Source organism: Bos grunniens, chromosome 12 (genome assembly GCF_055505025.1).
Source record: "Bos grunniens cultivar Pamir isolate PY7600 chromosome 12, Bosgru_T2T1.0, whole genome shotgun sequence".
Classification (NCBI taxonomy): domain Eukaryota; kingdom Metazoa; phylum Chordata; class Mammalia; order Artiodactyla; family Bovidae; genus Bos; species Bos grunniens.
The window spans coordinates 25,135,680-25,279,858 of record NC_141176.1 but is presented as its reverse complement, the minus strand read 5'-3'; the positions used below and the strand labels follow the sequence as shown (position 1 = coordinate 25,279,858).

General features: G+C 41.3%; 2 protein-coding genes and 1 long non-coding RNA gene across 3 annotated transcripts; all 3 read left to right on the top strand.

Annotated features, from left to right (window-relative positions):
• The first annotated feature begins 47,198 nt into the window (after window positions 1–47,198).
• On the top strand, window positions 47,199–104,765 carry LOC147361547 (uncharacterized). Its single transcript, XR_015138067.1, has 5 exons — window positions 47,199–47,361; window positions 48,052–48,172; window positions 99,842–99,937; window positions 104,078–104,231; window positions 104,514–104,765. It is a non-coding gene; the product is annotated as an uncharacterized LOC147361547 (long non-coding RNA).
• Window positions 104,766–113,135: 8,370 nt separating this feature from the next.
• Window positions 113,136–138,394, top strand: LOC147361546 (uncharacterized). Its single transcript, XM_086330778.1, has 4 exons — window positions 113,136–113,207; window positions 113,462–113,743; window positions 115,532–115,597; window positions 135,807–138,394. Exons 1-4 carry the CDS (start codon window positions 113,136–113,138, stop codon window positions 135,930–135,932), a joined length of 546 nt encoding a protein of 181 aa, XP_086186904.1. The 3' UTR covers window positions 135,933–138,394.
• On the top strand, window positions 135,839–138,394 carry SERTM1 (serine rich and transmembrane domain containing 1). The gene has a single exon (XM_086329345.1). It carries the CDS (start codon window positions 135,976–135,978, stop codon window positions 136,297–136,299), a length of 324 nt encoding a protein of 107 aa, XP_086185471.1. The 5' UTR covers window positions 135,839–135,975; the 3' UTR covers window positions 136,300–138,394.
• Window positions 138,395–144,179: the final 5,785 nt, after the last annotated feature.

The window sequence follows — 144,179 nt, the reverse complement described above, 5'->3', positions numbered from 1 at the left end:
AACTAATGCATGTATCTGCTCATCTTTACTCTCACTCCTCCCCACATTGTCCTCACTCCTTAAAAGTAAATCCCTCAGCCAGACTAGGGCCCAACTGGGGGTCCACACACCCTGATTAGGTAAGGCTATTGTCTTTTCTCTTTTTTGTACCCTGGGGCATGTGGAGATATTAGTTCCCAGACCAGGGACTGAACCTACACCCCTGCAGGGGAAGAGCAGAATTTTAACCACGGGCCAACCAGGGAAGTTCTAGGTAATGCTATCCTTTTCTTATTTTACTGCAGATAAAGAAAAGGAAAGGGTGTGGTAAGGTCCAAAGAGAGTCTTAAAAATCAAGCCGCCTTTTATCCCTGTGAATTGTAGTCTTTTATTTAAAAGACATTCAAGAAGCCTGATATTTGATTCCATGCACGTATGGATGAATTGTCATCCGTAATATGGATAGCTTTGCTCAGAAAATAAACACATATTAAATGCTAGCTGAAGTGTCATTAATTTTCCCAACAGTCATAAACATATATTAAAGATGAAATGAACAGGAATTTGTTTTATCATCATTATGTAGAACAAGAAAGATGGGCCACTTAAAGAGGACATTAAATACCTACTGAATAAAGGCCAAAATGGGCTCTGTTCTTCCCTTGGAATTTGCTAGGCTAAAGACTATACAGCAACTAATCATTCAATTTGCTGACAATGGGAAGCAAAAAAAATCTAAAATTATGGTGATTTAACACATTGTAGAAATGTATCACATTCTTGTATTTCTTAAAAAATAATACAACACACCTGTGGTTTGAAAATGCCATATTTTCCAGAATTTTAGCCAACAATTCAATTAAATTGCCAGGCGATTTAACTATGCCTCTAGTTTCTTACCTAACCATTTGAAGCTGCTTCTCCTGTGATTAAAACCATTCAGCAAAGGTGCTTTTCTAATTAAAAAGAAATTTCCTGTCAATTAAGTAATATCTTTTCATTTACAAAAGTGACAAAATTTATGGATGTTAGCCTTAATAACAAGGCAAAGAATATTGGCTGAATAGCCTGACAGTTAAATGAATCTGTCTCAATTCTGCTTCTCCTTTCACAGCTACCAGTGAAGTTAGCTAATTCCTAGATGGACTTAGTTTTCCAACCATGTAATTTTCAGGCGCCTTGAGTTTGCTTAGCAGGAAGAAAAACAGTAATTTTGATGGAGTTGCTAACTATGGATAAAAGGAAGAGCTTAGCTTTCTCACCCTTTATTATTTTGCCCCAGATGTGTAATGTTTGCCCTTTTATTTCAAAAGACGATTTATTTTACCTCAAGTTGATTAAACCTCATGAATATTTGCAGTTTTCCAGGATTCACAACACTCTTCTCTGTGTGTTTGCAGACTTAATTCTTCCCTTTCTTGTGAATTTTCTTCTGCAGTCTGTCCTTTGGCCCACAGCATATGAAAGGAGAAAGAAGTGAAGATAAGACACAAATCTATTTTGCAGATTGTTATGGGCTGAATGTTTGTGTCCTTCCAAAATGTGTATGCTGAAATCCTTAATCCCTAGCTGATGATTTTAGGGGCTGGGCCTTCGGGAGGTGATTGGGTCCTGAGAGTGCAGCCCTCATGAATGGGATTAGTGTGCTTCTAGAAGGAACCCCAGAAAGACCCCTTGTTCCTTCCTTCCACCACATGAGGTTATAGCGAAAAGACAGTGGTCAAGGAGTGGGCTCTCACCAGACACTGAACTGGCCCAACCTGTTAGCACCTTGGACTTGGACTTTCCAGCCACTAAACTGTGAGAACAACAATTCTGTGGTTTACAAGCCATCCAGTCTCTGGCACTTGGCTATAGAAACCCAGAAGGACTAAGGCAAGGTTGTGGAGTGCCCTGGTGTGACATGATGGAGGTGAGGTGGCTGGTGGTATTGTCATAGCTCAGTTTCCTGGGCTGCTGGAGTTCTGCATTCCTAGTCTCTCCAGTGGACACACCGGGAGTCCCACGCAGTCACACTGGAGATCCATGAGGGCCACAGTTTCAGCAGGCCTTCTATGAGATGTGTTCAGCCAAGCTTGACTTCAAGAGTTGGGGTCTCTGACATAACCTGATTTCTAATTGAAATTTAGAAAATTGAACCTTGTGAAAGTGATGGCACATGATCTGCTTCTACAAAACGAACACTAATACCTGATAGTTGCTGATTATTATTATTGTTGTTACTTTACTTTTGCTGTGCTGGGTCTTTGGTGCTGCGCACGGACTTTCTCTAGCTGCGGCGTCTGGGTTCCTCATTGCGGTAGCTTCTGCTGTTGTGGAGCCTGGGCTCTAGGCATGTGGGCTTCAGTAGTTGCTCTGTGGTCTCAGACCAGGGATGGAACCCGTGTCCCCTGCACTGGTAGGCGGATTCTTAACCTCTGGACAACCAGGGAAGTCCTGCTCTGATTATTAACTTTTGTGAGTCCTGGTACTGAGTTCTCATCTAGATTTTTTTTTTTTTTCATTTACTTTGGATGACTCTTATTTTACATACATATGTATATGTGAAATCCATAAAAATAATATTCAACCTCATCCAGAGTTCTTCACCTTTATCAGGAAGGGGTAAAACAGCCAGCAGTCTGGGTAAATGATAGGGGCTGTGAATCAATGAAATTAGTGGATTAATGATCAGTATTTCATTCTCTTATATCAGTGAACAAAAGTGCAGTGCAAATAGTTTCCTCTTTCTGTTAGAATAGGCAGCCTGTTTAGGTGGCAAGCAAGAACCCCGACCCTGTGACAGGATGGACAAAGAGGTGATGCAGGCTCTGTGCACAGCAAACCATGGTTTGAATCTCAGCCTTATATTACCCGTGGGTCCTTGGGCCAGTAATTTAACTTCATCATGCTTTAGTTCCCTTATCTTCTCTGGGAAATGGGGAAATGAAGATATCTATTTTTAGGATGGTCTTGAGTATTAAATGAAGATAGTACTGCAGCATAAAAAGCAACCAACATATATTTGTTTTTAAAAAGTGGATTCCACTTTCAACTTCTGTGAAAGTTAATATCTATTGCAAACTGCAGATAATTATTGCAGCTTCCCCTGACTGGCAGTCTGGGTCGGAGGATGCCCCACTTGTTACAAGGGTGGCGCGGGAGCCCTAGCAGAGGGGCTGGGATTTGGAGGACAAATGTTATTCATGCATGAACATGACTTCCCAGGGAGCGACAAGCCAGGCAGCAGCTGGCTGATTCCTTCGCTTCCTTGGGAAAGGAGAGAAGTACAAAGCGTAGTCTTTTGTGTCAGTTTTCTGACAGAAGGATCTACCCAGAAATCTCACGGACATGGAGAATCAAGACAATCAAAGTCCAATAAAATGCTATACCACCCCATTTGCTTCCAATTGCTTTGTCAGTCTTTGCATAATTAGCCAGGCCAATCAATGATAAGTTCTCTCTTCCTGAGTTGTAAAACAGATGGAAATAAAGGAAAGAAGAAAAACATCTAGCTACTTACAGGCTCGTCCACCTGCATCAGGTTTTTCCTGCCTCGTGCTTAGTCGTGCTCTTTGTGACCCCATGGACTGTAGCCCACCAGGCTCCTCTGTCCATGGAATTCCCCAGGCAAGAATACTGGACTGGGTTGTCTTTTCCTGCTCTAGGGGATCTTTCTGACCCAGAGATTGAGTCCATGTTTCCTGTGTCTCTTGCTTTGGCAGGTGGATTCTTTATCACTGTGCCACCTGGGAAGCTTATAGAGTGGGTTGCCATTTCCTTCTCCAGGGGATCTTCTGGATCCAGAGATCAAACCTGAATCTCCTGCATTGGCAGGTGGGTTCTTTAACGCTGAGCCATCAGGGAAGCCGGCAGAAGCTTTTATGGCTTTCCAAATACTTTAAAAAATGTTAACTGACACACTGCTTTTATTTATCAGGGTTTCCCTGGTGGCTCAGAAGGCAAAAAGTCTGCCTGCAATGCTGGAGACCTGGGATTGATCTCTGAGTCAAGAAGACCCCCTGGAGGAGGGCATGGCAACCCACTCCAGTATTCTTATCTGGAGAAGTCCTTGGACAAAGGAGCCAAGAGGGTTACAGTCCATGAGGTTGCAAAGAGTCAGACATGACTGAACGACTAGACTAACATTTTCACTTTCACTTTTATTGATCATCTTGCCAAGCAGTCTGAAGTCATGGCAAAGGTGTACCCCTTTGACCTACTAAAGGAAGGCACAGAAATAGCACAATCATAGTACGTTTGTGGCAGAGAGAAGGAAATGGTTTCCTTTCCTGTTCTTTCCGGAAAGCACCAGCCTCCTCTGCTTCCCATGAGAATAGATGCTCTCTATTCACCCATTTGGTCAATAAGAAGATTGCTCTTAGGCGATCTGATAACAGTGCTTTCAACACGCACACACACTCCCACTCGCCACTCTGGAGACTCATAACTCATCTGGATTATTTGTTCTTGGAGAAAACTAAGCATAGACAGGCAGGAGACATATCCCAGGGACATAGATAAATACACCTAATTATAGACTGAGCTATTAGCGTGACATGAATTGCAGTTTCTGAAAATGATCTGACAGCCCAAGAAAGCTCCTCTGTCACCAGCCTGGCCTGTGTGTCAGCGAGCAGGGCCCTGCAACGAGCAGTCATTCTGTGACACTCTTCCCAGCCGGCTCTGTGGCTCCAATGCTTCAACGTCTTTCCTTTTGCTTTTTATCTTGAAAATATTTCTAATTCCTTCTTTTATTTATTTATTTTTTTAGGGCTGAACACAGCTGCTGGCACCCTCATGCTTTCCTGGATGTTGCCGATATATCTGTTTACTAAGTCAACGTCTAAACCCAGGTGGACACAGATGAAGGCAGGGCCCCTTAGTCCAAAGCCCTCAGCTCACTCACCATGGAGAACTGAAAATTCATCCTGCAGCACTTCCTACCCCAGGGAGAGCTCTCGTTCCTTTGATCCTCATGATTCATTTGATCCAATCAAACACTAGTTCATTCTCACGTCCCCTATGTTCAGTGAACACAAAGTGAACATTAATTTGTCTTCTCTCTGGAGTTCTTTTTATATCATTGGGATCAATGATGAGATTCCCCCTGCCACCCCCACACCGCTGTGTTTACAAAGCACCCAGTCGTGTCCAGAACAAAAGGTAAAGGATTTTGGTGCTTGGGCCTGGACCTGGCGTGTGTGGTGGATGTACACGAGAAAGAGGATTTTTCACAAATGCAAAATGGATGTTCAGCCTCTGGCTGAGTTGATTTGGAAAAAAGGCTCTCTTAAAATGTTTAGGGACCATTTTGGAAACAAATACAGACTATGTGGAATAAAGTGGGAGTAGCGGTTACATTTGTAAATGGGTGGTATTTAAACATTATTAACAAACTTTCTTTTAGCTTACTTGAGTTTTTCACCTTGGTCTGGGTTGAAAATATTTATAAACATCTTTCTATATACAGGGATGGGGAGGGTTTGAGAAATAGTAGAGAAAGATTATTGCAGAGAGAAAGATGGCAATATTTAACTGTTCCCATGCAAACGAACATTTTGCAACAGAGCAATAGCCCCCAAAACGAGGTGGCCATTATGATAGAGAATTTGCTGAATGACTTTACTCATTTATTCCCACTTGCCTTTAGTACGTCAATGGCCATGCCTGGAAGACTCATATTACCTGATTTTCCTCTAATGAGAAGATAACCTTTCTGTCTTTGATAACAAAGCCAGGAGCCCAGACAACCAATGACATAAAACTTTCTCAGGGTTTGGGCTTAAAGAGGCAGAGGGTCTCTTCTCCCCAGTAACTGGGAAAGAAGTGAGACCCTTGCTTACATACATACAGTTAGACTATATTCTAGGAATAGAAGCAGAGAAAGAGGGAGGGAGAGGGCTACCTAAATGACTAAGTTGTATTTTTTTTTTCCTAAAGTGCCTAAAGAGTCGACTTATTGGAAAATGCTGGGAAAGACTGAAGGCAAAAGGAGAAGAGGGCGGCAGAGGATGAGATGGTTAGATCGTATCTCAGACTCAATTATCATAAGTTTGAGCAAACTCCGGGAGACAGTGGAGGACAGAGAAGACTGGCGTGCTACAGTCCATGGGATCGCAAAGAGTCAGACAGACTTATCGACTGAACAACAACAACAAAAGCGCCTGAACATTAGCTTAAGCAATGCATATACACACACAATGGGTTGGATCAAATTTAAACTAGTTTGGACACTTAGTTAAGTGCGTTCTTGCTAACTAATAGGTAGAGACTTGGGAGAAATGCTAGGTCAGCATCCTGGTAAAGGGTTTAGCAAATGGGCAGATTTATGCTTCTCACTTGGAAAAGAGATGTCACTATTTTTGGGACCTGCTGAGACGCTTTTCCCTTTTGCCAAATTTTAGTACCTCTGAGAGTGACTTTCTATTTCTTTTCATTTCTTTACATTTACTTGTTTCATTTTTAAAGATCTATCCTGCATCTTGTTGAGGAAAATGAAAGTTCTTATTAAGCCAAATATAAGCTGCACTATAGATAACCTGGATGCTCTACCAAGTTAAACATGAGTTTGCAATCATTCAGGCTGTCAATTGGTTTTACTCAAAAGGAGCATCTGGCTGCGTTTATTTGGGAAAGGGGCTCTCTTGAGATTTCTAGGGACAATTTTGGAAATGAACATGGAATACGTGAAACAGGCTGTGACTTGTGGAGCCTTGTGGCATTTCTGGAAATATTACAGTGGCCTGTTTCCCTAAAGCTCTGACTGTGATCTTTGGGTCATGACCATCCTGGTTCTTAGACACCCCTTCCCTTGGAAGGGGGCAGTGACTCAGTTCAGAGTCAAAGGCACCGGGTTTGATTGGTAGCCCCTCATCTCATTGCACAGACGTCAGATGAGATAATGCACACGGAATTAAACCTTCTACAAACAGAAGCTGTTGTTCTCAGGATCTTCGTCTTTCATGTGGTGATTGAGTACTAATCAACGGTTATTTGAGTTTTCCTCAAATAGCAAGTGTTGAAACAAACAAATTTCTCTAGCCAACTTGCTTGCAAGCATCCATCCTGTATTTTTGGGGCCCCAGGGTCAGAGGTCCAGGAAAAGAGCAGATTTCATGTCCATCTATAATGACAGGAAGAATCATAATTGCTGGCATATATTGAATGCTTATGCATGTATGAGGCCCTGTATAAACACATTATGAGAATTATCTCATTTAATCTTCAGACTACCCTGTGAGTCCCAGGTACTGTTTATCAGTCCTATCTTATAAATTAGAAAACAGAGACTGGAGATATCAAATAATTGACTAAGATCAGTAGCCAGCAAGTGGTGATACTGCATCAAAAGTTAGGAGATAAGAGTCAAGCAACAACTCAGCCTAATACCTAAGCAGTCAACAACTCCAGGAAAGTCAAGAATTGGTCTCCTGTCTCATGCTCGGTGGGAGCCTGTTGTTGTCTTATTCCCCATCCACTATCCTATGGGCAACAGGACCCTAAATTGAACTCTGCTACAAATTAGATATGCAGAGAAAATACAATGTCTTTTTTGTGTCTATAATTTGGTTTTCTCACTGGTAAGCAAGGACATAGTACTAAGGGTTCCACCTAGAAATGTTATGACAACTATGATGTAGATGTTGCAGATGGATGGAAGAAAATATGTTTGGGGGGCGGTCCACTGGGGAGACAGGAGGATTTCTGAGCTGCCAGAGAAAAGCCAAGGAATCTTATGTACTAGTGGAGAAGGAGAGAACCATACAGAATGAATGAGGGCTAGAGGGAGAGAAATGAGAGACAGAAGAACTTCTCTCATGTAATCTGGAGGTCCCTGAATATACATGTTTGTGCTGTAAGTAAAGGCCATGCAGTCACACAGAGGGGAGAGATTTAGGAAGGAATATATAGTGTAGTTTCTATTATTACTGTAAACAACTATTCCTATTTGTTTATCACTTTAAAGCCTGTAACATACTTTCATATAATCTCACCAGTTACTCCAGCAATAATTGTTCCAACCTCAGGTCCTTTTCCATGTGGGCCAGTGGAAAACAATTAGCTGTGTAAGAAACTAAGATGGCAGACACTCTGTGCTTCAAAGCTAGTCATCTCCCAGTAGCTTTATTTGTTCATTCATTTTTATATAAACCGTTCACTGTGAATAGAATTGGGGACAATGGGGGTTACAGCATATAAAACCATACTCAGTGACTTTAAGATGTTGATCCTTGTCCTTTGGGGAGGCCCTGCCTAGGAATAGCCCTCATACATGGTGCCAAAGCTTATAAATGAGACACAAGACCTTCAAAACATCAGTTGCTTTAATAAGGGAACACCAGTTAAGAGATTTCTTGTTGTTTTTCCAGGCTGTTTGCAAATTCAAACAGGTTTTGCTCTTGGATGGTATTCGGTGGCTGTGACATATGCTATTTTGCAGAGTGGGTACAGTTAACCCCCGACTTTGCACACATGGATTACCCAGATGGCGAGGATCAGGCTTTCCCATCCATCTGCCAGATCACCCTGAGGTCGGGGATGCGTGCTTCTCCTCCCAGCACTGCTCCTCCACCCCAACCAACTGGGAAGATTATCTTCGGTTTTCAGTTACCCACTGAAATTCATCCTTTCTCGGAATTCACTGTGCACGTCAAGCAGTCCCTAACCCCACCCCCACCCCCGCCTCCCATCAGACTAACCGCAAGGCAATCAGAGGAGTGAGGCAGTGATTATTTTACCGACAGTTAGAGGGAACAGCACGCACAGAGCACCACTTCATTTAAACTGGCAGGTTTCCACTCGGGGCTTCATTTGCCAAACGCTGGCATGGATCGAGCCAGTGGGGCCAAGTTCCCGACACAGTTGGCTGGTGGCAGCCCCTCGTCCGGGAGGCGGCTCCAGCTGTGCTGGCCGTAGTGCTTCCTGCAGGGGCCGGTCATGGCCCTTGAGAGAGCAGGTGGGTCCTTCATGGGACAGACCAAAAGCCGCCTTTCCCTCCCTTTTCCATGTTCCCCCATGAGTCCAGTTTTAGGGGTTCTCCTGCCCTCATACACTACTGTCCTGATCGATATTTAAAAGCAGTACCTACAAATGTCTGTTTATCTATCTATATAAATATATATGCATATGTGAATGTGTGTGCATGCTAAGTCGCTTCAGTAGTGTCCAACTCTTTGCAACCCCATGGACTGTAGCCTGCCAGGCTCCTCTGTCCATGGAATTCTCAAGGCAAGAATACTGGAGTGGGTTGCTATGTCCTCTGCCAGAGGATCTAACCAGTCCAGGGATGGAACTTGCCTCTCTTATGTCTCCTGCATTGGCAGGCAGGTTCTTTACCACTAGTGCCACCGGGAAGTCTGCATACGTGAACACGTGCGTGCTAAGTTGTGTCTGATTCTGTGCGACCCTATGGACTATAGCCTGCTGGGCTCCTCTGTCCATGGGTTTCTCCAGGCAAGAATACTGGAGTGGGTTGCTGTGCCCTCCTTGTACATGTGGAAAAAAAAAAAAAATATATATATATATACACACACACACATAAATATTTATATGAATCTTAAAAACAATCTTGTCAGAAGTGAGACTATGAGTCATGATAAAATCTCATGTTAAAAATTGCTGATGTTCTTATCCTCTGCTGGTTCCTAGCAAATGAAATAACTGTACTTATTCTTCTTATGTTTGCTCATTTCCACTTAAGCCAGCATCGTCCTCTTCCCATGGACCAGAAAGATAGCCTCTGAGATTCACACCCGTAGGTGATGAGGTTTTCTCAGAAGGGAGCTAGAGACACTACTGAGCATTTCCCAGGGGCTTGGAGGAAAGTGATTTTAAAGCAAAATTGTTCATGCAAAGTAGTTTGAGTTTGTATTGGGAGGGGACAGAAACCACCAGACCTAAGTTCTTTCATCATTTGTTTCTTCATTCATTCACATAGTGCGTATTTATCAAGAGCTTGTTTTGTACTACTCAGTGTGAGACATTTTCCCCCAAGGAGCTTATGCTATACATGGGGAAACAATTCCTCTAGGACCGCCTTCAATCACGTACTCTGTGCTTTTCAAAACACTCTCATACTGCTGTCCCCTTTGGTCTCATGGAAAGAGGCAAGGCTGGCATTTTTCTTCTCCCTGACAGGTGAGGAGACCAGGGCCTGCTGAGGTTGTGCTGTCCATCTTGGGTGGAGCAGCACCAGAACCACTCACTCACTGTGTGACTCAGGGCAGGTTCCCTGACGGCTCAGTTTTCTCATTTGTAAAAAGGACCTAAGTAATACTACCCACAAATGTTCGTAAGGTGTTTGGCAGTGATCTATATAATTAGATCAGTGCATGACACAACAACTAAATACCCAATTGATATGAGTTGTCATGAATTTTTCCTTGATATACTGGATCATTCTTTAAGAATCACATCCTATTAACTCTTTGCAAGGTATTAACTTCAGGAGAAAGGGACAAACCACTTTCTGTCTCAGCTATAACTAGTTTTATTCCTGACAGTGTTTGAGGATATGTATTTTGGTTGAGGGTTGGAACAGGATTCCAGTTGCTATCTTTTATGCAAAAACAAGGGCTTCCCTGATAGCTCAGATGGTAAAGAATCTGCCTGCAAAGCAGGAGATCCAGGTTTGATCCCTGGGTTAGGAAGATCTTCTAAAGAAGGGACTGCCAACCCACTTCAGTATTCTTGCCTGGAGAATTCCACAGACAGACGAGCCTGACAAACTACAGTTCATAGGGTTGCAGAGAGTCAGGAACCACTGAGCAGCCTACATATACATACACATGCATAAAAACAAAGAAGGATCAGTTTTCTGAGAGTCCAGCAAGAAGGTATGTGACTATTGTCACTCACTGATGACCTAAGGCCAGCCGCCAGTTCTAAATACAAATGGATAACCTGAGAGCTTCATAGGAAGTTATTAAAATGAGCAAGTGTGATGTACAAGACTCTAGAAATTGGCATCAAGCATAGGACTGACTAAATCTCATCCTACATGTGACTTAAGGCATTTCTTCAGAGGGAATAAAAGCTAATTAATAAATATTGGCTATTGTTCTTGGCAATGAGCACTTCAAAGCACTCACTGGGGGAGAAAAAAGTGGTATCGACTCATCCTTCAAGCCAGGTATTGATGGGGCAGCAGAAGCCAGTCACACAATGCAAACACTTTCCTGTCATTTTCTCTTCAGTGGAGAGAGCAGAAATCTGCCAACAGTATAGTCACAGGTCTTGTAAGACTTTAAAAGAGCACATCAGAAATATTCTCTGAGGATGACGCAGCATCTTAGAACAGGGCACTCAAGTGTATTTTCGCGTCACTCCTGGAGCTCATACCACCCCGGAGAGCCAGGGCCGAGATTAGAAGCCCAGGTCTTAATGCTCTAACTCAAACGACTTTCTTCTCCTTTTGTTTCCATAAATTTAAAAATCGGATATTGTCTCAGTTTGGGCTGTTATTAACAAAATACCGTGGATCATGTGGCTTAAACAACATTTATTTCTCACAATTCTGGAGACTGGGAAGTCCAAGATCAAAGTATCAGCAGGGCGAACATAGTGAAGTACGTCAGAAAGAAAAAAGCAAATACTGAATATTAATGCTTATATGTCAAATCTAGAAAAATAATACAGATGAATGTATTTGCAAAGCAGAAATAGAGACACAGATGTAGAGAACAAACGTATGGACAACCAAGGAAGGCGGGGGGTGGGGTGGGATGAACTGGGAGATTGGGATTGACCTATACACACTACCGTGTGTAAACCAGGTAACTAATGAGAAACTACTGTACACCGTAGGGAACTCGGCTCAATGTTCTGTGGTGACCTAAATGCGAAGGAAATCCAAAAAAGAGGATATATGCGCTTTACTTACCTCAGAAACTATCACCACATTGTAAAGCAACTATCCTCCAGTAAAAGCTTTTCTGAAAGGATCAGCATATCTGATATCTGGTTCATAGATAGTTATCTGCTCATTTCATTCTCGACTGGGGGAGAAAGGAGAGCTGCAAACTCTACTGTGAATCTTACAAATGCACTAATTCCATTTGTGAGGGCTCCACCCTCATGGACTCCACCCTCATGGATTCCACCCTCATGTGGACTTCCCTGGTGGCTCAAATGGTAAAGTGTCTGCCTACAATGCGGGAAACCTGGATTCGAACCCTGGGTCGGGAGGATCCCCCAGAGCAGGAAATGGCAACCCACTCCAGTACTCTTGCCTGGAAAACCACACGGACAGAGGATCCTGGTAGGCTACAGTCCATGGTTTCACAAAGGGACAGACACGACTGAGCGACTTCATTTTCACTTTCACTTTTCACCATCATGACTTCATCTAACCCTAATCACTCCCATAGGAGGTTAGGTTTCAGCATATGAATTTTCTGGGGACAGGAATAGTCCATAACAGATGTATTCTGTGGTCATTCAGTTTTAGAATTTGGAAGGACCTTAGAAATATCATAATTCAAATCCTTGGTTTTATAGACAAGGAAACGAAGTCCAAACAGGGGATACGTTTTTTAGAGCTTCATGCAGTAAATGTCAGGGCAGTGACTAGAACACAGATATCACTTGCTTTGTCCAAACCTAATTCTGATACTTTGGCTATTGTTTGCCATTTGCTGTCTAATTCTCTGCCATTGCCAGGCTCAGTGCTGGTTATGAGGAACGGGAAGTTGTGGACGATGCCACAGGGTGATGTTTGCTGTCAACTGGTTTCAGAGCCATAAAGTTTGTAACTGTCTGGTTGGTATATTATTTTTTAACTGCTTGATCATTAATAGTGGGCAATGTGTGATCTAGGTGGGTGTGATCACTTAACTAGAGCCAGACATCCTGGAATGTGAAGTCAAGTGGGCCTTAGGAAGCATCACTACAAACAAAGCTAAGGGAGCTGATGGAATTCCACTTGAGCTATTTCAAATCCTAAAAGATGATGCTGTGAAAGTGCTGCACTCAATATGCCAGCAAATTTGGAAAACTCAGCAGTGGCCACAGGACTAGAAAAGGTCAGCTTTCATTCCAATTCCAAAGAAAGGCAATGCCAAAGAATGCTCAAACTACCACACAATTGCATTCATCCCACACGCTAGCAAAGTAATGCTCAAAATTCTCCAAGCCAAGCTTCAACAGGACATGAACCGAGAACTTCCAGATGTTCAAGCTGGTTTTAGAAAAGGCAGAGGAACCAGAGATCAAATTGCCAACATCTGTTGAATCATCAAAAAAGGGAGAGAGTTGCGGAAAAATATCTACTTCTGCTTTATTGACTATGCCAAAGCCTTTGACTGTGTGGATCACAACTGACTGTGGAAAATTCTTAAAGAGATGGGAATACCTGACCACCTGACCTGCCTCCTGAGGAATTTGTATGCAGGTCAGGAAGCAATAGTTAGAACTGGACATGAAACAACAGACTGGTTCCAAATCAGGAAAGGAGTACGTTAAGGTGTATATTGTCACCCTGCTTATTTAACTTCCATGCAGAGTACATCATGCAAAATGCCAGGCTGAATGAAGCACAAGCTGGAATCAAGATTGCCAGGAGAAATAGAAATAACCTCAGATAAGCAGATGACACCACTCTTATGGCGGAAAGCAAAGAATTAAAGAGCCTCTTGATGAAAGTGAAAGAGGAGAGTAAAAAGTTTGCCTTAAAGCTCAACATTCAGAAAACTATGATCATGGCATCTGGTCCCATCACTTCATGGCTAATAGATGGGGAAACAGTGGAAACAGGGGCTGACTTTATTTTTCTGGGCTCCAAAGTCACTGCAGATGGTGACTGCAGCCATGAAATTAAACGACGCTTGCTCCTTGGAAGAAAAGTTATGATCAACCTAGATAGCATATTAAAGAGCAGAGACATTACTTTGCCAACAAAGGTCCATCTAGTCAAAGCTTTGTTTTTTCCAGTAGTCATGTATGGATGTGAGAGTTGGACTATAAAGAAAGCTGAGTGCTGAATAATTGATGCTTTTGAACTGTGGTGTTGAAGACTCTTGAGAGTCCCTTGGACAGCAAGGAGATTCAACCAGTCCATCTTAAAGGAAATCAGTCCTGAATATTCATTGGAAGGACTGATGCTGAAGCTGAAACTCCAATACTTTGGCCACCTAAATAGACTCATTGGAAAAGTCCTGATGCTGGCAATGATTGAAGGCAGAAGAAGGGGACAACAGAGGATGAGATGGTTGGATGGCATCACAGACTCAATGGACTTGAGTTTGAGCTAGCTCTGGGAGTTGGTGTTGGACAGGGAAGCCTGGTGTGCTGCAGTACATGGGGTTGCAAAGAGTCAGACACAACTGAGCGACTGAACTGAACTGCTTGATCATTAACAGGGGGCAATGTCTATGGTTGTGTAGTTTTAATAATCAGGCTTTTTTTTTTCTTTTTTTTTTGCGTTCCAAAGACACCTTTACTTTTGGTCAATGAAATCTGCAGTTTTCAGATTTCCACAAAAGATGCCCCGCCTCCCCCACCGTTTACATACGAAAGACATTCTCAGCTCCCAGGGGCTGTAACACCAAGTGGCCGGCCTGGCCTCAGGAAACCTCTAACGCGAAGAAACGCCAAGGAATGGGCCAGCTCACGGAGCTGACAAGACCCCCCTCCATGGGGAGAGTGGAACCCGAGGCTTCCACGCCAGCACAACCACGGCCTCGTTAAGCAACTGAGGACAGAAAGGCTCAAACCTGAGCAAAGGCCTCAAGCCCCAAACTCGGCAGACCAGGCTTTTTTTTAATAGAGTGTTTCCCATTCTCATGGCTGCTTCTTCAGGTCAACTCAGGTGCAAATCCTGTTCTGATGTTCCGTCTAAGCAGACCCAGGGCTCCTTCCTTGGTGGCTCCATCTGCTGTTTAGATCTCTCCATCTCTCCATCAGATCTCTCCATGCATTCTACTATCATTTTTAACTTACTTGCCTGTCATCCTATTTGATCATATGCTCCATAGGATCAGGTGTCAGGTCTTTTAATTTTGTTTCCCTGGAGTCAAGTTCTTAGCTGAAGTACAGTTCACCCACCAGAGCTGAAGAGACAAAGAAACTGGCCACTGGCTCAGAGAATCAGATGAGGAGGTAAGCGCATGTGGATGTTGTCTTCTGGTCTCTTCTGCTCGCTCTGTAAAATGGAAAGCAGGGTCTCTGCCTGAGAATGAGGCTGAGCAGGGGGCAGTTTTGAGGTCAGGGGAGAGAAGAGAATGTGTGAGGTTGTCAGGCAAGTGAGGGAGGGGATGGGAAGATAGTCTTGGGGTGACATTGCTTGTCTAGGACAGCAGGTGAGGGAACAGACCAGGGAAATCTCAGAGCATTTCTAAGCAGCATTAGGTCCCACTGAAGGTTAGAAGTCATGGGTTTCAAGTAGTACCACAGACAAGGCTGGATGTGTTTTCCAGAGGCAGTCATTTGTGCAGATGAAGATTCAGAGTTGATTGCTGTTGTTGTTCAGTAGCTGAGTCATGTCTGACTCTCTGTGACCCCATGGACTGCAGCATGCCAGGCTTCACTGTCCTTCACCATCTCCAGGAGCTTGCTCAAACTCAAGTCAATCGAGTCTGTGATGCCATCCAACAATCTCATCTTCTGTCGTCCCCTTCTCCTCCTGCCTTCAATCTTTCCAAGCACCAGGGTCTTTTCTAATGAGTCAGCTCTTCACATCAGGTGGCCAAAGTATTGGAGCTTCAGCTTCAGCATCAGTCCTTTCAATGGATATTCCAGACTGATTTCCTTTAGGGTTGACTGGTTTAATCTCTTATCTGTCCAAGGGACTCTCAAGAGTCTTCTCCAACACCACAGTTCAAAAACACCTGTTCTTCAGCATTCTGCCTTCTTTATGGTTCAACTCTCATATCCATACATGACTAATGGAAAACCATAGCTTTGAGTAGATGGACCTTTGTCGGCAAAGCACTGTCTCTGTTTTGTAATATGCTGTCTAGGTTTGTCATAGCTTTTCTTCCAAGGAGCAAGTGTCTTTTAATTTTGTGGCTGCAGTCACCATCTGCAGTGATTTTGGAGCCCAGGGGAATAAACGGTCACTGTTCCCATTGTTTCCCCATCTATTTGCCATGGGGTGATGGGACTGGAAGCTATGACCTTTGTTTTTTGAACGTTGAGTTTTAAGCCAACTTTTTCACTCTCCTCTTTCACTTTAATCAAGAGGCTCTTCAGTTTCTGTTTGCTTTCTGCCATAAGAGTGGTGTCATATGCATATCTGAGGTTATTTCTATTCCTCCTGGCAATCTTGATTCCAGTTTGTGCTTCATCCAGCCTGGCATTTTGCATGACCTACTGTGTATAAAGGTAAAGAAGCAGGGTGACAGTGTATGGCCTTGATGTACTCCTTTCCCAATTTGGAACCAGTCTGTTGTTTCATGTCCAGTTCTAACTGTTGCTTCTTGACCTACCTTCAGGTTTCTCAGGAGGTGGGTAAGGTGGCCTGGTATTCCCTCTTTAAGAATTTTCCATACTTAGTTGTGATCCACACAGTGAAAGGCTTTAGCGTAGTCAATGAAGCAAAAGTAGATATTTTTCTGGAATTTGCTTGTTTTTTCAGTGATCCAGTGGATGCTGGCAAATTTGATCTTTGGTTCCTCTGCCTTTTCTAAATTCAGCTTGAATATCTGGAAGTTCTCGGTTCACGTCCTGTTGAAGCCTGGCTTGGAGAATTTTGAGCATTACTTTGCTAGCATGTGAAATGAGTCAATTGTGAGGTAGTTTGAGCATTCTTTGGCATTGCCTTTCTTTGGGATTGGAATGAAAACTGACCTTTTCCAGTCTTGTGGCCACTGCTGAATTTTCCATTTTTTCTGGCATACTGAGTATAGCACATTCGCCACATCATCTTACGAGGTGTACGTACCAAGGGTTAGGGTTTTGCCAAGTGGGAGCCACACTTGGAGAAAGGGAAGGGTGCAGTGGAGTAATGCCAGTGAGTTATGAGATAGACCATTCAGTCGCAGCTCTGTGGGAAGCAGAGTGAGAAATGAGGGATGAGAAGCACAGTGGTGGGTCCATATGAAGGTCAAACAATGACTGAGATCAGCCTGGTCGTGGAGAGAGTGAACAGGCACCTCAAGCTTAAATGGCTGGAGGATTCACGGTATGGAGGCTGAAGAGGAGAAGAAACACATTCTCCTCTTGAAACACTGTCACCAGTGGCAGTGTAGATGGTCTGGGGCCGTATTTCAGGGAGCATGACTCCCATAGGTTCTTGTCCAAAAGGAACAAGATTCTTCTTTTCTCATGCTTTGTTTTTACTCTTTTGTTCACTGCACAGATACCTACTGAGACCTAGAAGATCACAGACCTGAGATGTGTCAGGGAAGATGAGTCACTGCAGGCTGAGGGAGAGGAAGCTCCCACGGAGCCAGGCAGGGGACTGGGTGCTTTCATTCATTCCCTCAACTTCCTCTGGGGGATCATCCACCATATTTTACAGATGAGGAATCTGAGGTCCAGGGAAATTATATTTCTTGCCAAGGTTCACCCAGTAAGTGTATGTGTAGGGCACTGAGACTTATCCTCAGTTCTGCCAGGTTCTTTGTGCTACAGAGTATCAGGCCACCCCATGGATACCCCCACATCCCCATCCCACTGAAACAGTCCCTGAACTTATCCATAGTTTCCTCCAAGTGGCAACATTTTTTGTGATCTCCCAAGATTCTGACAGGGCAGATCTGAGTGGTTTAGAGCAGTGGTTTTTCAAGAGCTGGGCTGTGGCAAAAAGAAAAAGAAAAAAAAAGTGTAACATTCACGTATAATGGACAGATAGGGCTGCTGAGTATGTTCTATTTTAGTACGGTATTAAAAGACCCTTTAGCTTAATTCCTTTTTGCTGTGAAAACGTCCATCTTGTTATGATATGAAGGCAGACAGCAGATAGTAGTCTGCTTGCTTGTTTTGATGTCCATACCAGGCAGAATAAATAGTTGGCACTAGATGAGTCCCATCGTGTTTTTTTTGGTCATTTTAGCCGTCCGTGAAATTCAAAGTCTGGGAACCACTTGTTTGGAGCAGACAGAGCTCTCAAGCCTGTCCTGAACTGACCCGGCAGGGTCTGCAGGGACAGGCAGGCTTTGCTTTGTGGCTACTCAGCCTTCCCGGTGCTGATGGAAGTGACGGAGAGACTCCTGGATTCAAGAAGCCCTTTCCTTGTTGTGTGTACAAATCCAGGCCTGGGTAGACTTCTATATCATTTACCCTACGAGTGGATTTGCAGTTAGCCTGCTTTCCCTTTAGTCTCTTAATGCTCTGAGGATGAAGTGTCCACAGCCTGACATCAGGGTAGAATCTCTCAGGTTGGAACTGCCTGGAAGCTTAAAGGACAGGTGTGGAAATCAGAGCTCCAGGCAGCTGCTGCGTGCTGGGGACAGTGAATGTTGGCCCTCCCCCTCCATCAGAGGTTTGCTTCCTGACGGTGCAGCACTGGACAGGCTGGTCAGGGTTTCCTTGGTGCCGTGGTAACCAGTGAACAGACCCACAGAAATTAGAAGTTGGACAGTGAGCGGCTCCAAGGTGAAGGAAGCAATTTTTCTTGGACCAACTCTGGAACACTATCTTAGCCTTGCTGGTTTGGGCTCAGGGGGCCTGTCGATCACATCCTAATGAATAAAGGTGAAAAGATCAGAGAAGACTAATGACTTCTCCTCAGAAAAGGCTACTGAGTAATGGCTGTCATAATGGTTTTCTTAAAACAAGTTGTGGCTGGACATAAATTGCTAAGCTTGAAGAAAAAGTCTTTGTCATAGTTGTTTTCACCCTTTGTTTCTCTCACATTCTCTCCTTTATTAAAATCAATGTCATCTCCTTCCTCTTCCTTGTGTAATTTATAGATCTCGTTTCATTAACCTTGCTCGTAACACACAGTAGTGTGGTGGCCCTGAGCACAGGACCTGGACTTCCAGGATTTTTCACTCTGTCACCCACACATACCAATATTTTGACCTTTGGCACATTATTTAATCTCTTAAGGAACATTTTTCTTTTCATATGTAAAAGAAGAGAACAGTAGCATCCATTTCTCGGGTGTTGATGTGTGTATTAAGTGAGAAAATGCCTGTGAAGCACTAGAAGTGCTGACCACAGGGTAGGCATGCAATAAATGTTAGATATCGTGACTACTTCTAAACAGTACAGAATATGCAAGGAGCAGGGTGTACAGATTCTCATCAATAAACATTTATTAAACTTATCATTGTCTCAGTGTTCTGAAGAGAACAATAGAACTGCAAAGGAAGTCTTTTACTCCCTGGTATTACACTATTAATTCCACTGGTTTTGCTCATTGTTTAAGGTATGACTTAATCATCATCTTCTGACAGTCCTTCCTTTATGTTCTTCGTCATGGGGACAACCTTGAGATTACTGTCCTCTCTTGCTTTACTGGTGGCTCAGACAGCAAAGAATCTGCCAGCAATGTGGGAGACTTTGGTTTGATCCCTGGGTTGGGAAGATCCCCTGGAGGAAGGCATGGAAACCCACCCCAGTATTTGGCCTGGAGAATCCCCATGAACAGAGCCTGGCAGGTTACAGTTCATGGGGTCCCAAAGAGTTGGACACGACTGAATGACCAAGCATAGCACTTGCTTTACTATTTTAACCCCTCAGCTAGGGACATCATTTGAACAAGGTAAGTTCCTAGTCTGGGTAGCAAATTAGAGCTTTGGGGAGCCACTTTACATATCCAAAGTCAAAAAGTACCCAAGTGAAAAAATACAATAAAAATAAATAAAAATAAAATCAACATAGCTTTCAAAACTCTGCATGTTATTTCAGCAACACAAACAGAAAACCTGACTAAATAAGTTACTTTTCCTATAACACCTGAGCCTGTTTTATGGGATAATTTGATTTCCGGCTTAGACCTAGCAGTACTATTTATTTCTCTTGGGACAGAAACGGTGGTACATTGAAGGAATGTTGTATTTGTTCAAAAGTAATACTGTTCTAACTCCAGGAGCACACAAGGCCTGAGACACAGGGTAATATACACCTGCTGGCTCTGTGAGGTGTTCAAGGGCAGAGATGGAATACATTTGGAGACCTGCAGTGTATTGACTGGCCCTGGGCAGACGCTGCCTACCTAATGTGTCCTCATTAATAGAATTGCTTACTAATTTGGAAATTCACTAGTCCATTGCCTCTGTTTCATTGTACAAATTTTATCAGGTGTGTTCACGTTGCATTGAAGAAGTAGTCTTTCTTCCATTGCTTTAAAAACATAACATCTAAACACTAATGCAAAAAGAATCAAAATTTTAATTTACCCTCCAGTGCTTAGTAGCATGTCCAGCTTTGAATACATTGATTTTAACCTTGTTTTAAAGCAAGATGATTGTGTTCTCATAAAATCACTGGAGATCTGGGGCTCTGATCGATAAGCTTTTATCATGAGAAAAGATTTTCATTCCAAAGTGCAGCAGCTTCACTTTGGTGAAATCCCAATAAAATGACCCAGTCAACTGATACAAACTTTAAACTTGCTCTTTGATTTGAAAATTCTTCACAAGAAAAGAAAACCAAGTGAAAAGATCAAGTCAACAGAACTTCAAACATTTTGTCTTGTATACCATGTGCGACTTTTGTCCAGGTATATGCCCAGTTGTGGGATCATATGGTAGCTCTGGGCTTCCCAGATGGTGCTAGTAGTAAAGAACCCACCTGCTAATGCAGGAGACAGAAGAGATTCGGGTTGCAGATGCAATCCCTGGGAAGATGCCCTGGAGAAGGGCGTGGCAACCTATTCCAGTATTCTTGCCTGGAGAATCCCATGGACAGAAGAGGCTGGCGTGCTACTGTCCATGGGGTTGTACAGAGTCAGACCTGACTAAAGCCACTTAGCATGAATGCACGCATGGTAGCTCTATTTTTAGTTTTTTTAGGAACCTCCATACTGTTCTCCATAGTGGTTGAACCAATTTATGTCCTCACTAGCAGTGTAGGAGGGTTCACCTTTCTCCCTATTCTCGCCAGCATTTATTTTTTATAAAGGGTCTCTTTTTAATGTCAAAAAATTTGCAACCCTTCAGGGAATTGCAGTCATGTTCTTTAGTATCCATTAATTGAAAAAAATGCAAAATGACAAAATTTTAATTGAGCACTACAGGTTTAGTGGACAGAGGAGCCTGGTATGCTGCAGTCCATGGGGTCGAAAAGAGTCAGACGTGACTTAGTAACTGAACAACAACAAGTTCTCTATGCTTTTTAAAAAAAACAAAAAACACGGGGATCTCTCCATCTTCCATAGGTCTGAACTCTTAGTTTCATATGCAGATCCAGTCACACTCGACTTCCTCCTGCCTCCTTGCATCAGTTGGGTTTCTCTGGTGGCAACAGAATCAGACTCTGGTCTTGCTTCAGTTTATTAGGAGTTCATAGAATCAGTGAGAAGTAGAGAGAACAATGTTTGGAAACAGGTAGATGGTTCCATCACTTTCTGGAAGCCGTAACTACAAATAATGAAACAGAGTATTAGTCTCGTCCTGCCACTGGTATGCTCAGGCCATGATGAAAGTGAAAGTGATAGTTGCTCAGTCGTGTCCAGCTCTTTGGGACCTCATGGACAGTAGCTCTCCAGGTTCCTCTGTCCATGGGATTCTCCAAGCAAGAATACTGAAGTGGGTTGTCATTTCCTTCTCCATGAAATGAAAAGCCATGTTGGCATTCACTAATTAACTCCTGCTGTTTTCAGACTCTTTTCTCATTGGTTCAATATTCAAATTCCAGTCAAACTGCCCTCCTTGTAGCCATCTCTTTGTTAGGATGTGACACTCAACTCTAGATGCCCAGAGAGTAGACTTATATCATAAAATCAAGTCCTGGCATCAAACACTATGGGATCAGAAATGTCCCTTGTTCATTGAAACAGGAAGCCAGAAATCCATATTGATGTTCAGTTTAATTCAACAAGCATTCATCAAGGGCTTATCCTTGTCTAGGCAGGCGTAATGTAAGTATTACAGAATTTATTTATAGTGCAAATGCCCACAATGCTATGGTGGCCTGGACACTGTGACTCTTCCCAGGAAAGTCAGGATAGGATTCATGGATGATGTCACATTTGGAAGGGTGTGTAGGGGTTACCAGAGGCAGAAGAGAAAGAAAAGATCATTTCAAGAAGAGTAGGGTGAATAGCATGGGGAGACAGTAGGCGGTTGAGCAAAACTCCAAGCTGACTTTTGGAGTGGGGGCAGGGGACTCAGAGAGTGAAGTGATCACAGAAATAGTACAGGAAACCTAGATTTTCTTATGTGTTATCTTTTATTTATTTATTGGCTGTGTCAGGTCTTAGTTGAGGAACTCGGGCCTTTAGTTGGGGTGCAAAAGTTTAGTTGATTCGAGGCATGTGGGATCTTAGTTCCTTGACCAGGGATTGAACCTGATATTGTCCGAAAGTATCTAATTTTATGTTTTAAAACAGAGGAACTAAACCCCAGAAAGGTGCAGTGATTCACCCAAAGTCATTTACAATAATAATCCAAGGTCTCCGCCATTGCCATGGCTCTCAGTGGCCTGGGACACTCCAGGGCAGAGCCGTGCTCATATTAAAATAACTGACTTGAATCTCCTGGCTCCTGCTCTCCGGGAACTCTCTCTGTGGGCTATGCAAAACACTATCCCTAAGAAATATCTGTCAGGGAAGAGTTCTGAGGTCACATAAGAACATAAGTTGGGAAGTGCAGTAGCCCCTTTTCCAGAGTATATTAATATATTAGAAACTCAAAGGAGACCCACAATAAAGGAACTTGTTTAGCTCCTTTTGACTCAGGTTTCCCATGTTTATTTAACTACAGGATCAGTTTGCCTAAAAGTTATTAAATAAACAATTACCCGCCTGGTGGTTTGAGTCACAGTCCAAAATAGGCCAGGAGATAATGAATCTACAAACTAGAAGCAGAAGTCCTAAGAGGTTACCTTTCCTAGAAAGACCTACAGGGAGAATGAAGTTGTTTAAAGTTTACATTTACCAGGCTCTAAAAACCAGCAAAAACGCTTACTTTCCCAGAAATACATAGTCAATTAGCTTTCTTTTACTTTTATGAAACAGACAAAAGTTAATATCGAGCACATATGTATGAATCAATCAGGGCATAGCCTTATAATTATGTAAGATTCAGGAAATTGAAGATGAATTTATCCCAATTCCGGGCCATGTGCACATACATACAGACTTTGCTTTTCTCACTTCATGTTGGAGACAACTATGGGTAAGACACAGTGCCACTTAATAAGGAGCTCAGGATCATTTGGACAGGGAGTTACAATTTTCTTGGCTGTAACTCTCATTTAAAAACCTGGAGAACACAGCTTTTTGGAGAGTCCAGGATTCTTCTCCTTGCAAACATGAGATTCACAAGGTATGAAAGAAACACCTAGATTCAAGCAAAAAGCAACAGTAGAGTCTGATGCTTTTTTCCCAAGTCCCCAGCATCCTTCCAGTTTTGGCTCAGGCTCTCCTGCCATCATCTTTGAGTCTCTCCTGTGGGTTCTACTGCCCGTTCTGCAGGCAGGAGCTTCTCTCAGGTGGGTCTCTGGACGTAGCTTCCTGCCAGCATGCCTCCTGGCCCTCTGCCTTCCGCATGCTGTGCATTCATCTGGAGGTCTTCCCAGACATTACCAGAAAAGAGTCTGAAAATCTCTTTCCTCTAATGGGGCCACTGCTGAGCTTGTTCAGAGGAATAAGTGGCTAGATCAATGGCCTTCTCTTCCTACATCTGTTTGGTTGAGTGTCTGCCAGGCACTATGCTAGGTGGTGGATACAAAGGTAGATAAAACACTGTTCTTGCCCTTAAGGAATTTATGGTCTATGGGGAAGTAAGTCACACTCACAGATCATTTAAATTATCTGGCAGATACTACAGTAGAGAAATAAACAGAGCATCTGGACACTGGACCTAGCCTTGGACCTAGGAGGATGCCTCCTGGTTCCAGTGTAAGTTCTCTGCTGGAATACAGCCCCACAATCAGGGGTACAGATGGTCACTGAGAGGTGAGACCTATGTCCTCAAAGAAAAACACATTCAGATTTGGATTTTCTTTTCTCCTGACTTCACTGTCACAGACACCAACCCTATCAAGGATAACACTCTCCTTCCCAGAGGCCTGGTATTCTTTCAAACCCTAAAATAAGGTGGAGTTCTGGCTTCAAAGGATCACATCTAGCTTGTCTGAGGGTTGGCTCTGCCCTCCTGGTACTTTACTTCTCCCTTCCCTTGAGGCCCCAGGACAAAAACACTCATCCTCTCAAACCTCCTATTGTTTATATTGCAAAGAAAGATTAAGTAGCATTCAATGTAATTGCAATGTAAAATTCTGTTTCATGTTGTTTAAATTCAATGGCCATGAGTTTGAGGAATCTCTGGAAGACAGTGAATAACTGGGAAGCCTGGTATACTGCCATCCATAGGGTTGCAAAGAGGCAGGCATGACTGAGCAATTAAACAACTAAGTGTGTAAAAGCAAGCATCAGAATACAGTGGTCAAAATACTATTATAACTAGTAGTTAAAACAGATACAGGCATCAGAAGCCACAGTTGCAAGTAATTGTCATTTCTTTAAAGATGGTTCTGCTGGGCAGATAGCAAATACACTATCATAGCATTACATAAATCTCACAGAAAAAAAAAATCTTACTACTTCCATAAAATTTTTACCCTGTTTTTAAATGACCCAAACAATGTTACTGAGTATGATCATCTGCCTTATTTCTCTGATTCCAAATTACTTTTGATTTTCCCCCCTCCCCAAATAAAGCCTGATCTTATCAGATGGAACGATAAAGTCATTATTGTGCTTAACATTCCTTGGGAGTTGGCTTTTCATTGTTCTTCAGAAAAAGGTTAAAATCCTAAGCACCATGTGGGAGATGTATTACTGTTAACAAATGTTTGCTGCTCCTCCCATCCCACTGACAAACAAGATGTGAGTGGAGGTGCAAATTCTAGTTCCAGATAGATGCTTTGAAAGCTGTATGGGAGCTCATCAAGAGCCTTCTCCCTCTTGATGGTGTGTCCTATTAAAAGTTATTCCTTAGGATTCCCACATGGTCCCATGGTTAAGAACCTGCCTTGCAATGCAGGGGACTCTGGTTCGATCCCTGGTCCGGGAAGATCCCACCTGTTGCAGGGCAGCTGGGCCCGTGTGCCACAGCTACTGAAGCCCACGTGCCTAGAGCCCATGCTCCACGACAAGAGAAGCCACTACAACAAGAAGCCTGTGCATGGCAACTAGAGGAAGCCCATGTGCAGCAACAAAGACCTAGTGCAGCCAAAAAATAGCACACTAAGAAAGTTGAACCATGAAGAAGGCTGAGCACCGAAGAATTGATGCTTTTAAACTGTGGTGTTGGAGAAGACTCTTGAGAGTCCCTTGGACTATAAGATCAAACCAGTCAATCCTAAAAGAAATAAATCCTGAATATTCACTGGAAGGACTGATGTTGAAGCTGAAGCTCCAATACTTTGGCCACCTGACGTGAAGAACTGACTCACTGGAAAAGACCCTGATGCTGGGAAAGATTGAAGGCAGGAGGAAAAGCAGCGACAGAGGATGAGATGGTTGGATGGCATCACTGACTCAATAGACACGAGTTTGAGCAAACTCTGGGAGTTGGTGATGGACAGGGAAGCCTGGTGTGCTGCACTCCATTGGGTCGCAAAGAGTCGTACACAACTGAGCACCTGAACTGAACTAGAAGGCCTTGCCTGATCTGCTGCCCTCAGTCACCCCAAGCACACCTTTCACCACTCTCCCCCTCTTCATCCTACTCTGTGCCACCCAGTCTGACTTGCTCTTTATTTCTTGAAACTCTAAAGCTCTTCTTGCTTGAGGACCTTTAAACAGGCTGTTCATTCTCCTTGTGTTACAGAGATCAAACCACACAACAGGCCAATTAACTGAGAAATGAGGTGTTGAGGCAAGAATATGACTTCATTCTGAAAGCCAGGTGACTGGGAAGATGGCAGACTAATGTCTCAAAATAACTATCTTACTGGGGTCTGGGTGGTAGGTTCTTTTTATAGAACAGAGAGGAGGGGGAGGATGTGAGGAGGTAAAGTAAAAAAGGCCATTAATCTTACAAATATCTCTGGAATGGCTAGCCTCAGAGAGGGGATGTGTCAGTTTATTCCTTCCTATAAGCATCCATGGGTGGACAGGGTTCCGAACAAGGGCATTTCCATTTAACATTCAGGCAGAGGGCCAAGATCCCCTGATGCAGGTCACTATGTATGGACAGTATCCTTTTAGTGAACAAAAGCAACAGAGAGCAAATGTTAAATAAAACTCCAAAATGGAATCAGTTCTTCCCTATAACACTTAGAATGGGTTTTTTTTTTTTTTTTTGATGCATTCTACCAGCCCTTTATCCCCTTTCCATGTCAAATGCCTACTCATTCTTTAAGTCTTAGGGAAGCTATCTTTACCTTCTCCAGAAAAAAAGAAAAGAATTATTATAATTGTATTCCATATGTTCAAAAACTGAATTAGAGACATAAATACAGGAAAAACCCACATAGAACTTAAATGTAAGCTACAATGTCTGAAACAAAAAACACATTAGATAGCATCAACAACAGATTATATATTGCAAAGGAAGGGGTTATTGGAAAAGACAGGAAATCAGCAAGGACGTAGGTGAATTAAACAGCACTATCAGGCAACTTGACCTAACACCGATTCAACAGCACTCTTGGTGAAAGAGTTGGTAACATTTACCAAGATCGATCAGATTCTGGGCCATAAAGCAAGTCAATAATTTTAAAATAATTCAAGTCATAGAAAATATGCACTCTAATACATGAAAACAAATCCTTACCTCCCATCGAATACAAAAATTAACTCAAAATGAATCAACAACAAAAATATAAGCATTAAGACTGTGATACCCTTAGAAGAAAACATAGGAGTAAATCTTCATTACTTTGGGGTTGGGCAATGTATTCTTAGATGTGATATCAAAAGTATAAGTGAGCAGTACAAATAGATAAACTGGACTTTAAAACCTCTCATGTATCAAAGGACATTATCAAGAAAGTTAAAAGCTATCCCAGAGAACTGAGAAAACATTTGCAAATCATGTGTCTGATAAGGTCTAGTATTAAAAATATATATTCATACTCTTAACAGCTCAGTAATAACCTAATTTTAAAAACAGGCAAGGAAGGTAACTAGACATTTCTCCAAAGAAGATATACAAACGGCCAGCAAACACATGAAAAGATGCTCAGCATCATCAGTCATTAGGGAAATGCATATCAAAACCACAGTAAAATACTACTTTCACACCCACTAGGATGGCAATAACCAAAACAAACAAACAGGAAAATCAGTGTTATCAAGAATATGAAGATGGGCTTTCCTGGTGGTCCAGTGGCTAAGACTCCATACTCCCAATGCAGGGGACCCAAGTTCAATCCCTGGCAGGGAACTAGATCCCACATGCCACAACTATAAGACAATTCGGCACAGGGAAGTGAATCAATAAATACAATTTTTAAGAAGAACATGGAGAGAAATTGGAATCCTAATACATCATTGGTAGGAATGTAAAACGTTCTAATTGCTATTGAAAGCAGTTTAAAATTTCCTTCTGTGCCTAGCTGCTCAGTCGGGTCTGATTCTTTGTGACCCCGTGGACTGTAGCCCTTCAGGCTCCTCTCCATGGGGGTTCTCCAGGCAAGAATACTAGAGTGGGTTGCTATGCTCTCCTCCAGGGGATCTTCCCAGGTCTCCTGCATTGCAGGCAGATTCTTTACCATCTGAGTAATATATAATTACTATATAATCTAGTAATTCTCCTCCTAGGTATATATCCCGGAGAAGGCAATGGCATCCCACTCCAGTACTCTTGCCTGGAAAATCCCATGGATGGAGGAGCCTGGTAGTCCATGGGGTCGCTAAGAGTCATATGACTGAGCGACTTCACTTTCATTTTTCACTTTCATGCATTGGAGAAGGAAGTGGCAACCCACTCCAGTGTTCTTGCCTGGAGAATCCCAGGGATGGGGGAGCCCAGTGGGCTGCCGTCTATGGGGTTGCACAGAGTCGGACACGACTGAAGTGACTTAGCAGTACCAGGTATATATCCAAAAGAATTAAAAACCAGTACCTATACATGCATGTTCATAACAGTATTGTTTACAAAAACCAAAACTAGAAATGACATCCAGTTTTCGATAAGGGTTAGGGTTAGGTTAACCCAGACATCCCAAATGTATATAAGTGGGTGAATAGATAATCAAATCATGGTGTATATATACAATGGAATATTATTTAGTCATAAAAAGAAGTGGAGTACTGATAGATGTTACAACATGGATGAATCTCAAAACATGATACAAAGTGAAAGAAGCCAGAAACAGAAGGGAGAATCATATCATATGATTCCACTATGTGAAAAATCCAGAATAGGTAAATCCATAAATAGAATACAGACTGAAATGCCAGAAGCAGGGGGAGGGAAGAATGAGGACTATTTAAAGGATATAGTTTCCTTCCCAAGTCATGAAAAGGTTTGGAACTGTTTTGAAATGAGATAAAGGTGATGGTTGGACAACACTGTGAATGCACTAAATGTCACTGAATTGTTTACTTTAAAATGATTGATTTTATGTTATGTGGATTTCACCTCAATTAAAAAAAATGTTTGGCACAGTGGCACTGACACTGGCACATTGTGAGTACTTAAGGAAAGTTAACTATCAGAATTTTACTGTAGCTTTATCTAATAGTAGCTGAAAATGAGAAGCTACTAATACGCATTTTAAAATTGAATTTTAAAAATTAAGGTACATCCATATGTTGAAATATTCTGCAGTCACTCAAAAACAAACACAGGGATATTTCATGATCATAGAGAATATTCAGTATGTTAAATTCAATATTTTAAGTAGAAATACCTCAATAAATATCATGTTTAAAGTCTTGTTCATCACACTTTACATTCATCTCAAATCCTGCGGTAACTCTCCAGAAGCCAAAATATTCAGTCTCCCAAACTAGAACACTCGGAACCCATGTCAATTCAGGATTAAATGTATTTTCATATCTTAGATTGATTCAAGTCCAGAAACTGAGCTTTGAAGTCTGATTTCCAGAGTTGCTACTTGAACTTGCTTTATTTCCTGGAGTCACTATTCCCTTCATGCACCACCCTTTGTCTACCCACTCTCAGTTGCCATTCTCTTCTCTTATTCTCTTCTAGCAAGGGTATTTCTCCTCACCTCTCACTCTGACTCTCACATCCATGGTTCTAGTCTTGTCAGTTTCCAGAGGAACCATCTTCAGTCCCAGCCTCTTGACTCTCTAGACATCATCCAGACGTCTCATTCTGTCTGGTGGTGCGATTATTCATGCGCTAGTCTCATTTCCCCTGCCAGACCAGGGCTGAGACCTATTCATATCTGTAATGCCCAAGGCATCTGGCAGAGTGTTCTGCTTTGATTGTAGTAGGTGTTCAATAAATGTTTATGAAATTGAAAAGAATTTCTGAAACAGATGGGTGACTGATTCAGACACAAGGGCATAAAAGCAAACACTAATGCCTGTGTTTGAACAGGCAGTGCTCTGCTCTCTGCATGGTAAATGCTGCCACATGAATATTCAGTACAACATTTGTCAACACTAAACTATAATGTCACCAGGGCATGGACTGCGTCACCTGGGGATGATTTACAACTTATGGACAAATCACCATTAGCATTTACCACTTTCACTTGACATCACCATTAAGATCCCCTTTCTTCTTGGGTGCTTGCACACCCAAAGGGCTCTTCTCACAATCACATGATCTGACCACCAGGTTACTAGACACACTGCTCAGGTTATCTTTCTATGTATGGAATGTTGAGTTACGATCCACAAGTTCAAGGTTAGTAATGTCTCTTGGTTTGCTTTATTGATTTTTCAGTTTGACATTTGAATAGTGAGATGTCTCCTTAGGGACAAGAAAGCTGAACTTTTTTTCACATATTAAATTTGTGCAGAGTTAAATTTAGGGCATATCAGTAGTGTAGGTTTGCTGGAATGAAGACACATTACTGTTTTCAGAAACCATCCTATTAGTCACTCAGTCGTGTCTGACTTTCTGCGACCCCATAGACTATAGGCCGCCAGGTTCCTCTGTCCTTGGAATTCTCCAAGCAAGAATACTGGAGTGGGTTGCCATTCCCTTCTCCAGGGGATCTTCCTGACCCAGGGATCAAAACCAGGTCTCCTGCACTGTAGGCAGATTCTTTACCATCTGAGTCATCAGGGAAGCCCTGTGTTTAAAAATGGTGTCTGTTAATTCATATAGAGTTAGATAGCACACTGTAGATAAAGTAATAACAGAAATGACAATAAAAAATAGAAGTAACAGTAGTAGAACTAGTAATAATGAATAGAAATAATAATAATAATACCCAGCAGACCAATTCTGTTCAAGCTGACATAGGCAACACCATTAGACTAGCATGATGACCATTGACTTAGGTACAGTTGCATTCAGCAGAATTCTGAAGCCAAATAGTACCTCACCTAATGCTGTTTTCTGAAAATGAGATGTTGATATTAATATCTTAAATGGAAAACTTTTAATATGCCTCTCAAGATATTCTTTAATTCCAAAGTAGCAAAAGAAAATGCAAGAGAGTTTTACTGGCAAGAGAGCCAGAAAGAACTTTTAAACAGATTTATTTTATACTTTATGCTACATTTTGACTTATAATGTATATGATCTTAAGTCAATTCAGTTCAGTCGCTCAGTCGTATTCAATTCATATTCAACTCCTGGAGCTGGAGAAGGGAATGGCAAACCACTTTAGTATTCTTGCCTTGAGAACCCCATGAACAGTATGATCTTAGTAGAACATAGTAAATTTTAAAGAGAAAAAAAAGAATGCTTTTAAAACTGTAAAACTCTTGCAAGTGATGGTTACTCTTGGAGAGAAAACAGCTCTCTGCCCCTTTTCTCCATCTCACCCTCCAACACCCCCATCCACACCTACACACAAATACACTCGTTCCACACTTTAGGTCAAGGCTACGGAGCTTCACTAGCACCCACCTGACTTGGTCTTCTGCTACCATTAGAGTAGTCAGGATCCAAGAGGAATGCATAAGAAGCTGGGTCTATCTGCAGTTACCCTGGACAAAATTTCCAGTATTAAAAGAAATCTAGCTCTTGGCTGTTTAGTTTTTGATGGTTTTAAAAGGGATTCATTGCTCTTGTTACCACTCTTAATTGCCAGGGTACTGGTCAATCATATACCACCCCAGAGAACAAATAATCAAATGAGACCCAAAGTCTCCATTTTATTACACAATCTCCCATAATCTCCAAAGGAGAACTCTAAGAAAAAATAGGACAAGTGGCTTTAGACCCGAAGTCACACTGGAACTTCCTCCTTTCTCCCCTACTCACCACTGAATGGAAGATCATGAGGCTTATAGAGTTGGTATAACCTGTCTCACTACTCAGATTCATGGCTGCCAGTCTAGCTGCATGAGAATTCTGTGTTTTCTATGTGGGGAGGGACAACACAAAAAACCCACCTTTGACAACAGGAAGACATATTTTGATTTATTTTTATAAAAAGGAATGAATATGGGTTATGGCTGGCTGATCCATTTCCACTCTCTCCCCTGACACTTCTGTGAGCAAAGACATTGGCAGGATAAATGCTAGGACCATGGGTATAATCTGTGTCTGTGGAATAAAGAAGTCCAATAGCTAAACACTGCTTGTTTACCTTAAATTACAGGAAAAACAAGGCTTTGGGAGTTTGCCTTTAAATCTTCTTCACTGGATATAAAGTATTTGAAAAAAAAATCAGTTTTAAATTTAAATTTCAAATGTTTTCCCTTTGGATGGAAGGTAATATATTGGTCAGAGTTCTCCAGAGAAATAGCACCAATAGGAAATATATAAATATAAGTAAACAAATACATTTGCATACATGAAAGATTTATTATAAGTAGTTGGCTCTTGAGAGTCCCTTGAACTGTAAGAAGATCAAACTAATCAATCCCAAAGGAAATCAACCTTGAATATTCATTGGAAGGACTGATGCTGAAGCTGATGCTCCGATACTTTGGCCATTCACATAATTATGGGGGACGTATATCCCCAAGATCAACAGGGTAAGTTAGCAAGCTGGAGACCCAGCAGAGCCTAGTTCCAGTCTGAATTTGAAGTTCTGAGAACCAGGAGAGATGATGGTGTAGTTCTAGTCCAAAGCTCAATAAGTTCAAGATCCAGGAAGAGTCAATGTCGTAGTTCAAGGACCGTAGACAGAAAAAATTCTGTTACTCTAGCAAGGTCATCTTTTTTCATTCTATTAAGACCTCCAACAGATTGGATGAGGCCCACCCAGAGTTGTTGTTGTTTAGTCGCTAAATCATGCATGATTCTTTGTGACCCATGGACTATAGCATGCCAGGCTCTTCTGTTTTCCACAATCTTCTGGAGTTTGCTCAAATTCGTGTCTATTTGAGTTGGTGATGCTATCTAACTATCTCATCCTCTTCCACTCCCTTCTCCTCTTGCCCTCAATCTTTCCAGCATCAGAGTCTTTTCCAATGAGTCGACTCTTCACATCAGGTGGCCAAAGTATTGGAGCTTCAGCTCCAGTATCAGTCCTTCCAATGAATATTCAAGGTTGATTTCCTTTGGGATTGACTGGTTTGACCTCCTTGAAGTTAAAGGGGCTCTCCAGAGTTTTCTCCAGCACCACAATTCAAAAGAAGGGCCATAGCCTTCTTTATAGTCCAACTCTCACATCTCTACAAGACTACTGGAAAAACCGTAGCTTTGACAATACAGACCTTTGTCAGAAAAGTGATGTCTCTGCTTTTAAATACCAGAGTAAGGAGAATAAGTAATACCCAGAGTAAGGAGAACAATTTGCCTTACTCAGTCTACCAATTCAAATATTATCTCATCCAGAAACACCATGACATCCAGAATAATGTTTGGCAAACTGTCTGGACACTCCATGACCCAGTCAAATAGACACAAAAAAATAACTATTGTAGAAAGTAATTAATATTTAAAACTCAAATTTCTTATCTGAGAGCCATAAGTACTGTGGTTCCATAGGCCTTATAAGTCGCTTACTATTCATATATTCTTATTACAGAATTGCAAAGAAACAACTTGATCACCTACTTCTTAAGTTGTTAAATAATCAAAGTAATGTTTCCCATTTTAATTACAGAATAAGTTTTACATTTGCACTTTCTTACTTTTCCACTCTACTAAGCCTCTTTCTTTCAAAGAATGCCTCTCACAGGAACTGACAACTTAATATTCAAGCTGTTTTTGTACTTTCAGCTCTGGATAATATTTTGATGAAAGGCCTGCAAGCACATCAAGTTACTGCCCAGAAGTCTGATCAAAATTCTGGATATAATGATGCCATTTTCAACAGGTTCTGAAGAGGTAATAATTAGCTTTCATTTAAACATAATAAATATTAATGCAAGTCAGAAACAAAGTACAGACAGAATTGTACCATACACATTAATAGTGCAAAGGTTTGGTCTGTGGACTATATGGAGCTCCTCAGGAATTGTAAATGGTCGACAACAACACCAAGGATCTCTGGTTTACACAGAGGAAATTCTCTTTTCATGTGCCAAGGGCTTCCCAGGTGGCCCGGTGGTAAAGAATCCCCCTGCAATGCAAGAGATTCAGGTTCGATCCCTGGGAAGATCCCCTAGAGAAGGAACCCACTCCAATATTCTTGCCTGGGAAATCCCATGGACAGAGGAGCCTGATGGGTTACAGTCCATGGTCTAACAAAGAGTCAGACACGACTTAATGACTAAATAACAACTGAGGACTGAAACAATATGAATAGTTTAAAAGTGCATACCCAGATTTTCCCTCAGCTGTGAATTCAAAAGGAATTGAAAGGTATTCAGTGTAAATATTTTTTGAGCTTAATTTCTTTAGTTCTGTGTATTACTTAAATAAGAAAAAAAAAGCAGTGTATATCATGAGGTCAGGAGATTGCGTCAAACAATACCAAAATGTCTAGGGACTCAGGGACTTAAACAGCAATGTATTAGGATGTATGAGGTCAAGAAGAGTGGATATCTTCATTAAGGATGGTTCTCAGCAAAACTCACACGAAAGTTTAAAATTAGAAGAAAAAAAAAACCCAAAACCATAATTAATTACCACTACATACCAGAATGGGTTGGAGAAGGCAATGGCACCCCAATCCAGTACTATTGCCTGGAAAATCCCATGGACGGAGGAGCCTGGTTGGCTGCAGACCATGGGGTAGCGAAGAGTCGGACACGACTGATCGACTTCACTTTCACTTTTCCCTTTCATGCATTGGAGAAGGAAATGGCAACCCACTCCAGTGTTCTTGCCTGGAGAATCCCAGGGACGGGGAGCCTGGTGGGCCGCCGTCTATGGGGTTGCACAGAGTCGGACATGACTGAAGCGACTTAGCAGTAGCAGCACCAGAATGGGTTTCCCAGGTGGCACTAGTGGTAAAGAACCCACCTGCCTATGCAGGTTAGACGTAAGAGACTCGGGCTCGATCCCTGGGTCCAGGGGATCCTCTGGAGGAGGGCACAGCAACCCAGTCCAGTATTCTTGCCTGGAGAATCTCATGGACAGAGGAGCCTGGAGGGCTGTGGTCCATATGGTTGCACAGAGTTGGATGTGACTGAAGTCACTTAGCACACACATACCAGAATGGCTAAAATTAAAATGAATGACCACACCAAGTGTTGATGTGGATATGCAACTCTTGTTAAGGAGAGGCTGAACCCAGGCACCTGGCTCTCCCTGGAATCCAGAGTCAGAGTACAGGCTGGTATCAGTTAGAATCCTTAAACTGTCAGTGACATACTGGAAAATCTCTCACACCACATCTATCCTGAGAGAGATAACAAACTTTCAGGGTGTCACCACAATCACTCAATAGAGGAGCATAAAAGTTTCTAATAACCTACACCATTCACTTAAAAGCTGGAATCTAAAAATGGATTCCACATTGAGAATTTATGTTGAAATAGCCTTTAAAATCTAGTGGGAAATCATTTCAGCAAATGGTGCTGAATATCCATTTGGACAAAAGTAAACCTTGAGGCTCACTTCATATAATATATAAAAATGAGTTCAAAACAGATCTTATACCTAAATATGATAGGTAAAATGATCAAGCTTGCAGGAAAAAAAAAAGAAACATTGGAGAATACAATAATGACTAAAGACTTTGAGGTATGCAAATATTCCTTAAGCATGATATAAAAAGCACACATCAAAAGGAAATAAATAAATTGTACTTCACCAGAATGAAAAAATCTTGTTCATCAAAAGCCACCATATCCAGAAATTGAAAAGGCAAGCTATGGATGCAAAGAACATATTCTCAGCAACATATGTAACAGATGACTTATGCCCAAAAGATGAATATATTAAAAAAAAATACCATAAGTCTATAAGGAAAAATGCAAAAGACCTAAGTGAAAATGGGTTAAATAAGTTTAAACCACAATTAGTTACCACAGCAAAAAATGGTGGCTAAAATGAAAATGACTGACACCCCAAATGTTGGCAAGGATATGGGGGAATTAGAATTCTATTGCTCATTGGACATTAAAATGTTACAATCACTTTGGAAAATATCTTGGAGTCTCTTATAAAACTAGATATACACATACCATATGACACAGTTCCACCAACTTCATTAGGACAAGAGAAATGAAAACACATGTGCATACAAAGACATTTCTACACATATGTTCATAATAGCTCTATTCAGCTGTTATTTATGATAGCAAAAACTTGGAAATAACATAAACATCCATCAAAAGATGAACTGATAAACAAACTGTGGACCATCTATATAAGACTCCTGCTCAGCAATAAAAAGGAATGAACTACTGATATCCCCAACAACACAGATGCACCTCAAAAACATTATAGTCAGTGAAAGAAGCCAGGCATAAGAGAGTGCATACCCATTTAATTCTATCTATATAGAATTCTAGTGCCAGTAAAACTAACCTATAGTGACAAATTAGATGAGCGTTTGGCTGGGGCTGTGAATGTGGACACTGACTGCTAATAGGCATGAAGGAACCTTGGGGGCTGATGGAAATGTTCTATATCTTGACAGCAGTGGCAGTTACCTAAGTGTTTATAATTGTCAAAACTCATCAAACTGCATACTTAAAATGAGTTATTTTATATAAACTATGCTGCTGTTCAGTTGCTAAGTAGTGTCTGACTCTTTTTGACCCCGTGGACTATATAGCCTGCCACGCTCCTCCATCCATAGTATTTCCCAGGCAAGAATATTGGAGTGGGTTGCCATTTCTTTCTCCAGGGGATCTTCCTAACCCAGGGATCAAACCCATGTCTCCTGCTTGGCAGGCAGACTGTTTACCCCTGAGCCACCTGGAAAGCCCAAAATCTCATTATAAATGATTTGTTTTGGTAAATTTGCTTAATGACTGAAACAGGCACTCGACAAAAGATTTCCAAATGACCAAAAAGCTCGTGAAAATATGCTTGATATCATTATTCACCAAGGAAATGAAAATTAAAACCACAATGAGATATTGGTACACAACCATTAAATGGCTGAAATTTAGACACCTGACAACTTTTGGCAAGGATGTAGAGTGAGAGGGAACAGAATACACCCACAGTACACTAACTTTGAGGGGAAGCCTAGAAGTTTTCAGTTCAGTGTGAATGAGTCTGGAGCAGGTGCCTGTACAGAAAATAAGGAGAGTCAAGAATATCCCATGAGCTCCTCCCAAGGACTTTAAACTATATTCAGATTCTGGACTAGAGAACAACTTGGTCCCAAACAAGCAGAATTCTCAATGACTCTCATTTGCTCTCCGTAGTGGCTCACCAAGAATTTCTTTACCAACAGACTGCTTCCTTCCTGCCACGTATTTCTGTCTTAGAACAAAGCTATTTTATGAGGACAAAGTTTATTTCATTCCTGTCTCAAACAGGGTACAGTCAGATTCTTGTCACCCCGTAGTTCAAAGTATTGAATTTTGTAATATAGTTATTTGAGAAAGAAACTCTTAGATTCTTCTCTAGAGTATGAACCATAGGAACTGGCTATGAAAAGTATTTGAAAAATATATATTTTTCTCTTTTGAATTAACTAGTACAGAATCAGCTTCACTTGGTGAATGTCAGTTTTTCTTAAGTAGGACACAGGTTACTCATATAGTTTCTTTACTCTTTGAAACTCTAGGGTTGCTTAAATATAAGGAATAATGAATGGAATATTTGAGTAAAGATGCCAAGGAGACTGGGGCTTCCCAGGTGGCCCTAGTGGTAAAGAATCCACCCACCAACAAAAGGGAGGTAAGAGACACAGGATCGATCTCTGGGTCAGGAAGATTCCCCTGGAGGAGGGCATGGCAACCCACTCCAGTATTCTTGCCTGGAGAATCCCATGGACAGAGGAGCCTGGCAGGCTACAGTCCATGGGGTCACAAAGAGTCAGAAACAACTGAAGCAACTTAGCACACAGGCACAACAAGGAAACCACTTGATTATTTTGTTTATAATGAATGGAAGTCCTGGCTTCCATTCAGCATGCATATTTAAAGAGGAACGTCTACCTCAGTCCTTTGTAAACTGGATACAGTACCAATTAGATGGTACATTTCCTGGGAAGAACAACAACAACAAAAATCCTAATGTATGAGACTTTCCACTTTCTTTGACAGATTGCATATTCCACAAAACAGCCCTGGTATTTGACAAAAAAATCAGAAGTTCCTTATAGCATTTTCCATAACCAGCCAACCACTCTTCGCTCTGCCTGCTTTCCATTTATCTCTTCCGAGATCACATCTGTCCCCCACCCTCCATCTGCAAAACAGACTGGATCCAAGATGCTGCCCTTTTCATGTTTTTGCAGTAAGCATTTTTTGAGCACTTGGTATGTGGCAGACCTGTATTTGCTTGGGCTCTCAAAGTATGCAGGATAGAGCCTGTCAACAATTTTGTGAGACGGATTCTATCCTCAGAAACATGATATGAAAGTGAAGAAACGTGTCTAGATTGTGGTTTGATGAGTTGTTTATTATCTAGCAGCAGGGTGCTGTTGAGTTGGATATAGGCACCGCAACATGGATTGCACTGGGTCTGCATTTCTCTCCGCAGAGAGAAAGCAGGTCCAGAGTCAGTATTCATGAGCTATTCCTTTGGTTTCCTTGATCGTCAGAAATCTGTTCTCTTCAAATCTGCAACCCTTCCCCAGGCTCTGTCAGTCTCTAGCAAGACTGGAGACTGAATCCCCAAATATCCATGATCTTGCTGTAGGTTAAAATTGCTATTCACATCTGTCAGCTTCTGCTTACAAAATGATCTTTCACCTGCCCAGAAAGACGCCAGTTTTTTCCAGGCAAGGTGCCCATCACCTTGAAGAAGATATTTTAAACCTATTAAGGAAATCAAATAAAGGAAGAATGCTGTAGGAACGTAAGTGGAACAAGATGATTTTAATAAAAGACTCTAACTTTAGTCAGTGCTAGGGACTTTAGGAGTCCAAATATTACTTTAGAATCTCTTCACCTAAATTTGAGATAGATCTCTTGTTTCATTAAAAAAAACAAATCTGTATTGGGTGTTCTTGTATACTGAATGTTTCTTTATAGGAGTCTCAACAAACCAAGTGTTTGACCTCTGCTGTCATTAGTGGTATCCTTACTCTTATTTCAGTAGAAGACACACAAGTATTTAGAGATTCCAATGGACATTTAAAATTGATGGATAATATGCATAGAATAAAGCACGCAAAGTGTGAGATTTGCTTAAAGATGGAAATACGAGGCAAGAGGGAAGCATTTTGTTGGCAAAGAAATTCCCTGTGAGCTGTTGTGGAGAGTAAATGAGAACCACTGAAAATTCTGCTTATTTGAGACCAAATTCCCCTCTAGCCCAGAATCTGAGTGAAGTAGAAGGTCTCTGGGAGAAACCCATGGGATATTCTTGACTCTCTTCATTTTCTGTACAGGAATTCCCTCCAGACAGTCATTCTCACTGAAGTGAAAACTTCTAGGCTTCCCCTGAAAGTTAACTCATTTCTCCAATGAACAAATCTAGTTGTGAGGCTAGATGGACTGATACTGAAGCTGAAGCTCCAGTACTTTGGCTGCCTGATGTGAAGAGCCGACTCATTGGACAAGACCCTGATGCTGGGAAAGACTGACGGCAAGAGAACTGGGCAACAGAGGATGACATGGTTGGATGGTGTCACCAACTCAATAGACATGAATTTGAGCGAATTCTGGGAGATAGTGAAGGACAGGGCAGCCTGGCGTGCTGCAGTCCATGGGGTCACAAGGAGTTGGGCATGACTTAGTGACTGAAAAACAACAAGTTGTGAGGCAGTTCTTTTTTTATAAACCGAAATCTGCTTGTCTACAGCTTTCTCTCATTGTTTCCTCTCAATTCTGCTCTCTGGAAAAAGAGCAAGTATATCTGGTCTTTTCTATACACAATTACCTCTCAAATATTTGAAGGCAACTAATTATGTCTCCCCTTAAAACTTCCACATGCCAAAGTCTCCTGTTTTCTTCATTTTTTAATGTTTACTTATTTGGCTATGCAGGGTCTTAACTGCGGCATGTGGGACCTAGTTCTCTCACCAGGGATTGAACCGGGGCCCCCTGCATTTGGACTGCAGAGTTTTAGCCACTAAGACCACCAAGGAAGTCCAAAAGTCCCCTTGTTTTTTGAACTGTCTCTTGAAGAACACTTCTCTTCTTCTTGACCATCTTGTCTTAGAACCTTTCAGTTTTTCAGTGTCCTTAAATTGGGGTGCCCAAAATTGAAAGCAATATCCTGCTGAAATCAGACCAGTGGAAAACCCAGCAGGATTATTATTTTCTGTGATTTGGACACTATCATCTTACTAATGCAATCTGGATTTTTTTTTTTTAATTTTTGTAACTATTGATACATCAAATTGTTGGCTCCTGCTGGGGACAAGCAAAACTCTCAAATATTGTTCATGTAAATCAGTGCCAAATTCTATTTTTCCATTCTGTACTTAGGCAGTTGTTTTTAAAGGTAAACAAAGAAGAGAACATTTTGGTTTTGCCTATCATTCCAACCTGTCAAGACAACTTTGAATCTTGATTTTATCATCAATCTTATTCATTCCCTTTTCCAGCTTTCTGTCACCTTCAAACATGAGGAAATATCTTTTATGTCTTCATCAAGTTACAGAGAAAAAAAGCCAAACAGGACAGAGCTCTGTAGCTTGCCTCTAGAGATTCCCTCCAAATTCATGACCTTTTCTAGCAAATATTTTGGAGTACTTACTGTATACCAGAAACCATGTCAAGAGAAAAATAGGTTACTTAAATATATGTGTGTGTGTGTATATATATACACACACACACATGCATATATATATATATATATATGGTCTCTGAAAAAATAAAACAAGATATAGGCTCTGATTTTAACTTTCTTTTTCCATTTAATAGATTGTACACTGCTATTAATATTTTTAGGGTAAGGATCTTAAAGCAACAATTATTCTATGAAATTTTGATTTTTTCCATTATTTCAGACACAGAATAACCTGGAGACTTGATCAAACACCTAATTAAGCCAGGATATACTAAGTCTCTGGTAGATCTCTATACCTAGAATGTTATCAAAAGAGAGAGTAAATCTGACCAACATTTATCTTAATAAAACTGCCTGGATCCTTAGTGATCATCATATTTTTTATAAAATGGGGCAGCAAACACAGTCCGGGCTTTCCTGGTGGCTCAGTGGTAAAGAATCTGCCTGCCAGTGCAGAAGACATGGGTCCAATCTTGGGTTGGAAAGATCCTCTGGAGAAGGCTACTCATTCTTGCCTGGAAAATTCCATGGAGAGAGGAGCCTGGCAGGCTACAGTCCATGGGGTCGCAAAGAGTCAGATGCAACCTAGTGAGTAAACAATAACAACAACAAATATAGTCCAGCATCTACTAGCTGTGTGACCTTGAACAAATAACTGATTTCTCTGACACTGTGTTTCTCCGACACTGTGTTTCTCCGTCTTCACTTTGATAAGAACAATGAATACATCACACAGTTGTTATGGGGAATGGAATTATTTGGATAGGTAAATTATCATTAAAAATTAGTTCCCTGTTTCCTAAAAGCCCATTCATCATTTGACAGTCTCTTCAAGAGTTTTTCCAGACCTCAATCTTGTTAGTCCATATTCTTAATTCAACTACTTTCTCTTTTGCCAAGCAGGATCACATTTCTGTTTCCAGTGTTCAAGCCCTTCCTCATTCTCCATGATTTTGCTGTGAGATCTCAGAAGCCTGAGATCATACCTGTGGTTCTTCTGGGCTCTGGGATGTTCTTTTCTGGCTCCAGAAATGAGAATGCTTCTCTCATGTGACCAAGTCCCTTTCTATAGCTCCTCAGTGATGTTGGGCTAAAATTTCTTCATTATATGTTTTTCTTCAGCTTTCTATTTGAATTCTTCTATTCTCTCTGAAAACCATGAAAGTAAAAATGGGAACTAAGTGGTTTTGCCTACTTTCTGAGATCAACTAACTGAGATTAGCCATGCTAACTTTAAACGCTGATGGATCTATTAGTCTTTTTAACTCTAAAAGCTTATGGATCTGTTAGGCTTGCTAACTCCACAAGCTAATGGATCTATTCTCATAAATTTAATTTCCAACCATCTATCAGGGAGTACAGGCTCACAATTGGTGTCATCCAGTGCTTTTTCAAAGTCTGGTTGAGAGAAATATTAATAGTATTTGTAATGGATTGCCTGAATGGTATGCAATCCTTATACCTCTCTAAGATTATATTACTTCCATCTTCCTGACCATCTCCCAAATTTTGTTTGTATATTCTTAGTAACTGTGCTCAGTTTGATAATGATTATATTTTATTCAGAAAATATAATTTCCATAGTAATTTGGTAATCATTCAATAATTAGACATATTCACTGGTCATCACTGGCCCCTTCCACCATGGTCTCTCTATTCCTGAGTTCTTCATTTTGAGTGTGTTATTAATAATTATCTGGATTATTTGTCAACTTGTTTCTCCAAGAAAAGTCCTTGTGTCTGGGATTCTGAGCTGCTTCTCTCTCAAGAAGGTCTGCCTGTGTTCATTACACTTGAATGACATCTGCCCTTGGTATGACATGCTTTGGTCACACTACTTTCCGCATGTCTTGATATAAGCTGTTCCACTGTCTTCATCAAGGAAAAGTCTAAGGCCAGCCTGATTTATCTCCCCCTATATGGTACTTTCTTTATTTCTGGACACATTATGAGTTATTTCTTTTTGTTCAAAGTAGCTTAGCTCTGCCATGTATCATTATGAACAATCTGTATCAGAATTTTCCAGAATCTAGTCATCTTTTAATCTGTAAATTTTTCATTTGGTGGGGGTAGGGAGGTTCTCTTGTATTTTATCATTGAATACATCATTTATTTTTGTATTTATATAATACATCATTTTTTTTGTTTGTTTCTGAACTTGCAGGTTGTTAATTATCTTTATGTAGGACCCTCTTTTCTATAGTCTATAACATCTTTTTTCTACTTTCTCTACTTTCTGTATTTGTTATCTTAATTTATAGCGATAATCTCAAGGGTACCATAAACCACATCCATTAATAAGATGGAAACTTAATTTATAAATGTCATGTGGGTTCTGACTGCCTCACCAACCAGCTGTCTGCTCATCTCTCTCCCTCCTGGGCCTCCCTATTCTCTGAGACACAACAATATTGAAATTAGGCCAATTAATAATCTGACAATGGCCTCTTGCTCAAGTGAAAGGAAGCGTCACATATTTCACACTTTAAATCAAAAGCTAGAAGTGATTATGCTTAGTGAGGAAGCCATGATGAAAGCTGAGATAGGCCAAACGCTAGTCTTGTTGGACTCCTTTCCTTTGTTTCTGCATTTTCTCACTTCTCTGATTAAACTTATTCTTTGGCTAAAGTCTTCCCACAGACAAAAGGCAGGCAGAGGACATAGTGGGGTGGGGTTGGGGAAAGACCACAGGGCCCTGCTCCTTTTCAAAATGGATACAAAGGATTTAGAATATTACATAAACTTAGTTGATAAAGCAGTAGCAGGGTTTGAGAGGATCAACTCCAATTTTGAAAGAAATTCTACTGTGGGTAAAATGTTATCAAACACCACTGCATGTTACAGAGAAATCATTTGTGAAAGGAAGTGTCAGAACTGATGTGGCAAACTTCATTGTCTTATTTTAGGAAAATTTCACAGCCACTTCCACCTTCAGCAACCATCACTCTTATCAGTCAGCAGCCATCAACATCAGGGCAAGACTGTCCTCCAGCAAAAAGATTATGACTCCTTGAAGTGCCAAAGAATGGTTAGCATTTTTAACAATAAAGTATTTTTAAATTAAAGTATATGCAGTTTTAGACATAATACTACTGCACACTTAATAGACTACAATTATAAGGTAAACATAATTTTTATATGCACTAGGAAACCAAAAAGTTTGTGTCTCTGTTCACTGTGATATTTGCTCTATTGTGGTGGTCTGGAACTGAACCCACAATACCTCTGAGACGTGCCTGGAATTGTTCTGCGGCTCCTTTTCATCCAGCTCATTTCAGAGGGATTCTGTCTAACGTGCCATCACTCCTGCCTACCTTCCCATTCAATCCTTCTGGAATGTTTCCTACTTGCAACCCGGTTAAGAACTTAACATATTATATCCTAACTACTTTTTCTATAGTCTGAGGAAGTGGTGGGAAGAAAAGAAACTACGGTTTGCATTTTCCTTTGAGATTCTGTTATGTGTTTTATACCTGGGTTTGTGCCATTTCCCCTGGGAATGGATCTAAAACTCAAGGACATCATCCTCAAACTTTCCAGCCTGTGGCGCTTCAGTGCCTCCATGTCCATTAGAGTCGATGCTCTACACTTTCAGCTGTTTCTCCCATTATTCCTCATTTAGAGGATACACTCTCATTCTGCTTCTTTCGGGATCTGCGGGTACTTCTGTGTCATCTGAGGATTTTCTGAACATATCAGTGTGCCACCTAAAGAAAGTGGCAAGTTAAGTAACCTAGCTGTACAGCCCTTCTATGCTCTGCTCCAAAATCTGTCTGTCCTTAGTTGCCAGGTTTTCACCTGTGCTGTGTTGGGCTTCCCCTTCTCCCCATTCCTTGTTAGTTTTTTATTCTGTTTTGCTCAATGTGTTAGGTATTAGGGAAGGAAAAGTCTGTGGTGCCATTTCAACCCTGCTTTGACTTGAAAGTCCTCCATGCTGTCTTTTGGGAGATGCACAGCACAAACTTCTCTCCAGCCTCAGGACAGGGATGGTTGAATATCCAGGCAAAGAGTCTGTCTTCATCCTATGGATTCAGAAGACTGAGTAACCAATTACGTTTGTCACTTAGAATCTTATTTGAGACCCGTTTTTAGCAAAGTGAACAAGAACATAGCAAACGTATTTTGGTCCTTTCCATATACCTGATTTAATCTACTTTTCTTAATCTTATTTCCCTTTATTTTCTCACTTTTAAAAAGATCTTGCCTTATGGTAAGTGTCTTTGTGAATGATATCAGATCCTTTATGGAAGAAGGTGGACGAAAAGTATTTAAATAAACACTTGCACCAACATTCCTCACCACCTCCCCCAAGGGGATAGATCTATTTCCTATCTCTTCTAGCTTTGACAAGGCTCGAAAACAAAAACTTTGTGTTATTGTCAGTATCCTTTGAGAGCTAGACTCACTTTAGCTCTCTTGACATTATTCTTCAGGTTGATGCCAAAATTGTGTTTGTTCTTGGTTATGTGCCCTTCCTTCCATCTGCATTGAAATACAATTTACTTCTGCTTTTCTTAAAATATCTGGTTCTCTCCGCATCCTAATACAGCCTAAAGATCCACAGGCAGCCTAGGTATAGGGTGGATAAGATACCTGGATATTAATAAACTTTCCAAAAATACTTATAGCAGAAAAATTTTGAGACTCAAAGCTACTGGGCTTTGAGAAGAAAAGCTGTATGTGTTTGATATGCCATCTGAAACCTGGGTAATAAATAGGAGAAGGAAAAATTACTTTAAAATTCTGTTTGCCTTATCTTTTAAAAATGAAATAAAGATTTCAGAGAAAGTTTATATTGCTTTGAACTACCTTTATCTCAGTTCCATCTGTGCTTTAGGTTCCCATGATCATGAATTTGATGTATCAATATTTGAATTGTTTACCAGCTTTGTATACTTAAATGTGTTCCTAAATACTATTTAAATTCATATACTAAGACTTACTATCTGTGACTATGGATAGAGTATTGCGCTCCTACATAAGGGCAACCCTCAACTTGAACAATGGATTCACCCAGTCTTGCTTCATCAAGAATATCCTGCCAGCATTTATTCCTTTGTCTTTCCTGTGTCATGAAAATCTCCCTCCCTATTGGATTGTTCCCAATGGCATAATACGTGCTTAAACAATTTGTCTTTAAAAAAAAAAAAAAAACAAAAACCTGCTCTAACCTACCTCCCTCCTCAACTCCCATCACACCTCTGTCCTCATGTATCTCCTCAGTTCTGCGGACACATCTATCTCTAATTCCTCTCCTTCTATTTTCTCATGTCCCCACTGGAAGTTTCCACCCTTACTGCGCCACCAAAACAGCTCCATCCAAGGCAGCTCCCTGTTGGCAGAACCAGCCATCACCCTCGGTCCTCATTTCACTTAATCCATCTGAATAATTTCACAGAGTTGATCACTCTTGGCTTCTAGAATACCTTCACTTGGCTGTCAGAACACCCCCCTCTTGTTTCACCCACTCTCTTCCTGCTTCACCGTCAGCTCTTTCTGTGTCTCCCCAGCCTCTAACCAATGGGACACCCAGGACTCTTTTCCTTCTCTTTTTTCTCCATCCTCCTCCCCAAACAGTTTCACACAGGTTTGTGGCTTCACCACCACTGATACACCAATAACTCCCCGAATTTGCACATCATTCATGTTTTTATCTGCCAGAAGAGAAAAATCTCTCAAGACGTTGCAGCATGACAGATATCTAATCCATTTCTTCTTCGTGGGGATATTCCTCCTGCAATGGTCTGTCTTTTTGTTCTGGTCTCATGTCTTTCTAAGTCAGCATGTTTTCACCAGAAGATCTCCTCTCCTCTCTATCCTGTGTTGGAATTTTTGTTTAATGGTCCATAGAGATTTTTTTTGTTTCATTTTCTCACTTCTTTAGAGCATCATCCCCAACTGCATCTGGAGAAGGAGGTAAAATGTTTGAGATCTATGCCTGTGTGAATATGGCTCCATTCCAATCTCACATTGTTTGAATATTTGGCTTACTATAGATTCTGGATTTAGAAAGTATTTACCTTGGAATGCTTTAAAAAAGACCTCCAATGCTGTTATATTCCTTTGTATATGATTTTTTGTGCCTTTTTTTTTTTTCTTGAGGGAGGCTTTATTTACTTATTTTTTTCTCTTTGGACATCTTAAAATTTCACCCTGAGCCCAGTGCTAAAATTTTGTGCTGATATATCTTGATGTGGATCTTCATCCTGCCGTCTTGCTGGACACTCGATGGCTCTGGCATTCTGAGAACATGTATCTTCTGGTTCTGGGGAATGTTCTTTAAATATGATAATCAATTTCCTCCTCCTCTATGTTCTTTCCTTTAATTTTTAGAACTACTGTTATTCAGCTGCTGGACCCTCTAGATTGGCCTCTAATTTTATCTTTTCTCTCTCTCTCTCTTTTTAAATCTTTTCATCTATTTTCCACTTTCAGAGACGTCCTCTTATTTTCTAAACCTTCTAGTAGCCTTTTCATTTCTATTATCAATTCTTTTTTAATTTCCAAGGTCTTTTTGCTCTCCAAATACTTCTTTGCATTCTGTTTCTGCTTCATGATTGCAATACCTTAATTTTTTTTTTTTTAATTTCTTCTCCAATCTTGCCTCTATCTTCTTGCATTTCCTTTTCTAGTTTTTCTTAGTTATTTTTTAGGGGGAAAGGAATTTTGTTTTTTACCTTGGAAACTTTCTCAGCTGGCGGTCATTGGGTTCTTGTCCTGTTCAAGAGTGGGGCAGGAAAAGCTTACTGGAGCTTTTGAATAAAGCAGGAAATCTGCAGGTGATTTGGCTGGGCTATTTTTCTTGGGGACATGCCATTGTCTTTAGATCTTGTCTCTTAGCAAATTCAAACTCCTAGGGAGGAATCTTCTGATTTCTGCTTTGAAGATATGAACCTGGTTGCTAGAAGGAAGGGATGGTAAGGGGCATTTATTTCCATTTCCAATGATGTTCCTTTTCCTTCCCTCGGACATTGCCCCGTACAGAGTCATGGTTCACCTTCTCTAAAGGGTTAAACCTCCAGTCTTCTGCCAGGTGAGGAAAAAAGCTCTCTCCTAGCCACAAATAAGGAATGGATTATGAAGATCTACTTGATCTTGAATAAACTTTCAATCCATTTTCTTTTGGCCCCTAATTTTCCTTCTGCTTTCAGTACCTGGTACTACCAATGCCTGAGACTTTCTGTGATAATAAACTATTGTTACAGGGTCCTTCTTTCTTTCTTTGTTTACATGTGGCTTCTACATTATTTTTTATCCTTAAAGTGTTACTTAGTGAGATATAGAGAGGAAGGAGAGGGAACATGCATCTTCATTCTTTGCTTTACTACTTATTAATTTTTTTAATAATGTCTTCTCTCATATACATCCTTTAATTTTGAAAACGGTTTTTAATATTTTCTTTCTATGGATTTATATCCTAATTAAGAAACCCTTCCTATCTCAAGTTTATAAAGCTGTTATTTTTTTGCCTTTTTTTTTTTTTTTCCGTTAATAGCTAAAACATTTTCACAGGTAGATTTTCTAACCATTCTGCAATTGCTATTTAGCAGTGAAGTTGCTCAGTCATGTCTGACTCTTTGTGACCCCATGGACTGTAGCTTACCTGGCTCCTCCATCCATGGAATTTTCCAGGCAAGAGTACTGGAATGGGTTGCCATTTCCTTCTCCAATTGCTATTTAAATATGATGACTATTTAAATAAGAGTATTCTTTTTTTCCTTAGGCTCCTCTGTCCCTGGGATTCTCCAGGCAAGGATACTGGAGTGGGTTGCCATGTCCTCCTCCACAGGATCTTCCCAACCTAGGGATCGAACCTGCATCTTCTACATCTCCTGCATTGACAGGTAGGTTCTTTACCACAAGCACCATGTGGGAAGTCCATCTGAAAATCCAGTGCTGCAATAACATCAATTGAGTGATTTGTCTTTCTTCCTCTGATTTTTAATGCCAACTTCATTGTATTTAAAGTTTTCATATATGATTAGGTCTGTTTCTGATCTTTGTGATTTCTTAGATTTGTTTCTTTCTGCATAACCATCACTATCTTAATACTATAGTTATGCAAGAGCTTGATATCTTGCAGGGCAAATGCTTGTTCTTTTTCTCAATTTTTGCTTTTTTGGCTATTCTTAGATATTTATTATTCCATATAGATTTTAGAAGCAGATTTAAAATAAGGTGCCATACAATTTTCCTGGAGTGATATTGATTATAATTAGTAAGCCAACTTGTGGATAACTGATACCTTTATGATATCATCAAGTTTTTACATCTATATGCAAATATACTGTTCCATGTATTTAGATTTTCTTATTTCTGTCAACAAGTTGAACCATATGAAGTTATCCATACTTAAAAAAGTTTTGACTTACAAAAAAGGAATTTCATATAGTTTAATCTAATAGTTTAAATATTCCAGAAAGTCTTTTACATTTTTTGGTACATCCATTTCTGTTACCTTTTACCTTTTTTTTTTTCCTTGTTGTTGGGAATAGGGTTTTTTCTTGTTATGTATTCTAACTGTTTACTAGGAATGCTGTTGATTTTGTTTCATTAATCTTATAGCCAGCAACCTTCTCAACTATCTTGTTAGCTTTAATAACCGGTTCAGAGATAGAGAGCTTTCCTACTTTATTCTTTATTTTCTGGAAACATTTTATAAAAGAGGAGTAATCATTGTCTTGAGCTTCCCTGGTGTCTCAGACAGTAAAGAATCCACCTGCAATGCAGGAGACCTCGGTTCAATCCCTGAGTTGGGAAGATCCCCTGGAGGAGGATATGGCAACCCACTCCAGTATATCTGCCTAGAGAATCCCCATGGACAGAGGAGCCTGGAGGGCTAATCTATGGGGTCGCAAAGAGTTGGAAATGACTGGGCAATTAAGCACGGTACAATCATTTTCTTGCAGACTTAATAAAATGCACCCATAAAATCATCTGATGAGTGTAATTTTATAGGGGAAATGTAAAAAGTCAAAGTTGCATTTATTCAGATTTTCTATTCTTGAATCAATTTTGACAGTTTACACTTTCTGCACGCTTTTCATTGTATTTAAATTTATAGAATCATTTCATTAATTTGAAATAGTCTCATATTTTAAGTCTCTATTATATCCGTAGCTTTGTTACTTTATTGTTCTCAATTGTTTATTTTAACTTTTCTTTAGCAATCAGTCTTGACAGAACTTTGACTATTTCATGTCTTTTCAAAGAACTAGCTATTGTTAACCACTTTAATTTTCTTGTATTTTTGATTAAATGCTTTCTGCTTTTGATTTTCTAATTATCTTATTACAATTTATTAGATTTAATTCTTAATATCTTTTAATCCCTTAAGTTGAAACTAGATTATTGCTTTTCAAGGAGTCTTGTCTAATAAATACATTTATATATAAAAGTTTCATTTAAGTACTGCTTTATCAGCATCCCATGAATCATTAATATGCACTGTTGTTATTGTTCACTTCTAAATATTTCATATTTAATCCATGAATTAATTATTGGAGTTCTGAACATTCTTTTAAAAGTTGATATCTAAGTTTATTGTATTGTTACCAGAGAATGTGGCTTGAGTGATACCGAGTGTTTGCAATTTGTTGAGTCTTCCTTTGGGATAGAGGTCTCATCAATTTTTATGTTTCAGTCTTGAGAAGAATGTGTATCTATTTCTTAGACCACAGTTCTATATATCTATTACATCAGGAAAGTTTATAGTGCCATTCAAATCTAACATCAATATATTTGGACTATAGTTTTGTCTATTTAACCTTTTATTTTCCAAGAAAGGCATGTAAAAAGATTCTACTATTATCACTGATTTATTCATTTTTCCATGATTTCCTCAGTGTCTGCTTTATATATATGTGAGGCTAAGTTATTTAAGATTATAGTTTTCTTGGTGGGTTAGTCTTTTTTTTAGGGTGAAATGTCTATCTTTGTCCCTATAATGCAATTTGCTTTGAGCTCTCTTTGGACCAAGTATTAATTTTTCAAATCAAGTATCTTTGGTTATTTTTTCCCTGTTGTAACTTTTTCATCCTTTCATTTTCAATCTTTTCTTTAATGTCATTTTGCTTCATAAAGCTGCATTTTAAAAAATTTATCAATTTCAGAGTTGTTTACTTTTAATAAGTGAATTTAGGCCATGTGCATTACTTTTGATTACTGAAATACATGGACTCATTTCTACCATTTTACCTTTCCTTTTGTATTTACCATGAGTTCTCTTCACTTTTTTCTTACTTCCTCCAGTCAGTTACAATCTAGTAACTTTTTTCACTTTTTTCACTTATGAGTAATTTTAAGTCATTATCTTGGATATTTCCTTTTTGCCACATTCACTTTTTATCAATTTCTGGGTTTCCTATTAATTAGGGGCTTCCCAGGTGGCTCAGTGGTAAAGAATCCACCTGCCAATGCTGGAGCCAGCTGCAGGAGACATGGAAGTGTTTGATCCCTAGATCCGAAAGATCCTCTGGAGGAGGAAATGGCAACCCACTCCAGTGTCCTTGCCTGGGAAATCCCATGGACAGAGAAGCCTGTCAGGCTACATTCCATGAAGTCACAAAGAGTCGGACACGACTGAGCAACTGAGCACTGGAGCCTTAATAACATTATCACTTTTCACTCTATCCACCATCTGTCCTAAATTATCTTCCCAGTTTTTTATTTCTTAACTTCTCTTGGCTATGTCCTCCAGTTCTATTTTCTTGTTAGGTAATTTCTCTTCAACTGCATTAAATCCACTGTTCATTCTATCTCTCCTTTTTAAAAAAATTACTGATATTTTCAAGATTTCCAATGGTATCATTTTTTTAATATGAGTTTGCTCTTATTACATGATCTTTATCATTGGAAGGCGGCTAGCAGCTTTTTTTTTTTTTTTTACAGAAAACCTCACAAGCAGCTTCAGCATGTATATTTTGTAATTCTTTTTAACTTCTTCAATATTTGGATCTCTTTGGGCACGAATTCTCCCATGTGTCACATCAGTTGACCGTTCTCAACTATGCACTTCCTTGTGTGTTTGTTATTTTTGTCTGATATCTTATCTCATACAGGAACTTTTTTTCTCATGCAAAGTCCTCATCTCATGTGTTTTTCAGTTGCCTCAGTAAGGGTCTCCAGGTTGAACAGAGTCTTCATTTGGAGGCTTGCAGGCTTTATTCTGGTGAGGAGGACTAGTTAGGATGTTAATGCCCACATACAGAGGGGTTCTCACAGCAGTCTCTCTTTTCTTTCAAGATCACAGAAAGGTGCCACACTGTGGCCACTTTCTGGGGTTTCAAATAAGGTTAATTCAGGCCACTTCACTGTTAGGAGAGCTGTCTGGCACTCAGCTTCATTCTGGTCTTTTGTAACAAGAGGGACATGGCCATCAACCATTTTTTTGTGAGCCTTGTATTATTTGAAACCCATTTTCTGCATCCACTTACTCTTTTCTGGGAGCCTTGTGGCTTCAATGTCCCCTATGGCCTTTTTAGTATTCCTGGACCAGAGAAATTCTTGTACCACTCCTTTTAAACAGAGTTATCTATTTTAAATAAATCCCATATATTCTATATTTAATTTTTATATTTAAAATATTAAGTGTATTTTAATATTTAAAAATAATTTGATTAAAATTCCTATTCTCTGAGAGCAAAAAAGAGATGATTTTGTAGTTCTCATTCAACCATATTAATTGATGTCCAAATCCAGTTGCCAAATATTGTTTCTTTAAGAGTATTATATCTACCAAATAGTTCTTATTCACAATAAGAAGCCAACACAGAAACTTAGGAATAAGACCTGCACCGTGCTAAATTGCTTCCATCGTGTTGACTCTTTGTGACCCCATGGACTGTAGCCCGCCAGGCTCCTCTGTCCATGGGATTCTCCTGGCAAGAATACTGGAGTGGGTTGCCCTTTCCTCCTCCAGGGGATCTTCCTGACCCAGGGATTGAACCCCTGTCTCTTGCACTGGGAGGCAGGTTACCACTAGCGCCACCTGGGAATAAGAACTAAGCTCCCATGAAACAAAGGTAAAAGCAAAGAAAAAGAAAGATCTGAAGAATCACTATTAGACTTTTGTTTTATGAAATTTTGAAATATCATAGTAAAGCCATTTGTATCTCACAAAAACAAGAATAGTATTAAAATTTTTTTTTCCTGTACTGGACATTATTGAATACGGATTTTTATAGATATTTCATATAATTTTCATTATTATATAATGTCAAAGTAACTGAAATAATGGATATAGTTCTAGTACTCTGAAATTGTGTGGTGTGTGCTCAGTCTCTCAGTCATGTCCCACTCTTTGCAACCTCATGGACTGTGGCCTGCCAGGCCTGGGATTTTCCAGGTAAGAATACTGGAGTGGGTTGCCATTTCCTCCTCCAGGGGATCTTCCCGACCCAGGGATCCAACTAGAGTCTCCTGTGTCTCCTGCGTTGCTGGCAGATACCTGCTGACCCAACGTGGTATTCTTCATTTAATAACAACTGCATATAGATCTATAATATTATTTGATTGATTTTTGCCAAGGACATTTCCCCCTTACTTTAAAATGTCACATCTTTGTATCTAGAGAAATTTTACTTGGAATGCCGCACCTCCTTCCTGCAATAAAGGTTTTGTTACAAAATGTGTTTAGTGCACACAAAGCACAATTCTCATGTGAATGTCTCTTGAAATTTATGGTGAACAAGGTAAACCCGGTTGTAATGGCTTTCCATATACTACATATTTTTCAAAAGAAGAAAAAGAAAAATCTTACTTTTCTTGATTTATGATGTGCTTACCTAAATAATAAAACAAAGATTTTCTTGCTCCCTTAAAAATCTATACATTATGGTTTCAATGCTTTCATAATTGAGTTTCATGGTCTACATTTTAAGTACATAACAGAAGAAAAATCTTATGCTTTACAAAGTACCTAAAGAGTAATCCTTATTTATTCTATTGAATATTACTGTATTTTTGTCTATTTGTGAATTATGAGATACAAAATGAGATTTAAAAAATGGTTTGTGGGGTTTCACATCTTTTTAGTATCTGTATATTTCAAAGTGATAACTTGTCTCTTATTTGCTATTGATAATTAGCGTTCTCTTTCTTTTCTTTTGACTGGTCTAGCTAAGGGTTTGTCAAAATTAATCTTTCAAAGAACTAGTGTTTGACTTTGTTAATTTGCTCTATGCCAATTTTCTACTGTTTTTTTTTTTCAATTTGCTCCTGTGTTTATTTCCTTCTTTTGTTTATTTTTAGTTTAACTTATTCTTCCTTTTCTACCTTCTTAAAATGGACTTCAGGTGACTGATTTTATATTTTTCTTTTAAAAAAATATAGTCTCTTAAAACTATACTCTCCTTTAGTCAATGCTTTAGCTGTATTTCATAGATTTTGATAGGCTAATTAATAGTTATTATTGAATTAAAAATATTTTCTAATTTATTTTGTATTTCTTCTTTGATTTGTGAATGATTTAATAATAATAAGCATTCTATTTGATTTTTAAATATTTGTGATTTCCTCTCAAATAAGATTATTCTTACTAATTTGTTTCAGACAATATGATTATATGATTTCAATTTTTTAACTTATTTAAATTTGTCTTATGGCTCAACATATCTTGAGTCTTGAAAATGAACTATGTATTTGAAGTGAACTGTATTTTGTACTTCAACAAATGGTATTCTGTAAATTTGAATTAGATCATGAGGTTTGATAGAATTGTTGAACTATGTCTACTAACTTTTTAAAGCCTAGACATTGTATTAATTGCTAAGAAAGGAATCCTAAATATAATACTATGTAGAACAATCTGTCTTTCTCTTTATTCTGTTCATTTTCCATTTACTAGTCAGTCAGTTCAGTCATTTAGTCGTGTCTGACTATTTGGGACCCCATGGACTGCAGCATGCCAGGCTTCCCTGTCCATCACCAACTCCCAGAGCTTGCTCAAACTCATGTCCATTGAGTTGGTGATGCCATCCAACCATCTCATCCTCTGTCGTCTCCTTTTCCTCCTGCCTTCAGTCTTTGCCAGCATCAGGGTCTTTTCCAATGAGTCACTTCTTCACATCAGGTGGCCAAAGTGTAGGAGCTTCAGCTTCAGCAACAGTCCTTCCAATGAACAGCATCAGTCCTTCCTTAGGACTGATCTCCTTTAGGATTGACTGGTTGGATCTCCTTGCAGTCCAAGGGACTCTCAAGAGTCTTCTCCAACACCACAGTTCAAAAGCATCAATTCTTCGGCATTCAGCTTTCTCTATGCTCCAATTCTCACATCCATACACAACCACTGGAGAAACCATAACTTTGACTAGATGGATCTTTGTAGGCAAAGTAATGCCTCTGTTTTTTAATATGCTGTCTAGGTTGGTCATAGCTTTTCTTCCAAGGAGCAAGTGTCCTTTAATTTCATGGCTGCAGTCACCATCTTCAGTGATTTTGGAGCCCAAGAAAAGAAAATCTGTTGCTGTTTCCATTGTTGCCCCACTTATTTGCCATGAAGTAATGGGACCAGATGCCATGATCTTAGCTTTTTGAATGCTGAGTTTTAAGTCAGTTTTTTTCACTCTCCTCTTTCACTTTCAAGAGGCTTTTTAGTTCCTCTTCACTTTCTGCCATAAGGGTGGTGTCATCTGCATATCTGACATTATTGATATTTCTCCTGGCAATCTCGATTCCAGCTTGTGCTTCATCCAACCCAGCATTTTGCATGATGTCCTCTGCATATAAGTTAATTAAGCAGGGTGACAATACACAGACTTGACGTATTCCTTTCCCAATTTTGAACTAATCTGTTGCTCCATGTCCAGTTCTAACTGTTGCCCATACACATTATGTCTACCTTATAATTTATGTCTTTTCTCATATTGAAATATCCCTCTTTATCTTTGATGATAATCTGTGCCTGGAAGTTTATTTTATCTGATACAAGTATAGCCACTCCAGAGTTTTCATGCTTACTGTGTGCACAGTGTACCCTTTCCCACCTATTTTCAACCTAACTTTTTAATTAAAGTACTTGTTTTATGAGCAACATTAAAGTCTTACTTCTGTCTATATTGACAATCTTTTGTAACTGTACTGTTTTTAGATCATTATCACTTAATGTAATTATTGGTATGGTTGGGTTTAGGTCTGCCATTTTATTATTTGCCTTCTATTTGTCCCTTCTGGGTTTGTTGTTGTTGTTGTTCCTCTAGATCCTTTTCCCTGCCTCCTTTTGGATCGATTAAATATGTTTTAGTATTTCTGCAATGGACTAAATATGTTCCCCAAATATTCATATGCTGCTGCTGCTGCTAAGTCGCTTCAGTCGTGTCCAACTCTGTGCGACCCCACAGACAGTAGCCCATCAGGCTCCCCCATCCCTGGGATTCTCCAGGCAAGAACACTGGAGTGGGTTGCCATTTCCTTCTCCAATACTGAAGTCTTAATCCCCAGTGTGCTTGTATTTGGACACAGGGTCTTTGAGAGGCAATTAGGACATGAGGGTGGAGCCCTCATGATGGCATTTGTGCCCTTAAGAGATGCTAAAGAGGTGATCTCTGTCTTAGCATAGATAGCTGTTTGCAAACCAGGAAGAAAGCTCTCACCAAACACCAATATGTTAGTGCTTATTTCAACTTCCTAGCTTCTAGGACTGTAAAAAATAAATGTTTCTTGTTTATATCACCAAGTCCATGCTATTTTTGCCACAGTGGCCAGGACTGAAACAATACTATAGTATATCTATTGGATCTTTAACTATACCTCTTGACTCTTTTATTTTATTATGTTTTTCTAGGGATTGTATGTGCCTAACATTTCACAGTCTACTAAGAATTAACATGGTTCCATTTCCCATAATATGTAGAAATTTTGCACCTATATACGATCCGTTAACATCCCCATCCCCAGATATCTTTTACGAGTCAACTTTTACATGTCATATGTATTACATCTTTTACATGACATCTTTTACATGTCATAAGTATTACATCTACATATAATAAACATCCCACAAGACAATGTTATAATTTTTGTTTTAAACAGTTACTTTTAGAGAATTTAAGAAAAAAAGTCATTTACATTTAATTAGATATTTGCGATTTCTGATGTTCATTCATTTTTAAAAATCCTGACTTTCTTCTGTTAAATATATATTATTATCCATTTTCTGTACACTGTGACCCGTGGATTTTTCACCACAAGGCAGATTGCCTCTCTTACACCTTCTGATGGGGCTATGAGCGGTGGCAACCATGAGGACATAGGGGTGGAAAGAGTCCTGGGGGTTGGGGGTCTTCCTATCTGTGACTTGGGCATCATAAAACCCAGAATTTGAACTCTGATCATATGGGTTTGATAATTTTCTTTAATTTTATAATGAAATATTACATCTCTTACTACAGTTGGTTAAAAATAAAAACACTGTTTTAGATGTGGACTCTGTATTAATTTTAAGTTCTGAACTAAAAAAGGAATGTAAGCCCCTCAAACATTCCAGTTTTCTTATCCTGAGGCCTGTCATTATTCTATTATTATGAGCGTTTGCGGAGGAGAAAAAAAATAGGTTATAGTTATCTCACTTTTTTTTCTTCTAAACCTTAATTAGAAAGGTTTCATGGTAAGCTTTCAGCTTACCTAATCCATTTCTTCCTTGTAAAGCTTTTAAACTTTGCACAGTCAGGAATGGCTTTTATCTGGTGCGCAAATGAAATCAAAATAAAAATGCAGATTGAGCTATCAGCTACTTAATGCCAGTAATTCTAGCAGTGCAGAGCAGCAGGTGAATAATGATAGAGGCCCAACACTGGCAGAAGAGGGAAAATAAGCTGTATTCAGTTTACCAAAGTTTCCAGGATTCTTCACAAGGTATCAGTTCACCTTATCAAAGATATTCTTGAGGACCAACTTTCTTCAAGTCATTAAGAAATTCAAAAAAGATCCTGTCTTTAAGTATATAAATTAGGTTTTTACACTGTATATGAAGACTGATGTTACATCATCATCTAGTAGCATCTTGTAGGTATAATAACGTTTTCACCCAGTACAAGAATAACTTGTGGGTGTTTTAAAATGTGGTGCATTTAATATAAACTTTGAGGTAGAGTAAGGCCAGTAGAGGCTTCACCAGGTGGCTCAGTGGGTAAGGAATCCGCTGGCAAAGTAGGAGATGCAGGAGATGAGGGTTCTATCCTGGATCGGGAAGATCCCCTGAAGAAGGAAATGGCAACCCACCCTAGTATTCTTGTCTGGAGAATCCCATGGATAGAGGAACCTGGCGAGCTACACTCCATCGGGTTGCAAAGAGTCAGATACGACTGAAGTGACTGAGCATGTACGCATGCAAGGCCAGCAGACCAGAAAATGACTGCCACTGAAAATATGGTTTGCCACTCACAGTTCTCAAGAGATGAGGGTATGACATGCCATGGTGGGCCACACGGGCGTTGGGGAGGGAGAGGGAGGAACTATGGGCAAAAGCCTTCATTGTGGTTCCCATGGAAGGAGCACATGAGTCAAACAGGCTCAAGATTGACTAGAGTGAGTAATTTCAACAGACTCTGGGGCATAGAAGCTTCCCTAGTGGTCTGGTACCTGACCCTGGGGTGACTAGGGTAACAGGATAAGAACACACAGCATGAGAGCCCAATAAAGGAGATGATTGGGGCGTGGGCTCTGGATTGGTTGGTTTGCATTTGGAAAGCACACTTGAAAGCCAGTTGCTTGCTTACTGTCTCTAGGAACTGGCTTACTCTGGGAGAGGGAGTCCTCCAGGGTCAGCAAGGTCCCAGATGTCAAAGCATCAGAGTACAGAAATCAAAAGACATGGTGAATACAGCGGGTACTCAATATCCATAACTCCATTCATCTCTGTGCCACTTTGCGAGTCAGTCAGTTTCCAAAAACAAGCTCAATTTCTACATTTCAGCCTGTGCACTATTTACTCAACTATTCACTCAGCCCTCAGGGTCTCAGGGATAGCAATGTAAACAAACAGAAGCTTTCTGTTGACTTTAAAGCCTAGATAAAAACAATAGCTCTGAAACAGAAGCTAATTCTCTACATTTTCACAATAACACATTTGCTCTAGAGAGTAGAAGTTGCATAAAATAGAAATATCATTGACCTGAGCACTTGAGAAAAACTCAGAGAGCCACAATTACACACAGCAGAAGTGAGAGGGAAGAATTTTCACATTATCACTTCTTGCAGTATCAAAAGCAGCCGCATCTTCTCACCAACAAATTAAAACAAAAGCGTAAGCATTTCAAGGTATACCAGAAATATTAACCTGAGGATTCCTAGGATCCACAGGAGATATATTAGACTAGTGTTAGTCGCTCCATCATATCGGACTCTTTGCAGCCCTATGGACTGTAGCTCACCAGGTTCCTTTGTCCTTGGAATTTCCTAGGCAACAACACTAGAGTGGATTGCCATTCCCTTCTCCAGAGGATCTTCCCAATCCAGGGATCGAACCAGGTCTCCTGTATTGCAGGCAGATTCTTTACTGTTTGAGGCACCTAGAGAGAACCTTATTCCCAAGAGTTAACTTGATAAACCTTTCTCTTCAGACCCAAAAACATCTTACCCAGGTCACAACGTATTTCTACGAGTTCTGGCTGAAAGCCTGACTTGTGGAGAAGGGAGCAGGGTGAGGTTGGGGTCAGGTGCCCCAAGTCTTGACTCACCACTAGCCAGATCTTCAAAGTGGAGTCTCTACAATGTAGTGCGTTCTGGTTTAATAGCCAGATTTCAGGAGTTTGAAGTATGTATCTTGCCATTTTGTTCATGTTTTATCTGACACGAGGTAAAGAAAAAAGCTGAGATTCAGAAGAGCAGTGGTGCTGGGAACCTTCCCCAGAGGAAGCTGGTAAGTGACCTGTGGCTTTCAGAAATCCGTGACTGACAGCCTTCTGAATACCAACCAGATCCAAACATGGCTCTGGTGACTGTGGTCACACAGTTGGGAGAAAGGCCAAAAGGAAATACTGTGACAAGGCAAAGGAGGCTGCCTCATTCAAGTGAGAAAGAGAATTGTAAACTTCCTGTAATTTGCAACATCACAATGATGGGTTGTTCCTGGGGAACAAAAAGATGGAAAATCTGACCTAGTGGGGAGGTTGGGAACAAGGTTCCTCCCTTCTCTGAGTGAGATGGTACAGATACGAACAGCGGGGAAAACCTGTCTAGAAAACAGAAACAGCGTGGGCTGATTTCCTTACTATTTGTTAACTTCCCAACAATCTGTGCTTCTCCCTGGTAGCTCAGAGGGTAAAGAATCCATCTGCAATGCAGGAGACCCAGGTTCAATCCCCGGGTCAGGAAGATCCTCTGGAGAAGGGAATGGTTACTCACTCTAGTATTCTTGCCTAGAGAAACCCATGAACGGAGAAGCCTGGCAGGCTACAGTGGATGGGGTCACAAAGAGTCAGATGCTACTGAGTGACTAAGTATGCAGACCCAATCTGCAGAATGCTGTTGTCTCCATCATATGGAGGGAACAAAGGCTTCTGGGTGTTAATAAGAGATTCATGATCAAGTACCTAACAACAAAGTGAAAGAGGTCTTATTTCATATCAGATTCTTCCCTACAGCCTCACTGTCTTTCTGGCCATCAAATGGCCTATCAGAAGCACCATTCTAGTAGAACACAGAGGTTAGTGTCTACTGAGATATTTAACAGCTAACCAAGCATACTGAAAAAAAAAAACCCTTAGAATTTATGGAATAATTTTTATATTGATAAAAGGACAGAACTTAAGTAAGAACCCTGTAGTCAGAAATATGGAACTTTGGTAACTTCTATTACCAAAGGATTAAAAATGCTTACAGAGGATTAAAGAAATACAAGATAAAATGAAAACTCAGACAGCAATTTAAATAAGGACTCTCTTTAAATAATAATGAGGCAATAATTATTTAGCTTTAAATTTTCTCTCCAACACAATTCTCTACCCTTCTCTTTAGAGATTTTACAAAAAACAAGAAAATTCCCAGTGAGGTCAATTATTGATCACACAGTTGATCACCTCTTTATCTCTGGTTTCATGAAACAGTGTACAGAATGGCAAAATACATACTTCAGATTTTTAAAGTTTGAGTTAACAAATCATTTTGCATTTTTTCCCTTTCTTCTAATCTCTTCTTATGTTTCAGCCACAAAGATACTATTTTCACAATATCTTTACTACCCTCAAGAATCTATAAATTCTTATGACTAAGAAAAATCCACACAGCCCATTCTAATGGAAGGGGGAGGCATGAGTGGTGGGCCGGAGAACAACTTTTGAAATGCAGATCACAACCCACCTCTTCCACTCACCCAGGCTTCTCCTGCCACATCACAGGCAAGCACCCTGCCCTCTCAGGCCACAATTTGAAATCCTAATCTAAAAAGCAAAATAGGACTTTAAAATATTTTCTACAGTTTCTATCTTTGACCCCACAGTTTTTGAGAATTTAATTCTGACAGGAGTGTAATGAAAAAAAAAAAAAGAAGAAGAAACCAAAAGCTGACTGTGGTTGAACACATCCAAGAAATGTTTTATAGAATGCGATCTTCTCAGAGTTTACACGGCTGAGTTCTACTTAGTCAATCATCTTATTTAACAATTTAAAATGGGCATATTTATTTGTCTTATTGTAAATCTAAAACTACCGTAAAATTTCCCAAGTTTTAAACATTCATGTTAGTATTTCTGTTCTTGTATTCAAAATATGAGAGGATCATCTTGGGATTGATTGCAGTGAAACTGTTACAATCTAGACAGTGAACAAACATGCTAGCACAGAATGTGTACCCAGATCCAGAGACCGATGGATCTGAGTTATGGTTCTGGTTCTGAAATACATATGGTTCTGTTATGGTTCTGAAATACATAATTTAAGCTGCCTATTCTTAAAAAAAATTCTTTTGATTTGTTATTTGCTGTCATTCCTTAAAGAATTCAGAAATTGAGAAAGTTGGTAAGTTGAGGTGGTCAAAAAAGGGGTCCTTAAAAATATGTAGGTCCCCTCCCATCAGTGCTTTTCTGCTCTATGTCAATTAGAATAAAAGTCAGATCTTAAAAAATATATATATATATGTAGTTAAAATTGGTAGGAGAAAGTATACACTCAATGTCAAGGAAGATGTCCTAGCATCACTAGATTATTATAGACTCACTTAACAGGATGGTTAGAGTCTTGTAGCTAGAAAAGAGCCCACACAGTCTTTTATAAGGCACCATGCTATTCTGGCATGGCCAGAGACCAGATGATCTGTTAAGTCCTTCCATGATTTAACTTCTCTAACCCATGATGTGTAGGTGCGTAGAATCCTTACATAAATTTCTGGGCATTGCAAGATATTCTGAAGGAAGAATGAGAGAGAAGAGCTCCATTGATCTTAAGGAAACTCGTGTCTGCACATATTTCAATGCTAAAGCAATTTCTAGCTTTCCGACCAAATGGATTAAGTTTTAGTCGCATCCACAAATTCTCTGAAAAGGCTAAGGATTACAGTGGTTTAGATTCTTTTAAAATTACTGAGAGCAGAAATATTGGAAGAAAAGGTAGACAACTCTGGGGAGAGGGCCCTTGGCCTGCATAGCCCCCTGGGGTTCTGACTCAGGAAGGTAATGAAGTTGGCTTTGGTGGGTGAACTGTAAATTAATTCCTCATTATCCTATATGTAGGTCTTGATCTCATGTGCATTTTTTCCACAGTTAAGGAAGTCATCATTTTCTGAAAAATCTCTGTTTACGGCAAATCAAGAGAAATCCAACTACACTTTAAAATTACATAAATAGAAGTAATCAGATTTACCCTAATGTTCCAACTCATCTGGGGCTCTCTAAGAAGATGAAGCCCTTATTCATTTCAGGGTTGGATTTCAGCTTGCTGTCTCACTGTATATCCTCCTGCAATAACCCCTCCAGAAATCACTTCTGCTTCTAAAAGCTCAGTACTTGGGTTTATTCTTCTAAGGTCAGTGGAGAATTGATAAACTCCTTAACTGTATCAACATTTAGCTTTTGAAAACTAGTTTTAAGTTATCCATCAGCTCTGATTACGTGGGAACAGAGGATGAGGCTCGGCCTGACCCCAATTCAGCATCAGAGCTGTATAAGGTCAGGTCAGGCCCATGGCCCTGCAGATTCTAATCCCAGAGGGTTATTTTTTATACCAGCCAATGCTACAGGGGTTAATCTGGACAGACGTGAAGTTCCCTCATCTCTATTTTTTAAATGAACTTTTGAGATTTCAAGGTGAAAGGGGTTAAATTCTTCACTTGTATCGGGATAATGTCAAAAGGACACGGAAAACTAAATGATTCCAAATTAAGGTCTTGCTCCAAGTGCATACTTTTAAGGCAGTGACATATATATTTTATGGCTTGTCTCATGACTCTAAAGATTAAAAAACCCTCTGAAATTATACCTAGAATTTTGCATATATTGACTATGTACAATTATAAACAGAAACTCAAAAAGGTCTCTGGCCCCAAAATGAGTGAAGAACCACTGCTCTGAGGAAACATTTGCTTCCCAGACAAACAGTGGTACCATTTAATTCAGTTCTGCAAATAACTGAGTCATCTCTTTGCCAGATACTTTGCTACATCATGCAGGTACAAACATGAATATGGAATAGGAGGGGAGCATCCTTCACTGAACTCCTATTGTGTGTCACACCCAGACCTATGGACTTTTTCATACCAGTCTCCTTCAATGCACACACAAGTCTTCAGGGTGCATTATTACTACATAAAATTTATAGATACAGCCCAAAATCACAAGTTATGAAGAAGTGGAGTGAAGACTCAAAACTGATTTGCTCTGAATCATCACAGTTACTTATTCTGTGCTGCTTCCATGATAACACATGATAACACAGTACACAGCCAAATAAATGGCCTAAGTGCTGACGAATGCAAACAATATTTTGTTCCCTTCCTTCTCTCTCTGCCTTCCCCACCCTGATAGAAGCCACCATACCTCTCCCCTGGATGAAGGCAACAATATTTTTATGTGATTTCCCAGCCTCCACCCTTGGGGGATCTAGTGTAATTCCCACTCGGCAACCTGGCTGATCTCTCTAACATATTGTTGTGTCTTGGCTTAAAACCTGCAGTGGATTCCAACTGAGAATAGCAGTGACCATTTACTGCACGCAGTACCACTCTTAGACATGGGCAAGTGGGTTCCTCAGAGGGCCCCAACACTTTAGGGTGCTTCTCTTGAAGTTTTCTAAGAACCCCCAAGTCTCTGAGACCAGCAGGGACCAACAGAGATGTCAGGACGAGGCACCTCAGCCCCACTGGGAACCTGTGTGGGCACTGGTCCCTGTTTCTCCACTTTGAGGGCACTCCCCATCATGCCCATAAGACTGCCCTGGGTTGTTGCTGGCTAAATTCCAGGAGGGTGTGGTCTGTGCTAGGATGGCTCCCACTGACCAGTGTTGTAATTTTTTTTTGAGAGAGGTTTTGAAAGACTGAATTGCCAAAATGGTGCTGACATGATGATGGGTGACATTCACGTGAGACACAGGACAGGTTTAAGGCTCTTGTATAAGCTTCCTGTGGGGCCTCCCCAGTGGCTCAGTGGTAAAGAATCTGCCTACAACGCAGGAGATGCAGGAGATGTGGGTTCGATCCCCGGGTCAGGAAGATGCCCTGGAGGAGGAAATGGCAACCCACTCCAGTATTCTTGCCTGGGAAATCCCATGGACAGATTTCCATGGTGGGCTACAGTTCATGAGGTTGCAAAAGAGTTGGGACATGACTGAGCATGCAGTTTCCTGTACCTGCATGGTAGTAACAAACTACCATAAATTTAGTGGCTTAAAACAATACAGGTTTTTATTATCTTGCAGTTCTGGAGGTCAGAGTCTAAAATGGGTACTCAGGGCTGCAGCGCAGTTTGCTTCTGGAAACTCTAATCTGTTTCCTTGCCTTTTCCAGCTTCCAGGGTCTGTCTACATCATTTGACTTGTGGTCTTTTCCTCCATCTTCAAGGCCAGTAGTGGAACATCTTCTCTCCTCTCTTCTCTTCTCCCTTCCTCTTTTAGGGACCTTTGTGATTACAGCAAGCCCATTTCTATAACTCAGGATCTCCACATTCCAAGATCCTTAACTTATATCTGCAAAGTCCCTGTTGCTGTATAAAGTAACACAGTGACAGGTTCTGAGGACTAGGTTGTGGACATCTTTGGAGGGCCACCATTCTATTCTATACTGCCTGTAGTACACTGTCCACCAGTGACTTCAGCTGAGGTCAAGGGCTGGGGTCACAAACCTACCAGATGCACCCCCCTCAAAAAAACGTAATAATAATAATTCTTAGTGGATTAAATATCTAAGTATGAAAAGCAAAATTATAAAGCCTTTTAGAAGGAAATAAAAGAAATATCTTCATGACTTTGAGACAAAGGAGTTTCTCAGAGAACAAAATCACTCAAAAGGAAAGGGTGCTAAATTTGACGTTAGAATATTTTCTCATTTCACTGAAACACTATTAAAAAACAAGTTTAAAGATAAACTACACAGTAGGAGAAGATATTTGCAGCACACATAATAGATGAAGGATCAGTATCCAAAATATATTAAAACTTCTATAATGAAAAGATAAAGCAATCTTTTAAATATGCAAAATTCTTAAACTGGCTCGTGTTCAAAGAAGGGAAGGAAAGGAAACCTAACAGGCATTTACATGAGAGTGAATTCAGCCTTATTAGTAATCAAGAAAGTGCAAACTTACACCACAAGGAGAAACCATAACATGCTCATCAAAATTAGCAAATATCAAAAAGTCTGAAAACACCATGTGTGTGTTTGTGTGAATGTGGAACAGCAGATACTGGGGTTCACTGCTGGTGGGGAGGTAAATGGGAACCTCCATTTTGGAAAACAGAGTGTTGTTACCTAGTTAGTTGGAAGATATATATATATATATATATATATATATATACACACACACACACATACCATACAACCCAGTTATTTCATGTTAGGCTTATTCTCTGAAGATACGTGTTTATGTGCAGAAGAATACATATACATGTGTGTATTCTAAGTTGCTTCAGTTGTGTCTGACTCTGTGTGACCCTATGGACTATAGCCTGGCAGGCTCCTCTGTCCATGGGATTCTCCAGGCATGAATTCTGGAGTGGTTGTCCTGCCTTCCTCCAGGGGATCTTCCCCACACAGGGATCGAACCAGCATCTCTTTCGTCTCCTGCACTGGCAAGAGGGTTCTTTACCACTAACCGCCACCTGGGAAGCCCTGAATACATATGTAAGTATGCTCAGAGTAGCATAGTTTGTAATCTCTCCAAACTGGAAACAAGCCAAATTTCCATTAATAGTAGAATGCACATAGAATGATACACACAGTGGAATACTATACAACAATGAAAATCAATAAAGCCAGTGCTCACTCGTTCTGTTTGGCATTTTTGAAATTTATTCTAGGAACTAAGCCAAGAAGTCAAAATAAATAAGGACAAAACCATCTCTTAGAATAACTCACAGGGAAAAAACACCAGGTAAACTAATATTTACAGTTCAATGTGAGATTAGTGAAGTATTACACTCAAAAAGAATGCTCTACAGATATCTCACCGCACCTTTCCCTTCCTCTTCTGGCTTAAAAACAAACGACAAAAAAATATCTTTTCTCCTTGCTCTTCTCCTTAAAATCAAAACAGAATTAAGCTGAGATATACAGTACATTAGAAAGGGAAAATGGTAAATTGCAACACCAAGAGCAAATTTGAACAACTTAAATCCCATGGACTTTCAGAGTAATTTTTATGTTGTCTTATGATTAGACATAGCCAGGCCTCTCTGGGGCAATTGCTTGCTGTTTAATCTTACGGGCTCTGTGAATGAAACTAATCAAGGCTCTTTCATGAACTGGCTTCTAAATGATTAGAATCAAATTTGTATCCACCCCAGGAGCATAGATGATGCATTTTTATGTCACATTCCTTGACCTCTGATTTTTTTTTCCTTTTCCTTTTCATCTGATTCTAATGTACCTTACTGTATTCCATTACCTGCATTTAATATATAAAGGCAAGAATAAGTCCTTTGTATAGCAAGCCAGGGAATGGGTAAATGAGTAGGAAGAGATAGGATAGGTTAGGGTAGGATAGAATTGGATACTGTCTCATCTGTCTTCAGGAATGGCAAATGTTTTGAGGGAGGGGAATATATTAATCATCTTTATATCCCAGCGTAACACCAGGCACAGAGTAAGTGCTTGAGTCAGCTTTCCTTTGACTATGTTGCAAGATATACAAGCTCATAATCACAACAGTTTACAACGAATATTTATTTATTGTTCACATTATACGTGGTCAGCTGGGCTCTTCTAGGCTTGGTACCTTCTATTTCTTAGTCTGGAATCTAGGCTGAAGGAAAAGCCATCACCTCAGATCCCACACTGGGAGCTGGCTTCAGTCATACCATGCAATGGCATTTAAAGTTTCTGTTCAGCCATGACAAAGGTCATGCCTGGTCGTTCCCATTGGCCAAACCATGCCAGGAGGGGGAATTGTGACCTGTGAATATTCAATAAACATGTGCTAAGTGAGTATTGCAATCATTACAGTGCAGTTCAGCTACAATATGTGGTGAGATTCCTGTGCCATGAACAATTGTTCTCAGATAAACAACACCCCAGGCTTCCCTGGTAGTTCAGATGGTAAAGAATCTGCCTGCAATGCAGGAGACCTGGGTTCGAATCCTGGGTTGTGAAGAGCCCCTGGAGAAGGGAATGGCAACCCACTCCAGTATTCCTGCCTGAGAATCCCACGGACAGAGGAACCTGATAGGTTACAGACCATGGGGTTGCAAGATTCGGACATGATTAAGCAACTGACACACAAACAACACCCCACCGACCCCCAAGATTTGCCTCACTGAAGATTAGCTGTGGAAGAAGGATGACTCCCAACAACCAGAGCAAAGTATTTCCTCTATCCCCTCACAGTTCAATGAGTGGTGCCAATGAAAAGGCAGACAGGAGAGTTCAGAGGCTGATTAACTCTTAACCTGTCAGAACAAACTTGACTGTACATAATCACCTAGGGAGCTTGTTAAAAAATATAGATTTCCACTGACACTGAATATATGAGACCAGAAGCTTATGTTTACAAACTTTCCCTGAGTTTCTGAAGCACAGCCTGTAGTAGGGACCTTGCTCTAGACTCAGGGCAGCTCTGCCTGGGATGAAGGAGACTTCTTAGGCCAGGCTGCTCTGAGATTCAGGAAGAACTAGCCTTGTCTTTCCCTTTACGCAAGGAGGTCTGTGGGTAAAAGATAGGTGCCAGCTTCCCTGGGCTACCCCATGCCTGAGCGTGGCTCTCTTAGTGGAATCACAGGTACTGTGATGATCTGTGTCCAGGTCTGTGAACAACCACCTGAACACTAGAAACTCATCTTGTTGGCCTTCACAGCCCCAGTGCCAACCCAGGACTTAAAATAAATAAAATGCCTGTGCGTGTGTGTGCTCAGCTGTGTCCAGCTCTTTGCGACCCCATGGACAGTACCCTGCCAGGCTCTCCTGTCCGTGGGACTCTCAAGGCAAGAATACTGGAGTGGGTTGCCATTTCATTCTTCAAGGGATTTTTCCCAACCCAGGGATCGAACCTGAGTCTTTCATGTCTCCTGCATTGGCAGGCAGATTCTTTACCACTACTGCCACGGGGGAATAAACACCCACTGGGATCAGTCTCATTACTGATCCAAGTCATCCCAGCAGCAATTTTTTAGACTTTCGCCTGTGCAGAGTCATCTGGGGGACTTGCTAACAAGTCACCCACCTCACCCCCAGAGTTTCTGATTCAGGAGATCTGGGGAGGCCCCAAGGACCAAGCCCTTGCATTTCTAATAAGCTCCCAGTGGGAGAACTGCTGGTGCTGCCAGTGAGGCCCGTATGTGGAGAACCTCTGCCTTAGACTTCTGTACTTTACTTTTTCTGCCTATAAAATTAGAAGAGTAGAACCTGCCCCAAAACTTAAAAACAGGCTTCAGAATTTCATACTTTGCCATGACTTTACGTGTCAGATCATTATCAGTCCTGAAACTTAGATGTGACAGAAATCTATCTTTAGTACCCTATTCCTGGATTCATTTTAGTTCAGAAGGCCCCCAAGGGCAGGAATCTTTGGTCTCTGTTGGACCCCAAGAATACTCTCGGCATGTAGATGATACCTTAGAAGTATTTGCTGAGCGGATGAACCAGTGATTCTGGGACTAGCCTCTGGTCTTCACGCCTCACCTGATCTAGTAGTCAGACTACGCCCGGCTACTCCTGTACCCAGTGATGCTAGTGGGTGTGATTTATGGTATAAGTTCTATTTTTATGCCAAGAGTGAGCTCTAGCTCTCACTCTCCTTAGCCCAGGGCAAGGTTCTTAGGAGGAAGATGCCAGCTCCCTGCTCTCAAGAGTCTTGGTGGAAAAACTAACTCTCCAGTCTTCCCTTTTGTAAATAAATAAATAAAATTACATCTGTTACAAATCAGAAGATTTTGGCTTTGCAATGTACTGTTTTGGCTCTACATTTCATGCCCCTAATTTGGAACTCAAAACCACACATTTGACCCATTTTTTGCCATGTATATTTTTTGTGTCCTTGAAGAGCAAAGAAAACTTCATTTTTATAAGTAAATTGCTTTAGACAGGACTTTTATTTATAGACCATCTAAAGGGCTGTAAGTAAAAGGAATGAAAGAAGAATTTCATCAATTAATATTTCAAAATAGTATCCATCTACACTTTGTTTTGTTTATATATTACATGCATGTAAGATATAGTATCATGGTACATAATCATCTTACATGATATATTATAAGACCATATGACACCAGCATCATAACCAAACAAAACCTTGTAGGAAATACTCCTCTATGTGCAGGACTTAAAGCCTTTTGAAGATGTGGTGGCATCATCTAACAGCAGAGGGGATCCATCTATTAGACAGCCTTTACTGGTGGACACTGGGGTCTCACAAACTCATTAACAGCACAAATAGTTCATTTCTAGTCAAGGGGTTTCTCAAGAGAACATTCTCTCAAGAAGCCCTCCAATCACCGCCTGCTCTGTGACAATTGTAATGTACTATAAGTAATATTTTCAGAAAGCTAGGTTTGCTCCAATGTCAGGAAGAATGAAAAACAGGTGTTGCAAAGGGTCAGGCCACCTGTTGTCATCTCCATCCGGCTATTAATTCAGCTGAAAGGAACTCAGGCACCCAGACCAGGAGAATGTGAAGGGAAGTGAGGGAAAGGTTTTCTGAAATAGGGGTGCCTGGCACGTCTGGGTCCTGCTCATCCCCAGGGTGCCTGGTTTCGGAAGCAGCGGACAGCTCTGTAAACACCGACTTAATAAGGGGCTTGAGGAAGCGACTACTTATCGCTTGTCTGTCTCATACTGAACCCTTTGTAGTATCGTCTCACTTCATCACTAGAACACTTCAAATGCAAAACCAACAATGTGGGATTGTGTGTTTTGCAGATGAGGAAACTTAAGTTTGTCACTTGCCCAAGAGGACACAAAGCAAGATTTAAACCCCGGTTTGTAACTTCAAGTCTGTGCTCTGTCCACGACCACACAGATCTCTACCTTCAACGATTAGAGTAAGAACAGAGAAGCCATGATAGACAAGGGGCAATCAGAGCAGTGGGCCCTTGTCAGAGTTTCTTGCATGATAACGTGTCTGGTTTTCCTTCGCTGAGATGAACATGAGTGCAGAACCTGGAGGGGAACCCCAGGGGGTGGTCAGAGGGAGAACTCGGATTCTGTCTTGGAGCTGCTCCATCAAAGGTATGAGGAAAAGGCAGATGGTTCAGGAGACAGGCCATGCAGAGGTGGGTGAACCCACAGAGAGGTTTTCCTTGATGTTTCTCTCAAGGAATTTCTGAGATTGGCTTTAGACCGCCCTCCCCTACCAGCTCGACTCCCCAAGCATGTGGTGGATCTTTAAATAAAGCTCAAAACTGCCGATTCTCCAGGAATGGGAATAAGAGGAGGGCAGGGTGTCCTGTTTATACCCAGTTGTAGAGGGGACTTTCCTTTGGTACTGAAGAAAGCAAACCAAAAAAACACACAAAAAACAAACAAACCATTGGTTTAGTTGGAGATCCTCGTCCAAGTGAGCAGGATTAGCACTCTTCAGACTGCATCTGTCAGTCTCTTCACACCGAGACCTCAGGTGACCTGCCTGACTTGGCAGGTTTCACAAAGGACCCACTTGGGAACAGCAACATCCTTGAAAGCGTGTCCAAGCTCAGAGGCAGCCTATCTGAGAACTTCGTGAATCTCCTTCCTTGATCTTCCCGAACCTCCTTCCCGATCTTCCCTGTGTATACCCTGGTCAAGGCGAGGCAGGCTCACCTTATGGCAAATAGAGAACAGCTGTCTCCAGCTGCTGTGGGGGCTGCTCTGCCCTTGCAGCTCCTTCTCTGAGCTGCTCACTCTCAGAACTGTGTCCCTTCTATCCGCAACCTCTGCCCTGACATGTCTTTTCAGTTATGGTTGCCCCATTTCACGTCGGCCTGGCCTCCACCTTTCCACGTTCCCACCTCACCAGCTCAGCTCTGTTTGATCCGGTCCAGAGAGGTCTCCCTCGAGACACTACCAGCATTCTTCCAATGTTACTCCAAGTTCCTGCTGCTTTTTCTTGCTCCTTTTCTTTCCTTCATGGAACACTCACCTCTCTTGTCAGCTTTCTTGATAATGAACCCTGCTATGGCTCTAAACTGTCTCATACTAGTAAATATCCCTTGAAGTTTAAAGAGGTAGGGTTCATGTTCTCTTTCACAAGTTTGGCAATGTGGTAGAAACAGAAGTTCTGTTTCTAAAAATCAAGCACATTTATAAATTGGGTGAGTTTGGGAAAATTCCATAGCTTCCTGAGGCTCCATCTCCTCATCAGCAAAATGAGTGTGTGAATAATTACTTCCTATGGGTGTAGGAAAGATTAAATGAGATAAAAGGCCTATCACAGTACCAGGTTCCCAGATATATGGGGGGAAAACTTAAGTTGTTTCCTCTTCCTCTTCAAAATATTATATCTATTCCAAAAATGTCCTGGTTCTTTCCATGAAATCTGTTTTCACCACTCAACACCTGACATCACATTGCTACTGAGTGGGATTTGCAAAGCTAGTTTTCCAGAAGAATTCCCTGTAGGCTCTATGTTCAGGAAGCATAAATTCTTTGATTTATATCTCCCTGGGCTTGCATATCTGAGAAGGATAAGGGGAAAATCTCAATGGCCTGTCTGTCAATAATGCCTTTTCTATGGAAGAATTCTATTTTAAAACAATTACTATTTTTTTTTAAATAGGTTTAATCAATGGGGTAAAACCACAAGCCATTTTCACATTTGCACTCTCCGATTTCCTCTGCCCAACCCTTGATGACTGTGTATGTAGAGACAATAGCTGTTCTAGCAATTCCAGCTAGTTTAAGAAGTCTTATTTAATTGATTGTCAGTCAAGGAGAGCTCAATGCTCTAAGCATTGAGAAGCATAACCCCAGACTTTCAGCACCAGAAAATGAATGCAGGTTTAGTTTAAAACCATTATATGTTTGGATCCTTCAAATAAATTTTTACAGAACCCCCTCCCACAAAACAGTTTTCTTTAGTACTTAATCGACTTTTGGATATTAAAAGGTTGATCCCACCTCTTAATAATATCAAAACCTGAAGCTTACAGACAGTTCACAGCTTTCCCCCACTACCCACCACCAGCTCAGGGCTTGCCCTTGGCTCAGGACCATGCCATGGGCAAGAGCTGATATAATGACTTTGCCCTTTCTCTACCTAATCTTCTGGCTTCTTCAAATTATGGAAAGGGAGCCGGATAAGGGGAAGGTGGACCAAGACTCAGGCACTGGTGCTCTCTCTTGGCCAGTGCAGGCTGGCTGTTACCGCCTCCCATCTGGCAGCCATACATACAAACATTGATTTTGTCATGGCATCACTTAGGTTCCTTGGAGCCCACCCGCACCCGCACTCCTCACCCCCAGGACATTCTCATTTCCTGACATGGACAGTGAAGTCTCTCCGCAGACCATTATAGAGCTCCTTCTCATTCCAGCTCCAGACTCAGGCAGTCCCCTCCCCAACCCTCTCTTGGAGCTGCAGTTATTCAGCTCAAGCAGTGAGCACTTTGAGTAAAGTCCCATCAGGACAGCTCAAGCCTGGTGACCATAGGCAACTGCCATATTCTCTCGGTCCTCAAGGAATTCTTGCATCTTTCCACAACAAAATGGGAAGCCCCAGCTCTCTCCTTGCCCCATGCCAGAGTCAATGGGCTTCTCCAGCTCTCCTTCTCCTGGGCTTCCTAGGTGGCGCTACTGGTAAAAAATCTACCCACCAGTGCAGGAGATGCAAGAGACAAGGGTTCAATCCCTGGGTCAGGAAGATCCTCTGGAGTAGGAAATGGCAATCCACTCCAGTATTCTTGGCTGGAAAATTTCATGGATAGGAGTCTAATAGGCTAAAATCTATGGCATCACAACGAGTCAGGCACGACTGAGCAACCGACTGACTGGCCAGCTCTCCTCCTACCTCCCATGTATTCCAGACAGAAGTCAGTCACCAGTTTTACGTTCACAGATGCCCCTAGTCTATGGAAGCCCAGTTCAGCCTCTTGCTGCCCTTCATTTCCTACACTTCAGTGCACTTGGTGGTCCCAGGAATGTCAGCAGTTCAGTGAATATAGAGCCAAGAGTGAGATGCCAAATGTCTCTCCTGTCAGGCACCCCCAATCTGGGTAAACACATCTCAGACCCACAGCTTGGCCTGGAGGTTGGAAATACCTTGCTAACTGCCTAGGCCAGTAGCTGCTTTTCCTCAATGACCGTTTCTCTTACATAGGCCGATGGCGGTAGGAGACAGGTTTGACCAAATCTGTTATCTTTGAGTTGGTCTGGTTGACATGTGTCCAGCACTTCTTTTTAGATAGTAGAAGCGTCTTTTGCCCATTTTCTCAGCTGTAAGGTTTGAACTAAAATTCCAAGAAGATAGAATATATATCCCCATTTAGCATCTTGCTATAAATTTAAGTAACAAATGGAATTATAATTAACACTTACATGCCACATACAAACTATTTTTCAATTGTTCTTAAGAATACTGGAGTGGGTAGCCATTCCCTTTTCCAGGGGATCTTCCCAATCCAGGGATTGAACCCAGGTCTCCTGCATTGCAGGCAGATTCTTTACTGCCTGAGCCACCAGGGAAGCCCAAGAAGATACAGCTAAAGCAAGATTTTAAGACAGAAACCAGTCATCTTTCTTTAATTCAATTTTTTAAAATGACTACTTTATGAAAACTTCCTTTTAATTTCTGCTTTATAGAATATAAAGCTTCTTCTTTCTATATATGATAAGAGTCATTTAGTCCATAAGCTGCTACAAGCCAATCATGACAGTAACCACTTTTGCACAACAGCACACACATGTCAAACATATACTAGATGCTTGACAGATACCTCTAACTTTTAAAAACAGCATTGCAAAGTCAATATTCTCCTGCCATGCATTTCATTTCACAAACAACAAAACTGAGACTCAGAGAAGAACTGGATCAAGGTTACACAGCTATTAAAGACCCAGCATGGAATTCTCCCTGTCTGACTCTAAAAGGTAGAGTCTTTCCATATCCATGTTATAACCCAAACAGCAGGTTATAGCTTTGCCTATTTTTAATGTCACAGAATAACAGCTTTTCCCTGGTGGCTCAGATGGTAAAGAATCTGCCTGCAATGCTGGAGACCTAGGTTCAATCCCTGGGTCAGGAAGATCCCCTGGAGAAGGGAATGGCAACCCACTCCAGCATTCTTGCCTGAAGGATTCCATGGACAGGGGAGCCTGGAAAACTAAGTCCATGGGGTCACAAAGAGGTGGACATGGCTGAGCAACTAACACTTTCACTTTTCCCAACCTAGAATTCATCGAACACTATTCAACAGGAGGTAAAAAGGAGTACTGAGGAGAGCGCAGGGTATTCCAGGATCAAATAAGTTTGAGAAATGGTGGGTTAATAAAGCTGAATAGTTTTATTTACTTTACCATTTGTTAGAGACTTGACTTTTTTAAACTATGTTATTTGTTGACATATAAAAGTTGTGTGTATTTAATGTGGACAACTTGATGTATGCACAGATGGTGAAGAGATCAAGCTAAATAACTTCTCTAACACTTTTACACAATTACGATTGTATGTGTGTGTTGAGAAGATTTAAGATCTCTTCTCTTAACAAATTTCAAGTATTCAATATAGTACTCTTTACTATCATCAACAATGGATCTCTGAAACTCATCTTGCATAACTCAAACTTTGTACCCCAACATTTCCTGATTCACCAGGCAGATGGATATGTTGACTGGTTGCGTAGGAAGAGGGAGATAAGCATACAATTGCAACTTCCACATAACCCTCATTTATGGCAGTCTCTCTGGCTTCTCCTGGAACAGAACTCTGTGGCTCTATTGCTTCCTTCCTTCCCGACACAAGTTGCTCCAGGCTCACCTGCACTCCCTGACATCATGCTCTAATTTGCTCTGTCACTTTTCTCCAGATTCTGTGCCCCTGTTTCACAGCGCTTAACTTAGAATCACAATTCCTATGGTAATTAGTATGTTTTTGAATCAGTTCAATTATTTGACATGACAGACTACTCCAGTAATCTTTAATGTTAATGAAACTGCATTTAGAGAAGATAAGAATTAGGTTCATTATGAAGTATTTAATTTATACAGCCAATTATGAACTGGATGCATGAACAGAAAGAAGAGAAGAGAATGGAAGAAGGAGATAAGCCAAAGTAATTTCTATATCATTTGAAATAGTCAGACACTGACAACTAGGTACCTGCTCCCTCGCTGCCCAAAAACTTTAACAAAGAAGTGGTTCTGCTTATCTCTGTCTTGAGATCTGGCTGGACAAGAAGTGAGGAGGGCCTAAGTTTCTCCAAAGACTCTATCAAATAAATACTCAAGGACTGATGAGAAAGGAACCATCAAAAGATAAGGTTACTGCAAAAAGACATCACAGTTTATTGGTTTTGTTATAAAACATTTGGTCATCAGGCGAGGGAATGTTTGGTCTGACATAATACAATTTACAATGGACCATTCCTCATTGTCTCTACCTCAAACCAAAAGCTTCCCCTTGAAACTAACTTTCAAAAAATGGCTTATGATAATGGTATGGTGAGCAAAGGAATGCTGAGGATCACGAAATCCAATGGTCAACAATTGACTGAAAGTTTGAAGAAGATGGAAATTATTCTGGTGAATTAATATACACTATATGGCAGATTAAGGAAGTGTTAATTGTCAACATTACATTGCAGGAGAAAAAAAAGAGTTCCTTAGGAATATTTATTTCCATTTTCTCAAAATTATGTATAATATTGCACCACTATTAGAAAATCCTATTATCTCTCCATGGGACAAAGCTTCAGATGAGATATTAGAAAGTTCACACTCAGGCATTAATCAAAGCTTTCAACTTCATTCAAATTACAATTGTTTCTCTTCCCCCTACCTCCACCCAGTTGAATCATGTTCCAGGGGAGAAAGGCATTACCAGTTTTCTCTCTCTTTCTAGCTACTGTCTCAGACCCCTCTGAGGTTGTAGGGAAGAAAGATTAGGGAAACAGGAAAGTTCCTGACTGCCTGACGCTGTCTTAGTGGCCTTACATTTTGAGTCTGAGTGATGTTTAAAGGTGATGCAGTCTTTTTGTATGCTTTTGTGGGGTTTGGACAACTTTCCCCTGCTTCATGGAGAATTTTCATCTGTGCTTACCTATATGCCAGTGATAATCTTGCTCCAGCTCACCTTACTCCTGGGACTCTAGTAGTCTGCCTCTAGGTACCCTGCACTGAAGCCCCTCTACTTCCCCAAGTAGCCTGTTAGACAGGACTTAACCCACAATAGTGCTCAAAGAGCTTAGTCATGTCTGACTGTAGCCCGCCAGAATCCTCTGCCCATGGGATTTCCAGGCAAGAATATTGGAGTTTTCTTCCATATCCTACTCCAGGGGATCTTCCTGATCCAGGAATCGAATCCATGTCTCTTGCATCTCCTGCACTGGCAGGAAGATTCTTTACCACCAGCGCCACCTGGGAAGCCCTAACCCACAGTGGATCAGGGAAAATCCTTTTCTCTGACAAACTTGGGAGTTCAGGCTCTCCCCTTTGGCAGACACTTCTTCAGCTCAGTTGTCATCAGCCACCCAGCCCATCACTTAATTTTTCATCTCAGAGGGAGGCGGTCACCAGTATACCATGGCCTAAGAGTTTCAGAGAACTTAGTGTGTGTTTGGAGAGAAGTGGGCCATCTGCAGGGATGACTAGCAGCACCATGATCTCAACCAGGTCATGACCACCCCAGTCTATCAGCCTCGTCCTCTGATGGGGCTACAGGTGCCACCGCCTTATGACAACACCTAGAGGCAGAAAGAAGAAGCTCCTGTCTGTCAGGTCTCCTTGCAGATGGAGAAGGAAAAGTCTCCCAGAAGCTGCCTGTGCAATTTCCCCTCCTAAGTACCACATTCCTAAGCCTCGGCCCTTCACCGGCAAGAATTATTACTGCTCTGGGGTTAGTGATGGGACTCACCTTCCAGAAAACAACTGGCCACTCAGAGAAGGGCAGAAACCCAGGCGAAATCTGGATTCTGTTAGGAAGGAGGAGTGTTGTTAGTTGGGCAACCAGGGCGGCTTCTATTGCCTTGCTGTCTCCTGTTTGTGGAGATGGGGTTGAAAGTTCTGGAGTAGATCTTCTAAGAAAGGCTCATCCCAAAGTTGCTTTCATATAGATAAGGCTTCTTTCAAGACAAATTGAAAAGGCGCCAACTTCCAGAGATCTCTGGGACAGAGTTCCACACACTCAGAAAATCTCCCCACTGGAAAATCTTTCCTGTTTGCCTCCAGACTTACATTCTTTTAAATAAGAACAAGGCTTTTAATTTTTCATAAATATTCACTGCATTCTATGTGAATAGCATCCCCTGGAACATAAAACAGAATTCAGTATTGGTGGGGTTCCCTGGAGTTGTTCATCAAAGAAACCATTAAATACAAGTCTTCAGGGGGATATATGTTGGCCAAGAAAGCACTCTAGGATAAGTGAGTTTTGATCTATATGTATGTATGTATATGTATACATATACATATACACATACACACACACATAAACATCGTGTGTGTGTGCGCACATGTGTGTGTGCTCAGTCTCTGTCATGTCCGACTCTGAGACCCCATGGACTATAGCCCACAGGCTCCCCGTCCATGGAGTTTTCCAGGCAAGAATACTGGAGTGAGTTGTCATTTCCTTTTTCAAGGGGATCTTCCCAACCCAGGGTTGAACCAGTGTCTCCTGCACTGGCAGGCGGATTCTTTACCACTGTGTCACCTGGGAAGCCCCAATAAACATCATACTTATCCACAACAGCTTTTGTTTTGGAGGGGTGGGGGCTGTGCCACAGGATCTGTGGCTTGTAAGATCTTAGTCCCCAACAGGGAACTAAGCACCCGGGCCCCCTGCAGTGGAAAACTGGAGTCCTTAACACTGGGCCACCAGGGAAGTCCCCATAACAGCTTTGACAGTGGAGAGAAGGCAACAGAACAATGTGTCTCTGACAGGGTCATTGCCAGCTAGAGTCTTTACGTAATTAGGAAAAGGCACCTCTTCCTCTGAGGTGGCAACCCCACCGGATGGTGTGGAGCCCAGACTTCCTATGACCTGGGGCTCTGGTTATGGAAAGCTTTTGAGGAAAGGGAGTCTCCATCAAGAAAAGGAAAAAGCACTTACAGAAATGGGGAAAGTATTTTGTTTGGAGTTAATCTGCTTCCTTCCATTGTGGTCTCATCATCTCACTGCATTGAGGCCAAACTTTTGTGAAATCTGGGGTTTGTACTTATTTTTTTTTCACCCATGTTACACAAGTTAGGACTACATCCTAAGCTTTCTTTTCATCTCACTCCACATATTCTCCCTGGGTTAATGGACAGTTTCAGTTGATGAAACTGTCCTAGCTTTGATTCACATTTATCTGCTCTGAACTCACAATCTGCATATCCAGCCAACCGAGTCCTCTTGGACTCTAGACTCACCTATCCACCTATTTACTGGGGACTTCACTGGGGTGGGGGGGTAGAAAGGTAGTTTAAATGATTTTATTATGTTTTTCTCTATTTTCTAAATTGTCTATAGTTAGCATGTATTTCTATAATCATAAAAATATTAATTGAAAGACAAAGTAGCAGACATGAGAAATGTCAAGTGACTCTTTACTGTGTCACCACTCTGTGAGAGCTGCAATGCTAAAGGGCTTGTTTATTCTCGTATTTAATTTCCTCTACAACAGTGGAGAGTGGGTATTATCATCTTCAGGGAACAGATGAAGAAACTGAGGCTCAAAGAAGTCATGGTCACGCAGCTAACAAATGACTGAGCTTGAATTTGAACCTAGAACCGTCTGGCTTCAAAAGCTTTGATTTTCTGAATGGACATGCTCTCCCAGCAACAGTACAGACTCAGTGGGGAAGGAAACAAACAATAAAAGAACACATCCAAATTATATGCACTGTTCCTGAAGCCCTTTACCTAACAGGACCTCATGTTTACTCCCCTTCCTTGTCTTTTATTCTCAAGTAGTGCAAGCCTTCTAAGCTTCTCTAAATATAATTTGGTAAAATGAGCTGGGAGACCACATTAGGCCTCCCTGCTCATTTTAAGTGGTAGTCCCTTATGGTTCAGCTGGTAAAGAATCTGCCTGCAATGCAGGAGACCTGGGTTCGATTCCTGGGTTGGGAGGATCCCCTGGAAAAGGGAAAGGCTACCCATTCCAGTATTCTGGCCTGGAGAATTCCACGGACTATATAGTCCATGGGGTCACAAAGAGTTGGACACGACTGAGTGACTTTCACTTTCACAGACCATTAGTCTTTACTGTTCAACCTGAACTTCTATATATTTTTTAAAATTGGTTTGCAATTAACATATTATATTAATTTTAGGTGTACAACACAGTGTTTCAGTATTTTCATACATTATGAAATGACCACCAAAATGAGACCAGTTACCATCCATCACCATACAAAGTTGTTATAATATTATCGATTATATCCCCTGTGTGTACACAACATCCCTGTGATTTATTTATTTTATAACTGGAATTTGCACCTCCTAATCTGTTTCATCTATTTCATCTGTATGACTATTTTTATTTTTTTTACACTATCCCATCATTCCAATGAATCAATTACCTTCATGAAACTGTACTACTGTTGATATACTGAGATCTCTAGATCTTGACCTGTATTTCTAGGTGCCCTATAACTATTCTAAACATTAACTGATTAATCAAACAACTATAAAACCCACTAACAGCTCAAAAATATTTATTGAGCATCTACTTTATGTCAGGCAAAATGCAAGGGGGTGGGGGTACAAAGATGCATAAGACAAATCACACATTGTTTGTCATAGGATAAATGGATAATTGTGATGCAACCTGATACATGATTAAGCTAAGGAAGATTCTGAGGAAAGCTCGCTGATGTTGTGAGAGCTTGCTTTCACAGGCAATGACTGCTGAGCCAAGATGGAAAGATGAACAAACTAAGGACATGCATTTGGGAGCCATCAGCAGATGGGTCACCGTAGAGGCCCTGAGGCGATACAGAAGCCCAGGGAGGTGATGTGGACATGGAAGCTGAGCAGTTGAGAAAGAGAACTCTGGGGAGAACAAGAGATTGGAGGTGGCCAGGAAAACAGGAGCTATGAAGGAGGTCATTGAGGAAGGGCAAGAGAAGAAGAGGTAGAACTAGCATGAGATTCTTCCCAAGAACCCATGAGTGTAGAAAATTCCAGGGAAGAGGGAATAGTCAACCGTGTTAAATGCAGCAGAGAAGTTTAATAACAAGAGAGCTGAAAATTACTGTTCAGATCGTATGTTATGACAGTCATGGGTGGTCTTTCCACAGAGATGTTGCCAGGAGGTGAGGATGAAAGACACTGCAGAGGCTGTAAGAGTGATGCAGTATAAGTAATGACAGGAAGACTTTTTTATTGTAATACAAGTGCCAGACATTAAGCTTTTGGTCATGGAGGCATTCATCTCAAAGACATCCATCTCAAGTCAGCATATTGCAAGCTGCATGACACAGTTACTGGCAAAGCAAATAGATAAGGAGCTGGGCAACCTCCACCCACGAAAAATCTCTTTTAGAAGGCCTGGGGTAACACAAATGGCTTGAGTGACCTTGCTTCTCCCTTCTTACTCCTTAATTACCATTCCTATATTTTAACTTTTTCAATAAAAAGTGAGCCTATGAAACCCTAGACAACCTATCCTTAGACCTTAATAAAGGCAAGTCCCAGGTCTACTCTTCCTGTCTCTCTACCTGAGACCTTGTTGTGTGGTCCTGAGTGTTCCATGTACCTTTTGGGACTTGTGGGTAATAAATCTGTTCTTCAAAGTTCCCTGATGGTTGTTGCTAAGGTGTGTCCTGAAATCAAAATAAGAACCACAGGGAGTGGTCCAGTCACAGCATCCGTGTGGACAGGGACATATCTGTGGGGTTCATCACAAGCAATACGGTTTCAGGTGAGGGTCTCAGGCATTTCTAGCTCCTAACATCACTATGAAGAGCCTGAGACCAACACAAATGAATGCACGGATCAGGAAGTAGACACAGTCAATGTGGATTAACCCTTCAAGAAGCCTGGTTGTGAAGGGAAGGAGAGATGGAGGCAGTAAAGGGACAATGCAGGCTCAAGGAAAAGAGTTTGGGGGGTTTGACACTTCAAATACACTTTTATGGATTATGAAAAAAGAACCAATGATGAAGAAAAGCTGGAAAATATAAATTCCAGGAAGGTACTTGATGGAACAATGGCATTCAGAGGGGAAGGGAGGGTAGAGGTTGGTCTTATAGAAGAGTAAGGATACGTTCTTTGAAACTAGAGGGAGAAGCTGAGGAAGAGCACAGAAGCAGCAGATAGGCCAGTAGATGGGAACAGAGGTACTACATAATCCAAAGGGTGAGAGGTCTGGAGGGCAGGGACTAGAGAGGGAGCTGCGGGACTGTGGAGGCTTGTGTCAGACACCAAAGGAAATGAGTAGGAGGGAGGCTGACCCTGGGGAAGACTGCAGATGTGTGACGTCAACAATCTCCCAAGAACGGTGATTTTTTTTTTTTTTCCTAGAAGTCTTTGGTTGCCCCAAAGCAAGAAAGTAGATTTGGGGAATGTTCTGGGGCTGGTGGTATACCTCAGATGAAAAGAAAATCAAGAATTTTGATGAGGGAATGATTCAAGTTATCAATTTCAACATCTGGTCTGAGTAGGGACATGAGTGAGGCCAAAAAGGACTGAAGACCTTCTTCCACTGTCCATCAGATGATCTTCCACAGGGAAGAAACCAAGAACCAGGAGCAGTGCCTCTATGATACTCAAACCTTATCACAATGATCGCTCTCCCTAAATTGTTGAAGGCCATCAAAAATCCTTCCAGGATCAGCCTTAATCTTTCCTGACTGTATATCAGAATCACACAGAGAACTTCTATAAAAGACAGTATGCAGATTCCAACGACAATGATTGAGGATGAGGCCGTGGTAAAGGCATTAAAAAAATATATCCTGATGATTCTAAAGTGTATCCAGAGTTTTAAGCCATTGGTTTAGTCGGTCAATCTCCAATTATCCATGTCAAGAGCAAGTTGGTAGAGAACTGCAGGGTCTAGGAAGAACATAGATAACTGAATTCTATAGACAAGCCCAAATCCCAATGATGCTAATGGATTCAGCCCTTTTATTTATTTTTTAACTAGGTGGTAATTAGTACCAAAATCCACTGTCTTGATTTTCTTTCCTTATTTCTGTCACTCATGATAAGACAGAGGTGCTAATTAACAGCAAAATGATCTAAAGGCAGCCAAAAGGCAAGAGAAAAAAAGGGAAAGAGAAGTGTGTGGTTCCATAAATGGGATCTTTGTCTCTGTAACAGCAGGGTTAACACACATATGGTCCTTACTGAGTGTCAGGCTCCATTCTAGGAATTCCACACGTAACTCAGTTCTTTTCACTGAGTCGCAGTCTTCTGTTATGCCCATTTTACAGGTGGTACAAAGATGATACTGCAGAGTCATAAAGCTAGCCATTGGTGGGGACGACACTGCATGCAGGTTTTCTGATTCCACGGTCCTCTCTCTCACCATTACACAGATGCATTCTAGAAGCTAATAAACTCATTAAGAAAAGGAGAATGCACTGAAGAAATGAAAAGTTGGAGAACTCTATAGTTACCATTCAGAAAGTCTCAGATGTAGATTTTTAAATGGATCTATTTTTTTTTCTGATTGCATTGTTGATTTACAATGTGGCAACAGTTCCTGAGCTAACACTTTAAAGAAATTATTTTTCTGATGCAAAGCCAGTTTTTTATTAGTCTAGTACCTAATAAAAAGTGAGGCTTCCCTGGTGGTTCAGTGATAAAGAATCTGCCTGCCAGTGCAAGAGACTTGGGTTGGATCCCTGAGTTGGGAAGATCCGCTGGAGAAGGAAATAGAAACCCACTCTATTATCCTTGCCTGAGAAATCCCATGGACAGATGAGCCTGGCGGGCTATAGTCCATGGGGTCGCAAAAGAGTAGGACACAACTTAGAAACTAAACAACAATAACAACCTGAAAAGTAATACACTTTACCTTAGAACTAAATCCCTGGATGAACTGGTTGATAGATTATTGCCACCCTCCTAAAAATATATGCTTAAATGAACAAATAGATGATAAGTAAATTTTTTCAACTCTCCCCTTGCACAGTTTTCCTCAATAATAAGATTTCCATCTTGCCTCCCTCATTTGTATGCATTGCACTTATCACATAACAGAACCTTCATTCAATTAGGGTTGTATTAAACCTTCATCCTGTAGCTAATTCTCTTTCAAAATGTCAGAATCTACTGCCTCATGGAAAGCTGTGTATAGTCAGTTTATTTGTGACCTAGGTGTTCATAGTGTGCTTTGCTTGCCATCATGTTAATTAAATTACTTGTTGTATAAATTATTGCAGAATGTCCCAGATGATGGAGATCAGGCAAATGTCAGGGTGCTCATTAACGTCTCCTCAACAGTTGCAGGAAGGAAAACATTGCTATTTGTCTCTGGTTCTCCCTCTCCCAGGTGGTTCTCAACCTCAGCTACACGTCAGAATTGTTTGGAGATCTTTAAAAAATATGGATACCTGTGTCCCACCCCCAACGGTTCTGATATCATTGATCTGGGTATTGGAATGAGAGGTTTTAAGATACTTCCAGGTGATTCTAACATGTAGCTGGGGTTAGGAATCCATTTCTCAGGAGCTGGCAAGGCTGTGGGTAGAAGCAGCAAATGAAGAGAGGTGTATTTTCCAAAGCCACCCACATTTTTTTTACACTATGTGACTCACAAATCTCTAGGGCTGTCACCTTCCTCTATCTTTTAGAAGCTTTTTTTCTTTTGAAATAGATATAACCTTAGTATTTTATTTGAATTCAGTTCCTTTGGGTAATTGTACTATGCACTTATAAAATGTCTCAGCATTTCACTTGAGTCACTGAGACATCATGTAAACCAATAATTCTTTAGGACCCACTTGTGTATGCTAGGAACACTGAAGCATTTTAACTGGGAGATTTTGCTTCTGGTCCAGTAGTTGAAAAATTGGAGAAGCATATTTACAAGCAGACAGGTTTCTGTGCGAGTTCCTGAAGCAACACAAAATCACACACCTGTGTTTGTTTAATAGGACATATCCATCTTACTGATTATAAGTAAATGTAACTGATTCAACAGGTTTTTGAAGGCAAAAATACAATTATTTCCCTGAAACAATGTGACTAAGAGACAGTTTCAACAGTTTCCCACAACCTACCTCAAGAAAGAATAGGGAATATAACCAAGAAGATGACAGGGTGTCCAGGAAACTGTTTACTGTCATTGAGCACGAGGTCCTTTCACCCCACTGAACTCCATCCCCCTTTAACATCATGTGACCATGGGTTAATTAGGTAGCCCATCCATGCCTCTGTTTTGTCATCTGCAGAATGGGATAATAGTGGAGTGGACTATAACTCCTGGGCTGATGAAGGTTAAGTAAATTAACACACCTAGAATTCTTAGACTTGGGCACTTGGTAAGTACTCAATAAATCTTAGCTAAAATAATGTTGTTTTTTCCCAAGACCCTATGGTTGGAAGCCATCCATTTCAACCAAAAACTCAGCTGCCTCTGTGAGAGCAGAGCCCCAGGAAAGGTGACATCACTGGCCTTGGTGGACACAAGGGGCAGGAGACTCACGGACCCCCAGCAGTAGTCTTTCGCCTTCTTCCTTTAATACTTACAGGATCAAAGAGGCATCTTCTCCACATACTGGTTCCATTCCACTGTCTGAAATGCATTTTCCTCATTCTTCAGAACTTCAAGCTCCATGAAAGCAAGGATAAGGTACATTTTCTTCACCAGTACACACCCAGTAGTTATCCTGGGGTCTGGCAGCACTCACAAAGTGAGAAACAAAGTGTGGATTAATCTTGGGGTCCTGGTAGGATAATATATTATCAGCTACTAACACTTCGGCTTGGAGAAGTCAATGGCAACCCACTCCAGTGTTCTTGCTTGGAGAATCCCAGGGGCGGCAGAGCCTGGTGGGCTGCCGTCTATGGGGTCGCACAGGGTCGGGCACGACTGAAGCGACTTAGCAGCAGCAGCAGCACTAACACTTCGGCTTGAAGTCAATGTCACCCCACTCCAGTACTCTTGCCTGGAAAATCCCATGGACAGAGGAGCCTAGTAGGCTGCAGTCAATGGGGTCGCTAAGAGTCAAACACGACTGAGCGACTTCACTTTCACTTTTCACTTTCATGCATTGGAGAAAGAAATGGCAACCCACTCGTGTTCTTGCCTGGAGAATCCCAGGGACAGAGGAGCCTGGTAGGAGGGCGTCTATGGGGTCACACAGAGTCAAACACGACTGAAGCGACTTAGCAGCAGCAGCAGCAGCAGCAACACTTCGGCTTAACTCAGAGCATATACTTAAGTTCTGTTGTCTAATGGTTCTCAGGTGTGTATGAGTGTGCATGCTAAGAAGCTTCAGTCATGTCTGACTCTATGCGACCCTGCAATCCTGTGGACTGGAGCCCACCAGGTTCCTCTGTTCATGGGGATTCTCTAGGCAAGAATACTGGAGTGGGTTGCCATGCCTTCCTCCAGGGCATCTTCCTAACCCAGGGAGTGAATCTGCCTCTCTTAAGTCTCTGGCATTGGCAGGGGGTTCTTTACTACTAGTGCCACCTGGGAAGCCCCAATATAGCACAAGTTCACTCAAATTAATTTAAGACTGCGTGTTTATAGTTGTGAATGAGAGAAATGTGAATGCAGAGAAATTTGAACATATCCTTGGAACACTGTGGAGGGAATCAATGAACAAAAATTTAGCAAGCAAGAAGTAGTGTTAAAACTCAGGGCAAAGCCTAAGGAAGCAGAGAGAGACAATAGAAAACGTTTTGTCAGCACTTGAAGGGGATGTACTGAAATCCAGTCCCTCTCTACCAGGAACATCCTTTGGCTTTGGTTTCCTTCTGAGAAAATCTCCACCCCCATCAGCCTACTCCAGGAAGTCTATGATCTGTGAGAGCTGAATGTGAACCCTGGGGAAATCAACAGTTGGAGAAGCCAAACATTGTCTTGAAAACTGGCAAGGGTGAAGAAAACTCTGGGGTTAGAGAATAACAGGAAAACTACTTCCTCACTGCTCCCAAACACTTCCCATGTAATAATGCCCTTGTGGCATGCCAGGTTGTGCTGGCTGCGTCTACACACAAAACAAAGCAAACCATAAAATGTACCTCTGTGCCCAGGATTCTTATTGGAATTAAGTGCTCATCCTCTAAATTTTTGCCACTAACTTAATGACTTGCCGATTTACTTAAGGTAGACTATGTCATCTATTAGGTTGGTACAGAAGTAATTGTAGTTTCAGACCGTGAATTTTAAATCATTATAAATAGGCTGAAAAATCTTTTTTCATCAAAATAGGAACCATTACAATCAACACATTTTTGCCAACAAGAAATAAGTTTTGTTTAGTCCTGTACTGAAAAAACCCATGCTTCAGGATTCGACAAACTCTTGGAAAGGATTTTCTGCCTCTTGCTGGTTGTGGAAGCCTTTTTCCTGGCTAAAAGTTGTCGAGACGCTTGAAGAAGTGCTGGTCGGTTGGTGAGAGGTCAGGTGAATATGGCGGATGAGGCAAAACTTCGAAGCCCAGTTGGTTCAACTTTTGAAGGTTTGGTTGTGCGAGTGCAGTCAGTCGTTGTCATGGAGGAGAATTGGGCCAATTCTGTTGACCAATGACGACTGCGGGAGTTGCAGTTTTCAGTGCCTCTCATCGATTTGTTGAGCATACTTCTAAGATGTAATGGTTTCGCTGGGATTCAGAAAGCTGTAGTGGATCAGATGGACAGCAGGCCACCAGTGACCATGACCTTTTTTTGGTGCAAGTTTGGCTTTGGGAAGTGCTTTGGAGCTTCTTCTCGGTCTAACCACTGAGCTGGCCAGTGTTGGTTGTCATATAAAATCCACTTCATGTTGCACATAACAATCCAATTGAGAAACTGTTGTTATGTAGAATAAAAGATGACACTTCAAAACGACAATTTTTTTTTTTTTCGGTCAGCTCATGAGGCACACACTTGTCGAGTTTTTTCACCTTTCCAATTTTCTTCAAACACCAAATGGCAGTAGAATGGTTGATGTTGAGTTTTTCAGCAACTTCTTGCATAGTTGTAAGAGGATCAGTGTTAATGATTGTTCTCAGTGGGTCTTTGTCAATTCCTGATGGCCGGCCATTATGCTCCTCATCTTCAAGGCTCTCATCTCCTTTGCAAAACTTCTTGAACCACTGCTGCGCTATATGTTCGTTAGCACTTCCTGGGCCAAATGCATTGTTGATGTTGCGAGTTGTCTCCACTGCTTTATGACCCATTTTGAACTTTGTAATAAAAAAACTGCTTGAATTTGCTTTTCGTCTAATGTAATTTCTATAGTCTAAAATAAATATAAAATAAACATAAAAAGTAATTAGCAATAATTATTGCCAATAATTATTAAGTAATTAGTCATAAGTAATACGGAATAAGTCATTAGCAAAAAACATAAAGCGAGAAATGTGCATTAAAATGATGCATAACATAACCACATTCATTTCAGAATGTATTCCAGTATCAAACGACAAAGCTTAAAAATGTAAAACCACAATTACTTTTGCACCAAGCTAATATTTTTACGGTTTTAGTTTAAGGTGGGCTTCCCAGGTGGCACTACTGCTAAAGAACTTGTCTGCCAAGGCAGGAGACTTACGAGACACGGGTTCGGTTGGGAAGACTCCCCGGAGAAGGGCATGGCAACCCATTCCAGTATTCTTGCCTGGACAATCCCTATGGCCAGAGGAGCCTGGTGGGCTACAGTCCATGGGGTCGCAGAGTCAGACAGGACTGAAGTGACTTAGCATGCATGCACTGATGGTTTAAGGTGCTGGTTCTCAACCTTTCCTGCACATTTGAGTCAAGTGAGGAGTGGTTAGCAATCCAATACCCAGGCTGCACCCCAGGCTAATTAAATCCGAGTTTCCAGGGATTTAGTTCCCCAGGCATCAGTATTTTGTAACTCCCTTGGTGATTCCAATGCACAGCCAAGGTCCAGAGCCACTGCTCTAAAGTAATATTTACTTTTCTTCATCCTTCTCATGACAATTGTAAAAATGAAACAAGAAAGGAATTTAATCAAAAAAAGAAAAAATGCAAAAATTCACTCCATAAAGAATAAAACAGAACGTCATGGTAATTATATTATTTTCAGCCCTCACCAGATAAATGCCTGTGTTAAATACAACTTCTTTATGTCATTGTGTTATTCCTCAGCATCTGGCTAGAATTTAATACAGAAAAAACAAAAGCAAAATTACAGAAATATTGCTGTAAGATGTGTCTCCTAGCATGAGAAGAGGGACATTGATCAATTATACCTTAAGAAAAGTAAGTGGACTTCAATACAGCTCAGAAGGTTTCCAACAGACATACGCTCTTAATTGGGCTCAAAGTCTTTGTTCTAACCATCTGTCAGGGTTTTTTGTTTTGTTTTGTTTTGTTTTGAACTATAGTTGATTTATAATATTGCATATATTAGTTTCAAGTATACAACATTATGACTTGGTTAGTATTTTTCTGATTATAATTGATTATACATTATTACAAGATATTATATATAATTCCCTGTGCAATATAGTAAATCCGTGTTGCTCATCTATTTTCTGTATAGTAGTTTGTATCTCTTAATCTAATCTGTTCTTTACCCTTCCCTCTCTTCTATCAGAACATGAGGAGTGAACAAGGCTCTTTCCCAGAGGCAGAAGTCCTCTGTCCACCCAGATATAAAGCAAGAGGGTCTTTATTATGCCTGAAATGGAGTTTTCTAGTAACCTAGTGGGCTGTGGGCTTAACAAAGATTAATCTTGACCTACAGGTTTTAAAGAATGTTAAATGTTTACACTCCAAATTATAGAGTAAAATTCATACCAACTAACCTGGTGCTTCACAGACTAACTTAGTCTCAAGAGCCAAGGGCTATAGCCATCAAGACACACATAAATTCCAATTCCAAGACTGAGTCACTCATGTAAAGAGAACAGACTTCTAAACAGGCAGTGTCACCCACTTTTGGAGCATCACCAGACTTTTCAGGACAAGCCTGAGACAGATTTGTCACCAAAAGTCCACGAATACTGTATATGCTTGAGACATACTTTTGTTTTCACCTCTGACCATTTCTCTTGGAACCAGAGTGCACCACTAAGCAGGGAACGTGTACACAACCTGAGACTTGCTCTCTGTAAGCAAGTGGCTTTTCACTTATACATCCAATGAACTTTTACAGAGTTTTTACTAAACACCAGTACTGGAGAAAAAACACTGAGGGCTATCCTGGCTAAAGTAGGATTTAACACAGGCATTTACATCTGTTCTCTCTTTAATTCCTACTAAATGACAGCTGAAGACATAAACTGTGGCAACATAGAGGGCTGGAACTGAGAAACAGTCAGAAACACGTGGCAATGGAAAGGCAAATGGAGGAAAAGCAGCTGACCTTTTAGGCCAGAGACGGCTGCAATCTATGCTGGCAGAAGTGGAAACTAAGGAGCAAAGTGATTTACCCCACAGAAGCTCAGAGCACGTCAGGAACTGGCAGTACCGGCTGTCTCTAAAAGGAAGGGCAAAAGTGAGGCTGAAGACAGCAAGACCTGTTAAAACAGTATTTCAGAAGCAGCCAAAAACCAGAGGTTTACTCTCCAGAGAGGTTGAATCAGAGGTATTCTGAGGGCGGGGGACACAGCACAGCTGACAGCGGGTGGGATCGCTGTAGTAAAAACAGGAATTAGGTGAAGGTCCAGGGACTTGTGTGACCCACACCCCCTGCAGGCCTTCTAGACCACGGGGAGCCGGGCCTACACAGGAGAATGGAAGACAGTTCAAGGGGTAGAATCTGAGCAACCCAAGGGAGAAGGAACAGGGCAGCCAGATCACTTGGGAGTGAAGCCTGACAGGGAACAAACTTTGAGCTTTCACACACAACTTCCAATCAACAACTGGATGACCTCAGTCTCAATTAGGACCAGACAAGGAAGGGTCCCTGGATGCTTGAGGATTAAAGTAAATAAATAGGGGAAAGAAGATACTCAGAGGAGAAGACACTGTAAAAACAAAGCCTTTCATTAATATCTCAGAGACATGAGACTGCACCAATGAAATAAGAACAGAGGAAACATTCAGAGAACTAAAAGCAAACAAAAAAAAAAACCTTTAAAAATAAATAAAATGAGAGTGCTATTAATTTTTTTTAAGTAGGAATGGGAAACTAATGTGGATGGAAAATGAAATTTATGAAACACTCCAAGAAATAGAACAGAATCAAGAAAAGGAAAACAGGAAAGAAAAAGACAAAAACAACAACAAAGAGAGCCCATTCAAATAACAGGAGTTCCAAGAAAGGGGAACAGAAAATAAAGACAAATTCAAAAATATACATTCCCAGGTTATTTGCTACTCACAATTGCTATTCAACGATGGGTTCTAGGAGAAGGCAGTGGCAACCCACTCCAGTACTCTTGCCAACTGAGTGACTTTCCTTTCACTTTTCACTTTCATGCATTGGAGAAGGAAATGGCAACCCACTCCAGTGTTCTTGCCTGGAGGATCCCAGGGATGGGGAAGCCTGGAGGGCTGCCGTCTATGGGGTCGCACAGAGTCGGACACGACTGAAGCGACTTAGCAGCAGCAGCAGCAGATGGGTTCTAAGCAGAGAATGACATAAGTAGAATAGCAGCAGTGGGGAAGGTGAGTTGAAATGGGTCCTGAGGAGGGAGGCTGAACGAGGAAGCTAGTCAGGAGACTCCTGCAGTAACCCTGCACGCAGAAGAATTAAGCAGGAAGGGAGAGAGTGGTCGGCAGTGGGGAGGAGAGGACGGAGGGCTGAAATGAGAGAGGAGACTGCGAGGGCTCCTGGGTGACCGCCTACGCAGGCGGACCAGAAGGCAGGGGTGCCGTCCATCAGGACAGGGGTACAAGGGGAGGACCAGACTGGAAGGGAGCACAGTCAGACATGTCAACTTGGAGCTGCTTACAGGCTGTGCACGTGGAGGTGCCCAACAGGTAGTCAGGCCCCTGGGTGTGTAGCTCAGCAGAGGGATGTACAAAACTCATCACTGCACAGGTGGCAGCAGAGTGCACCCACTTGAGAGAAATCAGAGGAGACAGAGGAAGAAAACAGGATGGCCAAACTTGGATCCTGGGAACATTGGCCTTCAGTGAGTAGATGAAGGAACAGGAATCACAAAAAGAGATAATGCATGATTCACATACATCCAAACTGTGATTTTGTTACCCCAAAGAGCTCTCTGCTAGTCCTTAGAAATCTATGGTTTCATTGAGGTCAGGCAACTTAGGAAAGGAAAAGAAGAATGAGTCCTCTCCCCCTGTTGGCCATATAAGACACACATGAAGAAAAAGTAAAAAATGAGTCCCGGATGTATGGGCAACAGAACTGAAGATGGGCATAAGAGACCCAGAAAGAACGCTTTGGGAAGAAGACTACAAGTTCCATTTTTTTTTTTTTTAATAAAACTGGCAGAGGTTAAGGGTAGGACCAAAAAGAAAATTTATCTTCTTGATCACATCATGCAATGAACAAGATTTGTACAGATCACAGCACAGAGTCTCTCAATGAACTCTTTCTTCTTTCTGTGGCAACTCTCTCACACGTGGCAAGTGAATTCAGCCTCTGCATGTTTAGAAAGCATAGTTTAACATATCAGTGTGTGCATGTGGGCTAACTGAGTTTGTTGCCTTTTGCAACAGTTCTAGAGGTTTTTATTAAAATGATCGGGTTGAGTGGCTAAGATAGGCGGGCACTATCTGACCTTTGGGCTTCCCTGGTGCTCATTCGGTAAAGAATCTGCCTGCAATGTACCAGACACGGGTTCGATCCCTGGGTTGGGAAGATCCCCTGGAGAAGAAAACGGCAACCCACTCCAGTATTCTTGCCTGGAGAATCCCATGGACGGAGAAGCCTGGGAGGGCTATAGTCCACGCGCTTGCAGAGTCGGACACGACTGAGCAACTAAACCAGCACCGCCACTTGGCCTTTAAGGCGTCATCCATCGGATGCTTCTCTCTTAGGGAGCACAGCTAAGCTCAGAGAAGTTTTAGAAAATTTCAATGCTACCTCAGAAACTGTTCTTCTATCTTTGAGGCAGTGGGTTCAGTGGTGCGAAAGAAAAAAAAAAAAGAGAGAGAGAGAACTGAGAAGAAAAAGATCATAAGACCATCCATTATTTCTTGGCATTGTTAGAGCCATCAGAAACAATCTATAATACACACTGAATACGATGGGCTGCTGTCCATAAGGCAAAATATGCAACGTGCTCTGACTTGCAGTTAGAGAGTGAATTAATTTTTGAAGAGAAGCTAAAGCAGTACCTCCAGAACAATAACAAGGAAACTTGTGCTACAGACCTTAACTGGCATGTGGTATAAGCTGGGGAACATTCTTCTTCCTTGCTCAGAAGTCAGACTTCTAAAATAAGGACTGATAACAACATTGACCCTGTTCATAGGAAGGTTGTTAGGATTAACTTAGAAATCATTATAAAATTATCTCACAAATATTGTATTAGATCAGAATACCTAACTCCAGGCAACATATCTTTACAGTTGAAATAAAGTTTGAAATTTTCTAGACTGTTCATCATTGCCATAAAAATGGAATGGAATACAAATACATTAGCAAATGTTAAAGTCACTTTGCCCCTAGTGAGTTAATTTGGAACAACAGATTACACTGCTCAAGTAGTCACACAAATCAATGTGATTTCGGTTGAGTTACGTGCCAAATCCAGACAAGTTTTTAAAAGATACTTGACGGTTTTCATCAAATAAATTAACATCAATTTTAGAAATGTGGGTATAAGAATATTGTATCAAACAGAGCTCTGGCAGGTGATTCAAGGAACTTTTGTAAAAATGTGGGCCAAGATAAGCAACTGATAAAAGATGTTGATGCCCCCAAGAAATTAACCACAGAAGAAATGGACGTAACGAGATGGAGAAGATAAGACCTTTCAAGAAACCAAAGAGTTGAAGAATCCAGATTCTGCCAGAAAAGTCTGCCTAAAGCAGAGATGGAACAGGGAAGATACGGCTCAACCTCCCTCTCCCACCACTTACCTTATTCACCTCTCCTTCAATATTTTTATTTGAGAATAAAATCTCTACTGATTCAGATCACTAAATCCTAGTGCTGCTGCCTTTGCATGACAATGAGTACATCACAGGCTTACAGACTTGATGCATAATTAAGTATTTGGGGAACTTAATACAAATGCAAGGTAACAGTACAATTGGGCTAACCTTGAGAAGCAATTATATTCATATTAAACATCAGTACTATGTTCTAGTCACTGGATTTGGGAACATGAACGAGCCACACTAAAGATTATCTGTTATGCTTCCCAACCTCCAGTCTCCTTCCTGCTGGTGCTGACCACTGTTTGAAAAAACAGAAGCCAAAGAGTCAGGGGATGCAGTTCACAGGGTTAGCCTCCTAGGGCTCAGAGGAGGGTTGAGAAGGGCAAAAGTTGATCTGAGGAATGGTCAGTGGAGAGTGACCAACATAAATATAACCCCCAGGATTTTTAAGGCATCCTATCAGTCCAGCTTTAAAAATAAGGTTTGTGTCTTCCTTTTAATTTATTCATGAGTCACTGAAATATCCTACACTATGTTAATGTTACGGTAATTCCAATAGGCAACAAGTTCTATATAGGCCCAGGTTTTGATCAGGTATATATTTGACTGTAAGAAGCAAAAAAACTTGTGACTTTATTTATTTATTTTTACAATGACTTTAATAAGGTGGGATTCACCCATACGAAGGGCTTCCCAAGTGGTGCAGAGGTAAAGAATCTGCCTGCCAATGCAGGAGGCAGAAGAGACACGGGTTTGATCCCTGAGTTAAGGAAGATCCCTGTAGTTAGGAAATGGTGATCTACACCAGTTGCCTGGAAAATTCTTGCCTGGAAAACTCCATGAACAGAGGAACTGATGAGCTACAGTCCATGGGGTCACAAAGAGTCAGACATAACTGAGTGACTGAACACACCCACACACCCCCATAAGAAGTTTGGAGGTAGTAGACTGCTGGCATTGTCAGCACTCAGGGACATTGGAGCCAGAGTCAGCCATTTGGGGGGCTTTTAATCGATGCGTTTCACCTCAAGGTTGTAAGAAAGCTGCTGCAGCTCCAGACATCATACCTTCAAGGAAAGAGGAAGGCAGAAAGGAAAAGAGCAATGCCAGTTACATCTATCCATTTTTACTGGGAGAGCAAACACTTTCCTAGAAAGCTCAGCCAAATTCTACCTTTGTTTCACTGGCCCAACTACAGTGCACTTCTAACTATAAAAGAGGCTTTGTAAGCACATAGTTAGGCAAGTGTTTTTTGTCTTTAATAAAATCTGGCTTCTGGCAGCAAGCAGGAAGTGAGGAGATATTTAACAGGCAACGGAAAGTGTCTGCCACAGTTAAATATCATTCATATATTTTATGTTTACTACATTAGCTACTCAAAAGGAACCCATTCACACTCATTAAACATTAGATAACAAAAAGAAATGCTCGTTTACTCTTCCTTCTCTAGTGAATAAGCCAAATAGGTAGTGAGCCTGTCATCTGAAAGCCATTTTCAACTAACATCAACCCACTTCTTACAGTAGATGGGAGAACGGGAGAACTGATTTAAAAGTAATATCTCAACTTATGAATATGATGCTGTCCTTCTCAGGATAATTATGTTGTGTTCTTGAATCCTAGTTCTTACTAGGGCTTATATTTAGTACTAATATATTTGCTTCTCAAAACTAGCCTAATTATGCTGTTAGTGAATTCGTATTTAATTCCCAAATATACCCACTTCCACATCATCTCTACAAGACTCTGTGATCTACTGATTGCTATGCAAAGACAGCAGCATTAGGATTTAGAAATCTGATTCAGTAGAGGTTTTATTATCATTAGAAATATTGAACAAGATGTCCCTGGATGTACCATTTTGATCAGTTACAAAAGATAACATGCTATAGACCAAGAGATATTATACTCTAATTACTGCCTTCTATTCAGTGATCCTACTGCTCATGTTAATGAATAGCTGCCAAGTAATAGTCATTTAACAGAGAAGGGAGCACAGAAACCACATTTCAGACTTCAGTATGGCAGTGATCCATCCCCCTTGTACAAACCCAGCATGGTGTGTGACCTTGAGTTGCTGTCATTTAAGTGGTTTTTGATTTTTTTAACCATTGTTTTATTCTGCATTGCATCTATTATTCATATGAATCCTAGGGCGAAGCTAATTTTCCTGCCACATCACCTTGTTCTGTCACACAAACTTTCTGGCCATTTCTGCCCCAGAGCACTCTTGATGGAAGCATTTGTTATACAATCAGTCTACAATGTGGGCTTAACTTGGCACTGACTCGCAAAGGGGAAGGAAAATCTCATTTTATGGTGCTGAGTTTAAAATCTGAACAATTCAGGTACATCCAAAGCACTGAAGACAATGACATTTCAAAGGCAGCTGGGTACAAAACACTAAATGATATTCAATTCAGTCAAACTGTTTTATGCTTTAGTTCATCAGTATTGTTGACATATAACAGAAAAAGATTCCATGGCCATAGTGAGCCCCAGTAGACTGCAGACTATAACTCTTGTGATGCTTTAAAAATTAAAAGTGTGAAATGGGGCTGGATGATCAAGAAAGTCGGTCCTTTGTATATTAATATTATGGACAAAAAAACCTTAGGCATCTCCTGAGATGTTTCCTTAAAACACAGCTAGTAGGACATACCACAGTTTTCCCTCTTTTTCTTTTGTCCTTCCTCTATTGTGCTGCTGAGAATGTGGGTTGAGCTCTTAGCACCATTTTGGATCATGAGGATAAAGGTCACATCTTAGGGATGGTGGGATAATGAATTGGAAGCATCTTGGGTGCCTGAGGACTTCAAGGACCAGCTCTGGACTTTCTACTCTAGAATCCCTCTGTGAAACTGAAACAAGCTTCTGTCTTGTGGGTCTTTATCGCTCAATGTCAAACACAGTACTAGCAGCTACAAGCTCAGGTAATAACAAAAACAACAGCTAATATTTATTGACCTCTGACTTTGTTGGATAGTGTTCTGGGCACTTTATTTGTGTTAGCATCTTCAATCTTCACAACAACCCAATGAGGCAGGTACTGTTTTACAGAGGAGAAAACTAGAACTTGAGAAAAATACTTAACTGGCCAAGGTGATGCAGCCAGTGAGTGGTAGAAACAGGACTCAAGCCCAGGCATCTGACTCCAGCATCCATGCTTAGGACATTAGCCATGGTGGAGGCCATATTTATAACTATGACTCCTATTTCCTCTACATAGTACATCTATCTCATTTTGAGCAATATTTATGTTTGCCTTAGTTTTTGGAACTCCCCTACTTCCAACACCCTACTTGTTCAACAAATGCTTACTTTAATAGGTTACAATACTCTGTGTTATCCCAAGGTTAAGGAAGACAAGTGAAATTTATTCTGATGGAATAAATATCGGAATTTATGCATGTAATTGTCTTGTGCTCTGTAGCAAAAGACATAATTTCATTCTTCTAAATGCTGCACAATAGGGAAAAAAGAAGTGAAGGATAGAGACAATATCTTGAAGAATGATTCAGTAAGGAAGGACATGGTCAGAGAACAACCTGAATTCAGTACTCTTTCAATGCAATCTTCCACAACGGCATATTCAAAATACTTTATAGATCAGTAGCTTAAATTATTTTTTAAAAAGCAACTGTCATTATCCATAAGAGGAAAATATATTTACTCCATACTTAGGGTGGCTGGTGCTTAAGGTCATTTTATGCAAACGATGTTTTTGTTGATAAAGTCAAGGACAAGGAAACCCAGTTTCTATGTAAGTACTAGACTTTTTTTCTGGACCCTGGGCTTTTAAATATAATTATGACATTGGAATGTCCAAAGAGAAGTATACATGAAGGATAAAGGAGATCGGAATTAACCCTTTAACCTTATTCCACATGACTGCTGCTAAGTCTGCTGCTAAGTCGCTTCAGTCGTGTCCGACTCTGTGCGACCCCATAGACGGCAGCCCACCAGGCTCTCCCATCCCTGGGATTCTCCAGGCAAGAACACTGGAGTGGGTTGCCATTTTCCTTCTCCAATATTCCACATGACTAGAACCTCATATCAAATGCTAGTTTCACAATTTAAGACTCAGAATTTTGAGATAGAAGGAAGTCAAGAGGCCATAGTCCAGTGCCTTAAATTACAGAGGGAAAGAGGTCCAGTAAGCACCTGGTCAAGACTACACAATAGGAAGAAGAACAAGTAGAAGTCAGAATCCCGAATCCCTAATTGAAGCTCCATCCTTTAGGCCATATGGCTCAAGAGAGACACAGAAAGCTTGGAGAGCCTCAGAAAAGGCTGAGGGCTGGAAAACAGTGTAATGAAAGGTCAGAGGATCTGGGATTATTTAACTTGAAAGGAAGAGACCAAAGAAATGATTTAATAATTACTCAGTGCAATGGTACCCCACTCCAGTACTCTTGCCTGGAAAATCTCATGGACAGAGGTGCCTGGTAGGCTGCAGTCCATGGGGTCGCGAAGAGTCGGAAACGACTGAGAGACTTCACTTTCACTTTTCACTTTCATGCACTGGAGAAGGAAATGGCAACCCACTCCAGTGTTCTTGCCTAGAGAATCCCAGGGATGGGGGAGCCTGGTGGGTTGCCATCTATGGGGTCGCACAGAGTCGGACAAGACTGAAGTGACTTAGCAGCAGCAGCAGTGCAAAAAAAAAAAAAAAAAAAAAGCCAAAAACAGAAAAACAAAACAACCAACAAACATTTTCTCTCTCCTAATGAGACAGATAATAAGGGTTTTCTTCACAGTGTTGCCCATGCTATTCTTTCTGTTTTAAACATTGTTTTACTTTACTGTCCACCTACCCAAATACTGGGCATCCTTGGTGGCTCAGCAGTAAAGAATCCACCTGCAATGCAGGAGACACAGGTTCGGTCCCTGGGTCTGGAATATTCCCTGGAGAAGAAAATGGCAACCCACTGCAGTATTCTTGCCTGGGAAACACTATGGACAGAAGAGCCTGGAGGGCTACAGTCCATGGAGCCACACAAGAGTTAGACACGATCTAACAATTAAACAACAATCCAAATACAACTTCGTTTCAATGTCATTTGACAAGGCCTAGATCTTTCTAAACCGTCCCCAGATGAGTCCATTAACACTGAACTTTATTTTCTCAGGTTTCCTCCTTTAGCACTTATGGTTAGGACCGCAAAGATTGACACATGCATTGTCATCATGACCAAATGTTTCATTGGGGTGTTTCTCCTTTGGAGAAATCTATTCTAATCCTTCAACTCTTAATCCTCCTGTCATGTAAACCTCCATGGAACTTCTATCGTGGTCAGAGTTGAGCTTAGAATAGAAACTCAATACTTATAGAATTTAATCAATCCAGGGCATTGTAATTTATGTTAAATATAAAATATATTTTTTCTAATGATGAATTAAGTATTATTTAAGTAATCATTAAGTAATATACTAATTATACTGTAAACTTTCTAAAACCAGATATATTATCTATCTGCAAAATGTAAGGTCTGAAGGTTCAAGGATTGACAGATAAACCACAATCCTTTCTCAAGTCTGAGCCTTATGATTCTGTCATTATCTACATTGACTTAAACAACACATCCTCTAGATCTCAAGGTTTCAGCTATCTCCAACATTGACTCAAACCACTGCAAAGTCAAACTGATGAATTAATCAATGAGATATTTGTAATAAGTTTTCTGTGGCACAAAAATAAACTGAACAGCTGATTCAATAATCATGTGATTAGAATGTTCCAATTCTATCCATGTAATGAGAACCACAAGCTAGAAGCCGTATATATTGCTCTGATGTTACAAAAGATGAAGGATTATAGATGCACTTACCTTTTATGGATCTATTACCTGTAGTATTTATACAATATCATGGTTTCATAAATTTTTCTGGAGACTATTTTTTCACTTTTATTATTTGTACTCATGCATTTAGTAAAGTAACTGATATACTAGAGAAGAGAGGATATCACTAAATAATCTTGGCAGATGAAGAGAAGAAAATCCCTTACAAGAGACCAACTTGCTGCATATTTTAAAAGATCACTCTTACGTATCTCTATGGCTGTTTTAACTGACATCACTCTAATCTCATGCTTCTGAGGGTTTTACCTTCACTATAAAACATATGCATGGGGATTTGCCCTTTTATTAGCATGTCAATCTATTAATATAATAAATATGATATTTGAGATAACGAACTACCTGATCTCCAGTGGAGATCATTAAAATGTTGCCTCTCAAATTGCCTTCCTAAGGGGCAGACCTCTTTAAAAAATTGATGGGAGTCATGAATTGAATTTGTGAAATTTGTAGAATCTCCTTTCAGTAACAGCCATAAGTTTTCTATAGACAAAGATGGTATTTGGCTCACTCTGAGAGGCTTCCTTGTCTAATAACGTGAAATATAATACAATTTTAGAATAAGCAGGCCTTTAAAATGTCATTTTAGAATGACATTTTAAATGCTTAATGAAAAGCAAGACCCTAAGTGTCTTTGTCACTGCAGTTTATTTCAAGATTCTACTTCGCCTGATTTAGGGTCACTTGAAAAACAGCCAGATTGACAGCAGGATTTGAAAAGTGGCAGTATCTGGAATAGACAGTCCTTCCAATGCCAAAGTGGATCCATAGTGAAGTTAACAAGGCTGACCCTTTGGGGCTCTCGCTTGCACAGGTCTATGAAGGCAAGAAGCTATGAATGTCCCCGTGTCCTAGGAGGGGCCAGCAAGCCAGGTGCTAATCAGGAAGCATTCCTATGTGTTCATTTCTGGTAAGTTGGCCTACAGAGATCTCTGAATCTTCAAGCCTTCCATAATTTGTTGTGATTTACTTTTTTTTTTATTTTAACTAAGATCTCTTTTATAACTTTGTATTTGTTTTTTTTTCTTAGAGGGATCCCAAAGTCATGTGAATCTCAGGCCCTATAAAATCTAGATTTGCTCCTGCCCAACAGCAAGAAGGATTTCATTACAAACGAAATTTGTTGCAACGAATATTTTTAACTGACGTTTTCTAACAGAGTTCGATTAGCTACACTAAGGCCCTCAAAGTAATTTGTGTGAATGTAGCCAAATGGTCTGCATAAATCATCATTTGGATACTGGGAGTTAATGATGTGACACAAAGCCTCAGAGATAAATGAGAGCCCTAATTTAGATGTAGCACCATGGACTCTTAAAACAATAGGTGGATCAGTGCAACAAAAATGACCAAGCAGATGTTAATTCCCAACTTATTACCAAGTAGGAAACTCCTACAGAGATTGCATGAGGTTCTGACACACCTAGAGTAAAAGTTAGGGGCAAAGGCATAATCTATCCTGTGTCGAACAATAATCACTACTGAGGCTGAAAAGAAGAGCTTCATTTGGGGTCTTAAGAATTGCAATTCAGGAGACATAGACTCTGGTAAAACTGTTCAGAGTGGTCCCGGAGAATAGAAAGTGTCTGGGGCTTATCAAGGCAAAAGCCAGAAGGTTGTTCAAAAATTGTGACTGACCCTGATGCAAGAAAGGAAATATTTGTCCTTAAGGGATAGGCTGTCACAAATTATTTTAGAGTAAGTAAGGGCTTCCCTGGTGACTCAGTTGGTAAAGAAGCTGCCTGTAATGCAGGGGACCCAGCCAGGTTCAATCCCTGGGTCAGGAAGATCCCCTGGAGAAGGGAAGCAGTGAGAAAGCTACCCACTCCAGTATTCTTGCCTGGAGAATCCCATGGACAGAGGAACCTGGTGGGTTACAGTCCATGAGGTCACAAAGAGTCAGACATAACTGAGCAACCAACACTTTCACTTTCAAGGGTCAGATACATATCTTGGGTTTTTGGGCTGATGTTCTGGATGCCTATGTTATGATAAGAAGTGGTCCAAGTTCAGATTTCATCTGGGCTGAGCAGTGCTTGAGTCACACTTCTTCAGTGGCCTCTCAGCTCTATTTCAGATGCCTCTCTTGTCAACACTGACTCCATTTTGATTCTCCTTTTATACCTGAAACCTCTCTGCAAAAACTGAGTTTAGACAAACTGAAAAAATTCAGTGGTCAGTGCATACCATGACAAATAATACGGTGCAGAGATTCAAGTCAGTGTGACAAAAGAAAAAAAAAAAAAGGTATCAAAGAATCATTAGTCCCTCTGAACATCATACATTGTGCTGACTCTATTCTGCTGAGCTAAGGGGTCACAGCTTGAACATGGATCCACTTCTAAGTCACTGATACTTGTCACTTATCCTGCAAGAGGTGGGCTAAGAGCACATAAATTGTCAGCACTCAATTAGGAAAAGAATATTTCTCTCACTTTTAGTTTCATGACTTACTAACATGTCCTATACTTTAGAAAATTCACCAACATTAATACCAAGGCTATGACAGTCCTCCAGTGGAGTTAAGATGGTTGTTGTTAACAATAAACCATTTTAAGGTAACTTCTATCATCTGAATGAGATAAACTTTCAATACTTAAGGTAAATCTTTTTAAAATATTCCCCACAAAACTTAACAAGTCAGAAGACAGTCTCTCCCAAGAAAACAAGTACAGCCCCTGGGCATATTGGGTAAAGGCAATGGTGGTGGGAGATGGCTGGTGGGGAGGGGTGGAGATAGGAAGACAGAAGATCAAGGTTAAAGCTTGTGAGAAGATTCACACAAGACACAAGACTTTCTCAGGAGAAATCAGTCTTTAGCCAATGCCTTAGGACAGCAGTACCCCAAATACGGGCTGTCGGCCTCTGAGGGTCATTGAAGTTACTGTCAAGTATAAACTTACAACTATTTTAATAATACTGAGACATTATTTGTCTTTTTCATTGCACTGTTTTGCATAGATGGTACAAAAGCAATGATGGCTAAAGCTGTTGGTTGCTGCTGCTGCTGCTAAGTCACTTCAGTCGTGTCCAACTCTGTGTGACCCCATAGGCGGCAGCCCACCAGGCTCCCCCATCCCTGGGATTCTCCAGGCAAGAACACTGGAGTGGGTTGCCATTTCCTTCTCCAATGCATGAAAGTGAAAAGTGAAAGTGAAGTCGCTCAGTCATGTTTGACTCTTAGCCACCCCATGGACTGCAGCTCACCAGGCTCCTCCGTCCATGGGATTGTCCAGGCAGGAGTACTGGAGTGGGTTCCCACTGCCTTCTCTGAAAGCTGTTGGTGGCTAAACACAAATCGAGGCAATGGCTTCTAAGTGTACTGGTATCATGTACTAGTTTCGTGTGAAATCAGTGTGCTACTATAATGCACATTGTACTTCACTGCCACTCACTGGCAGGAGGGGAAAAAAAAGCCAGAGAACAGTTTCACCTTACAATGACTGTTAACAAAGCAATACAAATTATTAACTTTATTAAATATCAGTCCTTAGATGTACTTGGTTTTTTATAATCTGATGAAACGGGAAGTGTTCAAAAAGTACCCCTGCTACACACTGAAGTATGATGGTTGTCTCAAAAAAAGGACTTGGACAGTTGCTTGAGTTCTGAGCTGAATGAGCAACTTTTTTCAGAGACTGCCATTTTTACTTGATTTGGTGAAGAATCATGCGGAGAAAGCAATGGCACCCCACTCCAGCACTCTTGCCTGGCAAATCCCATGGATGGAGGAGCCTGGTAGTCTGCAGTCCATGGGGTCACTAGGAGTTGAACACGACTGAGCAACTTCACTTTCACTTTTCACTTTCATGCATTGGAGAAGGAAATGGCAACCCACTCCAGTGTTCTTGCCTGGAGAATCCCAGGGACGGGGGAGCCTGGTGGGCTGCCGTCTATGGGGTCACACAGAGTCCAACACGACTGAAGCGACTTAGCAGCAGCAGCAGCGTGTTTATTTAGACATGAGTATTTGGCAGAAACTTTCTCAACAATGAACCAATAAGACTGTCACTTCAAGGAAAGCAACTGACAGTTTTGTTGCCAAGGATAAGATTCAAGATTTGCAGTGAAAATCAGAATTTTAGAAAAATTGTATCTACCAGTGCAAGCCTGGCAGTTTTTCAATGCTCAAAGACTTTTCTGATGATTAGCAACATTAACAGATAAAATATTTTACACTGTATAATGAAATATGCCAACATTTGACAGAGCTGAATAATTCAAAGAATCAATATTCCAACTGACCAATGCATCATGTTACAGAATGCATCATTACAAAATAAATGGGTAAAATAGCGATTCAAAGCACAAAATAAACCAATAAATTTTAATGTAACAGATTTTGAAAAGTTCATGGATATGGTTTCAGATTCTATGATGCAATTCACCTTTAAGAAACTTAGTATTTGGTGTTGCATCTAAGAATAGCCACAAACTATTTAAGAAAGTTATTAAAATATTCCCTTTTCCAAGTATTGAACTGAGATTTCTTAAAACATATCAACCAAAACAAGACATCACAACAGCTTGGTAGTGTCTTTAAAATATGTCCACAGACTCTCTGACAATCCTGTTCTAAAAAGGTGTATTCTGAGAGTCAGACTTTTTTTTTTTTATTGAAGTATAGTTGACTTACAATATTATTTTAGTTTCAGGTAGACAGCTGAACTGAGACAGCAAAGTGATTCAGTTATGCATATATGTATATCTACTCTTTTTCAAATTCATTTCCAAAATATTGGTTATTATAAAATATTGAGTGTAATTCTCTGTGCTATGCAGTTAAGTCCTTGTTGGTTATCTGTTTTACATATAGTAGTTATTACAAAATATTGAGTATAATTCTCTGTGCTATGCAGTTAAGTCCTTGTTGGTTATCTGTTTTACATATAGTAGTTATTACAAAATATTGAGTATAATTCTCTGTGCTATGCAGTTAAGTCCTTGTTGGTTATCTGTTTTACATATAGTAGTGTATATATGTTGATCCCCAAAACACGTGAAAATGAAAGTGTTGCTTAGTCATATCTGACTCTTTTTGATCCCACAGACTGTAGTCCACCAGGCTCCTCTGTCTGTGGAATTCTCCAGGCAAGAATACCGGAGTAGGTTGCCATTTCCTCCTCCAGGGGATCTTCCTGACCCAGGGACCGAACCTAGGTCTCCTGCATTGCAGGCAGATTCTTTACCATCTGAGCCACCAGGTAAGCCCACGTTAATCCCAAACTCTTATTATTTGTAGACTTTTTATGATGGCCACTCTGATTGATGTGAGGTGATACCGCACTGTAGTTTTGATTTGCATTTCTCTAACAATTAGCGATGCTGAATATCTCTTCATGTGCCTTTTGGCCATCTGTATTTCTTCTTTTCTGAGGCTCAGACTTAATGATTCATTTCTAGCAAACAGTATGTGACAAAAGTGACAATGTGTGACTTATAACAGTTCAGAAATGCATCGTGGTTTCCTCCTTGCTCTCTCTCAGAAAACATGGGAGAAGTCAGCTGCTACTTTGTGAGGACACCCAAAGATCTGAGAATCTTGGCCTTCAGTGACAGGAAAAAGATCAAGCCGGATATCCGCATCTTGATTATGTGAAGCGAATATTCCCTTTAGGTAACTTCAAGCCTCAACCACTGCCCAGGCTTCTTGTGGGTCATGGATAATGTATTATATTGGGAGTTGGCTAAATTCAGCTTACTGTCTGCTTTTACAAATAAAGATTTATTGGAATACAGCCAGGTCTCTGTTACATATGCTCTTTGGCTGCTTACAACAGCAGAGGTGACGTTGTCACAAAAACACCATGGCTTAAAATAGGTATTATTTGGTCACTTACAGAATGTTTGCTTACCCTTGTACTACATCAGTGTTCTTCAATTTGCCCTCTTGAAATTTCAAGGTATGACTTTTTCAAGGAATCAGAACCTTTCTCTTCTCTCCCTCTTATTCTTGTCTAATCAACACCACAGTGTGAAAGGGTGATTGGTTAATATTGCAAATGCCATTACACTGACGATTAGTTTTCAACTTATAAATTTTGAGGGGACACAAACATTCAGTCTATAGCAGTAATCAAGGAATTTTAGTACCATATAAATTTGGTACCCACCATCATCCATTTAAAAATAGATAAAAGTGCTCTTAAATTGAAATTTTACATCTTTCTTTTTATTTGAATCTGTTCTTATGGTCCACATATCTTCCCTGGCAACTGAGTTTCACAATGTATTTTTTAAATCACAAGTTCTTTATTTATCACCCTCACTCAACAAACATATAGAGTTGCCCCCTGAACAGCACAGGTTTAAACTACACAGGTCTGCTTATACACGGAATGTTTTCAATAGCAGATGCTACAGTACTACAGGTTCAGGTGTTGACTGAATCCCAGGATGAAGAACCACAGACATGGAGTAACTGAGTACGGACGGCCAACTGTGAGCTAAACTCAAATGTCTGTGGGGAGAGGTGGCGCCCCAATCCTCCACTGTTCAAGGCCAACTGTATACAAACTGAAGTTTTAATGTAAGTTTTATATTTTCTGTGAGCATAGGGTTAAAAATTTTCTTCTAAATTAATTACTATTATAATTATTATTAATATATAACTGATGAATAATTTTCATATATTAAAGCTTTTTACCAAAACATAGATTTATTTTAATTTTTATAAATAACTATTAAACATACAAGCTAACATTTTATTGAAAGTTCTCTTAATAAGGTTAATATGTATGCTCTGAGACTCGGTCATGTCTAGTTCTTTGCAACCCCATGGACTGCCAGGCTCGTTTGTCCATGGGATTCCCCAGGCAAGAATACTGGAGTGAGTTACCATTTCCAACTCAAGGGGATCTTCCTGACGCAGGGACTGAACCTGTGTCTCTTGCATCTCCTCTGTATTGGCATGCAGATTCTTTAGCACTAGCGCCACCCGGGAAGCCCAGTAAGGTAAATAAGAAGTTTTTTCTAATTATTTCATCCACAGGTGAATTTACTTCTTTCTAGATTAAGCTAAGCTAAGTCACTTCAGTCGTGTCCGACTTTGTGCGACCCCATAGACAGCAGCCCACCAGACTTCCCCATCCCTGGGATTCTCCAACCAAGAACACTGGAATGGGTTGCCATTTCCTTCTCCAATGCATGAAAGTGAAAAGTGAAAGCGAAGTCGCTCAGTAGTGTCCTACCTCAGCAACCCCATGGACTGCAGCCCACCAGGCTCCACCGTCCCTGGGATTCTCCAGGCAAGAACACTGGAGTGGGTTGCCATTTCCTTCTCCAATGCATGAAAGTGAAAAGTGAAAGTGAAGTCGCTCAGTCGTGTCCGACCTCAGCAACCCCATGGACTGCAGCCTACCAGGCTTCTTCGTCCATGGGATTCTCCAGGCAAGAGTACTGGAGTGGGGTGCCATTGCCTTCTCCATCTTTCTAGATTAAGTTATAGCAAATATAGGCCATCGGTTATATTCCTATTTCCCATAGTAAGATTTGGGATCAGTGAGGTACACATCTTTCTCATGTGTAGTACGAGAAAGGGTATTACAAATGCTTGTAAATTCTCAAGGTGGTCAATTTAAGAAAAATACTTGATATAAAATTGAAATTTCCCTTAAAACTATTTTTTTTTTTTTTGCACAAGTCCTCTCTTGGGAAGTCTTCCTGTACCTTACGGGCACTGAGTTTGAAGCCCACTGGAGTAAAGACCCCCGAAATCTCAGAGGGGGAAAGACGGAAGTGAGAATAAGAGCAGATGATCAACCATGAAAGCTATAGGGCCGCTGGGTGGAAGAGCTGGATGAAATTAAGTGGAAGTTCATGATGAAGTTCCCTGGTGGCTCAGATGGTAAAGCATCTGCCTACAACGTGGGAGACCCAGGTTCGATCCCTGGGTTGGGAAGATCCTCTGGAGAAGGAAATGGCAACCCATTCCAGTACTCTTGCCTGGAAAATCCCATGGATGGAGGAGCATTGTAGGCTACAGTCCATGGGGTCGCAAAGAGGCGGACACAACTGACCGACTTCACTTCGACTTCACTTCATGATGAAGTAGGTAAAGGAAAACCAAGAGGATGAGAAAATAGGAAATAAAATTTGTTTTAAGAAAAAAACTAGAAAAAGGCAAGATGGGAGTTTTTGCACACTGGGCAGGGGTGAGAGTGGTGGGGCGGACCACAGTATGTCCAGAAGGGTCTGTTTTCTCAGATATTTTCCTGATGATCATCTACTCCAGCTCAACTCTATCTTATTCTGACTGTGAACAAGCTCCAGGCACAAGGGAGGTGCTCAAAAAGGTCGTGCTGACTAACAGACCATGTTTAGGAGGTTTAAACTGCAAGGCGCTATTCAGGGAAAACATTCTCTACCTATCTGCCTTGACTATCGATGCAAGAGGTGGAAATACAATTACTACCCTTATAGTTTTTATAGCACCACTTCCCAATTAGTGTCATGTGTGCTTTGTACAGAAATCTCTTCTGGAGGTTTTCTAAAAGACATTTTAGCATATGAAAGAATAGGGCCCTCTCTGCAATAGCAGTCCTGTCGGATCTTCGGCTCTTCCCTCCCCTCCCCCTTCAGGGTTTGTGGGAATCTCATCCTTCCTATTCTGTACACATAATACTCATATTTATTATGCTGAATCAAAATCCAACCCTGGTTTCCTCTCTTCTTGACCTTAGAGCACACGGGCTCAAGATGCCTATTTTCCCAGGCTGCTGATTGCTGATTCGTTCTCACCTGGATGTCTGGGGCAGTGGTGCCCACACACCAACTCTCCACGTGACAGTCAACACCACTCACATAGCACACAGCACACAGCACTGCCGACTGGGATTGCTCTGAGTAAAGCTGCAAAATAAGGCAAAGAGCGCAGCAGATGTGTTTGGCTCAGAAACATTTCAGTAACGATTTTCTTGCAGATGGTCAACTCAAGCATTGTTAAACTATCATACGTCGGGGTTTTTAACTGTTTTTCCACAAGAGCAAATATATTTTCATCATCTGAAGGCTCAAGCCCTAGTAGATTTTCCCAATGGTATTTGAGGGTTGGGCTGAGGCATGGACAGCAAAGTTATTGGCACACCAAGGGAATTTCCAGTGCCAGATATTATGGGGTAGAATTCAGCCCAAATATTTCAGCTTCCTCTACTCACCCTCCCTCCCAAACTTATTTCTTGCTAATTCTTTCAAAATTAGCTTTTCTAGCCTAACACCCCAAAGTTGCCCTTTTGCTGTTATGAAATTGCAAACCACTTCAAGGCAAAGCCGTCTCTGAGATGTACCTGAGAGGCACATTATGAACTGCAAAGCTCCCACGGAGCAATTTAAAATGATGAATATCCTTTCCAAACATCCTTTTCAAAATTGCACATGGACTCCAGCCAGTCACAAGACAGAGATGTGGAGGATGCATTCAACTCCCCGTCTGCTTTTCACATTGCTCATCGCTGATTTATAACTCACAGTAAGTCACTTGGCCACACAAACAGAACTGACGGGCAAGCAAAGCTCCCAGCAGATGCAGTGTGTAGCTAAGAAAGAAAAGATGGGTCCCTGGCATTATGTTTTTTTTCTCCTACCTGCACCCTGATGTGACTCACTGCTATTCTGAGAAGAGTTCTACCCACTAGTCTCAGAAGAAGAAAAACACCAAACCCTGAGGTACATTTTAGACTTTGACAAAATAAATAAACCACTATAGAGATAACTTCAGACTTCTGCTTTCATTAAAGCAGTTTCAATGCATCTTCTCTCCCTTGAAACACAGTAGCGTGTGTAAATTCATTCCTTCCTGTGTCAAGTTTCATTAACAGAATCACTACTTTTTTTCTAGAATGTATACCATTCACTGATTAGATGAGACACATAGACACTTCCTTTTGCACAAGCCATGAGAGGGCACTGTATGTTTCGCGAGATAAAATGAAGGCTGTGGTAATGAATTCAGGAAACCTCAAGGCACAGCTAATGTAATTTCTGAGCAGAACTGCAAAGCAAGCAGACAAGATGGCCATCTTATGCTGCCATGTTAGCTCAGCCCAACTTGCTACGAGAGCTGAAGGGTACCGGAAACTATGCAAAGTCACGCTCTGGAGCCGGCAGAAGGCAGACTGTGAAGTGCACGCCGGCTGCCATTGTGGCCGCGCTGCCCCCAGCACTCCACACTGGCTGCCCAGAGGGACATCCCCCCATGGGGAAGTGTCCCGGGACCTCTCACCGCCATTTTCTATCATCCCCTCCCCCACCTCACCCTTGTGTCCGATTTTTCTGCCCTATAACCAGCTCATCCCCTATCAGACCTCTGCTGCTGCTGCTGCTAAGTCGCTTCAGTCGTGTCGGACTCTGTGCGACCCCATAGACGGCAGCCTACGCGGCTCCCCCATCCCTGGGATTCTCCAGGCAAGAACATTGGACCTCTAAGTGTTCAAATTTAAGAACGAACTCATTTAATTTGCTCAGGTGCTAATAGCTAATGCAGAGAGAAGTACCTCTGGTCCGTCTTTCCCTCCGAGGAATAGAGCACATTTTAAACAGGGGCTTCTTACAAACTAGTATCTTCTGGCCCAGAGGAAGGGTACTCCTGCTGGGAAACTTCCAGGAAAATAGGAAACCAAAGGACATCTTTGGAGAGGCAGGTCAGTGACTACTGAAGTATAACACTTGACAGTTGTCTACTGGGTCCTGGGTCTTAGCATCACTGTAATCTTTGGGATCCTTTGATCATATGGAAAGTCTTATTCTGGTTACCTCAAATAATAGTGGAATTGTTATAAGGATATACATTGAAAAGAGAGCACCTGGAATTTCAAGGAACCATGAATAGCTATGGCTAATCAGTTTCACAGAAATGGAAATGTAGTTTGGAAAATGGAAAACAGTTCAAATTCAAGGGTGATCTAAAGCTTGGAGAGCAGGGGTTCATCCATTCCTTCCCCATCATGGGGACTCAGTGCCTCTGACTTTTGCTTCCTTGCAGCTGTCAGCCAACCACCTCTTCCTCCCTTCTGCATATGCTTTGATTTCTGCTAGCTTATAACTTTTGCTTGTTCATAACTTACTCACAATTTCAGCCTACACAGTCCCTGCTATCTCATAGCCCCTGGTTGTGTGTTTTTAGCTTCTGTTCTGGGTTCTGATTGACCGACTCACATATTTCCAATTTGAATGTCCTAGAAGGAGAAGTTACCTGGATCAGTTAGCTAGCATTCTCCTTGTTGAGGTAGAGACTTTGTATCAGCAGTCAGCCAAAGCATTCTTAGTTGCTAAGAACCAGTTTGGCTCATTTAAGAAAAAAATATATATTGAAAGGATATTGGATCAGAGAGAGGTTCAGAAAATGAACAGAAACAAATGGAGGCTGAGAAGCCAAAACAGCAGCCAAGTCATACCTCCAAATTAGCTGAGGGTGGATACTCCTGCCATCCCTGAACAGAAGAAGCCATGACATGTAACTGACACTGGGCGCTGGAAACCAGGTCTCACTGCTTGTCCCCCAGCCCCCCTGGAACCTGGACAGTGTCACAGTCACTTCCAGAAAGCACTCTCCTCATCTCAGTTCTTTTGTGTGACCAAGTTTCAATTCCAGGTCCAAGGGAGGTATATTCGACTGTCCAAGCCTAGGTCACATGCTCTCACCCCAGCTACACTGGTGTTAGGTGGTGATCAGAGGATGGGAAAGAGTATACGGCCTTTCAGGCTTCATCAGTGATAGATGGGCTCTGCCTCTCACAAAGTTTCAAACAGTGGCACGATGACGGGTGGCTAAGAAAAAAAAAAATGTGGACATCCATCACATGAAGACAAAACCAATAAGCTCTGCTCCGGGGCAGCAGAACAGGGCTCCCCACTCAGCGGGGGCTGTGGGCAGGTTGAGTACTTTGACTGGCCAGCCCGAGACAATCTCATGACCACAAAAGCACAGGGGATTCTTTCACATGCACTGTTTGAAGCCTCACAAGGCACACTTATATTCAAAGTAGGTATTTATATGTCTGTCTGCCCGGTTGAACTGTAAGCATTTTAGAAGACTTTGGCTTTATTTTTTATCTCCCTAGTGCTGGGGCACTGCTTGGCATATAGCAGATGCTCAAAAATGTCCGTCAAATTTAATAGGACCGTGGTCCAGGAATTTTTCCACAGCATTAGATAACATAAATTTCTTCACACTTTGGGGGCAATACTATGATTTAAACAAGCAAATAAACAAAAAGGACTATTGATAGTTCATGAAAGAGCAAAAGAAGTAAGAATTTTTATGGCCCACAGTCTTCTCTGAGTTATCTTAGCTCCTTTACAGGGCACAGATCTATGAAATTGTGGCAGATGGAAAGGGGGAACTGCTTGAAAGAAGAGAGATGGAGGCATGAGAGAGAGGACAGAGTTTGAGAAGGAATCATAAGCAGGGCAGAAATGAAGGAATTAAGGAAAAGAAGCAGAGAATCTGGGGATATTAGACACAGAACGTAAGATTCCTGATAACCTAGAAGGAAATTAGAGAATGGACAAAGTAATTCTGAATGCTGCTTTGATGGTAGCAAGGAAGAAAAGATGGACCTAATATTTTTAAGCATTTATTATATGCAAGGCAATTGCTAGGAACTCTGTGTGTATGTATATATGTGTGCAAGCTCACACACACATTTAACCATCACAACAACATAACAATGTGGACACTATTATATTGAGGCTTAGAGAAGTGATTGGCTTAAATCACACAGGTAATAAATGAGAGCATCAGAATTTAATGACTCTCCATCTGATTCCAAATTCCATACTTTTTGAAAAAAACATTCATCTCTCTCTGAATAAGGCAGAAAAGGGTTGGGGGAAAGATAGGGTGATCATGCTTGCTAGAAGCTGGTACTATGTCTCTAAACTGTGCCCACAAACTCCCAGGACCTTGAATGGTGCCTAACCTACTTTTGAAGACAGATTTGACAATTAACATTTTCTAAATCATTTGTACATGAAAATTTTTAAAAATTAATAGAAGAGAAGCTTTGCCTCTCACATCAGTTTTGAAACAGTTTTTGGAAATTTGTTACAGCAGCCCTAGGAAACCAAGTTCAGGAAACACCAAGAAAATCCTCACAGATTATTTATTACTTATTTTGTATTGAAATACAATTGGTTTATAACAAAGAAATGATTTCGTGGACGTTACTGCTTATGAGGAGGCTAAATAGAAATCTAAGTACCTAATAGAGCAAGTGGTAAGTGGATGTAGGACAATTCATGAAAGTAGCATGTGGACAGTAAAGTTTAGGATACAAAGGCAAGTGTGTTGCGAGAAAAACACGTCTCCTAATATGCCCTCTGGATAGTGCAACTCATTCCAGCATCCTGCTTTTTAGATCCTATACACAAAGAGTCACACAGAAAAGATGAACATATGGACAATCTCCCTGCAGAAGGAAATGGGAGAGATAGAGCCTTTGCTCTCTTAGCAAAGGGGGCTCAAAGTTAAGCCTGCCACCCCCATCGGCCTCTACCTGGAGAACCACTGAACAGGGGTACAGCTACCATGACCGCAGGAGCTGGACGCTGGTAGGTGGCAGTATCTGGGCAAATTTACATGGTCACCAAGGCTTGAGCAGCATCTTGTTATATTGATTTGTGCTCCTGGCCATCTCATCAGGGAGATGACACCAAGGTGAATGCAGCCCGGCAGGCAGAGCAGGGACCGGAGGCCACGCCAGGGACACCTCCCAGGGCTCAGCCCTTTGCAGGCCATAGAGGCCAGAGGGCCACTTGGGTTGTTGATTGTCAAAGTGGAAGAGACCTCAGACATCAAATCATCCAAGCCTCTCGCTTTCCAGTTGAAAAAACAGGAATCCAGAATCACTGGGGGAAGGTCACAGGGCTGAGTGGTAACCGGTGTTAGGCATACCAGTTAAAGGCTCCCTGTATAGAGTTCTTTTAAGATGTGTGACTCTCTGAGCCAGTGGCCCAGTAGGGAATTTCTAGGATTGCCTGTCTCCCTGTCAGTGATGGAAACTGCAATCCTATTCATCTCATCTGATGATCTGGCAAAGGTCTCGGAAGGGGGAAGAAGACAAACGCTGGAGGAGAGAGGTCTGAGGCGAGGCACATCACAGGACCGGGCGATGCCCCCAACGCAGCTCAGAGCTGGGCTTCCTGAGATGCACCGAGACTCGTGGTTTGGAGTTGGGGGCTGCGTGGGATTCACAAAAGAGGGGAAGAGTTGTCAGAAAGTAGATGCTTTTGCCTGAAGAGAAAGGTCCCTAAGTCCCCAGTCGCCTCCCTCAATGCGTGCGCGCGCGCGCGCACACACACACACACGTACAAAAGTTGAGGCCACCACATCTGCCTTCCCCAGATGGGGTTCCCTGCGCAAGAGTCTCCTCCCGCTCCAGGATTTTCCGACGCTGGCGCAAGCTCCTCCCTTGCCGGAGCCTGGCTCCAGTCCTAGCACAGAGTGTCCGCCCGAGCAGGGGCTGGGGGGCGGCAGGGAGTGGGCCCCGCTCGCCGCCATTGGCTGTGTGGCTGCCGGGCGGAGGGAAGCCTCCCGCTGCGCCCGCCGCCAGCCCGTGCGCCCCAGCCGCGCGCAGCACCGGTGCGCTCCACCATTCCCGCCGACCGCTTCTCCTGCGCAGATCGGCGAGACCCGGAGCGCCTGCGAGGAGCTCGACGCAGCCCGTCCCACCCCGAGCTCGGGAGCCGGCAGGGGACATCCGCGCGCCCCGATCCGCAGGTCAGTGAGGGGCTCCCGACGCCGCCCGCGAGCGTAGGCAGAGGAGTGGGAGCCGGGGAGGCGCGGGGTGCCGAGCGCTGGAGGGGGCTTGCCCTGTGCCACCGGCACCCCGACTCCTCTCCTGGGGTGGCCTCGGGTCCCAGAGGCTCCACTCCCTCCCGACCTCCCTCGCCAACTCTCCCCGGCTCCCAGCGGTTGAGCTCCTTGTTCTGGTCACCCCCGAATGTGTCCCCTTCGCGCAGGCGAGCAGCTTCCGCTGCCCGTCTCTGCCTATTCTCCGGTGACTCCTCGGGGCTACAGTAGGACGCCGTGTCCTTGGTCCCGGGATGACCCGCTTCTATCCCGGACACGGGGCGCCGGGGATGTCTGCCCTCGCGTCTGCGGCTGCAGAGATGGGTTGATTCCCCCGCTTAAGTGCAGGCACTTCTACACTTTGCGGAGTGTGTCTCGGTGCACGCTCGCCTCTGCGAGAAAGGTTATTCTCGCCTTTGCAGTGTGTGCGGTCACGTTCGTGTCTGTTGGGCGCCCACCTGGATTTCTAGGGTAACCCCTCCCTTCCTGAGGATTCGCGGCGCGCACACTGACCGCCCGCGTTGTACCTTACCTGCCTCGCGTGCGTCTTCACCGGTCCCCGGCGGCTCCAAATCCGAGCAAGTTCTACCGGCGCGGAACAGGCTGCCGTTCCCCAGTCGCGGTTTTCCGAGTCCTTGTTGTTGGAAAACGCGTCGGCTTCCTCCCCGTTTTCCCTGATCTGGTGAGACGCTGGAATCCCGCGTTTTCCTGACGAGGTCCGTGGACCATGGGCAGACTGTCTGATTTCTAATTGAGGAGGAAGGTGAGTCCTGCGGGGAGCATCGGACTCCTCCATTCACAGACTCGTCTCGTTGAGTCCCAGGCACCCGCTCGCTTTCCACCGCCAGACGCCTGGGGCCCCGCTGTTGCTGGGTTTGGTGCCAGACTCCAGGGATGGGGTCCGTTTCTTACTGTCCTTCATTTCCTCTGCTTGTAAAATTTCCTTTGGAAAATTCTGTGCTGAAGTAAGCACTTGGATGGTTCTTTGCGGGCGAGAATGGGATCGGACGGCTGCAGGACGTCTCACAGCCTTCGCATTTAATTCAGCCCAGACTACAGGTGCCAAGGGCGGGAAACAGGCGGCGATATGTCCTGAGCATTCCCGGGCCCACCATAGGGACCACGCCCCGAAAGGCCTTTTTTTTTTTTCTTTTTCCCCCAGGTGCTTTTCACTTTAGATTTTCCAGATTCACTGTAAAGACAGTTGCCTATCAACAGGAAAAGAGGCAAAATAAGTGATACCCTTTTCTTCAAAGGTTTAACCCCCTAATGCATTAAGCCCAATGCATCCTCCCTAAAAAGACAAAAAAAGGTATATTTAACTAGTTTTAGCTTATTTGTGATCTGGCTCCCAGGCATGCTCAAATATATTGGCACTATTTTACTAAGTATAAAGGCATTTTACCCCCACCCTCACCCCCGCACACACATGCACACCCTTTATAATCTGCACACAGTTGATCTATAATGTATAGACAAATGGCCTTTTGAAGTGTTAGTGAGGCTGTCTTGCATTGACACCAGCCCCACAGAGGATGCCCCAGTCACCTTCAAATGCTGGGCATCAGGCATGGGGAACCGTTTGCCAACCTCAGAAGTAGTCTGGGAATAGTGAGTTCCAGAAAATGGGTGGAGTGTTCCATTTCTGTGTTTGGGTTGGAGGCTTATTATTTATTTGGCTTATTTATTTACTATCTTTGATTCCTCTACATAAAGGCAAAGCGCTTTGAAGAGCTCACCACACACACCTTTATGGTTCTCTTTAAAGAAGCCTCACTGAAGGTAAGATCCATTCTGTTCTCTCTGCCGCTGGTTAGTTCAATTCAGCAGATTTTCCTGGATGTCTGTGATGTAAAGAGATACATAATGTGCTGGTGTACATCTGTACATCCACTGGCCTTTTCAGGTCCAGGGTAGCAGACTACTGAGCCACATTCTAGGGCCTCAGCACCTCTGATTCTGACTTGTAGTAGATATCTCTGTGGGATCAAGTGTTCTGAGAAGCTCAGTCTCATGACACGGAATGACTCCTTCAAGAGTTCCCTATGAATAGAACCCATGCTCACCTTTGGAACCAAGACACCGTCATTGTTAAGTCTACACTAAATTTTGGCAACAAAACAATGAGGGTTCTGAATGGTCAAGTAGCCATATACAATTTAATAGTATATCTAAACATGAAATGGCACAATCTAGCCAAAATAGTGTCTGAATTCACATCAGGAACACGAGAGACTGTCATAAATACTTTCTGAGTTCCTAACTTTTAAATTGTCCTCTATTAAGTTGTGATGGCATCACTGACTCAATGGACATGAGTTTGAGTAAGCTCCGGGAATTGGTGATGGATAGGGAGGCCTGGTATGCTGCAGTCTGTGGGGTCGCAAACAGTTAAGACACGACTCAGCAACTGAACTGAACTGAACTGAAGTTGTAACGGCTTCCCAGGTGGCGCTGCTGCTGCTGCTAAGTTGGTTCAGTCATGTCCGACTCTGTGCGACCCCATAGACGGCAGCCCACAAGGCTCACCTCTGTCCCTGGGATTCTCCAGGCAAGAACACTGGAGTGGGTTGCCATCACCTTCTCTGAGGTGGCGCTAGTGGTAAAGAAGTCGCTTGCCAATGCAGAAGACATAAGAGACATGGGTTCGATCTCTGGGTCAGGAAGATCCCATGGTCATGGCCACCCACTCCAGTATTCTTGCCTGAGGAGCCTGGTGGGCTACAGTCTGTGGGGTTGCACAGAGGCAGACATAACTGAAGTGACTTAACATACATGCATAAGTTGTGTTAAGATGGGAGATCAGACTCTTCCCTGGTGGCTCAGATGGTAAAGCATCTGCCTATAATGCGGGAAACCCAGGTTCAACCCTGAGTCAGGAAGATCCTCTGGAGCAGGAAATGGCAACCCACTTCAGTACTCTTGCCTGGAAAATCCCATGGACAGAGAGCGTGGTAGGCTACAGTCCACGGGGTTGCAAAGAGTCGGACATGACTGAGCGACTTCACTTTCTTTCACTTTTCAGTCAGTCCAGATTTATTATTTGTACAATATTACAGGCTTGATCTTGATGTTGACATTGTTATAGACAATAGTGAACAGGTGTGGAAATTATAAGCCTATAATAGTTGTTAAAAAGTGTAACTTAAGAAGGTAACAGACCTGAATACAGTTTTTGATGGAAAACAAAAGGATAGGTGGCTGTTAAGAACCTATTTCAAACTCACAAAGACAAGAAGTTGACTTCAATCACAGTCAAAACACTAAAGATATTCATTCAGGGAACATTTAGAGGACAGATTTGCCCCCTGGGGTAGCCAAGACAGCAGCTTTCCTTTGCCATGGTCATCTAGTACTCATCAGACGTGACCGGCAATTTGCCAACTATTGCCAATCATGCTGGTTTGGTTCTTACTCACTTTCACTTTTCCTGTGACCAGGATCATAGCAGAGGGACTTACTCTTCTCGTTGCTTAAACAGAACATTCAGAACATGCTGTAAAATGCAATTGTAACAGAAAGTACAGTCACGTCTTTTTGGGCAGGTTGACTTACTGGCCTCAGCCTGAGAGTCTTAAACTTTGAAATAAAAGGTACATATGAACCACTTTAAAGGCTTGTGTTAAGCATATACGTTACAAAAAAGAAGGAAGGGGAGAAGAGAAAGAGTTCTGGGCTTAATCAGGAATATTTTACTTCATAAGTTATTATTAAATTTTATTTCTATTTCTTAATGAAGATACCTGCATTTTCTGATTAAGATTCATTTTCTTGTACCAACATTCAAATGCAGACATGCACAAAATAGAATGTGAACATGCCCATAATATCACCTGCTAACAAAACCATATGTTAGCAACCTGGTACATAACCTCTTATCTCTTTTAGTTTAGTTTGGTTTGGTTTTTGCATGTCACTAAAATTGTGTGTGTGTGTGTGTGTGTGTGCGCACGTGCATGCATAGCAGCAACAGCCAGGCTGGTAATCATTTTATAAAAACAGAATCATACTATGCACAACTCTAAAGTTTACTTTTTTACTTTGCCAGACATGTCCAGCATCTTTTCATGTTAGAAAACATAATTCTTTTGATTATACCAGAATTCCCTATTTGTACAATCTTGCCATCATTTGTTTAACCAATCTTTGACTCATTGGTAGTTCCAGTGTTCAGCTACAGAGTACATCTTTGTGCATGCACCCTTTAAATTTGTCTTATTTTTCCCTATAGGGTAAATTCTCAGGATTTATTATTTGTATTATTGACCTATCAGATCAGATCAGTCGCTCAGTCGTGTCCGACTCTTTGCGACCCCATGAATCGCAGCACGCCAGGCCTCCCTGTCCATCACCAACTCCCGGAGTTCACTCAAACTCACATCTCACAAACTCAAACTCACATGCCATCTAGCCATCTCATCCTCTGTCATCCCCTTCTCCTCCTGCCCCCAATCCCTCCCAGCATCAGAGTCTTTTCCAATGACTCAACTCTTCGCATGAGGTGGCCAAAGTACTGGAGTTTCAGCTTTAGCATCATTCCTTCCAAAGAAATCCCAATGCTGTGCATTTCTTCAATAAAACAGAAAGGACTCAGTAATACATCCAACAAGTAGTAGATATTCCCCACTGTGATCCAGAGTATCTTCTATATGCCCAACATATTTTTCCCACTTAAAAAGATAATTTTTATTGTTACTTAACATCCATAGTGAAAGTACACAAGTCATAAGCACATAATTTATGATTTTTTGTGTTCAATTTGAACACACCCATGCAGATGGAACCCAGGTCAAAAAATAAAATACTTACCAATACCATCCCTCGTGCTTCTCACATGCCTTGGCAACCAATTGATTATTCTAACAATTCCTCATGAGAAAGTCGTTGGTGAGCTTGTTGACCTCAGTTTTCATGATTCAAGTGCTAGATTACGGGCACCGTGCTGTTCAGATTGACAGTGTAATATTGATTGATGCTTTTCAGACCTTCAAAGATTCCTTGTCAACAAAGGTGGCCTAATTTAACGGAATTAGTTTCCAAAATCCTTCATTCTGTCCTCATCACTTTATCATTTCTATCAAGTTTGATCTTATATTTATCCATTGGACCGTGCCTGGCACATATTTCAATTGGTATCATGAATTAACCTCTGGATAACAAAAGAAATTGACTAACTTGTTTTTCATCTGATTTCCTATTGTTGGCCACCTAGCCCAGCTGAGTTAGTTGGATTTAAAATCGGGAAAGGAGTCCTAGGCTCTCATTTTGTGGCTTCTTTCTTCTGCCTTCTTTTTCCATTAGGAGTATAATCAATAACCTTCAAAATTCAGTTAACTTTCAGAAACATCAGTTTCTTGATTTTTAAGGACTTCCAACTCTTTGATTCTATTAAAAAAAAAACCATTATCCTTTAATGTATAATTAAATACATATAACTTTCCCTTCACGGAGGAAAGTCAATATTGAGAGTAAACGCAGGAAAGAAGGAATGTGTTAGATGCATGAAAAGTGTCTTAAGTTAGTTCAGTGAATGAGGAGAGAAAATATTTGCTCCTTTTGTGCTCCACTGTTTTCATCCCTTTTATTATTTTCTAAGAAGCGGAAGTCTGGATCAGTTTCCTAACACAATACTGCTGGGGAGATCACTGCTCACATTACCATGGCTGCAATCGAGATGAAGTGCTACTCAAAGTACAGTTCACGCACCAGCGCTTGAATTGTTAATTACTCATTCACCAGGAGAGACGGAACTTGAGCCAGAATATAAATCAAATAAGGCATGAAAGCAGACTTTTTAGCTTGGATGATTTTTTGGTAGTAAAACCTTCTTGAAGGAAGCAGTGCTTTGAAGTTCCTCTTCTCACAAGGACTCATAACCCACCTATTCCTGAGGGAGTCAAGTGGCTATTCGAATAGTAGCACTGATCTCTAAGGTGGGCTTTGTAGTTAAATTGAGAAATTTGTAAAAATGTAAACATTTTCTCTTCCTGTGCTCATTTTCTATTGAAATTGGTTTTTTTTTTTTTTTAGTTTTTTTTTTTGAGCGGAAGGTATATTTAACTTTGAGACAGAGAGACTAATAGCACCACAAAACATAGTGTTCCTGTACGCAGCTAATTATAATACCCTTCCCTACAGTGATCAGCGTATTGCCCTTGACCCTTTTTACTTCCACAGATGAGCAGAGAGACAAGGACTGTGATTGTACGAGACTTGGTGATTTTCAAAGAATGGGATTATCATAGACTTTATATTTTAAAAAAAAACAATGCACCCTGTTTCCATATCCAGTCACATCTTCACTGATTCACTATGGTAAACTCCCTTTTGATTTTTATTGTGCTCTTCAGAATACATTCATTCCAGCCACGCAACTACATTCATGATAATATATTTCAGTGTTGACAGCAGATTCCTCCATTATCCTGGTGGACAAGAAACTCAATAAAATCTTTGTTGAATATTGTTGAGAGATACAATTGCTTGATAAAAGTATGGTCCAAGTTTGCTCTGGAGCATGGAACTATTCATTTTATTGCCCTAACTAAAATATTTATAAATTTAGGGCATGTTCATCATTTTTTTTCACTATTGAATAGCTACCCTTTGCCTTATCAGTATGATTTAATACAAGATCATTTATTCCTTCATTCAATAAATATTATTGTGAATCCAAAAGTAGAATAGATAGAAGCTATTCTATCTATTCTATCTATCTATTCTATCTATTCTATCTATCTATCTATCTATCTATTCTATCTATCTTCATTCAATAAATATTATTGTGAATCCAAAAGTAGAATAGATAGAAGCTTCAAGTTTCTCATTTCTTTTACCCTTTGATTCCTTCATTCCTTCAAATACTTATTGAGAATCTTTATAATAGAGATTGCTGATTCATAGATAGAAAGATTAGTCCTCTATTCTAAGAGTACATAGTCTATCAAAGCAGACCAGTGGGTCAACGAATGTAACAAGTATAATAAAATGTGGGAAATGCTATTGTAGAAAGGTATAGAAAGTATCCTGAGAATACAGAAGAAGGAGCCAGAAACTTGCTTAGAGAAAAATAGGTAGGGATTTATATTACGAGTGAATTACCAGATGAGGCAGATGCAGGAAGGTTTGCAGAGTCTTAAAGAATGAACAAATTGGATTTGGGGTGGAGTTGGGGAGAAGACATACAAATATAAGAATTAAATATAAGAATTCAAAATATATGGGGAATCTATAATAGTTTAATATGCCTGGAACACCATTCTCAGAGACAAGAGAAAAATGAGACTGGAAAAGTAGGATGTGGCTATGTAACAAGGGACATATAAGGTAGGTAATATAAGAGAGGATTTTTAGAATTTTTAATCAAGATGGTCACTATAAAAATATGCATGTGCATTAGACTCATGCACATATAGTAATATTTTATCACCTTACCTTACATAGTACATGGTTAACAAGTTGTTGAGTTAATCATTGATTGTATCAAAGAATAGTTTTCTTAACCAAAGTCACTACCACTATCCCATTATTTTTATAATGAGTTGTTTTATCCATTAGGGGTCTTGAGTTAGTCTTCATGTCTTTATTGTCTCTCCCCTAGTCCCTCTTGAGGGCTTCCCTGATAGCTCAGTTGGTAAAGAATCTGCCTGCAATGCAGGAGACTCTTCAATTCTTGGGTCTGGAAGATCTGCTGGAGAAGGGATAGGCTACCCACTCCAGTATTCTTGGGCTTCCCTGGTGGCTCAGCTGGTAGAGAATCCACCTGCAATGCGGGAGACCTGGGGTGGGAAGATCCCCTGGAGAAGGGAAAGGCTACCACTCCAATATTCTGGCCTGGAGAATTCCATGGACTATATAGTCCATGGAGTTGCAAAGAGTTGGACATGACTGAGTGACTTTCATTTTCACTTTAGTCCCTCTTGAAACCATTTGTGCAGGTTAAAGCGACAGCTGGGCAGGACTGTCCATATAAAATAGCACCTCTTCATGCACCCTAAAGGCAATCAGTCCTGAATATTCATTGGAAGGACTGATGCTGAAGCTGAAACTCCCAATACTTTGGCCACCTGATGTGAAGGACTGACTCATTGGAAAAGACCCTGATGCTGGGAAAGACTGAAGGCAGGAGAAGGGGATGACAGAGGATGAGATAGTTGGACGGCATCACTGACTCGATGGACATGAGTTTGAATAAGCTCCAGGAGTTGGTGATGGACAGGGGAGCCTGGTGTGCCACTATCCATCGGGTTGCAAAGAATCAGACATGACTGGCCAACTGAACTGAACTGAACTAAATGCTCCAGCTTGTCAGGGAATGTGTGTAGCTGTATCAATAGCTCACTCTCATTCCTTTAAACCTCACTCTTGTATGAAATTAAAGCTAACCAAAAACATGCTTTACAACCTTCTTTCTTAGCAGTGCCAAAAGAGAGTTTTAATATAATATATAGTAATTCATGCAGCTCTCCATTATTCAGAATTTGACTGCTTTAAAGTCAGTTTGTTATATACCATTGTAATCTCTGCTGTCATAGTGAGTCAGTCAGTAGAAGGTTGATGATGCTACAGTACAAAATAAGCGAGTCATCTCAGTGGCTTAAAACAACAGAAGTCTACTTACTGTTCACACTAAGTGCTCACATAACCAGAAAGGGGTGAATGCATTGGCTTTGGTCACCCAGGAACCCAGATTGGCAGAAGCTGGCCCAAATCCACAGTTATTGCAGCAGAGGGAAGGCAAATCTCAAACGTGAAAGAAAGGTGAAAGTGAAAGTTGCTCAGTTATATCCAATTCTTTGTGACCCCATGGACTATACAGTCCATGGAATTCTCCAGGCCAGAATACTGGAGTGGGTGGCCCTTCCCTTCTCCAGAGGATCTTCCCAATCCAGGGATCAAACCCAGGTTTCCCGCATTGCAGGCGGAATCGTTATCAGCTGAGCCACAAGAGAAGCAAATTCACACAGTGATTGGAGCAGAGGGAAGGTATGTGGCAAATCTCACATGTAGTCTTGCATTTTATACCCACAAGTAACACATGTAAAATTTTCTGCGAATTTTACTGATCAAAACAAGTCATGTGGCCACCCTAGTTTCAGAGGGGGTGGAAACACGCAGCCATACAACATGCCTGGACAGAGGGAGGGACAGCAGAAACATGTAAGCATCACTGATGACCACAGGTCTCAAATGTATTCCTCCTTTATCTTCAACCTCCCCAGAGAGAAGAAATGGAATGAACATAAAATGTGGAGACATGGTGATATAGATTTGAATTCCAGTCTGGCCTCTAAGTGTCTGGGTAACCTTGGGCAAGCTTTTGAATTCTCTGATCCTTAATTTTCTCATTGGTTAAAGCAAGGTAAGGGATAATAATAACTACAGTACAGACTTGTGAAGATTAAAGAAAATACCCCTGTGCCATACACACACACACATACACATATACACACAACTAGTATATGCTTTTATTGAATACATATCAGCTGCTGTCATTCATTGTGCTGCTGTTTTTCCAAACTCGTTTATCTGGACATCCCTTCTCCTATACAAGCATGTCAGATCCAGCTTCCTCTGCCTGTCACATTCTGAAGACCTCCTTTCATTCCACAATGACCTGGGGATCCTTGCACCACCCCCTGCTACTTCTCACCACTCTTCTGGCACGATGTTGCCTCTACATCCAGTGCACATACACTGAAATAAAAAAGCACTCAGATATAAGAGAAATGAGTGATGTGTGAATGCATGCTTCTGATTAAGGGTATTCCTACAAATTTAATTAAAAAAAACACAAAGCACACAGCCTGAAAGGTAAAGTGGAGAGCTCAACCTTCATAAAGGGCAAAGCCAAAGTCTGATAAATCTTGTATAAAAGATCCTCGTGATTTTCATGAGTAAAGCCATATTTATTTGTACTTTTAAAAGAATGTATAAGTCTTTTATATAGGCCAGCAGTGTGGTAGTCTGTTTTCTACAAATAATGACTAATTATTTTCCAGTTTGACCTCTTCCCATTTTTAAAAGTGAAATACATTCTGGGAGCATTTGAGCCTACATTTGCTTATTGCTTCCATATTGTCTTTGACAAATTCTAGTCCTGGGTTGTTATCTCAAATAACAGGTTGCCAGGGACTTGATTTCCTCTACATTTGATAGTCTGCCGTGTCATGGTGCTCCATGTTACAAGGAACACGTAGACATTCTTTTTGTTAGCCAGACTTTTGAGTTTATTGTGCTGCCTGAGAGAGAAAAAGGAAGGATGAATGAGAGAATTTTAAGGCAAGCTCTGCTGCTCTGTTTACACAAAGGATTAGCAGGACCATGGGAAGTTTCTTGAGGGAACATGCTTTCCTGATGAAGGACACACTGTCCTCATTTCTGTCTCCTGCCTTTGCTGGTGAACTTGGGAATCCTGGTAGAAGAGTAATTTCAGAGCCATGAGAGGGCACTTTGTCTCCTTATATGGTTGGTGTTTTATGTAACCTCTGCCTAAAATCTGACTCATCTGGTACTCATCAATTTAGGGTACCTACCTAGAGCCTCAGTCATATGATTGCTTATGACTAAAGAAAAGCACTATTAATGTCAATGCTCTATATTTTAAAAAAATTTGCAGCTGCATTTTTCAATGACTAGTTTCATTCTTCAGAGAAGGCAATGGCAGCCCACTCCAGTACTCTTGCCTAAAAAATCCCATGGACAGAGGAGCCTGGTAGGCTGCAGTCCATGGGGTCGCGAAGAGTCGGACACGACTGAGCCACTTCACTTTACTTTTCGCTTTATGCATTGGAGAAGGAAATGGCAACCCCCTCCAGTGTTCTTGCCTGGAGAATCCCAGGGACGGGGGAGCCTGGTGGGCTGCTGTCTATGGGGTCGCACAGAGTCGGACATGACTGAAGCGACTTAGCAGCAGTAGTAGAAGCAGCAGTTTCATTCTTTAAAAATTATTTACTGGCTCCTATTTCAAAAGATGCAGACCCTGAACTGTAAGAGAGTTCACGTATTTGGATTTATTCTTCTTGCCACAATAGTATTAGGACGCACCCAAACCAGAGCGATCAGGGAGGTGGCTGCTAGATTTGAAATGCAGGAAGCATGAGTTCTTTGATCTGCTGAACTTGGAGTTTGAAGACCGATGCTTGATGCCTAAATCAAGTTTCCCGCTTTTGCTGAGTTTATTTGCTTCTGTGTTTCCTGTGGGCCCTATGTGGAACCTGGACCTCATTGGCTATTGGGAGTCTCAGTGACCTTCCCCAGAGCCTGCCAACACACAAGCCTTCAATAGAAAATGACTCTCTCTTGGATCTTGAGGGCAGTATACTAAGTGAAACAAGTCAGACCAAAAAACAAATTCACACAATCTCACTTATATGTGGAATCTAAAGAACACAAAAACAAGCTCATAGAACAAGTTGGTTGGCGGGAGGTGTGTGAAATGTGCAAAGGTGGTCAAAAGGTACAGACTTCCAGTTATAAAATAAGTAAGTCATGGGGATATAACATTTGTCATGTTGACTGTAGTTAATACTACTGCATTGTATATTTAAAGTTGCTAATATCTTAAAAGTTCTCATCATTAAGAAAAAATTACAACTGTGGGTGGTAGCATATATTATCTTCTTGTAGTGATCCTTTTGCAATATACAAATATCTAATCATTTTTGTACAACCAAAAACTAATACCATGTTATATGTCAGTTACTGCTGCTATACTAAAGAGTAATGCATGCTCAGTTGCCCAGTCATGTCTGACTCTTTGTGACCCCATAAACTATAGCCCGCCAGGCTCCTCTGTCCATGGGATTTCCCAGGCAAGAATACTGGAAGGGGTTGTCATTTCCTCCTCCAGTGGATCTTCCCTTCCCAAGGATCAAACCTGCGTCTCCTGCATTGGCAGGCAGATTCTTTACCAATGAACTACCTGGGAAGCTATATGTCAATTATATCTCAATTATTTTAAAAAAGAAAACTACTCTTTCTTGAATCAGGATACCTACAAAGCCCCTCCCTTTGACTGGGTATTTAAAGTGCAGGAAAGATATCCTGGGCTGCCTCTGAGGATGACTGATGACGTAAGATGAACATCGAACACCTTACATTCATCTGGAGGTCCAGACAGAGATTCAGACCAGTGAGTGGCGGCAGAGTGAAGTCATGAGCAAGGCTGCCTGGCCAGTCACCATTCCTGGTGTTCAGGCAGCCTGTCCTGCCACTATGGATCTAGTTCCCTAGGAGTATTAAACCTCCTCTCTCTCATTCTCTGAGACTTCACTTCCTGTACCTCTGGGCATCATAAGCTGATGGTGCAGCAAATATTTGAACTTCTCCAAAGCGCACTGAAAAGTCAGGCTTAATCACTGTATTTATTTAGAAGCTTCTAACATTTTTAGTGACTTACTGCATATTATACCAAATATATTTTCTTAATACCCTTGGGGATAAACCATCTTTCCCTAACTTATATGTTAAAGATCACCAATCCTACTGAAAAACTATGAGAATAATAACAATGGACACCTATATATCCTTTAACTAATCAGTTGCTAATATTTTAACACATTTGTTTCATCATCTTTTCTTTCTGTATGTGTGTGTATACTAATTTTTTTTTTATTTTGGCTGACCATTTGAAGGTTAGTTGCTGCTACTGTGATATTTTACTTTGTACATGTATTTCCTAATAACCAGAACGTCCTCCTATATCACACTTAGGAAATTTAACTTTGCTACAATGCAGTTATCCAATGTACAGTCTATGTCCAAATTTCCCCAGTTGTCATAATAATGTCCTTTATAACAAAGCTATTTTTCCTTTTAATGGGCCCAAGGATCTTTCATTGTATTAGAGGATAAATCTCGACATCTGCATCCTACTTTTTCTTCTCTGAGTATTCAGCTGAATACTAAATAATGTAATACAGCCAAAACTGGTTGTAGCCAAAACTTAGCCTGCCTAAGCTGCCAATTACCAAGCATTATTATTTTTAAATACCCGTTTCACTGTGGAAAGCATCATCATACGTTGACTCTCAGCCATGGAGGACTGGAAGAATGAGAGAATGTATTTAGTAGAATCCATATGTATGAATTATACTAAGCACTGGGCTAATATCCAGGAGGGTTGGGCAGCGTACACGCTATGTAATCAACTAAGGTTCTATTTGTAGTTGTAGTATGAGGGGCGATGGTTTATTAATTCAAGTAAATGCTTTGTTGAAAATGTCATCAGATGGAAGACTCTGTGAGCCTGAGTCCTTGCTGGGAAATGCAGGACTTAAAACACACATACTTGTCATAGTCCAGTCCATTTCTAAGAAGAGGCTATAAAGCATCTTAGTTTAAACAAATACATGACTATAGTTGTCAACAGAGAAATATAAATAAATCATGGCCTGTTTAATTAATTTGCTAATACTGAAGTTCTTTTCAAACAACCTATATCATCACTTTTTTTTTTCAAATTGTACCTGTACACCTGATTTTTATAGATAAGAGAATGGTTTGTTAGGTTTTGGCATATTCTTAGGTGCAAATTTTATAAGTGGATATATTAGATAATTTATCTTTCTGTCTTCCATATGCCTCAATTACCAAGGTATTTTAATGGAAAATTAAGCTTGGGGTTTAATTTATGAAGTGAATAAAACATTTACTACATATCCATTCTTATAAGCTGAAAATTTATAATGCTAAGTCACTTCAGTCGTGTCCGACTCTGTGTGACCCCATAGATGGCAGCCACCAGGCTCCCCCACCCCTGGGATTCTCCAGGCAAGAACACTGGAGTGGGTTGCCATTTCCCTCTCCAATGCATGAAAGTGAAAAGTGAAAGCAAAGTCGCTCAGTCATATCTGACTCTTAGCGACCCCATGGACTGCAGCCTACCAGGCTCCTCCATCCATGGGATTTTCCAGGCAAAAGTACTGGAGTGGGGTGCCATTGCCTTCTCTGGAAAATTTACAATACAGATGAAAAATTACAAGATAATGTATACACAAAACAGTAATAGACATATACAGAAGCATATGCCATCAGAAAAGTTTTCACTGAACACATTTGCCTAGATACCTATGGGAGATGGAAGGAAATGTAGAGAAAGAGGGATCAGGTTAGTCACAAACAGAAGAATGTGTATTTAAAAAGGAAAATAACAATAGAAACAAGAGAATAAAGAGTGGCATTGGTCAGGAGTTGTACAAGCTCACTTACTTTCTTCTTATGCTGCATGGTCCCAGTGGCCCATAGTTGCCTACTTCAGAGGAATCTGCTTAAATTTAGGGTGGACTTTATCAAAGCTTATAGAAATCCCATATTTCCAAGCTCTTCCTTGTCTCCTTAGAACAGTTTTAGGGGCACTCAAAGGCCCCTGGAGCCTGAGAGAGTTGACCGGGAATACCCTGTGGTCTACCTATAAAAGTTTAAAAAAGTGACTTATGGCAATTGCAAAATTAAGTTTACAAGAACAAAATCTTCCCAAATATCATACTCCATAAGGAGACTGTTAGGAGCATTTCCTGATTGGACAAAAACTAAACTTAATACAAATTATTTTAATTGTGGAGATAGAATGAAAGGCAATGGGAAAGAAGGAAATGCCATTCTCCAACCAGAGCATGGTTCTCCAACCACAGCATGGTTCTCCAACCAGAGCATGGTTGAGAATTTTTTAAAACATGTCTCGTCTTATTAAAAATAAGCAAGCAGGTTTCCTTGGTCATCCAGTGGTTAAGAATCCACCCTGCAATGCAGGGACACAGGTTTGATCCCTGGTCTGGGAGGATTCCACATGCCCTAGAGCAACTACGCCCATGCGCCACAGCTACTGAGCCAGTGTTCCACAGCCTGCTCACCACGACTAGAGAAAGCCTTCTCACAGCAACTAGACAAAGCCCTTGGGCAACAAAAATAAAATTTAAAAATGTTAAAAAAAAATAAGGAAGCTTTTTTGTATACTAGTTGCTCCAAGAATTAAAATAATATATATTTTTCTTAATATTCTTCTAAAAAATTGGAAATGATCAGAGCTGAGTGGAGGAAGGGAGTTGCACCTCAAAGTCCTCATTAAAAATTCTGTAACATCTTGAAAGGTCGATCTTGGCTTCTTACCGTCTTTCTTCACACTGATTCATTTCAACTTTGCCTGTGATCTTCAAGTCATTTCTCTGACGGTTTGCTTTTTCTTTAAATCAAGTGTATAGCCAATAATCTTTTTTCCTGCTCCCTGAAAGTGACTACATATCATGTTCTGCTACTTCTGAGCCAGTTCCTGCTTCCTTCAACCTTTAAGTGGCCACTTTTCTCATTTTGATTTGATTCATTGTGTTAATAACATAGATGAGTCCAATTTTCCCAAAGTGCAGGGTAGACCTCTTCTTGGTCTTTTCTAAACATCATTACAAAATCACAAAAATACTATGCCTAATACTGGTTTTATATTTGACCTTTTTAATCCAGAAAATGGGGGCTTCCCAGGTGGCACAGTAGTAAAGAATACGCTGCCAATGCAGGAGGTGAAAGAAACTCAGGTTTGATCCCTGGGTCAGGAAGAGCCCCTGGAGGAGGAAATGACAACCCATTCCAGTATTCTTGCCTGGAAAATTCCATTGACAAAGGAGCCTGGCAGCCTGTAGTCCATGGGGTCGCAAAGAGTCAGACACGATTGAGAATGCATGCATCATGCATCATTGTCCAGAAAATTATCCACTTAAACTTTCTTTTTTCTAATGGAATATCATTTAAAAATAATTATTCTTACTAAGGCAGAGATTTTGGCATAAAAATGTTCACAAGAATGTAGCAAAACTTTATTACAAATAATAGTTTGATTTCCCCAGGAAAACAGTGCTATAGATGCAAGGGAACTCCTATCTATAATTGCTTTTGAGGCTGTACAAGATAGATGGTCACTTAGGTTCCTATCTCCTTTTGAAATAGTTTCTTGTGTTGTTTATTTTTATTTTTTAATTTCATTCAATCTACACTATTTTGCATATCAAGAAAGGTATATTCTGAATATTCTGTGAATTATACCTTATGTGGATAACTATTTTTTAAAGAATCAGAACAAAATAACTAGCCTAACATAAAAGTATTCTGAAAATAATTTAATTATTTTGCTGAGGAAATATTTTACTGAGCCGGAGGCTAATCCAGAGAGATAAAAGCCATCACCGAGGTAAAGAGAGATAGTAAGGGATTGGACTGAATCCAAAGCCACCTAATGACCTACCCTAGAAACTGGTTTTGAAAATAAATCACAGATACTAAGCTGTTACTCCAACACTTCTTTAATTTTCACCAGAGTACTATGAAGAAATTCTGATTACATCTTCTCATCATTCTTTTGAACTACAGATAAAGAGGACTGTTCATTTTAATTTTTGGCTGCCATTATCCAGTCCAGGGGAGCTTCCCAGGTGGTACTAGTGGTAAAGAACCTGCCTGCCAATGCAAGAGACAGAAAAGATGCAGGTTCCATCCCTGGGCTGGGAAGATCCCCTGGAGGAGGGCATAGCAACCCACTTTAGTATTCTTGCCTGGAGAATTCCATGGACAGAGGAGCCTGGCGGGCTACAGTCCCTAGGGTTGCAAAGAGTTGGATGTGACTCGACTGAAGTGACTTAGCACACATGCATCCAGACCAGACCATGAATTCTAGGATGTTATCCAGAAACTTCATCTCTCCACATTTCTTTTCAGAAATGGCTCTCTAACTCCACATTGAATAGCAGATAGACTCAGTTTTTTTCTTTACTTGGTTTTATTTTTTATTGTGCTGACTCAGGGAATCATAATGAGATTCCACTAATTTTCACACAAAATTCTTCTCCCAAAGCACTGTACTGACTAAGCAGGAGCAGTTCTCAAATAAGCAAATATATGGCAGCCCACTCCAGTATTCTTGCCTGGAGAATCCCATGGACAGAGGAGCCTGGTGGGCTATAGTCCATGAGGTCACAAAGTCAGACAACTGCAGTGACTTAGCATACATGCATGGATGGGCTTAATCAGCTTTGAATAAGGTTAGTAGTAATATAATGAACTTTATTTTCATTATTGCAAGCCTAGGGGTAAGTGTTTGCCATTGACTGCAAGTGAAGATTTACATTTAAAGTATGTATTGTCAACATACCTTCTCTTACCTAGCATGACCTAAAAGGCCACTAGGTGAAGGAAAAGCATTAAGAGAAAAGAAAATCATGCAAATTGTAAAGGAAAGTTCAAGGTCCTATATAAAACATGTTCTTTTCTAAGTAGAACTAGAAACAGCTGTGCTAAGATATGATAAGTTCCCCTCCAGATTCTGGAAATGGTAGTTTCTACATGTCCTACAAAGAAAGGGATCAAATATATCATCTAAAACTATTCATTACATTATACGATTACATTTTACATTTGTAGACCTGGAAAGAGCCTTTACCATGCATGTTAATACTGTATCAAATTGTTGCTAATGGTTTGGGAGGCCCACCTTTTGGAGAATGACACAGCAGGGCAAGATAACGATGAACTGTTGATTCAACATCCTAACAGCTAGGGCACTCTAAATAATGTCCACAAGGGAACAAAGCAGCTTGTCCCAGTTTTCCACAACAACAGCAACAAAAAAAAACCTTTCACAGAGTTGCTATTCACATAGAAATGTATTTAAATAAAGGTCAGAAACTCAGAGACTGCTGTGCCAGACTGGAGGCTGACTGTAGGCTGGGTTTAATCCACCACTGTATTGTAGAAGTCAAGACCCTGGCAGAGGCCCCTCCCACAAGCTGGCCACCCAGGGGTCTTGCAGTGCTTCTGGGAGAGCACTCAGAGATGAGGGCTTATCAAATCTCCTTCCTTTCACTAAGCAGGAAGGTACACACAGCAGAGAGTATGCTTTGCTCCTTCAGAGCTTCACAGTCCTCATAATCACCCCCTGGGAAGGAAAGCTTCCATTCTTTCAGAGGAGTCACAGAGGCTGGGCACTGAGTGACGTGCAACGGAGGCCCGCCCCCCTCCACCAGGTCTGCCTTAGCTGTGCGGTTCCTCTGACTCCCCACCCCACCGGACTCACAGTGAGATCACATGCCCATCCTTCCTCGCTTCAGGAGGTGACTGCTGTTTGTAGACTTCTTCCCAGCACATTTTTCTATTCCAAGAGACAAAGGGATAGCTGGCTGATCATGAACTGAAACATCTCCCCAGATCTTCACTTATAATGCAATCTGTCTCTTCTTCCTTTCTCAAAAAAAAAAAAAAAAATTCTGAGAATGGGTCAGAGGAAAAAATAATGCATCTCAATCCTCACATGGCTTTAGGTGCCACATGAAATGAGAGTCTGCTCTCGCTGCCCCTGGATAGGTCAAGGCTATGCATTTCAGATGAAATCGCTTTCTTTTTTCCTTTGAACCTAATCTGTTTGGGAGAAACAACCCAAGAAGCAGCATCTTGAAACACACTTGTTTGATTTTGTTTCCACAGTACCACCTACAGCCTCATTCACACTGTTCAGTGACTAAACACATACACTCTGGGTCATCCTCAGCATTATACACAGACTCAAAACATTCACCAGAGAGAAAAAAGAGTTATCCATTTTTAAGACATCTATAAGAACATAAGAAGTGATGTCATCAAGTTAAAATGATTCTAACAGTGTGTACACTCTATTGTTTTGGAGTAGAAGAGTGAAATGAAGTTTGTAGATCTGTCATTTTAAATTAGGTAGTATTCTGAAAGTAATAGTAAATCTAAAATATTGGGGGAAGAATATTTAGAGAAGATATTTAATTGTGAAATGTTGAATGAGGATGCAAGTTGTCATCTGTTCATTTCTACCATTATCTCCCAAGGCCACTTGGAAGATCAGACACTTTCCCCAAACATTCTCAGCCTCAGTTGCCATAAACTCTTCCATAGACACTTGAGGCTCACAATGGGCTTTTGTCTCAAAGAAGGTGATCTTCAGGAGGTGAAACATACTCCTGGAATATTTACATTGTAAATAGATACCTTGGATTTAGCAACTAGTCTGGCAGCCAGTTGTGAGCTCTATCATTGAATTGCCAGTGACTGATTCGGTGCCTCCAACCTCACCTCCAGAAAATGATACAGAGCTGAGTAGCAAAGGTGGTTTTAGAGAACTCAGCCAATTTCGGCTGAATGTATGACCTGTACGTGTCAGTTATTGGACTAGCAGAGACCTGGAAGTCCCTCTAGTCCTTCGAGGGATTGAGAAAGACCTATATCTACTGGTCTTTTACTTGGATGGACTTTTTTTATTTTCAAAGCATGATTTTGGACACAGTGTCACATCCTAACTTAGGAGCTTGTGGAGAGGTAGAAAAGGTATCATTGGACAGATGGGAAAACAAATATCAAGACTGAACTGTAAACTTGTCCAAAGTAAGTGGCAGGTAGGAACTAACCGAGTGTCGTCATTTTCTCTTCCTACCACAGTTGAGGAAAGTAAGAACACAGTTCAGGCATGGGTTCCTCTCTGTCCTCTGTTACTGACTAGTTGTGAACCCTGAGTAAATCACAATTTCTTTGTTGATCAGTTTCCTCATCTGCAAAATGGAAATAATAATTCCTGCTCTGCCTCTCCTACAAACTAGTTTGTGTGAAGAACAACACAAAATGCACAGCCCCTACCTTCTTACTGATGCCAGAAAAAGAAGGAGTAAAATCATTACTACCAAAGGATAGGAAAATTGAGATTGGATGGTATAAAAGGTGGAAGTTCTGGCTTATCTTCTAATTAGATACATTTATTTTTGTCATATCAATGCAAGACAGAATCTTTGTCCTTAGTTTCCTCAGCTAGACTTAGGAGGTCTTATCAGAACATCTTGAATATTTCTTTCCATTCAGTCTACACGATTCTTTCCTATGCACCACGCTGTCTCTGAGTGAAAGTCGCTCAGTCATGTCAGACCCCCATGGACAGTCCATGGAATTCTCCAGGCCAGAATACTGGAGTGGGTAGCCATTCCCTTCTCCAGGATGATGTCTCTGAGATGCTGCTATTTTCCCTACAGATGAATGGCTAGGGCACTTTTCTGCTGTATAAGGCATGGTATTACTACCAGATCAGTGGAACATGTTTGCAGTCCCACTGTGATCCTCTTTTTTTTTTCCAAAGGATCCTTAGGAGCCTATAGCAGCCTAATGGAATTAAAATCACCAAAGTGTAATGAGGAATGGGAGTCTCATTATTTTAGGAAATACTAAGAGCTTGTCCCATGGCCTCCTCTGAGGAGTCACTGAGATTGTTAGCTGGCTTGACTGCCGCCAGGGCAGCCCTCTCAGAGGGTCCCTCCTTCTTGGGAATCATTAGTGCCGCTCAGCCACAGCCACAGCCACAGCGGCCGCTGTCAGCCCCTCAAGCAATCAGTCACTTAATTAGATTTGAGGAATGGAAGGAAAGGCAAGTTGTCAAGGTAAAATGCGGGCAGAGGTTAGGGAAAGGGAAAGCCAGGGTACAGAGGCAGCATTTCACTACATCTGATGCAAGGAAATCTGGAAATTTACAACCAAATGGTCCAATGCCATAAAGAGCTAGGAAGAGCATCTTTGCTGGATTTGAGGAAAGAGAGTCATCCATCAGAGGGATCATTCTCCCTCAGGCTGCTTCCCTCGCCCCCACACGGACTAGGCAGAAGAAGCTGGCTGGGACTTCTCCAGTCATGGACGCGAGGGTGGTAGAGACACACCGCACCCACACCCACGCCTGGAGCCTGCAGAATCACACACCTTCCCTCCCAGGATGCCCACCTGGCTCCATCCACTTTGTTTCTGGCGTTCCTCACAGGGACCACATAAGGAGGGGAACATGGCCAAGAGCATTTCTTTCCCTGTACTCAACACACACATCACACATATACACATGCACCTCCCCCCCCCACACCACACATACACATGTACACTCCCACACACACCCATACACATCACACCCTTCACCCCCACCGCATGTATACCCATACATACACCCATACACCCACACACACACCCATACACATCACACCCCTCACTCCCCCACACACCACACGTACACACACACACACACACCACACATATCACACACACACATCACACATACCCCACACACATACCACATGCACATACACCCCACATACAGATGAACCTCCCCCTGCCACACACACACACACTGAGCTCATTTTGGCCCAATTTTACAGTTCACAGAGTGCTTCCCTGTCTATCTTGATCCCTGCATAACACAGTGTGCAGTTGGGGCAGTACTATACTATTTTACAGATGAGAAAAATGAAGCTCAGAAGCTAGGCAATTTGCCTAGCTTCCCAAAGATAAAGGAGAATTCAGGCCTCAAACTTAAGGCTCTTGACAGCAAACCCAGTACTCTTTCTACAATTAAGAGGAAATCCAACTTTTATCAATCTAAAGGTTTTTAATTCAATGCCTAAAATATGCAGAACAGAATACAGAGGTAGACCTAAAAGGAAACAAATATGTAGGAATGGCCCCTGATCCCAAAGAGATACGCTTTTATAAACAAGTCAGCAAATTATGAGAAGCAAGCTTACACGTGCAGTGATTCTCCAAAGCATGCTAGAAGGAAATACTGGTCAAAAAAAGTTGTGCTAGTGGGCTGGACAGTGCAGGGAATTCATTTTCTGGAGGAGGAGGGTTTGCAGCTAACTTTTGGGGTCCTATTCTCAGAGTAGGCTTGGAGCATCTGTTGAAATCTCAGCAGATGGAACACACCAGAAATGTACTTTCCTTTTTATTTTGGAGAAACCTGGCACCTAGGGTACTATGAGATCAAATAAAAGTGCATTTTTATATCATCATTTGTAACATAAAGTCAGGAACATTACTTGTTCCTGGGAAAGTGATTTCATTTTTTTCCCTCCCCGATGGATTTTATAATTAAGCCATGCTGAAATGAAAACTGGAAATGAGAGTTAATGTGACTTCTTTCTGAATAATACACTCAGTTGTCTGGGGTTTTTTGTCTTTGTTTCTGCAGTGTCAATGGACACCTGGCACCTGCCGCCTTTGCTTGGAAACTGAGAAGTTCTGTTGTGCTGCAGTGTTTGCTGAGGCTATCACAGCAGAAGGAATGCTGATTCTGTCCCTTTTAACCCCTGTGTGAAACTGACTTTCATACACTGTGCATTCTGTGACCTTCGGTAAAGATGTCTGAACCTGACTCTTCCTCTGCATTCTCGGGGAGTGTGGAGAACGGAACTTTCCTCCAGCTGTTTCCCACATCCCTGTCCACATCGGTGGACCCGTCCTCGAGCCACCTGTCAAATGTCTACATCTATGTGTCCATATTCCTCAGCCTGTTAGCCTTTCTGCTCCTGCTTTTAATCATCGCCCTCCAGAGGCTCAAAAATATCATCTCCTCCAGTTCCTCCTACCCGGAGTATCCAAGCGACGCTGGGAGTTCTTTCACCAACTTGGAAGTCTGCAGTATTTCCTCGCAAAGGTCCACTTTTTCAAACCTTTCCTCCTGAAGAAAATGGAAGAATCTTTCAGTGCCGTGGCCGCTGAAGTTTTCCCTCAGGGGAAGTATCACAGGAAGCAGGCACTTCAGGAAAGAAATGCCCATGTTGTTCTTTTTCACCAATTAGACCTGGTTCTCCTCCTCCTTCAGCCCTGATTTCTTTTTCTGTTCATGATGCTTTTTGTTGTGAATGTAGGAGTTGATGCTGACAGAAATGCTTGCATGGTGAGGAATTTCACCCAGACCGCTTGATGAACCTGCAGCTGGCTTCTCAGTGGGGCAGGCCACCCTGCTGGACACCTGAGGCTGAACTCACCTGAGGCGGAACTCACCTGAGGCGGCCTCGCAGAGGAAGCTGGGTCAGGGTCAGGGCTCTGCACTTCTGTTTCTCTTACAAAACCATGAAACCAACGGAGCCAGCAGAAACTGGCAAAGTGAAGTCTGAGCTATGTAGAAGATATTTTACATATTTAAAAGATAAAGTGGAAAACACCAAGTTTAAAAAAAAAAATCAGTTTGGATTTCATGTATAACATCTCTACAGCCAGAGGCAAAAATATGCTAAGTGTTTTATTTCATTTCACTTTAACCAATGAAAATCACATTTATTGATGAATTAAGTCATAAATGGAGAAGTTCTGGAAGACTTTAACTTTTAATAGCAAGACAAATAAGTGTTATGATGCTGTTTGTAACATATTTCTGCTTTGGGGTTTTTTTTTCCTACTTATGTTATAGTCTTAATGACTCTATGTTTGTGGAATTCTTTGTGATAATTGCTGTTGCTATTCCTAAGACAGGCACCAGAACAGACACTGGAAATTTTTATTTTGTATCTATAATTTCCATCAGTGGGAATCATACATACGGAAAATACTCATTTAGTTGTATTTTGCACTCCTCGTGGTTGTGAAAGTATGTTCCTTTATTCAGTTTCACAGTCTTCATAAGCTCAGTGCAGAATTATATTGACTCCAAGATGTCAGATGTCTGTTCACTCACATTAGGTTGCAAAACTTAGAAGACTCCATTGCTTAATAGTTATGTTGTTATATACTCTGTGGATGTTACATGTCTCTGATAATTCATTATTGTGTGTTAGCATAATACTCTACATTAGGATTTCGGGATGTGGATTTATGTTTAAAACTGTAAACACTCACATTGGGTAGGGGGCTGCTATACTGTGGTCAGCCAAGCACAGTTGAACTCGGGGGCTTTGTGCATGAAAGGAAGTACTCTCGAGAGCACAGACATGGAATATGGAGGGACTCAAGTTGCTCCCCAAAAAACTAACAAAGCAAGCAAAGAGCTTTGCTCCTTTGCAGCGTCTTAAGAGTAAGAATTTTAATATAATTTTTGAAATCAGTGGTCTACGGTGTAAACATTGAATGTATTCATTCTGCAAAGCCCCTGCATCAGCATGGCCCCATCTGCCCAGGGCAACTAGACACTTCTTATCCAAAATATTTAATAATCTGAAGTGGTGGGGCCTTAAAGCCACCCTTTGGTTTGGTTGCATGGCTTCTCCATCCAGAACTGGAGTGGGGTAAAGAATGCACCATTTTTACAGGGCATACCTTTGTCATTCTAAAATGCTGAGAGAGATGTGAATTCACAGTGAGGATCAGGTTTTTTTTTTTTTTAATCCATAAGCCTCACTGAAATCTGACCATATCGGAAGGTTTATGTATCAAAAATCCCCCCAAACACTATAAGACCTGCACAGAGTTGCAGCCCTAAAATGTATAATGAGTGAAAATTTCCCCTCTGCTGTCATTTAAAGCACAGCAGTGTGTTACAATGTTATTATGTAGTATAAATGCTGGACTGGAAAAACTGCTATTTTAGACCATTATTAGCATTCTCAGTGTGTGTGTGTGTGTGTGTGTGTCTGTACACAACATAGAATATATAATATATATATATATATGTATATTCACACCCTTCTCAATTAAGAGTTGTGTGAAAGCTGCACAGGATTACAGAGGCATCTATATCATCACTTTTGCTCTTTGATTAGTCTTGTGCTATTTTGGTTACCAAGGAAAAAAGGACTCGGATGAACTGATTTTAAAAAATAAAGGAGCAAATTTGCCACATGACAGTATAATCTGCGAATGGTCTGTTCTAAGGGGGTAACTTTACACTTTCCTTCTGGAAGAGATCTAAAGGCTTCTAGGACTAAAACTAATTTTTTTTTTTTTAATTTTCAGGCACACCCCTCCCTTCCCCACCCCCCAACTCCCCTCCACGATGGTTCCAGCTCTCAAGGTTAGCGATTGGGAGCAACATTCAAAGACATAAAATAGGGTTTCTCACTCCCAGCTTGCCAGGAAAACAGACTCTACAACCTGAGCTGAATTTGTGTTAAGAAGTTCAGGAAGGTTGGAAGACTGGTTTATAAATAAAGAAATCAAGCCCACTGGAAGCCTGGCTCTTCTCTTATTGTTTGTTCTCAGTGAGGCAGTCCACAAGCTTCTCTCCTGGGAAGGCTTTTCCTTCAAGTCCTCACTGAAGCAGGATCAATAAAGAGTGGTCAAAATGCCAGCCTCTCCCCACCCCTGAAGGGTCCCCTCCCTCTGGGGCAGTGAGTTCCATAAGTCCCTGATCAGAAGAATCACCTGGATGCTTGGGAACTATTCAGGAAATATTCCCAGGCCACAGTCCAGACCTCAGGAGGGAGCCAGAGAACCGGTATTTTTAACAAGGACCCTGGGTGATGCTCATGGTCAGTGAGACACACGGTGGCAGAGGAAAGTCAAAGTGTTAATCAGCCGTGTCCAACGCTTTGAGACCCCATGGAGTATAACCTGCCAGGTGGCTCCTCTGTCCATGGGATTCTCCAGGTAAGAATCCTATTGAATAGTGTTCGATGAATTCTAGGTTGGGAAAAGTGAAAGTGTTAGTTTCTCAGCCATGTCCACCTCTTTGTGACCCCATGGACTTAGTCTGCCAGGCTCCCCTGTCCATGGAATCCTTCAGGCAAGAATGCTGGAGTGGGTTGCCATTCCCTTCTCCAGGGGATCTTCCTGACCCAGGGATTGAACATGGGTCTCGTGCATTGCAGGCGAATTCTTTACCATCTGAGCCACCACGGAAGCTCAGGGTCACATATATTGCCTGAGGTATTTGTGGAGACCAGGGAGGTCTTCCCTCTGGACTACTGCCTAAGTAACAGCTGTTTCTCTGAGAGAAGTGTCCCCTTCCCCAACACACAGCTCACAGCCCCACCCATGAGGGAGTGGCTGAACTCCAGGCCACCCTCCCTGGTGGAAAACTGCTGTCATCACATTGGGCTCCCGGGAAGAGGGATATGCGAAAAGTACCTGTTTCACAAGTTTGTGTGCCTATAACAGACTAGGTTAGAGGATGGGGGTCACCAACGAGATTTATAAAATGACAGAAAATGTATTTCACGGTATCCTAACTAGATTATTCCCACAATCCAAAAGAAAGCAATAGCATATGAATGAACCAGTGAATGAAAATGAACCATTCTCCAAGAAAAATGCCAGTGTCTAGACGTGCTGCCTAAGGTCTGCCGTTCCCCCACCCAAGGCTCCCACTTCAAACCAACACCAGGTCCCCTGTCCTTCAGGAAGTCCTCTAGGATCCCTCCTACCTGGCAGAGCACACAGAACTCACACTTCAGCACTGCATTTCCCAGGGCCTGAGTAACTCAGGACAGAACAGGGTGCATGGAGGGGTGGGGGGTGGTTCCAGTGGGTGGTTGGGGGAAGAGTCTGACAGGAGCTCTGGGGCTCCCAGGGCTCTCTTCAGGCTGTCCCCTGAGAGGACAACCGTGATCTTTCTTCCTGGTCACCAGTGGGCAGCTCTTAGAACCCTGTGTGTGTGTGTGTGTGTGTGTGTGTAGCATACACTCACACACAAATCTCCCAGGAACAAACAGCAATTCTCAGTGTTCAAAGTCTACACATCATTTTTCACAGTCTGCTGACTTCACTACAACCCTGCCCTCAACGGTGAGCAGGGCACACTAGTTCTTCCTTATTCATTCTTTGACTTCAAAGCCGTGCCTAAACATCTCTAGTTTGTACGAGACGATTTCTAGTACCACTCCTTTTATTACAGCAGAGCTCACTGACCCCGGTATTCACTCCACACCTGACTATTCAGAGACCTCATCAAACCACTGCAAGCACTGACTGCTTTTCTTTATCTTGTCTGTGTGCACTCAGTTGTGTCTGACTCTTCACGACCCCATGGACAGTAGCCTCCCCAGGCTCCTCTGTCCATGAAATTTTCCATGCAAGAATACTGGAGGGGGTTGCCACTTCCTCCTCCAGGGGATCTTTCTGACCCAGGGATTGAACCTGCGACTCCTGCAATGGCAGGCAGATTCTTTACCACTAGGGCTTAGATCTGATCCATTCTGAGGGATGGTGTGTGCCACCCTGAACACTGTAGGGAGACATCATTATCATCAGGTATTTATTAAATAAACAAATAAGACCATTGGCAGCAGGTATAGCAAAGAGATATAGTTTCTTCCTTCAGGAGGCTTAAAATTTAGTGAAGAAGATACAGAAACAAATAAAAAGCAATATGCATAATCACAATTACTATTAGCACTATGAAGAGAATCAAATGGTAAAATGATAGATAAGAAGGGAAACTCACTTAAGATATGGTGGTCAGGGACAGCGTTTGTGATGAGATCACATATGAGCACTGAAGCATGCTGGGAAGAGTATTTTTTCAAAGGGAGCAATGTGTGCAAAGGCCCTGTGGCAGGAAAAGTCTCAGCTCCTATGAAGTTGGAGTGGTGGGCAGGGGCAGATTATGCAGGCCTAGAAGGTTATAGGGGCTTCCCAGGTGGCACTAGTGGTAAAGAACTGGACTCTCAGTGCAGGAGACTAAGAGCCATGGGTTTGATTCCTGGGCCGGAAGATCCCCTGGAGGAGAGCATAGCAACCCACTCCAGTATTCTTGCCTGGGGAATCCCAAGGACAGAGGAGTCTGGCAGGCTACAGTCCATGGGGTCTCAAAGATTTGGACATGACTGAAGCAATTTAGCAAGCACGCACAGAAGGTTATAGTAGGATTTGGGTTTTATTCAGAGACCAGGGGGAATCCATTGAAGGGTTTGAAGCCGAAAAGTTAAATCACTGAATTTATGTTTAAGAAAGATTACTCTAGCTGCTTTGTGGAAAACAGACCAAAGATGGACAAAAAGTTCTATTCAGATCCTCCCTGAGTGGGGTATGGGAGTGGGTGGAGAGTAGTTCTTCATGCTACAAATATCTGTTCATCTTCTAGCCATGGAAACGATCTTAGCTTAGAATGAGTGTTGCCACACAACTCCCTTCCTCCTCCAAACTCTCACCTCTCCCCCTCCTCTCTCCCTCTCCTCCCCCGACTTCCCCACTTTCTCAGATTACCCTCCTCCCCACCCTTTCCCTCCAACCCTCTCCTCTTTTGTCTCCATTTGACCCTTGTCTAAAGTCTTTCATTTTCAGTCCATGTAACTCTTTCTCCAGTATTTTTAACATCATGTGTGACTAATGTTCCAATAAAACTAATACCACAGTAAAGCTGAAGTATGTAAAATTTTTCTCCTTTTAAAATTCTATTGATGAAAGAGTTGTCATGCTTCATCTACTATATGGCTGATTCCTTATGACTCTAGCCTCTGGCAAATAGTTGACATTTTTGGGTAGTTTATCCTCAGTTATCTACCTGCCCTGTTTAAATCACTCTATGTGTCATGGAACACAGGCACATGTAGATTCAGGTACAGGTGGTTCAAATCCTTGAGCCTTAAATATTACCTCTGTGACCTAAAGCAACCTCTCTGAGCCTCTAAGACCTTAATGACATAAAGAGAATAGTTACTTCACTGGTGGCTCAGACAGTAAAGAATTTGCCTGCAATGCAGGAGACCTGGGTTCAATCCCTGGGTCAGGAAGATCCCCTGGAGAAGGGAATGGCTACCCACTCCAGTATTTCAGCCTGGAGAATTTCATGGACAAGGGAGCCTGGCAGGCTACAGTCCATAGGGTTGCAAAGAGTTGGACATGACTGAGCAACTAACACTTATATCACACTTACAGGATGTCAAAATTAAGTAGAAATGGTATATAAATCATCTAACATCACATTGCTTAATATGTGGTGATTAATTAGTACTGTACATGTAAATATCAGGCAAATATTCTGTAGAACTTTTGGCTCCTAAAAGTTCAAATTTTTCCATTTGTTTCTGCCTACTATCTGCTCTCCCTACCTTCATGAATGTAATTCCACTTCCACTTTCTTTTTTTCCATTTATTTGTCCCTTTCTGTGCTGCTGTAATCTTGCTCCCTCCGCTCCCTCTCTAAGTTCCCACGGCCTCAGCGAAGACACGTAAGGGGAAGAACTCATGCTACTGTTTCCCTGAACAGCCCTGTTGACTAACTCCAGCCTATCCCCTTCCCAAGGTCTGTGGGCTCTGGGGTCCTGTATCAGAATGTGAGTGATAATGGTGGAGACACAGGTCGAGGATGAAACCTGCTAGTGATCAGAAATTTGGGGTTACAGTCAAACTTGCAGTCATCCTAGGAATGTCAGGGTGGGATGAGATGGTACCTGGAGATATCAGGCAACCTGAAGGCCCCTGCATATTTGCCCAGATCATCCAGGGCTGCCCGGTGAACCAGCACCTCTGGATTCCCAATATGCTCTGTTTAGCTGCACAGAGTATCACTGGTTCCCAGACTGTCCTTATATTTTGAGGAGTCTTTGCACTACTTCTCCCTGGCATTCAAGAACATAAACTTACTGAAGAGCTTTTGCACATTGTGACTTCCAGATTATCATATTGCAAAAAAAGTAGTTTATAGTTTCTTTATAACAAAATCCACTCAACCCCAAAGCTATAGTAACTTCAATAATTCAGAAGCTAATTCAAGATCTCCCAGTGAGCAGAATGATCATCATGAACATTATTTTTTTGTTCTGTAGGTATAAATGCCAGTCTAGGGCAGTTCTGGTTAATAAAATGCCAGATTCATTTGCTTACTACAATGTCATTGTAATAACATTAAGAGTATCTAAACATGCTTACTACTGCCAATAAAAGTAAATTTATTTAGCTCAAGACCATTATTCAAGCAGGAATAATAATAATGACAAATAACGTTAATTGCCAACACACAGTCACTACTGTCATACATGTCACTTTTTAAAGCATCTTATTCACTCCAAACAGTCCTTGAAGTAGATACTATCATTATTCCCATTCTACAGATAAGGAAACTGACAAAGGTCACAAAGCTAGTGAGTGCAGAATCAGGACTTCAACCCAAAAAATCAGTCTCTAAGTTCTGCAACTACTGCTCTTTACTTCTCTCATCCTTTCATTCAGAAATTGTCATTTTTAATAGATATGTTTAGGAAAACATTTATTCACAAAGGTGGCTAAGGAATAACTATATATCCAAATATTAAACTTCACAATATTCTGCAGGCCAGGATAAATGTGAACCTGCTGAAAATGGAGAGAAGATCACAGGCTATTACTCTCTTACCTAACTATAAACATAGGTCCCACACAGGCTCCTTTCTCATGGACGTGCCCGAGCTGGAGCCAGGAACGCTGAGCAAGGGCCCTGCTACAGAGCATGGACACAAAGATGTCTCAGCTCCACAGCAGCTGGGAGTGAGGGACACACACACAAAACACACACAGAGCCCCTCCATGGGGCAGACTCATTTCTGATGAAGAAGTGTTCGTGCCTTCAGCAAATATTTATTGCTTACCTACTATATGCCAGGATTGTTCTTTGCTCTTAGGGTTTAACAGTAATCAAAATAGACCAAAACTCTTCAAGGAATTCGTGTTCTAGTGGAAAAGACAGACAATAGCATAATAAATAAGTAAAATA

Bases quoted from the DNA above. Each gene is read 5' to 3' on its own strand.
- LOC147361546 (XM_086330778.1), top strand. From the start codon at position 113,136: ATGCCCCCAACGCAGCTCAGAGCTGGGCTTCCTGAGATGCACCGAGAC. The intron at 113,744-115,531 runs GTCAGTGAGGGG...CTCTACATAAAG, and splicing joins CCGCGCGCCCCGATCCGCAG to GCAAAGCGCTTTGAAGAGCT. The intron at 115,598-135,806 runs GTAAGATCCATT...TTGTTTCTGCAG, and splicing joins TTAAAGAAGCCTCACTGAAG to TGTCAATGGACACCTGGCAC.
- SERTM1 (XM_086329345.1), top strand. From the start codon at position 135,976: ATGTCTGAACCTGACTCTTCCTCTGCATTCTCGGGGAGTGTGGAGAAC.